The sequence below is a fragment of the Melanerpes formicivorus genome, unplaced genomic scaffold (assembly GCF_026170545.1).
Source record: "Melanerpes formicivorus ecotype bairdi unplaced genomic scaffold, bMelFor1.0.p_v2 SCAF_23, whole genome shotgun sequence".
Taxonomy (NCBI): Eukaryota; Metazoa; Chordata; class Aves; order Piciformes; family Picidae; genus Melanerpes; species Melanerpes formicivorus.
Window position 1 is genome coordinate 180,395 of NW_027142375.1, and position 121,896 is coordinate 302,290.

A 121,896-nucleotide genomic window follows, 5' to 3' on the forward strand; every position below is an offset into this window, starting at 1 on the left:
TGCGGGGAGTTTGAGGGACAGGGTGGACCAGGAGGGAATGGAAGGGACTGGGAGGGTACTGGGAAGGGTCTGGAAAAAGCCTGGGAGAAACTGGGAGGGGACTTGGAGGGAACTGGGAGTGGACTGGGAGGGAATGGGAGGGCACTGGGAAGGACTGGGCAGACTGGGAGGGGACCGGGAGGGAATGGGTGGAACTGGGATGGAGTGGGAGGGAACTGGGAGGGCCTGGGAAGGGACAAGGAAGGGGAGTGGGAAGAGATTGGCACAAACTGGGAGGGGACTGGGAGGGAACTGGGAAGGGAAAAGGAGGGCAGTGCAAAGGGACTGGGAAGGGACAGGAAGGGACTGGGACGGGACTGGGAAGGGCCTGGGACAAATTGGGAGGGGACTTGGAGGGAACTGGGAGGACCCAGGAAGGGACAGGGAGGGGAGTGGGAAGGGACAGGGACGGGACAAGGAAGGGACAGGGAGGGGAGTGAGAGGGAGTGGGAGGGAACTGAGAAGGGAATGGGACGGGCCTGGAACTAACTGGGAGGGGACTTGGAGGACCTGGGAGGGCACTTGGAAGGACTGGGAGGGCACCAGGAGGGAGTGGGAGGAAACTGGGAGTGCCTGGGAAGGGACTGGAAAGGGCCTGGGACAAATTGGAGGGGACTGGGATGGAACTGGGAAGGGAAAAGGAAGGGACAAGAAGGGTAGAAGGAGGGGACAAGGAGGGGACTGGGAGGGGAGTGGGAGGACAAGGAGGGTACTGAGAAGGGACAGGGACAAACTAGGAAGGGCCTGGAACGAAGTGGGAGGGGACTTGGAGGACCTGGGAGGGCACTTGGAAGGAATGGGAGGGGACCGGGAGGGAGTGGGAGGAAACTTGGAGGGCCTGGGAAGGGACTGGAAAGGGCCTGGGACAAACTGGGAGGGGACTGGGATGGAACTGGGAAGGGAAAAGGAAGGGACAGGGAGGGGACAAGGAGGGGACAAGGAGGGGAGTGAGAAGGGACTGGGAGGGGAGTGAGAAGGGACTGGGACAAACTGGGAAGGGCCTGGAACTAAGTGGGAGGGGACTTGGAGGGAACTGGGAGGGAATGGGAGGGCCTGGGAAGGAACTGGAAAGGGCCTGGGAGGGACTGAGAAGGGACAGGGTAGGTCCTGGGACAAACTGGGAGGGAACTGGGAATGCACAAGGAAGGGCAGTGGGAAGGGACTGGGAGGGGATTGGGATGGGACTGGGAGGGACCTGAGAAGGGACTGGGACAAACTGGGAAGGGCCTGGGAAGGGCCTGGAACTAACTGGGAGGGGACTTGGAGGGAACTGGGAGGACCTGGGAGGGCACTGGGAAGGACCGGGAAGGAATGGGAGGGGGTGGGATGGAGTGGGAGGAAACTTGGAGGGCCTGGGAAGGGACTGGAAGAAACTGGGTGGACTGGGAGGGGACTGGAAGGGGACTGGGATGGAACAAGGAAGGGACAAGGAAGCAACACGGAGGCAACAAGAAAGGGACAAGGAAGCGACACGGAGGCGACAAGGAAGGGACAGGGAGGGGAGTGGGCAGGGACAGGGAGGGGAGTGGGCAGGGACAGGGAGGGGAGTGGGCAGGGACAGGGAGGGGAGTGGGCAGGGACAGGGAGGGGAGTGGGCAGGGACAGGGAGGGGAGTGGGCAGGGAACTGAGAAGGGACAGGGAAGGGCCTAGAACTAAGTGGGAGGGGACTTGGAGGACCTGGGAGGGCACTTGGAAGAACTGGGAGGGGAGTGGGAGGGAGTGGGAGGAAACTGGGAGGGCCTGGGAAGGGACTGGAAAGGGCCTAGGACAAACTGAGAGGGGACTGGGATTTAACTGGGAAGGGAAAAGGAAGAGACATGGAAAGGACAAGGAGAGGAGAAGGAGGAGACAAGGAGAACAAAGAGAGTACAAGGAGGGGAGTGGGAAGGGACTGGGAGGGGAGTGGGAAGGGACTGGGAGGACCTGGGAGGGCACTTGGAAGGACTGGGAGGGGACCGGGAGGGCCTGGGAAGGGACTGGGAGGAAATGGGTGGACTGGGAGGGGACTGGGAAGGGACAAGGAGGAGACAAGGAGGGAATTGGGGAGGGACGGAGGGGAGTGGGAAGGGACTGGGAAGGGACAGGGAGGGGATTAGGATGAGACTGGGACAAACTGGGAAGAGACTGGGACAAACTGGAAGGGGACAGGGAGGGAAGTGGGAGGGAACTGGAAGGGTAATGCAAAGGGACTGGGAGGGGAGTGGGAGAGACTGGGTGGAGTGGGATGGACTGGGATGGAACTGAGTAGGCACTGGGATAAACTTTGAAGGGACTGGGAAGGGCCTGGAACTAACTGGGAGGGGACTTGGAGGGAACTGGGAAGACCTGGGAGGGAATGGGAGGGAACGGGAGGGACTGGGAAGAGACGGGAAAGGGCCTGGGAGGAACTGGGTGGACTGGGAGGGGACTAGGACAAACTGGGAGGGGACTGGAAGGGAACTGGAAAGTAACAAGGAATGGACAGGGAGGGGAGTGGGAAGGGACTGGGAGGGGATTGGGAAGGGACTGGGACAAAGTGGGAAGGGACTGGGACAAAGTGGGAAGGGACTGGGACACACTGGGAGCAGACTTGGAGGGAAGTGGGAGGACCCGAGTGAAATGGGAGGGCACTGGGAGGGACTGGGAGGGCAGTGGGAAAGACTGGGTGACCACTGGAAAGGGAATGGGAAGAGACTGGGAGGGGCCTGGGAGGAACTGGGTGGACTGGGAGGGGACCGGGAGGGAATGGGAGGGACTGGTAGGAAACTGGGAGGACCAGGAAAGGGACTGGGACAAACTGGGAGGCAACTGGGAGGGCACTGGAAGGCTAATGGAAAGGGAGCGGGAGGGGAGTGAGAGGGTATTGGAAAGGGACTGGGAAGGGAGTGGGGGGGAGTGGGAGGGAATGGGTGGACTGGGTCAAACTGGGAAGGGACTGGGAAGGGCCTGGAACTAAGTGGGAAGGGACTTGGAGGGAACTGGGAGGGAATGGGAGGAATCTGGGAGGGCCTGGGAAGGGACTGGAGGAAGTGGGTGGACTGGAGGGGAATGGGATGGAGTGGGAGGACACTGGGAACGGCCTAGGAAGGCCCTGGAACTAAGTGGGAGGGGACTTGGAGGGAACTGGGAGGCAATGGGAGGGCCTGGGAAGGAACTGGAAAGGGCCTGGGAGGGACTGAGAAGGGACTGGGTAGGTCCTGGGACAAACTGGGAGGGAACTGGGAATGCACAAGGAAGGGCAGTGGGAAGGGACTGGGAGGGGATTGGGATGGGACTGGGAGGGACCTGAGAAGGGACTGGGAAGGGCCTGGAACTAAGTGGGAGGGGACTTGGAGGGAACTGGGAGGACCTAGGAGGGCACTGGGAAGGACCGGGAAGGAATGGGAGGAAACTTGGAAGGCCTGGGAAGGGACTGGAAAGGGACTGGGAGAAACTGGGTGGACTGGGAGGGGACTGGAAGGGGACTGGGAAGGTCCTGGGACAAAATGGGAGGGGACTGGGATGGAACAAGGAAGGGACAAGGAAGCAACACGGAGGAGACAAGGAGGCGACAAGAAAGGGACAAGGAAGCAACACAGAGGCGACAGGGAAGCGACACGGAGGTGACAGGGAAGGGACAGGGAGGGGAGTGGGAAGGGACAGGGAGGGGAGTGGGAAGGGACAGGGAGGGGAGTGGGAAGGGACAGGGAGGGGCCTGGAACTAAGTGGGAGGGGACTGGGATGGGAACGGGAAGGGAACTGGGAAGGGAACTGGAAGGGAGTGGGAGGGAACTGGGAAGAGACTGGGACAAACTGGAAGGGGACTGGGAGGGAAGTGGGAGGGAACTGGAAGGGTAATGCAAAGGGACTGGGAGGGGAATGAGAAGGGACAGGGAGGGGAGTGGGAAGGGACAGGGAAGGGCCTGGAACTAAGTGGGAGGGGACTGGGATGGGAACGGGAAGGGAACTGGGAAGGGAACTGGGAAGGGACCTGGGAAGGGAACGGGAAGGGAGTGGGAGGGAACTGGGAAGAGACTGGGACAAACTGGAAGGGGACTGGGAGGGAAGTGGGAGGGAACTGGAAGGGTAATGCAAAGGGACTGGGAGGGGAATGAGAAGGGACAGGGAGGGGAGTGGGAAGGGACAGGGAAGGGCCTGGAACTAAGTGGGAGGGAACTGGGATGGAACTGGGAAGGGAAAAGGAAGGGACATGGAAAGGACAAGGAGAGAAGAAGGAGGGAACAAGGAGAGGACAAGGAGGGGAGTGAGAAGGGACAGGGACAAACTGGGAAGGAAGGGCCAAGAACTAAGTGGGAGGGGACTTGGAGGACCTGGGAGGGCACTTGGAAGGACTGGGAGGGGACCGGGAGGGAGTGGGAGGAAACTTGGAGGGCCTGGGAAGGGACTGGAAAGGGACTGGGAGGAAATGGGTGGACTGGGAGGGGACTGGGAAGGGGACTGGGAAGGGAACTGGGAAGGGAACGGGAAGGGAACGGGAAGGGACCTGGGAAGGGACCTGGGAAGGGACCTGGGAAGGGACCTGGGAAGGGACTGGGACAAACTGGAAGGGGACTGGGAGGGGACTGGGATGGAACAAGGAAGGGACAAGGAAGCAACACGGAGGAGACAAGGAGGCGACAAGAAAGGGACAAGGAAGCAACACAGAGGCGACAGGGAAGCGACACGGAGGTGACAGGGAAGGGACAGGGAGGGGAGTGGGAAGGGACAGGGAGGGGAGTGGGAAGGGACAGGGAGGGGCCTGGAACTAAGTGGGAGGGGACTGGGATGGACAGGGATGGGCTGGGATGGACAGGGAGGGGCTTGGAGGGACTGGGAGAGAATGGGAGGGGTCTGGAAGAGAATGGGAGGGGACTGGGAGTGCACTGGGAAGGGACTGGGAGTGCACTGGGAAGGGACTGGGAGTGCACTGGGAAGGGACTGGGAGGGGACAGGGAGGAAAGTGAGAATGGACTGGTAAGGGCCTGGGACAAACTGGGAGGGAACTGGGAGGGGAGTGGGAGGGACTGGGTGGACTGGGAGGGAATTGGGAGGGACAGGGCAGGACTGGGAGCTTGCTGGGAGGGACTGGAAAGGGCCTGGGCGAAACTGGGAGGGAACTGTGAAGAGACTGGGAAGGTATGGGGAGGGCACTGGGACGGACTGGGAGGGAACTGGGAAGGGACAGTGAGGGAGTGGGAGGGACTGGGTGGAACAGGAGGGAATGGGAGGGACTGGGATGGAGTGGGAGGGACTGGGAAGGGGCTGGGAAGGGACAGGGAGGGAACTGGGACAAAGTGGGAGGGGACTGGGAGTGCACTGGGAGGACCAGAGTGAAATGGGAGGGGACGGGGAGGGAATGGGAGGGCACTGGGAATGGACCAGGAGGGGACTGAGAGGGAATGGGAGGAACTGGGAATGACTGGGAGGGCACTGGGCAGACTGGGAGGGGACGGGGAGGGAATGGGAGGGGCTGGGATGGACAGGAATGGGGGGGGAGAGACTGGGAAGGACTGGGACGGAATGGGAGGGAACTGGGAAGGGAATGGGAAGGGACTGGGAGGGCCCGGGATGGAGTGGGATGGACTGGGATAGGACGGGGAAGGGACTGGGTGGGAATGGGATGGACTGGAAAGGACCTGGAGGGAACTGGCAAGGGACTAAGAAGAACTGGGAGGTAGTGGGAGAAATTGGGAGGGACTGGAAGGAAACTGGGAAGGGACTTGGCTGGGAATGGGAGAGTACTGCGAAGGGACTGGGATGCAGTGGGAAAGGACTGGGAATGAAACTGGGAAGGGACTGGGAAGGGACTGGGACAGTGTGGGAAGGGACTTGGTAGGGATAGCAAAGCGATTGTTACAGACTGGGACAAGCTGGGAGGGACAGGGACAAACAGGGAAGGGACTGGGAGAACACATTGCAGTACTGGGAGCCCTTGAGGGAGATCTTGGAGTTCCTGGGAGCACTGTTGTTGCTGCGAGGTCACCGAGAATAGGATCGGAGAGGTTTTACTGGCAGCACTGCGTGGGACAGGAGGTCACTCACTGCGTTCCTGGGAGCACTGGAGAGGGATTTTGCAGTTCCCGGGAGCACTGGCAGAGACTGGGAGGCGCTGGGTTCACCCTGGGATCGCTGGGCGAGTCTGGGGGCATTGGGGTCAGCCTGCAAGAGCTGGGAGAGACAGGAGAACAGCTCGTGAACTGGGAGCAGACTGCTCCTGACCGCGGCAAATCGACACCCACCCCCGCCCCCTCGCTGCTGCCCACCCCCAGACCCGTGGCAGAGTCCTGCAGCAGGGACAAAACAACTCCAGAGAGCAGCAGAGTCGACACTGAGCTGATGCGGAGCAGAGAAAGCAGAGGGGACGAGGGTTACGCTGGCTAGGTCAGAGCCGAGGGGGCGAGGGCGGCGCCATCTTGGGAAGGGCAGGCGCTGTCACGGGGAGGACGGCGCCATCTTGGGAAGGGCAGGCGCTGTCACGGGGAGGGCGGCGCCGAAGGGAGCCGAGCCGAGCCGAGGAGCCGAAGGGAGCCGAGCCGAGCCGAGGAGCCGAAGGGAGCCGAGCCGAGCCGAGGAGCCGAAGGGAGCCGAGCCGAGCCGAGGAGCCGAAGGGAGCCGAGCCGAGCCGAGGAGCCGAAGGGAGCCGAGCCGAGCCGAGGAGCCGAAGGGAGCCGAGCCGAGCCGAGGAGCCGAATCGAGCCGAGCCGAGCCGAGGAACCGAAGGGAGCCGAGCCGAGCCGAGGAGCCGAAGGGAGCCGAGCCGAGCCGAGGAGCCGAAGGGAGCCGAGCCGAGCCGAGGAGCCGAAGGGAGCCGAGCCGAGCCGAGGAGCCGAAGGGAGCCGAGCCGAACCGAGGCGCCGAAGGGAGCCGAGCCGAGCCGAGGCGCCGAAGGGAGCCGAGCCGAACCGAGGCGCCGAAGGGAGCCGAGCCCAGCCGAGGCGCCGAAGGGAGCCGAGCCCAGCCGAGCCGCCGAAGGGAGCCGAGCCCAGCCGAGCCGCCGAAGGGAGCCGAGCCCAGCCGAGGGTTATATAAAAGGTTAATCTTTTCCCATGTTAATTCTTATTTTATACAGAACGGTTAATTTTTCCTATCAGGCTCAGCCAGCCTCTGTTCAGAGGGTTTTCCATTCACATAAAAAATAACCAATCGACAAGAAAATCGATACTTTTAAAAAGCCACTCTTTGCATATGATAGATACACACTGCACATTTATATATTTGAGAACCCCACGTACCCCATTTCAAAGCCTCCCTTCTTACGAATTAACACTGTAGTATAGAGGTTTTACTTCGAGCAGTGCTTTCTGGGCCAGATGTAAGCAGCTGAAGACATTTATTACATTATACAGCAAAGACATATAGTCTCATCAGAAGGCACACGTGGCACATCTCAGTTGGGCATTTTCTGCTGGCATACAATAGGTTGCAATAAAACTATTTTAACACATCCAACCTGTTATAAAATATGCATCTTTTTTTTTTTAATATATATAATCCTTCTCTTAAAACGATTTTGAATACAAAGAAACAAAAATCTCATTCTATAATATCCCTATATCAAACTCTTATCCTAACACCTTAGTACCTTAGTACAATCACTAATTACTTAATACTTATAAACACTAAATACTTACTATTCATTATGCTTACAGGTAAAACAACTATTAAAAACAAAAAAAAAAATCTCTAAAACACATCACAATCAGAAATAATGAAATAATCATTGTTGCTTTAAATCAGAACACAACTTTCATAGACTAGAGAGGTTATCAGAAAGGGGGGGAGAAATGGGGGGGGGGGAGGCGGCCGGCTAGCAAAGGCACCATAGGGACAAAGAGAGGGGGGGGAAAGGGGGGTGGGGAGAAAGCCACCGAATTCACACCAGCTGCCCTTCCAGGCAGCCTCGAGGTCAAATGTAGGATTCCCTGAAGGCATGGAGACTTCCATAGGAGGCGATAGCAGCAATTTTGAGCTACATTGATGTTTTTGAGCCTAAAACTCAAGGTGCTTGTAGCAGATGCCACTGTCTCTTCTCCACTCCATATTGCTGGATGTCAGTGCATACAACTTACAGCAGCAGTTCCTAAAGTACACAAAAGTATCTGGCAATCAGTGTTTCTTACAGGCTTCTAGGACAGTCATCTTCTCCCAAGTCATGCTTTTTGCCTAAAGTGTCCCTTCTGTCCACAATTAAAACACATGGAAAAACTTTTAAGGGTTAGTGGGAGGGTGTCCAGCAGCAGTGGGGGAGTGGGCTGCTGTTGCTATTGGCCAGGTGCCAGTGACTGCAGCTCCAGGGGTGCAGGTGAGCTTAGTGGCCATGGTGGGGGAGAAGGGCTGGGGGGCGTAGATGTCAAAGAAGAGCTTTGTTCTGGTGAAATGGCATTACTATTCTAACAGCTTTATAATGCTCTGCTAATTGATCTAAAGAATCTTTAATTAGTCCCTGTGTTGTAAGGGAAGATGTAACAATTTTGTTTACTTTTGTTGCCGCCATCCCTCCCCGCTCCCATGTCTTTTCATTCTACATTGTTGCCCTTTTTTTTCCCTCCAAGATGTAAGTAAATGACTCTGAGTATCAAGTTATCTTCTTTTGTTCTTTCATTACCCATACGTGCTCCTCAACAGGAGGCACCGACGCTCAGTTTCCCCAGTCACTTACCTCTGTCCGGGGTGACCATTTGTTGTAGTATTGATGTTTTAATTACTTCGAGCAGTGCTTTCTGGGCCAGATGTAAGCAGCTGAAGACATTTATTACATTATACAGCAAAGTTATATAGTCTAATCAGAAGGCACACGTGGCACATCTCAGTTGGGCATTTTCTACTGGCATACGTGTAATTAAGGCATACAGTAGGTCGTAACAACAAAACTATTTTAACACGTCCAACCAAACTCTGCCCAGTTTCTCTCCTTCGGTTCCAAAGTGTTTACATTACTCTCAGAGTCAAAGGCAAAACATAGCTTTCTCTGACTCGAGCAAAGGCAAATCTTCCCCGTAGTCTTCCAAAGCTATCCCAAAACACCTTCCCACATCATACTATTCTTCTACATCCACTTAAACAGGAGAGCTTCTGGAATGTAAAAGCAAATTCTAGGGAGAGCAAAACAGGGTTTCAAAGCATAAATATAACATGTGTATCACATAAAAACAGTAGACCTTCCTTTTTGTCTGTCATGGGGGGGGGGGGTTGCCCTTCTTTGTTCCTTTGGGGTTTTTTTCTTTTTGTTTCTTAGTTTTCAATACAAATGGAAAAACCTTCAAAGAGGGCCGCACTCAGCTGCTCCCCACACACAGGGGCAAGAGAAGCCCCTAACTGGTCAGTGTTGCCACCCCTCTTAAGGGGATCGGTTGGCACCTAAGGTGCACCTGGGGGTATCAAAGGGGAATTTGGGGGCACATAGAGGGATGAGGAGGGCCTCTGGAGAGTCTCCCAAAGGATTAGTTGGATATTTAGGGTTATTTGGACCCCCGCCACAAAGGCCACTACTGCAAAGCTTTCCCCCCACCACCACAACTAACCCTAACCATCCGACTAAAATACCACAGGAGACCTTCCATTAGTCCCCACATGCCTCTATATTCCCCTTGACTTCCCATTCAAATTAAGAAACTAAAAATAAAACCAGTGATGTTTCTTTTGTGTGTCTTGTGGGGTTTTTTAGTTTGCAAATAAGAGTCATTTCAAAGCCTTTTTGCATCCACATTACTACTGTTCTGCAATCTCTCGATTAAGAGCACAGCTTTTTCTCTGCTGGAATACCTCACACTAACACTTAAATTTTTTTCATGGGTTTTCATCCCCTCTGAGAGCATTCAGGCAGCTTTTTTGGGTAGCATCCCCCGCCCCTCACTCACCTGCTCCTCTCCTGCATCAGCACCCACCCCCATGTGGTATCATGGAAGGAAAGAGAGACAGCTGAGGGGCTGCCCCGCTTTTTATCACCCCGACCCACGGATGCCCTTCTCAGTAGGATTTGCACCTTCAGCACGCAGCTGAGTTTTTGCTGCGATTCTCTTCTCTGTGACAGCTGCTGCGCAGGTCTGCATCTCCAAGCATGTCACACCTTCAGGGATTTACTACCCCATAATCACCTTGCAGTTGGTGCATTTCTTGCTGGCAATCAACCCATCTCTTCCATCTGTTGCTCTCATTGTTTTGTTTCAGCTTTCTGAGCCTGTGTCGGTACAAGTCCTTCTCAGGGCACTGCAAACAGAGACAGACAAAGCTTCCTTTTCTCCAATAGTTCCAGGAAGATTTCCGGCACTTCTAGGCAAGCACCGACAGAGTGACGGCTGTGAGGGGACATCAGCCTGGCACTGGAGCTGGGCATTCTGAACAGATGAGGAACCCTGGGCAACACCTACAGAGAAATCTTGGTTTCTCTGCAGAGAAGCACTGGCCTTAGAGACAAAGCTGTCTTTGATCTGGGCACCAGCTGCAGCTCCCAGCGGTGCCTAGCTGCAGAGCAATGGCCTGCACCTTCATCCTGATCCAGGTGGAGAGAGAACTGCCAGGAGCACAACTTCCCTGCTACGGTTGCAGCATCCCCAGGGGCCGAGCGCAGCCTTGCTGTTAGTGAGGAACACAGCCCCTGTGAAAAGCTCCTGGGGTCAGGGGACAAACAAGAGGTTGTCCACACTGGAAACAAGGGAAGTCTCTTTGCCACTCCCATTATACCCATCAGAGGACTTCTGCTTGCTTACCTACCTGCTCGGTTGGAGTCTACACTGGAAGAAGTTTCAGCTCCTCGGTAAAAGCGTGGACTGAGCAGTTTCTTTTTCAGCCTTTCCTTCCTGACTGACAGATCAAACCCTACCTGGAGCCCACACAAGCCAAGCAGGAGATCCCCTGCTAGGCTGGCAGGGCGAGGCTGTACCGTCGCAGCAGCCGTAGCCCTTGTGCCGACCGTGTCGCTGCTGCACGTCTTGCTTGCTCGGTTAATGAAGTGGAAAGCAAAGAGTCAATCTGTAAAGAATAAAGCAAAAAGCAAAGAACAGATCTCAGTTACTCACATTGTAAAGCTCTGAGGAGGTTAGCATGCATTCAATAAAAATACCACAAAATCATTTGTTCTCCCTTCAGCGTTCATTTAACTCACAGAGCTGTGAACTGATGCTGTCCCAAAACACACACTCAGCATCTGGTGGTACTTGGAGCACCAAGAAGAGAGTTTGGCATGCTGGGAGAACACTTCCCCACTGAGGGAAGATCTGGGGCCCCACTGGGAGACTTGGGAAGGCACTGGGAGCACTAGAAAAGGATTTTGGAGTTACTGGGAAGAAGAGGGAGAACACAGGGGCCATGCTGGGAGCAATCAGGAAAGCAGAATAGAATACAGACTTAACCAGGTTGCAAAAGACCTTCCAGAACACTGAGTCCAACCTATCACCCACCACCATCTAGTCAACCAAACCATGGTACTCAGTGCCTCATCCAGTCTTACTTTAAACACTTGCAGTGATGGTGACTCCATCACCTCCCAAGGCAGCTCATTCCTCATGAGTGCAACACAAAGCAGACTTACTTGTGGTCTTGTTCTCCAAAGCACAACGTATAGACTGCTCCTGATGTAGACATACACACACACCCCACATGTGGAGAACAGCAAGAGTCCTGCAGACAAGACTCCTAATAGGAGTGGGGAAACACTGGGTGTACTAGAAAAGAAAAGAGATAAAGGGCCAATTCTGTTATCACTTACAGCTCCACACTTCCGTCATTATTGCATGCACTAGAAGCACAGAGTTACAGGTATCTCTAGGTACAGTTGAGGCAGCAGCCGCCACCCCCCCAAAGCCCCGCGCTGCCCCGCCGGCGGCCAGCCCCCAAAGCCTCGCGCAGCCCCGCCTGGGGCCACCCCCCCAAGCCCCGCGCAGCACCGCCTGCGGCCACCCCCCCAAAGCCCCGCGCAGCACCGCCGGCAGCCACCCCCCCAAGCCACGCGCAGCTCCAGCGGCTGCTATAGAGAAACCCCACAAAGCAGCAGAGACTAGCACTGACCTGGGACACAGCAGAAGAGCTCCAACCTCTACCAGCCACGACCCTGCACTGAGCCATTTTAAAGCATCCGGCGCCATGTTGTTGAGGGCGGTGCCACGCTGGGGGGTGGGGTTCAGGCTGGGGGGGCGATGCTACGCTGAGGGGGCGGTGCCACGCTGGGGGGCGGTGCCGCGCTGGGGGAGGCGGTGCCGCGCTGGGAAGGGCGGTGCCACGCTGGGAAGGGCGGTGCCACGCAGGGAAGGGCGGTGCCACCCTGGGGGGGGGGCGGTGCAACCCTGGGGGGGGGGCGGTGCAACCCTGGGGGGGGGCGGTGCCTGCTTTGTCACTTCACGCTCAGCTTTCCATGGGTTTTATTCCCCTCCAAGATTGTTGAGTTATGAGCAGCTGAGGAGCCCTGGGGAACACCTGTACAGAAATGTTCTTCCAAGAGCTGTCAGAAAAATCTGACTGAGAAGGACTGGGAAAGAACTGGGAGGGACTGGGATACCACTGGGACCCTCACAAGTCTATGGCACCAGATGGGATCCATCCCAGGGCAGAGAGCTCTGGCAGATGAGCTCCAAGCCACTGCCCAACATTTGCCACCAGTCCTGCATGACCACAGAGGTCCCAGGTGGCTGGAAGCTGCCAGTGTGATGCCATTCACGAGAAGGGCTGGAGGGAAGAACCTGGGAACTCCAGGCCTGTAAGCCTGACCTCAGTGCCTGGCAAGACTATGGAGCAGATCGTCCTGGGGGCAATCACAGCAAACCTGCAGGACGGGCAAGGGCTCAGGCCCAGCCAGCAAAGATTTGGTGGGAGGGGCAGGTCCTGCCTCACCAACCTGATCTCCTTCTATGCCCAGGTGACTGCCTGGTAGGTGTGGGGAAGGCTGTGGATGTAGTCTGCCTGGACTTCAGCAAGGCCTTTGACACTGTCTGCCACAACAACCACCTGGCCAAGCAGAACAGCCCACATCCTGGACAGGAGCACTCTGTGCTGGGTTAGGAACTGGCTGGAGTCCTGGGCCCAGAGAGTGGTGGTGAATGGTGCCACATGCAGCTGGCAGCCGGGCACTAGTGGTGTCCCCCAGGGATCAGTGCTGGGTCCCATCCTGTTCAATATCTGTATTGATGATCTGGATGAGGGGAGCGAGTCCATCATCAATAACTTTGCAGATGACACCAAGCTGGGGGCAGGAGTTGATCTGCTGGAAGGTAGGAGAGCTCAGCAGAGGGACCCTGACAGGCTGGACAGATGGGCAGAGTTTGGAAAGCATGCACGGACTCCCTGGTTGGTGAAGCAGGAATTGTTTAGTGGTACAGAACAAGCAGTGTATGTAGGAAAAATCAAGCAGGCTAAGCAATTCCCTGGCATTCTTGCACCACTGCTGCTAATTGAGTTTTCTCCTTTGATATGCAGCTCTCCATTATTATCTTCATCCCATATCAGGTTGAGCTTCTCCGGCACGGAGGCGAGCGTCCTTCTGTCTCGCGCTTCAGGCTGTTTACTGCAGTCAGCTCTTCTTTATCATCAGACCGTTCTTCCGTCGTCCGCAGCCTGTTGTTCTTTCCTGTCCTGAAACCTTCCATAGATACTTTCTGCTTTCCTCCAGGCAGAGTCCAAGAGCATGATATTGAACACATCCAAGTGCCAGGTTCTACACATTACCACAACAACCCCAGGCATTGCTACAGGCTGGGGTCAGACTAGCTGGAGAGGAACCAGGCTGGAAAGGGAGCGGTAAGGGAGTGGCAAAGGGCTGGGAGGGGCTCAGGACAGTACTGGGAGGTACTGGGAGGCTGTGGAAGGACTCTGGGGGGGAGGGTTACTGGGGGGGAGTGAGGAGGCACTGGGAAAATTCTAAGGGTTAACTGGGAGGTACTGGGAAGGGCTCTGAATGGCACTGGGAAGAACTCAGAGACTGTGGAAAGACTCTGGGGCAGTGTGGAGGGGCTGAGGGGGGCACTTGGGGTTATGAGGAGATACTCACAGTGCTCCCAGTGCTCTCCCAGTTGTCTCCCAGTTGCTCCCAGTTGGGTTCCTGCTGCTTCCAGTTGTCTCCCATGGCTCCAGAACTGACTTCAGCTGCTGCAGGTATGGCTCCCAGTCCCTCCCAGTGCCTCTCAGCCCCTACCAGCTTCCTCCCAGACTGGGAAAGGACTGGGAGGCACTGGGAGGGGTTCAGGACAGTACTGGAAGGTACTGGGAGGCTGTGGAAGACCTGTGGTGGGGGTAAGGTTACGGGGGGGAGAGTAAGGGGACACTGGGAAAATTCTAAGGGTTAACTGGGAGGTACTGGGAAGGGCTCTACATGGCACTGGGAAGAACTCAGAGACTGTGGAAAGACTTTGGGGCGGTCTGGAGGGGCTCAGGGGGGCACTGGGGGTCATGGGGAGATACTCCCAGTGCTCTCCCAGTTGTCTCCCAGTTCCTCCCAGGGACCCCTAGTGCTCCCAGTTGGGATCCTGCTGCTTCCAGTTGTGTCCCAGGGCTCCAGCAATGCCTCCAGCTGGTCCAGGCATGTCTCCCAGTGCCTCCTGGTCCCTACTGGTCTCCTCCCATACTGGGATAGGACTAGAAGGGATTGGGAGGTACTGGGAGGGACAGGAATAAACAGGGAGGGACTGGGAGGGGACTGGGAAGGGAGTGGGACAGTGTGGGAGGGGACTTGGAGGGACAGGGAGGGGACATAGTGGGAATGGACTGGGAGGCTGTAAAGGGCTGTGGGAGGGAAATGGGGGACTGAGGGGGGGTACTGGGAATTCCTGGGTCATGCTCCCAGTGCTCCCAGTTGTCTCCCAGTGGGGATGCTACTGCTTCCAATTGTCCACCAGGGCTCTTGCCAGGTAGTGCAGGTATGACTGAGAGGGGACTGGAAAGGGATGGGGAAGGCACTGGTTGGGGACTGTGAAGGGACTGGGATGGAATGGGAGGAACTGGGATGGACTGGGAGGGGCTGGGATGGACTGGGGGGGCACTGGGAAGAGACTGGGATGGGAGTGGGAAAGGACAGGGAGCAACTGGGTGCACTGGAATGGGAATGGGAGGGAACTGGAAGAGACTGGGAAGGACTGGGAGTGCACTGCGACGGGACTGGGAGGGGAGTGGGGAGCCAGTGGGAGGGGATTGGGAGGGAACTAAGAAGGGAATGGGAAAGGAAAAGAGTTGGAAGGGACTGGGAAGGGACAGGGAGGGGATTGGAAAACGACTGGGAGGGTACTGGAAAGGGCTCAGGACAATAGTGGGAAGGACTGGGAGGCTGTTAACAGCTCTGGAGGGGAACTGGGGGGGGCAGTGGGAGGCTGTGGAAGGATCTGGGGTAGGGAGGGTTACTGGGGGGGAGTGAGGGGGCACTGGGGAAGTCTAAGGGTTAACTGGGAGGTACTGGGAAGGGCTCTACATGGCACTGGAAAGAACTCAGAGACTGTGGAAAGACTTTGGGGCGGTCTGGAGGGGCTCAGGGGGGCACTGGGGGTCATGGGGAGATTCTCCCAGTTGTCTCCCAGTTCCTCCCAGGGACCCCTAGTGCTCCCAGTTGGGTTTCTGCTGCTTCCAGTTGTGTCCCAGGGCTCCAGCAATGCCTCCAGCTGGTCCAGGTATGCCTCCCAGTGCCTCCTGGTCCCTACTGGTCTCCTCCCATACTGGGATAGGACTAGAAGGGATTGGGAGGTACTGGGAGAGACAGGAATAAACAGGGAGGGACTGGGAGGGGACTGGGAAGGGAGTGGGACAGTGTGGGAGGGGACGTGGAGGGACAGGGAGGGGACATAGTGGGAATGGACTGGGAGGCTGTAAAGGGCTGTGGAGGGAAATGGGGGACTGAGGGGGGTACTGGGAATTCCTGGGTCATGCTCCCAGTGCTCCCAGTTGTTTCCCAGTTGTCTCCCAGTGTTCCCAGTGGGGATGCTACTGTTTCCAATTGTCCACCAGGGCTCTTGCCAGGTAGTGCATGTATGACTGGGAGGGAACTGGAAAGGGATGGGGAAGGGACTGGTTGGGGACTGTGAAGGGACTTGAAGAGGACTGGGAGGGGCACTGGGAGGGGAGTGGGAGGGCCACTGGGCAGGACTGGGAGGGACTGGGGAGGAACTGGCAGGGACTGGCAAGGACTGGGAAGGGACTGAGAAAGGATTGGGAGGAAATGGGTTGAATGGGAGGGGATTGGGAAGGACTGGGGAAAACTAGGAAGGGACTAGTAGGGGACATGGAAGGGACTGGGATGGAATGGGAGGAACTGGGATGGACTGGGAGGGGCTGGGATGGACTGGGGGGGCACTGAGAAGAGACTGGGATGGGAGTGGGAAAGGACAGGGAGGAACTGGGTGTACTGGGATGGGAGTGGGAGGGAACCGGGAGAGACTGGGAAGGACTGGGAATGCAGTGCGACGGGACTGGGAGGGGAGTGGCAAGTGACTGGGAGGGGAGTGGGGAGCCAGTGGGAGGGAAATGGGAGGGAATTAAGAAGGGAATGGGAAGGGAAAAAAGTTGGAAGGGACTGGGAATGGAATGGGTAGGGAGTGTGAAGGGAGTGGGAAGGAACAGGGAGGGCACCGGGAAAAACTGGGAGGGGACTGGCAATGGCACTGGGAGGACCTGAGTGAAATGGGAGGGGACTGAGAGGGAATGGGAGGAACTGGGAAGGATGGGGAGGGAACTATGAGGGGAATGGGAATGGACTGGGACAAACTGGGAGGGGACTGGTTGGGAAGTGGATGAACTGTGAAGGGACTGGGAAGTGACAGTGAAGGGACAGGAAGGGACTGGGAAGGGACAGGGAGGGCACTGGGACAAACTGGGAAGGGACTGGGGGGGGGACTGGGAGGGGACTGCTTAGGCACTGGGATGGGAATGTAAAAGGGACAGGGAAAAGAGTTGGAAGGGACTGAGAAGGGACAGTGCGGGGAGTTTGAGGGACAGGGTGGACCAGGAGGGAATGGAAGGGACTGGGAGGGTACTGGGAAGGGTCTGGAAAAAGCCTGGGAGAAACTGGGAGGGGACTTGGAGGGAACTGGGAGTGGACTGGGAGGGAATGGGAGGGCACTGGGAAGGACTGGGCGGACTGGGAGGGGACCGGGAGGGAATGGGTGGAACTGGGATGGAGTGGGAGGGAACTGGGAGGGCCTGGGAAGGGACAAGGAAGGGGAGTGGGAAGAGATTGGCACAAACTGGGAGGGGACTGGGAGGGAACTGGGAAGGGAAAAGGAGGGCAGTGCAAAGGGACTGGGAAGGGACAGGAAGGGACTGGGAGGGACTGGGAAGGGCCTGGGACAAATTGGGAGGGGACTTGGAGGGAACTGGGAGGACCCAGGAAGGGACAGGGAGGGGAGTGGGAAGGGACAGGGACGGGACAAGGAAGGGACAGGGAGGGGAGTGAGAGGGAGTGGGAGGGAGTGGGAGGGAACTGAGAAGGGAATGGGACGGGCCTGGAACTAACTGGGAGGGGACTTGGAGGACCTGGGAGGGCACTTGGAAGGACTGGGAGGGCACCGGGAGGGAGTGGGAGGAAACTGGGAGTGCCTGGGAAGGGACTGGAAAGGGCCTGGGACAAATTGGAGGGGACTGGGATGGAACTGGGAAGGGAAAAGGAAGGGACAAGAAGGGTAGAAGGAGGGGACAAGGAGGGGACTGGGAGGGGAGTGGGAGGACAAGGAGGGTACTGAGAAGGGACAGGGACAAACAAGGAAGGGCCTGGAACGAAGTGGGAGGGGACTTGGAGGACCTGGGAGGGCACTTGGAAGGAATGGGAGGGGACCGGGAGGGAGTGGGAGGAAACTTGGAGGGCCTGGGAAGGGACTGGAAAGGGCCTGGGACAAACTGGGAGGGGACTGGGATGGAACTGGGAAGGGAAAAGGAAGGGACAGGGAGGGGACAAGGAGGGGACAAGGAGGGGAGTGAGAAGGGACTGGGAGGGGAGTGAGAAGGGACTGGGAGGGGAGTGAGAAGGGACTGGGAGGGGAGTGAGAAGGGCCTGGAACTAAGTGGGAGGGGACTTGGAGGGAACTGGGAGGGAATGGGAGGGCCTGGGAAGGAACTGGAAAGGGCCTGGGAGGGACTGAGAAGGGACTGGTAGGTCCTGGGACAAACTGGGAGGGAACTGGGAATGCACAAGGAAGGGCAGTGGGAAGGGACTGGGAGGGGATTGGGATGGGACTGGGAGGGACCTGAGAAGGGACTGGGACAAACTGGGAAGGGACTGGGAAGGGCCTGGAACTAACTGGGAGGGGACTTGGAGGGAACTGGGAGGACCTGAGAGGGCACTGGGAAGGACCGGGAAGGAATGGGAGGGGGTGGGATGGAGTGGGAGGAAACTTGGAGGGCCTGGGAAGGGACTGGAAGAAACTGGGTGGACTGGGAGGGGACTGGAAGGGGACTGGGATGGAACAAGGAAGGGACAAGGAAGCAACACGGAGGCAACAAGAAAGGGACAGGGAGGGGAGTGGGAAGGGACAGGGAGGGGAGTGGGAAGGGACAGGGAGGGGAGTGGGAAGGGACAGGGAGGGGAGTGGGAAGGGAACTGAGAAGGGACAGGGAAGGGCCTAGAACTAAGTGGGAGGGGACTTGGAGGACCTGGGAGGGCACTTGGAAGAACTGGGAGGGGAGTGGGAGGGAGTGGGAGGAAACTGGGAGGGCCTGGGAAGGGACTGGAAAGGGCCTAGGACAAACTGAGAGGGGACTGGGATTTAACTGGGAAGGGAAAAGGAAGAGACATGGAAAGGACAAGGAGAGGAGAAGGAGGAGACAAGGAGAACAAAGAGAGTACAAGGAGGGGAGTGGGAAGGGACTGGGAGGGGAGTGGGAAGGGACTGGGAGGACCTGGGAGGGCACTTGGAAGGACTGGGAGGGGACCGGGAGGGCCTGGGAAGGGACTGGGAGGAAATGGGTGGACTGGGAGGGGACTGGGAAGGGACAAGGAGGAGACAAGGAGGGAATTGGGGAGGGACGGAGGGGAGTGGGAAGGGACTGGGAAGGGACAGGGAGGGGATTAGGATGAGACTGGGACAAACTGGGAAGAGACTGGGACAAACTGGAAGGGGACAGGGAGGGAAGTGGGAGGGAACTGGAAGGGTAATGCAAAGGGACTGGGAGGGGAGTGGGAGAGACTGGGTGGAGTGGGATGGACTGGGATGGAACTGAGTAGGCACTGGGATAAACTTTGAAGGGACTGGGAAGGGCCTGGAACTAACTGGGAGGGGACTTGGAGGGAACTGGGAAGACCTGGGAGGGAATGGGAGGGAACGGGAGGGACTGGGAAGAGACGGGAAAGGGCCTGGGAGGAACTGGGTGGACTGGGAGGGGACTAGGACAAACTGGGAGGGGACTGGAAGGGAACTGGAAAGTAACAAGGAATGGACAGGGAGGGAAGTGGGAGGGAACTGGAAGGGTAATGCAAAGGGACTGGGAGGGGAGTGGGAGAGACTGGGTGGAGTGGGATGGACTGGGATGGAACTGAGTAGGCACTGGGATAAACTTTGAAGGGACTGGGAAGGGCCTGGAACTAACTGGGAGGGGACTTGGAGGGAACTGGGAAGACCTGGGAGGGAATGGGAGGGAACGGGAGGGACTGGGAAGAGACGGGAAAGGGCCTGGGAGGAACTGGGTGGACTGGGAGGGGACTAGGACAAACTGGGAGGGGACTGGAAGGGAACTGGAAAGTAACAAGGAATGGACAAGGAGGGGAGTGGGAAGGGACTGGGACAAAGTGGGAAGGGACTGGGACACACTGGGAGCAGACTTGGAGGGAAGTGGGAGGACCCGAGTGAAATGGGAGGGCACTGGGAGGGACTGGGAGGGCAGTGGGAAAGACTGGGTGACCACTGGAAAGGGAATGGGAAGAGACTGGGAGGGGCCTGGGAGGAACTGGGTGGACTGGGAGGGGACCGGGAGGGAATGGGAGGGACTGGTAGGAAACTGGGAGGACCAGGCAAGGGACTGGGACAAACTGGGAGGCGACTGGGAGGGCACTGGAAGGCTAATGGAAAGGGAGCGGGAGGGGAGTGAGAGGGTATTGGAAAGGGACTGGGAAGGGAGTGGGGGGGAGTGGGAGGGAATGGGTGGACTGGGTCAAACTGGGAAGGGACTGGGAAGGGCCTAGAACTAAGTGGGAAGGGACTTGGAGGGAACTGGGAGGGAATGGGAGGAATCTGGGAGGGCCTGGGAAGGGACTGGAGGAAGTGGGTGGACTGGAGGGGAATGGGATGGAGTGGGAGGACACTGGGAACGACCTAGGAAGGCCCTGGAACTAAGTGGGAGGGGACTTGGAGGGAACTGGGAGGCAATGGGAGGGCCTGGGAAGGAACTGGAAAGGGCCTGGGAGGGACTGAGAAGGGACTGGGTAGGTCCTGGGACAAACTGGGAGGGAACTGGGAATGCACAAGGAAGGGCAGTGGGAAGGGACTGGGAGGGGATTGGGATGGGACTGGGAGGGACCTGAGAAGGGACTGGGAAGGGCCTGGAACTAAGTGGGAGGGGACTTGGAGGGAACTGGGAGGACCTAGGAGGGCACTGGGAAGGACCGGGAAGGAATGGGAGGAAACTTGGAAGGCCTGGGAAGGGACTGGAAAGGGACTGGGAGAAACTGGGTGGACTGGGAGGGGACTGGAAGGGGACTGGGAAGGTCCTGGGACAAAATGGGAGGGGACTGGGATGGAACAAGGAAGGGACAAGGAAGCAACACAGAGGCGACAGGGAAGCGACACGGAGGTGACAGGGAAGGGACAGGGAGGGGAGTGGGAAGGGACAGGGAGGGGAGTGGGAAGGGACAGGGAGGGGCCTGGAACTAAGTGGGAGGGGACTGGGATGGACAGGGATGGGCTGGGATGGACAGGGAGGGGCTTGGAGGGACTGGGAGAGAATGGGAGGGGTCTGGAAGAGAATGGGAGGGGACTGGGAGTGCACTGGGAAGGGACTGGGAGTGCACTGGGAAGGGACTGGGAGGGGACAGGGAGGAAAGTGAGAATGGACTGGTAAGGGCCTGGGACAAACTGGGAGGGAACTGGGAGGGGAGTGGGAGGGACTGGGTGGACTGGGAGGGAATTGGGAGGGACAGGGCAGGACTGGGAGCTTGCTGGGAGGGACTGGAAAGGGCCTGGGCGAAACTGGGAGGGAACTGTGAAGAGACTGGGAAGGTATGGGGAGGGCACTGGGACGGACTGGGAGGGAACTGGGAAGGGACAGTGAGGGAGTGGGAGGGACTGGGTGGAACAGGAGGGAATGGGAGGGACTGGGATGGAGTGGGAGGGACTGGGAAGGGGCTGGGAAGGGACAGGGAGGGAACTGGGACAAAGTGGGAGGGGACTGGGAGTGCACTGGGAGGACCAGAGTGAAATGGGAGGGGACGGGGAGGGAATAGAAGGGCACTGGGAATGGACCAGGAGGGGACTGAGAGGGAATGGGAGGAACTGGGAATGACTGGGAGGGCACTGGGCAGACTGGGAGGGGACGGGGAGGGAATGGGAGGGGCTGGGATGGACAGGAATGGGGGGGGGAGAGACTGGGAAGGACTGGGACGGAATGGGAGGGAACTGGGAAGGGAATGGGAAGGGACTGGGAGGGCCCGGGATGGAGTGGGATGGACTGGGATAGGACGGGGAAGGGACTGGGTGGGAATGGGATGGACTGGAAAGGACCTGGAGGGAACTGGCAAGGGACTAAGAAGAACTGGGAGGTAGTGGGAGAAATTGGGAGGGACTGGAAGGAAACTGGGAAGGGACTTGGCTGGGAATGGGAGAGTACTGCGAAGGGACTGGGATGCAGTGGGAAAGGACTGGGAATGAAACTGGGAAGGGACTGGGAAGGGACTGGGACAGTGTGGGAAGGGACTTGGTAGGGATAGCAAAGCGATTGTTACAGACTGGGACAAGCTGGGAGGGACAGGGACAAACAGGGAAGGGACTGGGAAATACTGGGGGGGACTGGGAGAACACATTGCAGTACTGGGAGCCTTTGAGGGAGATCTTGGAGTTCCTGGGAGCACTGTTGTTGCTGCGAGGTCACCGAGAATAGGATCGGAGAGGTTATACTGGCAGCACCGCGTGGGACAGGAGGTCACTCACTGCGTTCCTGGGAGCACTGGAGAGGGATTTTGCAGTTCCCGGGAGCACTGGCAGAGACTGGGAGGCGCTGGGTTCACCCTGGGATCGCTGGGCGAGTCTGGGGGCATTGGGGTCAGCCTGCAAGAGCTGGGAGAGACAGGAGAACAGCTCGTGAACTGGGAGCAGACTGCTCCTGACCGCGGCAAATCGACACCCACCCCCGCCCCCCTCGCTGCTGCCCACCCCCAGACCCGTGGCAGAGTCCTGCAGCAGGGACAAAACAACTCCAGAGAGCAGCAGAGTCGACACTGAGCTGATGCGGAGCAGAGAAAGCAGAGGGGACGAGGGTTACGCTGGCTAGGTCAGAGCCGAGGGGGCGAGGGCGGCGCCATCTTGGGAAGGGCAGGCGCTGTCACGGGGAGGACGGCGCCATCTTGGGAAGGGCAGGCGCTGTCACGGGGAGGACGGCGCCATCTTGGGAAGGGCAGGCGCTGTCACGGGGAGGACGGCGCCATCTTGGGAAGGGCAGGCGCTGTCACGGGGAGGACGGCGCCATCTTGGGAAGGGCAGGCGCTGTCACGGGGAGGGCGGCGCCGAAGGGAGCCGAGCCGAGCCGAGGAGCCGAAGGGAGCCGAGCCGAGCCGAGGAGCCGAAGGGAGCCGAGCCGAGCCGAGGAGCCGAAGGGAGCCGAGCCGAGCCGAGGAGCCGAAGGGAGCCGAGCCGAGCCGAGGAGCCGAAGGGAGCCGAGCCGAGCCGAGGAGCCGAAGGGAGCCGAGCCGAGCCGAGGAGCCGAAGGGAGCCGAGCCGAGCCGAGGAGCCGAAGGGAGCCGAGCCGAGCCGAGGAGCCCTAGGGAGCCGAGCCGAGCCGAGGAGCCGAAGGGAGCCGAGCCGAGCCGAGGAGCCGAAGGGAGCCGAGCCGAGCCGAGGAGCCGAATCGAGCCGAGCCGAGCCGAGGAGCCGAATCGAGCCGAGCCGAGCCGAGGAGCCGAAGGGAGCCGAGCCGAGCCGAGGCGCCGAAGGGAGCCGAGCCGAGCCGAGGCGCCGAAGGGAGCCGAGCCGAGCCGAGGCGCCGAAGGGAGCCGAGCCGAGGAGCCGAAGGGAGCCGAGCCGAGCCGAGGAGCCGAAGGGAGCCGAGCCGAGCCGAGGAGCCGAAGGGAGCCGAGCCCAGCCGAGGCGCCGAAGGGAGCCGAGCCCAGCCGAGGCGCCGAAGGGAGCCGAGCCCAGCCGAGCCGCCGAAGGGAGCCGAGCCCAGCCGAGCCGCCGAAGGGAGCCGAGCCCAGCCGAGCCGCCGAAGGGAGCCGAGCCCAGACGAGCCGCCGAAGGGAGCCGAGCCCAGCCGAGCCGCCGAAGGGAGCCGAGCCCAGCCGAGGCGCCGAAGGGAGCCGAGCCCAGCCGGGGGTTATATAAAAGGTTAATCTTTTCCCATGTTAATTCTTATTTTATACAGAACGGTTAATTTTTCCTATCAGGCTCAGCCAGCCTCTGTTCAGAGGGTTTTCCATTCACATAAAAAATAACCAATCGACAACAAAATCGATACTTTTAAAAAGCCACTCTTTGCATATGATAGATACACACTGCACATTTATATATTTGAGAACCCCACGTACCCCATTTGAAAGCCTCCCTTCTTACGAATTAACACTGTAGTATAGAGGTTTTACTTCGAGCAGTGCTTTCTGGGCCAGATGTAAGCAGCTGAAGACATTTATTACATTATACAGCAAAGTCATATAGTCTAATCAGAAGGCACACGTGGCACATCTCAGTTGGGCATTTTCTGCTGGCATACAATAGGTTGCAATAAAACTATTTTAACACATCCAACCTGTTATAAAATATGCATCCTTTTTTTTTTTTAATATATATAATCCTTCTCTTAAAACGATTTTGAATACAAAGAAACAAAAATCTCATTCTATAATATCCCTATATCAAACTCTTATCCTAACACCTTAGTACCTTAGTACAATCACTAATTACTTAATACTTATAAACACTAAATACTTACTATTCATTATGCTTACAGGTAAAACAACTATTAAAAACAAAAAAAAAAATCTCTAAAACACATCACAATCAGAAATAATGAAATAATCATTGTTGCTTTAAATCAGAACACAACTTTCATAGACTAGAGAGGTTATCAGAAAGGGGGGGAGAAATGGGGGGGGGGGGGAGGCGGCCGGCTAGCAAAGGCACCATAGGGACAAAGAGAGGGGGGGGAAAGGGGGGTGGGGAGAAAGCCACCGAATTCACACCAGCTGCCCTTCCAGGCAGCCTCGAGGTCAAATGTAGGATTCCCTGAAGGCATGGAGACTTCCATAGGAGGCGATAGCAGCAATTTTGAGCTACATTGATGTTTTTGAGCCTAAAACTCAAGGTGCTTGTAGCAGATGCCACTGTCTCTTCTCCACTCCATATTGCTGGATGTCAGTGCATACAACTTACAGCAGCAGTTCCTAAAGTACACAAAAGTATCTGGCAATCAGTGTTTCTTACAGGCTTCTAGGACAGTCATCTTCTCCCAAGTCATGCTTTTTGCCTAAAGTGTCCCTTCTGTCCACAATTAAAACACATGGAAAAACTTTTAAGAGTTAGTGGGAGGGTGTCCAGCAGCAGGGGGGGAGTGGGCTGCTGTTGCTATTGGCCAGGTGCCAGTGACTGCAGCTCCAGGGGTGCAGGTGAGCTTAGTGGCCATGGTGGGGGAGAAGGGCTGGGGGGCGTAGATGTCAAAGAAGAGCTTTGTTCTGGTGAAATGGCATTACTATTCTAACAGCTTTATAATGCTCTGCTAATTGATCTAAAGAATCTTTAATTAGTCCCTGTGTTGTAAGGGAAGATGTAACAATTTTGTTTACTTTTGTTGCCGCCATCCCTCCCCGCTCCCATGTCTTTTCATTCTACATTGTTGCCCTTTTTTTTCCCTCCAAGATGTAAGTAAATGACTCTGAGTATCAAGTTATCTTCTTTTGTTCTTTCATTACCCATACGTGCTCCTCAACAGGAGGCACCGACGCTCAGTTTCCCCAGTCACTTACCTCTGTCCGGGGTGACCATTTGTTGTAGTATTGATGTTTTAATTACTTCGAGCAGTGCTTTCTGGGCCAGATGTAAGCAGCTGAAGACATTTATTACATTATACAGCAAAGTTATATAGTCTAATCAGAAGGCACACGTGGCACATCTCAGTTGGGCATTTTCTACTGGCATACGTGTAATTAAGGCATACAGTAGGTCGTAACAACAGAACTATTTTAACACGTCCAACCAAACTCTGCCCAGTTTCTCTCCTTCGGTTCCAAAGTGTTTACATTACTCTCAGAGTCAAAGGCAAAACATAGCTTTCTCTGACTCGAGCAAAGGCAAATCTTCCCCGTAGTCTTCCAAAGCTATCCCAAAACACCTTCCCACATCATACTATTCTTCTACATCCACTTAAACAGGAGAGCTTCTGGAATGTAAAAGCAAATTCTAGGGAGAGCAAAACAGGGTTTCAAAGCATAAATATAACATGTGTATCACATAAAAACAGTAGACCTTCCTTTTTGTCTGTCATGGGAGGGGGGGGTTGCCCTTCTTTGTTCCTTTGGGGTTTTTTTCTTTTTGTTTCTTAGTTTTCAATACAAATGGAAAAACCTTCAAAGAGGGCCGCACTCAGCTGCTCCCCACACACAGGGGCAAGAGAAGCCCCTAACTGGTCAGTGTTGCCACCCCTCTTAAGGGGATCGGTTGGCACCTAAGGTGCACCTGGGGGTATCAAAGGGGAATTTGGGGGCACATAGAGGGATGAGGAGGGCCTCTGGAGAGTCTCCCAAAGGATTAGTTGGATATTTAGGGTTATTTGGACCCCCGCCACAAAGGCCACTACTGCAAAGCTTTCCCCCCACCACCACAACTAACCCTAACCATCCGACTAAAATACCCACAGGAGACCTTCCGTTAGTCCCCACATGCCTCTATATTCCCCTTGACTTCCCATTCAAATTAAGAAACTAAAAATAAAACCAGTGATGTTTCTTTTGTGTGTCTTGTGGGGTTTTTTAGTTTGCAAATAAGAGTCATTTCAAAGCCTTTTTGCATCCACATTACTACTGTTCTGCAATCTCTCGATTAAGAGCACAGCTTTTTCTCTGCTGGAATACCTCACACTAACACTTAAATTTTTTTCATGGGTTTTCATCCCCTCTGAGAGCATTCAGGCAGCTTTTTTGGGCAGCATCCCCCGCCCCTCACTCACCTGCTCCTCTCCTGCATCAGCACCCACCCCCATGTGGTATCATGGAAGGAAAGAGAGACAGCTGAGGGGCTGCCCCGCTTTTTATCACCCCGACCCACGGATGCCCTTCTCAGTAGGATTTGCACCTTCAGCACGCAGCTGAGTTTTTGCTGCACTTCCCTCCTCTGTGACAGCTGCTGCGCAGGTCTGCATCTCCAAGCGTGTCACACCTTCAGGGATTTACTACCCCATAATCACCTTGCAGTTGGTGCATTTCTTGCTGGCAATCAACCCATCTCTTCCATCTGTTGCTCTCATTGTTTTGTTTCAGCTTTCTGAGCCTGTGTCGGTACAAGTCCTTCTCAGGGCACTGCAAACAGAGACAGACAAAGCTTCCTTTTCTCCAATAGTTCCAGGAAGATTTCCGGCACTTCTAGGCAAGCACCGACAGAGTGACGGCTGTGAGGGGACATCAGCCTGGCACTGGAGCTGGGCATTCTGAGCAGATGAGGAACCCTGGGCAACACCTGCAGAGAAATCTTGGTTTCTCTGCAGAGAAGCACTGGCCTTAGAGACAAAGCTGTCTTTGATCTGGGCACCAGCTGCAGCTCCCAGCGGTGCCTAGCTGCAGAGCAATGGCCTGCACCTTCATCCTGATCCAGGTGGAGAGAGAACTGCCAGGAGCACAACTTCTCTGCTACGGTTGCAGCATCCCCAGGGGCCGAGCGCAGCCTTGCTGTTAGTGAGGAACACAGCCCCTGTGAGAAGCTCCTGGGGTCAGGGGACAAACAAGAGGTTGTCCACACTGGAAACAAGGGAAGTCTCTTTGCCACTCCCATTATACCCATCAGAGGACTTCTGCTTGCTTACCTACCTGCTCGGTTGGAGTCTACACTGGAAGAAGTTTCAGCTCCTCGGTAAAAGCGTGGACTGAGCAGTTTCTTTTTCAGCCTTTCCTTCCTGACTGACAGATCAAACCCTACCTGGAGCCCACACAAGCCAAGCAGGAGATCCCCTGCTAGGCTGGCAGGGCGAGGCTGTACCGTCGCAGCAGCCGTAGCCCTTGTGCCGACCGTGTCGCTGCTGCACGTCTTGCTTGCTCGGTTAATGAAGTGGAAAGCAAAGAGTCAATCTGTAAAGAATAAAGCAAAAAGCAAAGAACAGATCTCAGTTACTCACATTGTAAAGCTCTGAGGAGGTTAGCATGCATTCAATAAAAATACCACAAAATCATTTGTTCTCCCTTCAGCGTTCATTTAACTCACAGAGCTGTGAACTGATGCTGTCCCAAAACACACACTCAGCATCTGGTGGTACTTGGAGCACCAAGAAGAGAGTTTGGCATGCTGGGAGAACACTTCCCCACTGAGGGAAGATCTGGGGCCCCACTGGGAGACTTGGGAAGGCACTGGGAGCACTAGAAAAGGATTTTGGAGTTACTGGGAAGAAGAGGGAGAACACAGGGGCCATGCTGGGAGCAATCAGGAAAGCAGAATAGAATACAGACTTAACCAGGTTGGAAAAGACCTTCCAGAACACTGAGTCCAACCTATCACCCACCACCATCTAATCAACTAAACCATGGTACTCAGTGCCTCATCCAGTCTTACTTTAAACACTTGCAGTGATGGTGACTCCATCACCTCCCAGGGCAGCTCATTCCTCATGAGTGCAACACAAAGCAGACTTACTTGTGGTCTTGTTCTCCAAAGCACAACGTATAGACTGCTCCTGATGTAGACATACACACACACCCCACATGTGGAGAACAGCAAGAGTCCTGCAGACAAGACTCCTAACAGGAGTGGGGAAACACTGGGCGTACTAGAAAAGAAAAAGAGATAAAGGGCCAATTCTGTTATCACTTACAGCTCCACACTTCCGTCATTATTGCATGCATTAGAAGCACAGAGTTACAGGTATCTCTGGGTACAGTTGAGGCAGCAGCCGCCACCCCCCCAAAGCCCCGCGCAGCACCGCCGGCGGCCACCCCCCCAAAGCCTCGCGCAGCACCACGGGCGGCCACCCCCCCCAAAGCCCCGCGCAGCACCGCGGGCGGCCACACCCCCAAGCCCCGTGCAGCTCCAGCGGCTGCTATAGAGAAACCCCACAAAGCAGCAGAGACTGGCACTGACCCGGGACACAGCAGAAGAGCTCCAACCTCTACCAGCCACGACCCTGCACTGAGCCGTTTTAAAGCATCCGGCGCCATGTTGTTGAGGGCGGTGCCACGCTGGGGGGTGGGGTTCAGGCTGGGGGGGCGATGCTACGCTGAGGGGGCGGTGCCACGCTGGGGGGCGGTGCCACATGGGTGGAGGCGGTGCCGCGCTGGGGGGCGGTGCCGCGCTGGGAAGGGCGGTGCCACCCTGGGAAGGGCGGTGCCACCCTGGGAAGGGGCGGTGCCACCCTGGGAAGGGGCGGTGCCACCCTGGGGGGGGGCGGTGCCACCCTGGGGGGGGGCGGTGCCACCCTGGGGGGGGGGCGGTGCAACCCTGGGGGGGGGGCGGTGCCACCCTGGGGGGGGGCGGTGCCTGCTGTGTCACTTCACGCTCAGCTTTCCATGGGTTTTATTCCCCTCCAAGATTGTTGAGTTATCAGCAGCTGAGGAGCCCTGGGGAACACCTGTACAGAAATGTTCTTCCAAGAGCTGTCAGAAAAATCTGACTGAGAAGGACTGGGAAAGAACTGGGAGGGACTGGGATACCACTGGGACCCTCACAAGTCTATGGCACCAGATGGGATCCATCCCAGGGCAGAGAGCTCTGGCAGATGAGCTCCAAGCCACTGCCCAACATTTGCCACCAGTCCTGCATGACCACAGAGGTCCCAGGTGGCTGGAAGCTGCCAGTGTGATGCCATTCACGAGAAGGGCTGGAGGGAAGAACCTGGGAACTCCAGGCCTGTAAGCCTGACCTCAGTGCCTGGCAAGACTATGGAGCAGATCGTCCTGGGGGCAATCACAGCAAACCTGCAGGACGGGCAAGGGCTCAGGCCCAGCCAGCAAAGATTTGGTGGGAGGGGCAGGTCCTGCCTCACCAACCTGATCTCCTTCTATGCCCAGGTGACTGCCTGGTAGGTGTGGGGAAGGCTGTGGATGTAGTCTGCCTGGACTTCAGCAAGGCCTTTGACACTGTCTGCCACAACAACCACCTGGCCAAGCAGAACAGCCCACATCCTGGACAGGAGCACTCTGTGCTGGGTTAGGAACTGGCTGGAGTCCTGGGCCCAGAGAGTGGTGGTGAATGGTGCCACATGCAGCTGGCAGCCGGGCACTAGTGGTGTCCCCCAGGGATCAGTGCTGGGTCCCATCCTGTTCAATATCTGTATTGATGATCTGGATGAGGGGAGCAAGTCCATCATCAATAACTGCAGATGACACCAAGCTGGGGGCAGGAGTTGATCTGCTGGAAGGTAGGAGAGCTCAGCAGAGGGACCCTGACAGGCTGGACAGATGGGCAGAGTTTGGAAAGCATGCACGGACTCCCTGGTTGGTGAAGCAGGAATTGTTTAGTGGTACAGAACAAGCAGTGTATGTAGGAAAAACCAAGCAGGCTAAGCAATTCCCTGGCATTCTTGCACCACTGCTGCTAATTGAGTTTTCTCCTTTGATATGCAGCTCTCCATTATTATCTTCATCCCATAGCAGGTTGAGCTTCTCCAGCACGGAGGCGAGCGTCCTTCTGTCTCGCGCTTCAGGCTGTTTACTGCAGTCAGCTCTTCTTTATCATCAGACCGTTCTTCCGTCGTCAGCAGCCTGTTGTTCTTTCCTGTCGTGAAACCTTCCATAGATACTTTCTGCTTTCCTCCAGGCAGAGTCCAAGGGCATGAGATTGAACACATCCAAGTGCCAGGTTCTACACATTACCACAACAACCCCAGGCATTGCTACAGGCTGGGGTCAGACTAGCTGGATAGGAACCAGGCTGGAAAGGGACCTGAGGGTGCTGGTTGACACCAGCTGAACATGAGCCAGCAGTGTGCCCAGGTGGCCAAGAAGGCCAAATACATCCTGGCCTGCATCAGGAACAGTGTGGCCAGCAGGAGCAGGGAGGTCATTCTGCCCTGTGCTCAGCACTGGTCAGGCCACACCTTGAGTTCTGGGTCCAGTTCCTGGGCCCCTCAGTTTAGGAAAGATGTTGAGATGCTGGAAGGTGTCCAGAGAAGGGCAACAAAGCTGGGGAGGGGTCTGGAGCACAGCCCTGTGAGGCAAGGCTGAGGGAGCTGGGGTTGCTTAGCCTGGAGAAGAGGAGGCTCAGGGGAGACCTTCTTGCTCTCTACAACTACCTGAGGGCAGATTGTAGCCAGGTGGGGTTTGGTCTGTTCACCCAGGCACCCAGTACCAGAACAAGAGGACGCAGTCTCAGGCTGTGCCAGGGAAGGTTTAAGCTAGAGGTGAGGACAAAGTTCATCCCAGAAAGAGGAACTGGCCATTGGAATGTGCTGCCCAGGGAGGTGGTGGAGTCCCCATCCCTGGAGGTGTTCCAAAAAAGAACTGGATGTGGCAGCTGGAGCCATGGTTTAATTGTGAGGAGGGGATAGGGATGCAGACATAGGAGGGAATTGATGAGATCTGAGGTCTCTTCAAACCTGGTTGATTATGTGAGACTGGGAGGTACTAGGAGGAACTGGGGGTTACTGGGAAGTACTAGAAGGTACTGGGAGGCTGTGGAAGGACTCTGGGGGGGAGTGAGGGGCACTGGAGAACTATAAGGGTTAACTGGGAGGTACTGGGAAGGGCTCTGAATGGCACTGGGAAAAACTCAGAGACTGTGGAGAGACTTTGGGGCGGTCTGCAGGGGGTGAAGGGGTCACTGGGGGTTATGGGGAGATACTCACAGTGCTCCCAGTGCTCTCCCAGTTGTCTCCCAGTTCCTCCCAGTGCTCCCAGTTGAGTTCCTGATGCTTCCAGTTGTATCCCAGGGCTCCAGAACTGACTCCAGGTGCTGCAGGTATGGCTCCCAGTCCCTCCCAGTGCCTCTCAGCCCCTGCCAGCCTCCTCCCAGACTGGGAAAGGACTGGGAGGCACTGGGAGGGGCTCAGGACAGTAGTGGGGAGGTACTGGGAGACTGTGGAAGGACTCTGGGGAGGAATTGGGGATGCTCAGTGGGGTACAGAGGGTCACTGGGAGGCTGTGGAAGGACTTCCTCGGTGGAACTGGGAGGGCTCAGGGGGGCACTGGGGGTTACTGGAAGGTACTGGGAGGTAGTGGGGAGTACTGGGAGGCTGTGAAAGGACTCTGGGAGGGGAGGGTTACTGTGGGGGGAGTGAGGGGGCACTGGGGAAGTCTAAGGGTTAACTGGGAGGTACTGGGAAGGGCTCTGAATGGCACTGGGAAGAACTCAGAGACTGTGGAAAGACTTTGGGGCGGTCCAGTTGTGTCCCAGGGCTCCAGCAATGCCTCCAGCTGGTCCAGGTATGTCTCCCAGTGCCTCCTGGTCCCTACTGGTCTCCTCCCATACTGGGATAGGACTAGAAGGGATTGGGAGGTACTGGGAGGGACAGGAATAAACAGGGAGGGACTGGGAAGGGAGTGGGACAGTATGGGAGGGGACATGGAGGGACAGGGAGGGGACATAGTGGGAATGGACTGGGAGGGACTGGCAGGGACTGAGAGGGCACTTTCACAGCTGTCTCCCAGTTTTGTCCCAGTTGGGTTCCTGCTGCTTCCAGTTGTCTCCCAGGGCTCCAGGTCTGACTCCAGGTGCTGCAGGTACGGCTCCCAGACTCTCCCAGAAACTTCCAGTCCCTACCAGTCTCCTCCCAGACTGGGAAAGGTGTAGGAGAAAATGGGATGGACTGGGAGGCTGTAAAGGGCTGTGGGAGGGAAATGGGGGACTGAGGGGGGTACTGGGAATTCCTGGGTCATGCTCCCAGTGCTCCCAGTTGTCTCCCAGTGGGGATGCTACTGCTTCCAATTGTCCACCAGGGCTCTTGCCAGGTAGTGCAGGTAGAACTGGGAGGGTACTGGAAAGGGATGGGGAAGGGACTGGTTGGGGACTGTGAAGGGACTGGGATGGAATGGGAGGAACTGGGAGGGGCGGGGATGGACTGGGGGGGCACTGGGAAGAGACTGGGATGGGAGTGGGAAAGGACAGGGAGGAACTGGGTGTACTGGAATGGGAGGGAACTGGGAGAGACTGGGAAGGACTGGGAGTGCACTGCGACGGGACTGGGAGGGGAGTGGGGAGCCAGTGGGAGGGGATTGGGAGGGAACTAAGAAGGGAATGGGAAGGGAAAAGAGTTGGAAGGGACTGGGATGGAGTGGGATGGATCAGGGAGGGAATTGGAAAGGGCTCAGGACAGTACTGTGAAGGACAGGGAGGCTGTTAAGGGCTCTGGGGGGGCACTGGGAGGTACTGGGAGGCTGTGAAAAGATCTGGGGGGGGAGGGTTACTGGGGGGAGTGAGGGGGCGCTGGAGAACTATAAGGGTTAACTGGGAGGTACTGGGAAGGGCTCTGAATGGCACTGGGAAGAACTCAGAGACTCTGGAAAGACTTTGAGGAGGTCTGGAGGGGCTGAGGGGGGCACTGGGGGTTATGTGGAGATACTCACAGTGCTCCCAGTGCTCTCCCAGTTGTCTCCCAGTTGTTCCCAGTGCTCCCAGTTGAGTTCCTGCTGCTTCCAGTTGTCTCCCAGGGCTCCAGCAATGCATCCAGCTGGTCCAGGCATGTCTCCCAGTGCCTCCTGGTCCCTACTGGTCTCCTCCCATACTGGGATAGGACTAGAAGGGATTGGGAGGTACTGTAAGGGACAGGAATAAACAGGGAGGGACTGGGAGGGGATGGGAAGGGAGTGGGACAGTATGGTAGGGGACTTGGAGGGACAGGGAGGGGACATAGTGTGAATGGACTGGGAGGGACTGGCAGGGACTGGGATGGAGTGGGATGGGACAGTAAGGGGATTGGGAAGGGACAGGGAAGGGACAGGGAGGGGATTGGGATGGGACTGAGTGAACTGGGAAGGGAATGAAAGGGACTGGGATGGACTGTTAGGGGCTTGGGTGGACTGGGATTGACAGGGAGGGCAGTGGTAGGGAATGGGAGGGATGGGAGGGGACTGGGAAGGAACTGGGAAGGGCCTGGGTCAAACTGGAAGGGGACTTGGAGGGAACTGGGAGGACCTGAGTGAAATTGGAGGGGACTGGGAGGGAGCGGGAGGAAACTGGGAGGGAATTGGTAGGGAACAGTGAAGGGACTGGGAGGGCACTGGAAGGGTTTTGGAAAGGGAGTGGGAAAGGACAGGGAGGAACTGGGTGTAGTGGAATGGGAATGGGAGGGAACTGGGAGAGAATGCGAAGGACTGGGAGTGCACTGCGATGGGACTGGCTGGCCACGCCCCCTCCCAAATAAGGGAGGGAGAGTGAAACGGAGGAGGACGGCTGGCCACACCCACAAAGGGAGGGCAGTGAAGAAGCGAGGTGGGGGGCTGGCCACGCCACCCCCCCAAATAAGGGAGGGAGAAAGTGAAGCGGAGGCGGGTGGCTGGCCATGCCCCCTCCCCCCACCAAGCTAAAAGGGGGAGGGAGCTTCTGGCGCGGTGCGGCCAATAGGAGGGAGGGGAAAGTGCAAAGGCGGGAAAGGGGTTAGGGGTGGGCGGCAAAAGGGGAGGGGAGGGTGGGAAAGGAATAAGGAAGGGGAAGGGAGGAGAGAGGAAGAGAGGGGGGACCAGTATGTACCAGTATGTACCAGTATGGAGCCAGGGCTAGACCAGTCTGGACCGGTCTGGACCAGTTTGGACCAGTCTGGACCAGTCTGGACCAGTCTGGACCATTTTGGAACAGTATGGATCAGTTTGGACCAGTGTAGACTGGTTTGGACCGGTTTGGACCAGTCTGGAGTGTTTTGGACCGGTTTGGACCGGTCTGGACCGGTCTGGACCAGTCTGGACCGGTTTGACCGGTCTGGACCGGTTTGGACCGGTCTGGACCAGTTTGGACCGGTCTGGACCGGTTTGGACCGGTCTGGACCGGTCTGGGCCGGTCTGGACCGGTTTGGACCGGTCTGGGCCGGTCTGGGCCGGTCTGGACCAGTTTGGACCGGTCTGGACCGGTTTGGACCGGTTTGGACCGGTCTGGGCCGGTTTGGACCGGTCTGGACCGGTCCGGACCGGTCTGGACCGGTTTGGACCGGTTTGGACCGGTCTGGGCCGGTCTGGGCCGGTTTGGACCGGTCTGGACCGGTCTGGACCGGTTTTGACCGGTTTGGACCGGTCTGGACCGGTTTGGACCGGTCTGGGCCGGTTTGGACCGGTCTGGGCCGGTTTTGACCGGTCCGGACCGGTCTGGACCGGTCCGGACCGGCTTGGACCGGTCTGGACCGGTCTGGACCGGTCCGGACCGGCTTGGACCGGTCTGGACCAGTCTGGACCGGCTTGGACCAGTCTGGACTGGTCTGGCCCGGTCTGGACCGGTTTGGACCAGTCTGGACCAGCTTGGACCGGTTTGGACCGGTCTGGACCAGTTTGGACCGGTCTGGACCGGCTTGGACCGGTTTGGACCGGTCTGGATCAGTATCGAGCTTGGGTGGCCACTAATGACCCCCCCCAGCCTCTCCCTCCCACCCCTCCTCCTCCTCTCCCCTCCCATTCTCCCTTTTCCGCGCTCCCCGCGGCCCCACTCCACTCTCTGATGTCACCGCGCGGGGCAGCCCTGGTGCCCTCCTCCCAACTCCCGCCTGGGTGCTCCGCCCCCTTGCTCTGACGTAATCAGCAGCCATCGCCTCTCTGCCCCAGCTGCTCAGGCCACGCCCCCCGTGACATAGTCTGCGCTATTCCCCGCCCCCCCATAGCCATCCTGCTGCCCTCCTCCAGCCCCGCCCCCTCCTATAGCCATCCAATTGTCGCTCTCCAGCCCTGCCTCCAGTCCTCCAGTCCCACCTCCTGCAACCTCCCTCAGCCCTTTCCCCGCCCCCTCCATAACCATCCTATTTCACTCAAACCCCGCCCCCTTGTGACGCAGCTGTCCTCTCGTTCCCGCCCCCTCCCTTAGCCATTCTATTGCCGCCCGCTAGCCCCGCCTCCAGTGACGTAACCTGCGCGCTCTTCCCCGCACCCCCTCCCCTCTAGCTCCCTTCCCACCCTTTCCCTTTCCTATCCCCTCACAGCGCCGCCGCCGCTTTCTCTGCTCCCTGCCCCTCCTTTGCGCGGCCCCTAATCACATGACGATCGCTGGGCGAGTCTGGGTGCTGCGGGGTTCACCCTGGGATCGCTGGGCGAGTCTGGGGGCATTGGGGTCAGCCTGCAAGAGCTGGGAGAGACAGGAGAACAGCTCGTGAGCAGACTGCTCCCGACCGCGGCAAATCGACACCCACCCCCCCCCCTCGCCGCTGATGTTTCTCGCCCCCCCCCCCTCGCTGCTGCCCACCCTCAGACCCATAGCAGAGTCCTGCAGCAGGGACAGAACAACTCCAGAGAGCAGCAGAGTCTACACTGAGATGATGCGGAGCGGAGAAAGCAGAGGGGACGATAGTTACGCTGGCTAGGTCGGAGCCGACGGGGCGAGGGCGGCGCCATCTTGGGAAGGGCAAGCGCTGTCACGGGGAGGGCGACGCCATCTTGGGAAGGGCAGGCGCTGTCACGGGGAGGGCGGCGCCGTCTTGGGAAGGGCAGGCGCTGTCACGGGGAGAGCGGTGCCGTCTTGGTGCCCTCACTTCCGTCTACATGCCCCCAGACCTCCTTTGTCACCCTCTAAGGCCCTTGAGGTGCTCGCAGCTCGCCTTGAGATGTCAGGGGAGATGTGGCTGGGGGGTCCTGGGACTGCAGGACACCCAATACCGGAGTGAGACCACCCCAATCCTGGGGGACCCCAAAACCTGGAACCCCCCAGAGACCTCTAACACAGCACCACCACTCCCCGCCCCCTCAGCTGCTTCAGGACCCTCCAGAGACACCCCCGGAGACCCTCCAGAGGCCGCCAGACACCTCTCGATGCCCACAAAGCCCCTCTAGACGCCCCAGAATACCTCTCTGCGCCTCCCTTCAGAGGCCACTCACACCCTTGGCAGCAGGCAACAGCAAGCAGTACCTGGCCGTGCCCACAAGGTGGGAGCAGTGAGCAGAAGAGTCAGCGGCGCTAGGGACACCGAGACTCCAGCAGTGCCACAAAGCAACCCACACGCTGTGGGGACCTGACACAGAGACCCCGAAACCACACTGAGGCACAGACCCCCCCACTCCTCCCTGACCCTCCAGACATGACCCAGGAGCCCCTCCAGAGGTCCCCAGACACCTCTAGATGCTCCCAGAACCCTTCACATGCCCCCAAATTCCCCTTTCATACCCCCAAGCCCACTTCAGATGACAGCAGACCCTCCTTAACAGGCCCCCAACGCTCAGCAGGTCCGGTGCTGCTGTGCCTCGGGAGCAGATCAGCTGGTCTCCCTGCAGAGCTTTTTCCAGTCAATGAAAAAACAGCACACCACACACACATGAAAGACAATCCACTGTTTTAATTGAGAGACAGTTGCTATTTCTGTTTCAAACCACACCCCACACCCCCCCGTGGCTCTGCTCAGGATGTGCTTTTCTCCTCTAGAAGCCTTTCTACAGAACAGAGGGGGGTCACGTCAAGGCCTTTCTGCACACAAATCACTGTCCTTCTGCAATCTCTCAATAAGCAGCACCGCTGTTCCTCTGCTGGAACACCTCACAATCACTCTTACACTTTCCCGGGGCTTTCCCTCCCCTCCAAGAACGTCCTGGCATTTCAAACATTTGGCATTTCAGGTCTGCAAGCAGCCTTTGTGGGAGGCTGCCCTCACCCCTCCCTCACTGCTCCTCTGCTGTATCCTCGCCCACCCCCCTGTGGCATCACAGAAGGAAAGACAGCCGAGCGGCTACGCTCCTGTTCTTTTTATCACCCCGAGCCGGGGACAGCCTTCTGGGCAAGGTTTGCAGCTTCAGCACACAGCTGAGCTTTGCTCTCACCCATTAAACCCTTTGGTGGTTTCAGCTTCCCGAGGATGTGTCGGCACAAGTCCTTGTCGGGGCACCGCAAACAGGGAGAGACAAAGCTCCGAGATCCAGGAAGAGGACGGCTGAGCAGACACTCCTAAAGAGAGAAACTTCATCAGCTGAACCTCACACTTCTCCCAGCTTTGCAACAGCAAAGAACTTTGTGAACAACACAGTGGTGCTCCTAAGGAGGTCACCAGCTTGCAAGTTACAGGAGAAATAAAAACCTTTTTATTACAGAAGCACTGGCAAAAATTTACGGACAGGAACAGCAGACGAGGAAATTCTGCGATTGAGCTAACGATAGACATCGGGCCTAGGATCTGGCTACCCTGACAAAGGATGCCAACAGGACAGAGTGAGGCCTCAGCAGCACCCCCAAAAAGCCCCACAGAGAGCCACAGGCTCTGGCCCGTGCCCCACCTACGGGCCGGCCCTCCTGGCAGCAGCGCAACACCACCTCTTCAGGAGCCCAGGGACTGACCTCAGCCCCCTAAGGGCCAGGCAAGGTTGGTTCCTGTCAGCTGCCTAAAGCAGCCTCCCCAGCCCTGCTTACAGGGACCTTGGGCTGCTGCTGGGGACAGAAGGGGGATGGAGGGCTCCACAACTCGTCACACAGGCCCCGAGTACAAGGCTGTTAAGCTGACAGGGTGCCAAGGGAACAGGCTGCCATGAAGGCACAGACCCAGGCCCTGAACTACAGGGTGGTCACCTTGCCGCAGCAACACGACCCAGCGGCTTCGCTGCGTCCGACGAATAAAAGGAGGAAGTTCCGCAGGAACAGAAGGGAAAACCTTTTCACTGTGTGTGCCAGAGCCCTGGAGCAGGCTGCCCAGAGAGTTAGTGGAGTCTCTGGAGACATTCAAAACCTGCCCCAGGTGATCCTGCACTGGCACAGGGGTTGGACCGGATGCTATTTTGGGGTCCCTTCCAACCCCTAACACTCAGTGATTCTGTGATTAGCTATGCTGGTGACAGAGTCTCACTGAGTGCTCTTTAAAATGTTTTTCTTTTCTTTCAGCCTAGGAGATTCATATTTAAATAGACCTTCTGCTCTGTCTTCCCCCTTCCTTCTTCCATCTTGCGTCTAAACACTAGGAGAGCTTGATCAGGTGTATCCTGGGCGTCCCAACGTAACACATCTCAACTGCATACATGGATTTTGTAATCTTTTGCCCCATTGCTCGCACAGGGTGGATTAAGTTCATTACTTATAGCTCGTCAGGACAGCTGTTGAAGTGTCCTGTGCAATGCAGGAGGAGTTGAATCCCATAGGAAACCACATTACTGTGCTTTGTCAGCCTGGTTATGGTCAGAAACCTCCTTCATTTTTTTTTCTCTTAAACAGATATATCACATGAGTCCCCAGAATTAATTTGCCTCTTCTCATAATTATTTCTTTAAAACTGTCTTAGAAGTGTCTCTGTCCTTCCCTCTCTCTAGATACTGGCCTCCTGAGCCCACGGCAGACTTGCACAGAGCTACTGCGAGCACCACTCTGCACGGCCTCTGGGGGGCTTTCAAGCACAGGCACCCCAGGAGAATCCAAACCTAACCTTGCAGCTGGCCTTAGAGCTCCTCTTTGGAAAACTGTCGCTGCCAGGGCCCACAAACCAACGTCCTCTGTCGGCAAACCGGATGTAAGGGCTGAAAAGTGTCAACGGAAACCGTAATCGGATGGCCCAGGAAGATCCTGCCGGTCTGAACACACCGGACCTGGAATGCACAAAGAAACTCTGTTAACAACTGTCTGTGCGTCTGCTCATAGCTTGAGGAGTAACAGAGCAGAACCAATTCCCAAAAGGTTTTCACTGCGTTCCCAGGGCAAGTAGAGGCTTGCTCTGGCTGTAGTTAATACCTAGAAATTCCTATCAAAATCTTTGCAGCACAACAAGAAAAAAACCAAACCAACCAAACCACAAACTGCTTTATATTATTAAGTAGGAACTCGAAAGCTTACAGGAACTGTGGGGATTTTTTTATGACAAATTATTCCTTTTCTTTTTTTCAGTGAGCAATTGGGTTTCCAACAGCTCCACATTCTGACACCAAAGCACCCCGCTCCGTGTCAGGGCTTGTGGCTGAGGCCGAATACAAATCTGCAACTGGTCCTCAGGCAAAGCAGTTAAGCTCCCTGAAAAAAAAGGAAAGAAAGCAAGAGTGAGTCAACCATAAAAACAAGACCTAACCAAACCCCCAAAGCCATTTTGTCAGGAAGTCGCCTCCACTATCACCCGCCACATGCTGAAATTCCCTTCCCCTGGGGCTCCTGCTTGGCCCACAGCTGGGGAACATAAAGCAAGGCACAGCCCTGTGGGTACCTGCTGCCCTGGAGCCACCAAAACCGGAGCACCCAGTCACTACCAATCCCACAGCAGACCCAAGATACAACAGGGACTCCATAGAGACTCCAAAACCTCACTGAGAACCCCCCAACTCCTTCAGGACCCCCACAGATTCTCCAACTTAGATGCCCACAAAACCCCTTTGGTTGCACCCAAACCCCCCATCTGAAACACCCAGCTCCACTTTAGGTACCCCCAGATGCTTCCAATGTCCCCAGACCCGCTGGTGGACCAGCCCAGAACCCCCTGACACTATCCCAGACCCTTTCAGGGGGCTCCACACCCCTTCTAGATGCCCACAAAACCCCTTCACACGCCAAAAGAAACCTTTACCTGCCTCCAAACCCCATTAGGGGGCCACTTAGCAGCGGGTGGCAGCAACCAAGTCTGTTGCTCTCACCAATTAAACCCTTTGGTGCTCTCAGCTCTCTGACCCTGTGTCAGTGCAAGTCCTTGTCGGCCGGCACCTTTGTCCTGATCCAGGCGGAGAGAGAACTGCCAGGAACACAGCTTCGCCGCTCCGCTTGCGGCACGCCTGCTGCCGAGGGCAGCCTCGTCCGCAGCCTGCCCGAGAGGAACACGGCCCCCGGGGCCGGGGGACACACAAAAGCCTTCCACAAAGGAAACAAGGGAAGTCTCTTGGCCACTCTTCACGTGCCGAGTGCGATTGTCATGTGGAACACACCGCGGCATCTGGAACGAGTTTAAGTCCAGGTCTATGGCAGCACAGAGGTTCCTGGAATATCCCGGTACATCGATCCACAGGAGGTTGTCTTTCGGTCCCCAGTCTGATGCTTTGCAGCACAGCCATCACACCATTTCTCTCGAGTGCTTTGAACTGACAATTCATGCAGGAGAATAAAACCAAACAGGAGTAAGCAGCTTGGAAAAGAACTTTGATCATCACCGGGCCCAACAAGAGGACACAGTCTCAGGCTGCACCAGGGGAGGTTTAGGCTAGAGGTTAGGAAGAGGTTCTGCACAGAGAGAGTGATGGCCCATTGGAATGGGCTGCCCAGGGAGGTGCTGGAGTCACCATCTTTGGAGGTGTTCAGGAGGAGACTGGATAGGGTGCTTGGTTGCATGGTTTAGTTAATTAGGTGGTGTTGGATGATAGGTTGGACACGATGATCTTGAAGGTCTCTTCCTACTCGGTCTGGTCTATTCTATTCTATTCTATTCCATTCCATTCCAACACCATCTAATCAACTAAACCATGGCACTGAGTGCCTCATCCAGTCTCTTTCTAAACACTTCCAGTGATGGTGACTCCCTGGGCACCACCTCCCTGAGCAGCACGTTCCAAAGGCCAATCTCTCTTTCAACCTGCTCTATTCTATTCTATGAAGACCTTCTTCCTAACATCCAGCCTAAACCTCCCCTGGCACAGCTTGAGACTGTGTCCTCTTGCTCTGGTGCTGCTTGCCTGGGAGAAGGGACCAACCCCCACCTGGCTACAACCAGAACTGAGGGGACTGCAATCTTTGCAGCTTCAGCTTTCCTTCTCTGCTACTTCTTTTTTCAGATGGATTTTTTTTCAAAGGGACTGCTGGACAGCAGAACAGGATGGATGGCTGGGCCCCAAGAGCGGTGGGGAACAGAGTTAAACCCAGCCGGTGGACGGCCGGGCACGAGTGGTGTTCCCCAGGACACCCCTTGTGAGAGAGTGAGTCCAGAGAAGGGCCACAAAGCTGGTGAGGGGTCTGGATAACAAGCCTTACGAGGAGTGGCTGAAGGAACTGGGACTGTTTAATCTGCAGAAGAGGAAGCTGAAGGAATTAAGGTATGGTCTGGCTTCAGCTCTCAACTAGTTCCACGTTGAGCAAGGACAGCTTGTACTCACAGAAGGCACTGGCTGCTTGGGTTCAAGGTTCCTGCAGAGCTCAGGCTATCTCTCTTCATTAGTGAGGTCGTCCTGTCACCTAGGCAGAGAGAAGAAAATGCACTATGAAATTAGACCACTGGAATCGTGAGACTCGTTCTGTGTGCGACTCCAGGAGAATCCAAACCTAACCTTGGAGCTGCCCTGAAGAGCTCCTCTTTGGAAAAGTCTCGCTGCCGGGCCCCACAAACCCCACACCCTCTGTCAGCAAACCGGATGTACGAGCTGAAGAGTGTCGACAGAAACTGTACGTGGACAGCTCAGGAAGGTCCTGCCAGTCCCAGCACACCAGACCTGGAATGATCAAAGAAAGTCCGTTAACAGCTGTCTGTGTGTCTGCTCATAGCTTGAGGAGAACCCCCCAACTCCTTCAGGACCCCCCCAGATTCCCCAACTTAGATGCCCACAAAACCCCTTTGGAGGCACCCAAACCCCCCATCTGATACGCTCAGCTCCGTTTTAGGTACCCCCAGACGCTTCTAATGTCCCCAGACCCGCTGGTAGACCAGCCCAGAACCCCCTGACACTATCCCAGACCCTTTCAGGGGGCTCCACACCCCTTCTAGATGCCCACAAAACCCCTTCACACGCCAAAAGAAACCTTTACCTGCCTCCAAACCCCATTTGGGGGCCACTCAGACCCCTTAGCAGCGGGTGGCAGCAACCAAGTCTGTGGCTCTCACCAATTAAACCTGGATGTTAGGAAGAAGGTCTTCATAGAATAGAATAGAGCAGGTTGAAAGAGAGATTGGCCTTTGGAATGTGCTGCCCAGGGAGGTGGTGGAGTCACCATCACTGGAAGTGTTTAGAAAGAGACTGGATGAGGCACTCAGTGCCGTGGTTTAGTTGATTAGATGGTGTTGGAATGGAATGGACCGGACCAGGTTGGAAGAGACCTTCAAGATCATCGTGTCCAACCTATCATCCAACACCACCTAATCAACTAAACCATGCAACCAAGCACCCTATCCAGTCTCCTCCTGAACACCTCCAAAGATGGTGACTCCACCACCTCCCTGGGCAGCCCACTCCAATGGGCAATCACTCTCTCTGTGCAGAACCTCTTCCTAACCTCTAGCCTAAACCTCCCCTGCCACAGCTTGAGACTGTGTCCTCTTGTTCTGCTGCTGCTTGCCTGGAAGAAGAGACCAACCCCCACCTGGCTACAACCTCCCTTCAGGGAGTTGCAGAGAGCAAGAAGGTCTCCCCTGAGCCTCCTCTTCTCCAGGCTAAGCAACCCCAGCTCCCTCAGCCGCTCCTCACAGGCCTGTGCTCCAAACCCCTCCCCAGCTTTGTTGCCCTTCTCCGGACTCCTTCCAGCAACTCAACGTCTTGCTTAAACGGAGGGACCCAGAACTGGACACGGGACTCAAGGTGTGCCCTAACCAGTGCCAAGTGCAGGGGCAGAATGACCTCCCTGCTCCTGCTGGCCACACTGTTCCCGATATTGGCCAGGTTGCCAGTGGCCTTCTTGGCCACCCGTGCACGCTGCTGGTCACGACCAGAAGACAGGGATCAGAAGAGTCTTTGGCCAAGCTGTAAACCTCTTCCTAACATTCAGCCTAAACCTCCCCTGGCACAGCTTGAGACTGTGTCCTCTTGCTCTGGTGCTGCTTGCCTGGGAGAAGAGACCAACCCCCACCTGGCTACAACCAGAACTGAGGGGACTGCAATCTTTGCAGCTTCAGCTTTCCTTCTCTGCTACTTCTTTTTTCAGATGGATTGTTTTTCAAAGGGACTGCTGGACAGCAGAACAGGATGGATGGCTGGGCCCCAAGAGCAGTGGGGAACAGAGTTAAACCCAGCCGGTGGACGGCCGGGCACGAGTGGTGTTCCCCAGGACACCCCTTGTGAGAGAGTGAGTCCAGAGAAGGGCCACAAAGATGGTGAGGGGTCTGGATAACAAGTCTTATGAGGAGTGGCTGAAGGAACTGTGACTGTTTAATCTGCAGAAGAGGAAGCTAAGGGAATTAAGGCGTGGTCTGGCTTCAGCTCTCAACTAGTTCCACGTTGAGCAAGGACAGCTTGTACTCACAGAAGGCACTGGCTGCTTGGGTTCAAGGTTCCTGCAGAGCTCAGGCTATCTCTCTTCATTAGTGAGGTCGTCCTGTCACCTAGGCAGAGAGAAGAAAATGCAGCTATGAAATTAGACCACTGGAATCGTGAGACTCGTTCTGTGTGAGACTCCAGGAGAATCCAAACCTAACCTTGGAGCTGCCCTGAAGAGCTCCTCATAGCTTGAGGAGTACCAGAGCAGGAACAATTCCCAAAAGGTTTTCACTGCATTCCTAGGGCACTTGAAGGATTGCCCTGGCTGTAGTTAATACCTAGAAATTCCCCTCAAAATCTTTGCAGCACAGCAAGGAAATTGAGGGATGGGAAGGCAATATGTACTTACACGTTAGGCAAGAATTGGCTTTGCAAACTAATCTCTCTAACTGTTGGATATGCACTGAACTTCCTCGAGGCCAAATGAGGACCCCTTTCTTTGGGGAAGCCTCAATGAATTGGACTTGGGGGGCATCAGACTGGGTGACTACATCTGAGAGTAACTTCCACAATTGTCAGCATGGGAAAGATAGCTCAGAAAGCCTGGGTCCAAAGTTTGCCTTAAGAAAATATAGTATATGAATATACTGTTGGCTGTGAGAAAGGGGGGAATTGACGAACAGAAAAGTCTCATTAACAGAACCACAGAGTTAATAAGAATTTTCCGCTTGTTAGCTGAAATGCTGGGACGCAGGGAGGAGGAGAGGGGCTGGCAGACAGCCTTTGGATAGAGAAGGAATAACAGGATTTGTCAGTGATTCACTTCTGTTAGTCTTGGACAAGATGCTCTTTTGTATACGATAAAGGACACCTGCATGATATGTGTACTTCTGCTCTTTTAGATAGATAAGCTTTGTATAGATAGGCAGCATCTGGACCTCTGTCATTATAGACAGATAACTTTTTGTATAAAAGTTTGCCCAAACCTCTCTGAAGACACACAGCTCTTTTGAAATGATCCTACCTGTGTCAGGCACCAGAATAGAAGCACGATACAAGAGACTTACTGAGTCTCTTGTGTGTCTTTCTCTAAGTCATTATCAACGCTGTTTGCAGCACAAACCCAAACCCAAACCCAAACCCACCCCGAGACACCCCCAGCTCCCACGGGAGCCTGCAGAGACCTCCCAAAGGGTCCGTCGGAGGTGCCCAGCTGCCTCTCCACGACCCTTGATCCTTTCAGATGGCCCCACCAGAACTTTACATATCCCCAGACCCTTTTAGGTGTCCCCAGACCTCCTCCGTCACCCCCAAAAGCCCTGCCGATGGCCCCAGACCACCTTCAGACGCCGGAAGGAACACACCTGGGAGTCCCGGGCCGGCAGCGACACCGGAAACCTCACTGCGAGCTCCCCGAATGCGCCAGGACGCCTTGCCCCGCCAAAGGACGGCGGTTCGCAGGCACCCTGGGGCCAGAACGGCGTCAGGCGCCGAATCAGGGCTCTCCGCCACCGCTCCGGCTCCAAAGCTGCTCAGCGCGGCGCCCGCCCCCCCGGCCAGAAAAGCGGGGCGCAGCCCGCGAGGAGGGCGCGTGCGCAGGACCGGACCTGCTGCGGCGCGGGCGCCGTATCCATAGCGACCACCGGGACGCTGCCCCCCTGGCGCGAGCAGAGCCGGGCTAGGGCGCAGGCGCTGGACCCATAGCGACGCTCGACTCAAGCTCTCCGCTCTTCCCCTAAGAATTTTCGAGCATTCAGCGCAGTTAGGCTGCAGAAATTAGCTCCCCCGGGGCGGCACACGCCGCGGCACGGCAGCACTGCCGGCCATTACACACAGGGTGGCAGCATTGAGCTCCCCCGGGGCGGCACACGCCGCGGCACGGCTGCACTGCCGGCCATTACACACAGGGTGGCAGCATTGAGCTCCCCCGGGGCGGCACACGCCGCGGCACGGCTGCACTGCCGGCCATTACACACCGGGTGGCAGCATTGAGCTCCCACGGGGCGGCACACGCCGCGGCACGGCTGCACTGCCGGCCATTACACACAGGGTTGAGCACTGAGCTCCCCCGGGGCGGCACACGCCGCGGCACGGCTGCACTGCCGGCCATTACACACAGGGTTGAGCACTGAGCTCCCCCGGGGCGGCACACGCCGCGGCACGGCTGCACTGCCGGCCATTACACACCGGGTGGCAGCATTGAGCTCCCACGGGGCCTCTGGGCACGGTTGAGGCAGCAGCCGCCATCCCCGCAGAGCCCCACCGGCCAAGCCCGGACACGCCCCCCCCCCAAAAGCCCCGCGCTGCCCCGCCGGTGGCCACCCCCCCAAGCCACGCGCAGCTCCAGCGGCTGCTATAGAGAAACCCCACAAAGCAGCAGAGACTGGCACTGACCTGGGACACAGCAGAAGAGCTCCAACCTCTACCAGCCACGACCCTGCACTGAGCCATTTTAAAGCATCTGGCGCCATATTGTTGAGGGCGGTGCCATGCTGGGGGGTGGGGTGCAGGCTGGGGGGCGGTGACACGCTGGGGGGGGCGGCGCCACGCGGGAGGGGGGGCGGCGCCACGCGGGTGGGGGGCGGCGCCACGCGGGGGGGGGCGGCGCCACGCGGGGGGGGCGGCGCCACGCGGGGGGGGGCGGCGCCACGCGGGGGGGGGCGGCGCCACGCGGGGGGGGGGCGGCGCCACGCGGGGGGGGGGGCGGCGCCACGCGGGGGGGGGGCGGCGCCACGCGGGGGGGGGGGCGGCGCCACGCGGGGGGGGGAGCGGCGCCACGCGGGGGGGGGGCGGCGCCACGCTGGCGGGGGGGCGGCGCCACGCGGGGGGGGGGCGGCGCCACGCGGGGGGGGGGGCGGCGCCACGCGGGGGGGGGGCGGCGCCACGCGGGGGGGGCGGCGCCACGCGGGGGCGGGCGGTGCCACGCGGTGGGGGGCGGCGCCACGCGGGGGGGGGCGGCGCCACGCGGGGGGGGGGCGGCGCCACGCGGGGGGGGGCGGCGCCACGCGGGGGGGGGGCGGCGCCACGCGGGGGGGGGGCGGCGCCACGCGGGGGGGGGGGCGGCGCCACGCGGGGGGGGGGCGGCGCCACGCGGGGGGGGGGGCGGCGCCACGCGGGGGGGGGAGCGGCGCCACGCGGGGGGGGGCGGCGCCACGCGGGGGGGGGGCGGCGCCACGCTGGCGGGGGGCGGCGCCACGCGGGGGGGGGGGCGGCGCCACGCGGGGGGGGGGGCGGCGCCACGCGGGGGGGGGGCGGCGCCACGCGGGGGGGGCGGCGCCACGCGGGGGCGGGCGGCGCCACGCGGTGGGGGGCGGCGCCACGCGGGGGGGGGGGCGGCGCCACGCGGGGGGGGGCGGCGCCACGCGGGGGGGGGGCGGCGCCACGCGGGGGGGGGGCGGTGCCACGCGGGGGGGGCGGCGCCACGCGGGGGGGGGCGGCGCCACGCTGGGGGGGGCGGCGCCCCGCTGGCGGGGGCGGCGCCCCGCTGGCGGGGGCGGCGCCCCGCTGGCGGGGGCGGCGCCCCGCTGGCGGGGGGCGGCGCCACGCTGGCGGGGGCGGCGCCACGCTGGCGGGGGCGGCGCCACGCTGGCGGGGGCGGCGCCACGCTGGCGGGGGCGGCGCCACGCTGGCGGGGGCGGCGCCACGCTGGCGGGGGCGGCGCCACGCTGGCGGGGGCGGCGCCACGCTGGCGGGGGCGGCGCCACGCTGGCGGGGGCGGCGCCACGCTGGCGGGGGCGGCGCCACGCTGGCGGGGGCGGCGCCACGCTGGCAGGGGCGGCGCCACGCTGGCGGGGGCGGTGCCTGCGTTGTCACCTCACGCTCAGCTTTCCATGGTTTTTATTCCCCTCCAAGACAACACGTTGAGTTCTGAGCAGCTGAGGAGCCCTGGGGAACACCTGTACAGAAATGTTCCTCCAAGAGCTGTCAGAAAAACGTTCGTTCCGCCAGCACTGCCGGCCGTTACACACCGGGTGGCAGCATTGAGCTCCCACGGGGCGGCACACGCCGCGGCACGGCTGCACTGCCGGCCGTTACACACCGGGTGGCAGCATTGAGCTCCCACGGGGCGGCACACGCCGCGGCACGGCTGCACTGCCGGCCGTTACACACCGGGTGGCAGCACTGAGCACCTCCCTGGGCGTGGGCAGCAGCCGGGCCCCCACGTGGGTTTTATTTTCCAACGCTAAAAGCCTTTTGGAAGCAGAGAGGGCAGACAGGGGTCGTTTCCAAAGCTTTCTTACGCACCAGTCACTCCAAGCCCTCCCTCTCCAGCTGCAAACCAGAGGTTTGCCTCCGCCTCGCCTCACCCCAGTACTTACACTTTTACAGATAGTGTGGTCCCCTCGGAGAATTTTCAGCACTTTAGGGGGGGGCCCCCAGTCCTCGCTCACCTGCTCCTCTGCTGCAGCAGCCCCCTGCCCCACGTGGCAGAACCGGCCCACCCACAATCCCCCCACTCCCTTTGATTCACCCCCAAAAAGGCACAAAATAAAGCAAACTGCCCAGCCAGCACCTCCTGCCTTTCACAGCAAGGACTGAACATTGCAGCTTTGGCCAAGACTATCAGCCCAAAGGAAGGCCTGGCCCCTGGGGAGCTAAATGCAAGTGAACTATCTGACACCACCACAGTCCTGTGAATGTTGCAAAGCAGTAGTGCATGCAGTATAATAATTCGAAAGTTAAGGGCTGCTCAAGCTTTACACAAAGTATCCTATTCAGTTTTGGGTTCCACTTAACACAAAGTAAAAGTGTAAAAGGTCAGAGGGAAAGCCAACTCTACCTCTGAACTACAGCAAGAAATACTGGAATCAAGGGGCCCTTTCTTCTGCTACTAATACATGAAGAGAACATGAAAACTGATGGGCTAAACCAACAGGGCAAGATTAGAATAACTAGTAGAGAGAACGGAAGATACAAAGCTTCAACTGCATCTGTTTAGCAACGACTCCTACCAGATAACTTCCATGCCATAACTTTGCTGAATTCAAACAAGCCAGCTGGTGAAGCGTCTCGCTTACAGGCGGCCGACGAGGAGACGTGCAGAAGGCAGAGGCGAGCGAACAAGTCCTGAGCTTTGCTGCAGGCTGTCCTGCGGCTCCCCCTACTGACGCTTTCCCGTACACCACCGCAGAAGGAGTTGGGTGAATTTTGTCTCAAACCCATTAAACCCTTTGGTGGTTTCAGCTTCCCGAGGATGTGTCGGCACAAGTCCTTGTCGGGGCACCGCAAACAGGGAGAGACAAAGCTCCGAGATCCAGGAAGAGGACGGCTGAGCAGACACTCCTAAAGAGAGAAACTTCATCAGCTGAACCTCACACTTCTCCCAGCTTTGCAACAGCAAAGAACTTTGTGAACAACACAGTGGTGCTCCTAAGGAGGTCACCAGCTTGCAAGTTACAGGAGAAATAAAAACCTTTTTATTACAGAAGCACTGGCAAAAATTTACGGACAGGAACAGCAGACGAGGAAATTCTGCGATTGAGCTAACGATAGACATCGGGCCTAGGATCTGGCTACCCTGACAAAGGATGCCAACAGGACAGAGTGAGGCCTCAGCAGCACTCCCAAAAAGCCCCACAGAGAGCCACAGGCTCTGGCCCGTGCCCACACCTACGGGCCGGCCCTCCTGGCAGCAGCGCAACACCACCTCTTCAGGAGCCCAGGGACTGACCTCAGCCCCCTAAGGGCCAGGCAAGGTTGGTTCCTGTCAGCTGCCTAAAGCAGCCTCCCCAGCCCTGCTTACAGGGACCTTGGGCTGCTGCTGGGGACAGAAGGGGGATGGAGGGCTCCACAACTCGTCACACAGGCCCCGAGTACAAGGCTGTTAAGCTGACAGGGTGCCAAGGGAACAGGCTGCCATGAAGGCACAGACCCAGGCCCTGAACTACAGGGTGGTCACCTTGCCGCAGCAACACGACCCAGCGGCTTCGCTGCGTCCGACGAATAAAAGGAGGAAGTTCCGCAGGAACAGAAGGGAAAACCTTTTCACTGTGTGTGCCAGAGCCCTGGAGCAGGCTGCCCAGAGAGTTAGTGGAGTCTCTGGAGACATTCAAAACCTGCCCCAGGTGATCCTGCACTGGCACAGGGGTTGGACCGGATGCTATTTTGGGGTCCCTTCCAACCCCTAACACTCAGTGATTCTGTGATTAGCTATGCTGGTGACAGAGTCTCACTGAGTGCTCTTTAAAATGTTTTTCTTTTCTTTCAGCCTAGGAGTTTCATATTTAAATAGACCTTCTGCTCTGTCTTCCCCCTTCCTTCTTCCATCTTGCGTCTAAACACTAGGAGAGCTTGATGAGCTGTATCCTGGGCGTCCCAACGTAACACATCTCAACTGCATACATGGATTTTGTAATCTTTTGCCCCATTGCTCGCACAGGGTGGATTAAGTTCATTACTTATAGCTCGTCAGGACAGCTGTTGAAGTGTCCTGTGCAATGCAGGAGGAGTTGAATCCCATAGGAAACCACATTACTGTGCTTTGTCAGCCTGGTTATGGTCAGAAACCTCCTTCATTTTTTTTTCTCTTAAACAGATATATCACATGAGTCCCCAGAATTAATTTGCCTCTTCTCATAATTATTTCTTTAAAACTGTCTTAGAAGTGTCTCTGTCCTTCCCTCTCTCTAGATACTGGCCTCCTGAGCCCACGGCAGACTTGCACAGAGCTACTGCGAGCACCACTCTGCACGGCCTCTGGGGGGCTTTCAAGCACAGGCACCCCAGGAGAATCCAAACCTAACCTTGCAGCTGGCCTTAGAGCTCCTCTTTGGAAAACTGTCGCTGCCAGGGCCCACAAACCAACGTCCTCTGTCGGCAAACCGGATGTAAGGGCTGAAAAGTGTCAACGGAAACCGTAATCGGATGGCCCAGGAAGATCCTGCCGGTCTGAACACACCGGACCTGGAATGCACAAAGAAACTCTGTTAACAACTGTCTGTGCGTCTGCTCATAGCTTGAGGAGTAACAGAGCAGAACCAATTCCCAAAAGGTTTTCACTGCGTTCCCAGGGCAAGTAGAGGCTTGCTCTGGCTGTAGTTAATACCTAGAAATTCCTATCAAAATCTTTGCAGCACAACAAGAAAAAAACCAAACCAACCAAACCACAAACTGCTTTATATTATTAAGTAGGAACTCGAAAGCTTACAGGAACTGTGGGGATTTTTTTATGACAAATTATTCCTTTTCTTTTTTTCAGTGAGCAATTGGGTTTCCAACAGCTCCACATTCTGACACCAAAGCACCCCGCTCCGTGTCAGGGCTTGTGGCTGAGGCCGAATACAAATCTGCAACTGGTCCTCAGGCAAAGCAGTTAAGCTCCCTGAAAAAAAAGGAAAGAAAGCAAGAGTGAGTCAACCATAAAAACAAGACCTAACCAAACCCCCAAAGCCATTTTGTCAGGAAGTCGCCTCCACTATCACCCGCCACATGCTGAAATTCCCTTCCCCTGGGGCTCCTGCTTGGCCCACAGCTGGGGAACATAAAGCAAGGCACAGCCCTGTGGGTACCTGCTGCCCTGGAGCCACCAAAACCGGAGCACCCAGTCACTACCAATCCCACAGCAGACCCAAGATACAACAGGGACTCCATAGAGACTCCAAAACCTCACTGAGAACCCCCCAACTCCTTCAGGACCCCCACAGATTCTCCAACTTAGATGCCCACAAAACCCCTTTGGTTGCACCCAAACCCCCCATCTGAAACACCCAGCTCCACTTTAGGTACCCCCAGATGCTTCCAATGTCCCCAGACCCGCTGGTGGACCAGCCCAGAACCCCCTGACACTATCCCAGACCCTTTCAGGGGGCTCCACACCCCTACTAGATGCCCACAAAACCCCTTCACACGCCAAAAGAAACCTTTACCTGCCTCCAAACCCCATTAGGGGGCCACTTAGCAGCGGGTGGCAGCAACCAAGTCTGTTGCTCTCACCAATTAAACCCTTTGGTGCTCTCAGCTCTCTGACCCTGTGTCAGTGCAAGTCCTTGTCGGCCGGCACCTTCGTGCTGATCCAGGCGGAGAGAGAACTGCCAGGAACACAGCTTCGCCGCTCCGCTTGCGGCACGCCTGCTGCCGAGGGCAGCCTCGTCCGCAGCCTGCCCGAGAGGAACACGGCCCCCGGGGCCGGGGGACACACAAAAGCCTTCCACAAAGGAAACAAGGGAAGTCTCTTGGCCACTCTTCACGTGCCGAGTGCGATTGTCATGTGGAACACACCGCGGCATCTGGAACGAGTTTAAGTCCAGGTCTATGGCAGCACAGAGGTTCCTGGAATATCCCGGTACATCGATCCACAGGAGGTTGTCTTTCGGTCCCCAGTCTGATGCTTTGCAGCACAGCCATCACACCATTTCTCTCGAGTGCTTTGAACTGACAATTCATGCAGGAGAATAAAACCAAACAGGAGTAAGCAGCTTGGAAAAGAACTTTGATCATCACCGGGCCCAACAAGAGGACACAGTCTCAGGCTGCACCAGGGGAGGTTTAGGCTAGAGGTTAGGAAGAGGTTCTGCACAGAGAGAGTGATGGCCCATTGGAATGGGCTGCCCAGGGAGGTGCTGGAGTCACCATCTTTGGAGGTGTTCAGGAGGAGACTGGATAGGGTGCTTGGTTGCATGGTTTAGTTAATTAGGTGGTGTTGGATGATAGGTTGGACACGATGATCTTGAAGGTCTCTTCCTACTCGGTCTGGTCTATTCTATTCTATTCCATTCCATTCCAACACCATCTAATCAACTAAACCATGGCACTGAGTGCCTCATCCAGTCTCTTTCTAAACACTTCCAGTGATGGTGACTCCCTGGGCACCACCTCCCTGAGCAGCACGTTCCAAAGGCCAATCTCTCTTTCAACCTGCTCTATTCTATTCTATGAAGACCTTCTTCCTAACATCCAGCCTAAACCTCCCCTGGCACAGCTTGAGACTGTGTCCTCTTGCTCTGGTGCTGCTTGCCTGGGAGAAGGGACCAACCCCCACCTGGCTACAACCAGAACTGAGGGGACTGCAATCTTTGCAGCTTCAGCTTTCCTTCTCTGCTACTTCTTTTTTCAGATGGATTTTTTTTCAAAGGGACTGCTGGACAGCAGAACAGGATGGATGGCTGGGCCCCAAGAGCGGTGGGGAACAGAGTTAAACCCAGCCGGTGGACGGCCGGGCACGAGTGGTGTTCCCCAGGACACCCCTTGTGAGAGAGTGAGTCCAGAGAAGGGCCACAAAGCTGGTGAGGGGTCTGGATAACAAGCCTTACGAGGAGTGGCTGAAGGAACTGGGACTGTTTAATCTGCAGAAGAGGAAGCTGAGGGAATTAAGGTATGGTCTGGCTTCAGCTCTCAACTAGTTCCACGTTGAGCAAGGACAGCTTGTACTCACAGAAGGCACTGGCTGCTTGGGTTCAAGGTTCCTGCAGAGCTCAGGCTATCTCTCTTCATTAGTGAGGTCGTCCTGTCACCTAGGCAGAGAGAAGAAAATGCAGCTATGAAATTAGACCACTGGAATCGTGAGACTCGTTCTGTGTGCGACTCCAGGAGAATCCAAACCTAACCTTGGAGCTGCCCTGAAGAGCTCCTCTTTGGAAAAGTCTCGCTGCCGGGCCCCACAAACCCCACACCCTCTGTCAGCAAACCGGATGTACGAGCTGAAGAGTGTCGACAGAAACTGTACGTGGACAGCTCAGGAAGGTCCTGCCAGTCCCAGCACACCAGACCTGGAATGATCAAAGAAAGTCCGTTAACAGCTGTCTGTGTGTCTGCTCATAGCTTGAGGAGAACCCCCCAACTCCTTCAGGACCCCCCCAGATTCCCCAACTTAGATGCCCACAAAACCATTTTGGAGGCACCCAAACCCCCCATCTGATACGCCCAGCTCCGTTTTAGGTACCCCCAGACGCTTCTAATGTCCCCAGACCCGCTGGTAGACCAGCCCAGAACCCCCTGACACTATCCCAGACCCTTTCAGGGGGCTCCACACCCCTTCTAGATGCCCACAAAACCCCTTCACATGCCAAAAGAAACCTTTACCTGCCTCCAAACCCCATTTGGGGGCCACTCAGACCCCTTAGCAGCGGGTGGCAGCAACCAAGTCTGTGGCTCTCACCAATTAAACCTGGATGTTAGGAAGAAGGTCTTCATAGAATAGAATAGAGCAGGGTGAAAGAGAGATTGGCCTTTGGAATGTGCTGCCCAGGGAGGTGGTGGAGTCACCATCACTGGAAGTGTTTAGAAAGAGACTGGATGAGGCACTCAGTGCCGTGGTTTAGTTGATTAGATGGTGTTGGAATGGAATGGACCGGACCAGGTTGGAAGAGACCTTCAAGATCATTGTGTCCAACCTATCATCCAACACCACCTAATCAACTAAACCATGCAACCAAGCACCCTATCCAGTCTCCTCCTGAACACCTCCAAAGATGGTGACTCCACCACCTCCCTGGGCAGCCCACTCCAATGGGCAATCACTCTCTCTGTGCAGAACCTCTTCCTAACCTCTAGCCTAAACCTCCCCTGCCACAGCTTGAGACTGTGTCCTCTTGTTCTGCTGCTGCTTGCCTGGAAGAAGAGACCAACCCCCACCTGGCCACAACCTCCCTTCAGGGAGTTGCAGAGAGCAAGAAGGTCTCCCCTGAGCCTCCTCTTCTCCAGGCTAAGCAACCCCAGCTCCCTCAGCCGCTCCTCACAGGCCTGTGCTCCAAACCCCTCCCCAGCTTTGTTGCCCTTCTCCGGACTCCTTCCAGCAACTCAACGTCTTGCTTAAACGGAGGGGCCCAGAACTGGACACGGGACTCAAGGTGTGCCCTAACCAGTGCCAAGTGCAGGGGCAGAATGACCTCCCTGCTCCTGCTGGCCACACTGTTCCCGATATTGGCCAGGTTGCCAGTGGCCTTCTTGGCCACCCGTGCACGCTGCTGGTCACGACCAGAAGACAGGGATCAGAAGAGTCTTTGGCCAAGCTGTAAACCTCTTCCTAACATTCAGCCTAAACCTCCCCTGGCACAGCTTGAGACTGTGTCCTCTTGCTCTGGTGCTGCTTGCCTGGGAGAAGAGACCAACCCCCACCTGGCTACAACCAGAACTGAGGGGACTGCAATCTTTGCAGCTTCAGCTTTCCTTCTCTGCTACTTCTTTTTTCAGATGGATTGTTTTTCAAAGGGACTGCTGGACAGCAGAACAGGATGGATGGCTGGGCCCCAAGAGCAGTGGGGAACAGAGTTAAACCCAGCCGGTGGACGGCCGGGCACGAGTGGTGTTCCCCAGGACACCCCTTGTGAGAGAGTGAGTCCAGAGAAGGGCCACAAAGCTGGTGAGGGGTCTGGATAACAAGTCTTATGAGGAGTGGCTGAAGGAACTGGGACTGTTTAATCTGCAGAAGAGGAAGCTAAGGGAATTAAGGCGTGGTCTGGCTTCAGCTCTCAACTAGTTCCACGTTGAGCAAGGACAGCTTGTACTCACAGAAGGCACTGGCTGCTTGGGTTCAAGGTTCCTGCAGAGCTCAGGCTATCTCTCTTCATTAGTGAGGTCGTCCTGTCACCTAGGCAGAGAGAAGAAAATGCAGCTATGAAATTAGACCACTGGAATCGTGAGACTCGTTCTGTGTGAGACTCCAGGAGAATCCAAACCTAACCTTGGAGCTGCCCTGAAGAGCTCCTCATAGCTTGAGGAGTACCAGAGCAGGAACAATTCCCAAAAGGTTTTCACTGCATTCCTAGGGCACTTGAAGGATTGCCCTGGCTGTAGTTAATACCTAGAAATTCCCCTCAAAATCTTTGCAGCACAGCAAGGAAATTGAGGGATGGGAAGGCAATATGTACTTACACGTTAGGCAAGAATTGGCTTTGCAAACTAATCTCTCTAACTGTTGGATATGCACTGAACTTCCTCGAGGCCAAATGAGGACCCCTTTCTTTGGGGAAGCCTCAATGAATTGGACTTGGGGGGCATCAGACTGGGTGACTACATCTGAGAGTAACTTCCACAATTGTCAGCATGGGAAAGATAGCTCAGAAAGCCTGGGTCCAAAGTTTGCCTTAAGAAAATATAGTATAGGAATATACTGTTGGCTGTGAGAAAGGGGGGAATTGACGAACAGAAAAGTCTCATTAACAGAACCACAGAGTTGATAAGAATTTTCCGCTTGTTAGCTGAAATGCTGGGACGCAGGGAGGAGGAGAGGGGCTGGCAGACAGCCTTTGGATAGAGAAGGAATAACAGGATTTGTCAGTGATTCACTTCTGTTAGTCTTGGACAAGATGCTCTTTTGTATACGATAAAGGACACCTGCATGATATGTATACTTCTGCTCTTTTAGATAGATAAGCTTTGTATAGATAGGCAGCATCTGGACCTCTGTCATTATAGACAGATAACTTTTTGTATAAAAGTTTGCCCAAACCTCTCTGAAGACACACAGCTCTTTTGAAATGATCCTACCTGTGTCAGGCGCCAGAATAGAAGCACGATACAAGAGACTTACTGAGTCTCTTGTGTGTCTTTCTCTAAGTCATTATCAACGCTGTTTGCAGCACAAACCCAAACCCAAACCCACCCCGAGACACCCCCAGCTCCCACGGGAGCCTGCAGAGACCTCCCAAAGGGTCCGTCGGAGGTGCCCAGCTGCCTCTCCACGACCCTTGATCCTTTCAGATGGCCCCACCAGAACTTTACATATCCCCAGACCCTTTTAGGTGTCCCCAGACCTCCTCCGTCACCCCCAAAAGCCCTGCCGATGGCCCCAGACCACCTTCAGACGCCGGAAGGAACACACCTGGGAGTCCCGGGCCGGCAGCGACACCGGAAACCGCACTGCGAGCTCCCCGAATGCGCCAGGACGCCTTGCCCCGCCAAAGGACGGCGGTTCGCAGGCACCCTGGGGCACAGAACGGCGTCAGGCGCCGAATCAGGGCTCTCCGCCACCGCTCCGGCTCCAAAGCTGCTCAGCGCGGCGCCCGCCCCCCCGGCCAGAAAAGCGGGGCGCAGCCCGCGAGGAGGGCGCGTGCGCGGGACCGGACCCGCTGCGGCGCGGGCGCCGTATCCATAGCGACCACCGGGACGCTGCCCCCCTGGCGCGAGCAGAGCCGGGCTAGGGCGCAGGCGCCGTATCCATAGCGACCACCGGGACGCTGCCCCCCTGGCGCGAGCAGAGCCGGGCTAGGGCGCAGGCGCTGGACCCATAGCGACGCTCGACTCAAGCTCTCCGCTCTTCCCCTAAGAATTTTCGAGCATTCAGCGCAGTTAGGCTGCAGAAATTAGCTCCCCCGGGGCGGCACACGCCGCGGCACGGCAGCACTGCCGGCCATTACACACAGGGTGGCAGCATTGAGCTCCCACGGGGCGGCACACGCCGCGGCACGGCTGCACTGCCGGCCATTACACACCGGGTGGCAGCATTGAGCTCCCCCGGGGCGGCACACGCCGCGGCACGGCTGCACTGCCGGCCATTACACACCGGGTGGCAGCATTGAGCTCCCACGGGGCGGCACACGCCGCGGCACGGCTGCACTGCCGGCCATTACACACAGGGTTGAGCACTGAGCTCCCCCGGGGCGGCACACGCCGCGGCACGGCTGCACTGCCGGCCATTACACACAGGGTTGAGCACTGAGCTCCCCCGGGGCGGCACACGCCGCGGCACGGCTGCACTGCCGGCCATTACACACAGGGGTGAGCACTGAGCTCCCCCGGGGCGGCACACGCCGCGGCACGGCTGCACTGCCGGCCATTACACACCGGGTGGCAGCATTGAGCTCCCACGGGGCCTCTGGGCACGGTTGAGGCAGCAGCCGCCATCCCCGCAGAGCCCCACCGGCCAAGCCCGGACACGCCCCCCCCCCCAAAAGCCCCGCGCTGCCCCGCCGGTGGTCACCCCCCCAAGCCCCGCGCAGCTCCAGCGGCTGCTATAGAGAAACCCCACAAAGCAGCAGAGACTGGCACTGACCTGGGACACAGCAGAAGAGCTCCAACCTCTACCAGCCACGACCCTGCACTGAGCCATTTTAAAGCATCTGGCGCCATGTTGTTGAGGGCGGTGCCATGCTGGGGGGGTGGGGTTCAGGCTGGGGGGGGCGGTGCCACGCGGGAGGGGGGGCGGCGCCACGCTGGCGGGGGCGGCGCCACGCTGGCGGGGGCGGCGCCACGCTGGCGGGGGCGGCGCCACGCTGGCGGGGGCGGCGCCACGCTGGCGGGGGCGGCGCCACGCTGGCGGGGGCGGCGCCACGCTGGAGGGGGCGGCGCCACGCTGGCGGGGGCGGCGCCACGCTGGCGGGGGCGGCGCCACGCTGGCGGGGGCGGCGCCACGCTGGCGGGGGCGGCGCCACGCTGGCGGGGGCGGCGCCACGCTGGCGGGGGCGGCGCCACGCTGGCGGGGGCGGCGCCACGCTGGCGGGGGCGGCGCCACGCTGGCGGGGGCGGCGCCACGCTGGCGGGGGCGGCGCCACGCTGGCGGGGGCGGCGCCACGCTGGCGGGGGCGGCGCCACGCTGGCGGGGGCGGCGCCACGCTGGCGGGGGCGGCGCCACGCTGGCGGGGGCGGCGCCACGCTGGCGGGGGCGGCGCCACGCTGGCGGGGGCGGCGCCACGCTGGCGGGGGCGGCGCCACGCTGGCGGGGGCGGCGCCACGCTGGCGGGGGCGGCGCCACGCTGGCGGGGGCGGCGCCACGCTGGCGGGGGCGGCGCCACGCTGGCGGGGGCGGCGCCACGCTGGCGGGGGCGGCGCCACGCTGGCGGGGGCGGCGCCACGCTGGCGGGGGCGGCGCCACGCTGGCGGGGGCGGCGCCACGCTGGCGGGGGCGGCGCCACGCTGGCGGGGGCGGCGCCACGCTGGCGGGGGCGGCGCCACGCTGGCGGGGGCGGCGCCACGCTGGCGGGGGCGGCGCCACGCTGGCGGGGGCGGCGCCACGCTGGCGGGGGCGGCGCCACGCTGGCGGGGGCGGCGCCACGCTGGCGGGGGCGGCGCCACGCTGGCGGGGGCGGCGCCACGCTGGCGGGGGCGGCGCCACGCTGGCGGGGGCGGCGCCACGCTGGCGGGGGCGGCGCCACGCTGGCGGGGGCGGCGCCTGCGTTGTCACCTCACGCTCAGCTTTCCATGGTTTTTATTCCCCTCCAAGACAACACGTTGAGTTCTGAGCAGCTGAGGAGCCCTGGGGAACACCTGTACAGAAATGTTCCTCCAAGAGCTGTCAGAAAAACGTTCGTTCCGCCAGCACTGCCGGCCGTTACACACCGGATGGCAGCATTGAGCTCCCCCGGGGCGGCACACGCCGCGGCACGGCTGCACTGCCGGCCGTTACACACCGGGTGGCAGCATTGAGCTCCCCCGGGGCGGCACACGCCGCGGCACGGCTGCACTGCCGGCCGTTACACACCGGGTGGCAGCACTGAGCACCTCCCTGGGCGTGGGCAGCAGCCGGGCCCCCACGTGGGTTTTATTTTCCAACGCTAAAAGCCTTTTGGAAGCAGAGAGGGCAGACAGGGGTCGTTTCCAAAGCTTTCTTACGCACCAGTCACTCCAAGCCCTCCCTCTCCAGCTGCAAACCAGAGGTTTGCCTCCGCCTCGCCTCACCCCAGTACTTACACTTTTACAGATAGTGTGGTCCCCTCGGAGAATTTTCAGCACTTTAGGGGGGGCCCCCCAGCCCTCGCTCACCTGCTCCTCTGCTGCAGCAGCCCCCTGCCCCACGTGGCAGAACCGGCCCACCCACAATCCCCCCACTCCCTTTGATTCACCCCCAAAAAGGCACAAAATAAAGCAAACTGCCCAGCCAGCACCTCCTGCCTTTCACAGCAAGGACTGAACATTGCAGCTTTGGCCAAGACTATCAGCCCAAAGGAAGGCCTGGCCCCTGAGGAGCTAAATGCAAGTGAACCATCTGACACCACCACAGTCCTGTGAATGTTGCAAAGCAGTAGTGCATGCAGTATAATAATTCGAAAGTTAAGGGCTGCTCAAGCTTTACACAAAGTATCCTATTCAGTTTTGGGTTCCACTTAACACAAAGTAAAAGTGTAAAAGGTCAGAGGGAAAGCCAACTCTACCTCTGAACTACAGCAAGAAATACTGGAATCAAGGGGCCCTTTCTTCTGCTACTAATACATGAAGAGAACATGAAAACTGATGGGCTAAACCAACAGGGCAAGATTAGAATAACTAGTAGAGAGAACGGAAGATACAAAGCTTCAACTGCATCTGTTTAGCAACGACTCCTACCAGATAACTTCCATGCCATAACTTTGCTGAATTCAAACAAGCCAGCTGGTGAAGCGTCTCGCTTACAGGCGGCCGACGAGGAGACGTGCAGAAGGCAGAGGCGAGCGAACAAGTCCTGAGCTTTGCTGCAGGCTGTCCTGCGGCTTCCCCTACCCTCTTTCCCGTACACCACCGCAGAAGGAGTTGGGTGAATTTTGTCTCAAACCCATTAAACCCTTTGGTGGTTTCAGCTTCCCGAGGATGTGTCGGCACAAGTCCTTGTCGGGGCACCGCAAACAGGGAGAGACAAAGCTCTGAGATCCAGGAAGAGGACGGCTGAGCAGACACTCCTAAAGAGAGAAACTTCATCAGCTGAACCTCACACTTCTCCCAGCTTTGCAACAGCAAAGAACTTTGTGAACAACACAGTGGTGCTCCTAAGGAGGTCACCAGCTTGCAAGTTACAGGAGAAATAAAAACCTTTTTATTACAGAAGCACTGGCAAAAATTTACGGACAGGAACAGCAGACGAGGAAATTCTGCGATTGAGCTAACGATAGACATCGGGCCTAGGATCTGGCTACCCTGACAAAGGATGCCAACAGGACAGAGTGAGGCCTCAGCAGCACCCCCAAAAAGCCCCACAGAGAGCCACAGGCTCTGGCCCGTGCCCCACCTACGGGCCGGCCCTCCTGGCAGCAGCGCAACACCACCTCTTCAGGAGCCCAGGGACTGACCTCAGCCCCCTAAGGGCCAGGCAAGGTTGGTTCCTGTCAGCTGCCTAAAGCAGCCTCCCCAGCCCTGCTTACAGGGACCTTGGGCTGCTGCTGGGGACAGAAGGGGGATGGAGGGCTCCACAACTCGTCACACAGGCCCCGAGTACAAGGCTGTTAAGCTGACAGGGTGCCAAGGGAACAGGCTGCCATGAAGGCACAGACCCAGGCCCTGAACTACAGGGTGGTCACCTTGCCGCAGCAACACGACCCAGCGGCTTCGCTGCGTCCGACGAATAAAAGGAGGAAGTTCCGCAGGAACAGAAGGGAAAACCTTTTCACTGTGTGTGCCAGAGCCCTGGAGCAGGCTGCCCAGAGAGTTAGTGGAGTCTCTGGAGACATTCAAAACCTGCCCCAGGTGATCCTGCACTGGCACAGGGGTTGGACCGGATGCTATTTTGGGGTCCCTTCCAACCCCTAACACTCAGTGATTCTGTGATTAGCTATGCTGGTGACAGAGTCTCACTGAGTGCTCTTTAAAATGTTTTTCTTTTCTTTCAGCCTAGGAGTTTCATATTTAAATAGACCTTCTGCTCTGTCTTCCCCCTTCCTTCTTCCATCTTGCGTCTAAACACTAGGAGAGCTTGATCAGGTGTATCCTGGGCGTCCCAACGTAACACATCTCAACTGCATACATGGATTTTGTAATCTTTTGCCCCATTGCTCGCACAGGGTGGATTAAGTTCATTACTTATAGCTCGTCAGGACAGCTGTTGAAGTGTCCTGTGCAATGCAGGAGGAGTTGAATCCCATAGGAAACCACATTACTGTGCTTTGTCAGCCTGGTTATGGTCAGAAACCTCCTTCATTTTTTTTTCTCTTAAACAGATATATCACATGAGTCCCCAGAATTAATTTGCCTCTTCTCATAATTATTTCTTTAAAACTGTCTTAGAAGTGTCTCTGTCCTTCCCTCTCTCTAGATACTGGCCTCCTGAGCCCACGGCAGACTTGCACAGAGCTACTGCGAGCACCACTCTGCACGGCCTCTGGGGGGCTTTCAAGCACAGGCACCCCAGGAGAATCCAAACCTAACCTTGCAGCTGGCCTTAGAGCTCCTCTTTGGAAAACTGTCGCTGCCAGGGCCCACAAACCAACGTCCTCTGTCGGCAAACCGGATGTAAGGGCTGAAAAGTGTCAACGGAAACCGTAATCGGATGGCCCAGGAAGATCCTGCCGGTCTGAACACACCGGACCTGGAATGCACAAAGAAACTCTGTTAACAACTGTCTGTGCGTCTGCTCATAGCTTGAGGAGTAACAGAGCAGAACCAATTCCCAAAAGGTTTTCACTGCGTTCCCAGGGCAAGTAGAGGCTTGCTCTGGCTGTAGTTAATACCTAGAAATTCCTATCAAAATCTTTGCAGCACAACAAGAAAAAAACCAAACCAACCAAACCACAAACTGCTTTATATTATTAAGTAGGAACTCGAAAGCTTACAGGAACTGTGGGGATTTTTTTATGACAAATTATTCCTTTTCTTTTTTTCAGTGAGCAATTGGGTTTCCAACAGCTCCACATTCTGACACCAAAGCACCCCGCTCCGTGTCAGGGCTTGTGGCTGAGGCCGAATACAAATCTGCAACTGGTCCTCAGGCAAAGCAGTTAAGCTCCCTGAAAAAAAAGGAAAGAAAGCAAGAGTGAGTCAACCATAAAAACAAGACCTAACCAAACCCCCAAAGCCATTTTGTCAGGAAGTCGCCTCCACTATCACCCGCCACATGCTGAAATTCCCTTCCCCTGGGGCTCCTGCTTGGCCCACAGCTGGGGAACATAAAGCAAGGCACAGCCCTGTGGGTACCTGCTGCCCTGGAGCCACCAAAACCGGAGCACCCAGTCACTACCAATCCCACAGCAGACCCAAGATTCAACAGGGACTCCATAGAGACTCCAAAACCTCACTGAGAACCCCCCAACTCCTTCAGGACCCCCACAGATTCTCCAACTTAGATGCCCACAAAACCCCTTTGGTTGCACCCAAACCCCCCATCTGAAACACCCAGCTCCACTTTAGGTACCCCCAGATGCTTCCAATGTCCCCAGACCCGCTGGTGGACCAGCCCAGAACCCCCTGACACTATCCCAGACCCTTTCAGGGGGCTCCACACCCCTTCTAGATGCCCACAAAACCCCTTCACACGCCAAAAGAAACCTTTACCTGCCTCCAAACCCCATTAGGGGGCCACTTAGCAGCGGGTGGCAGCAACCAAGTCTGTTGCTCTCACCAATTAAACCCTTTGGTGCTCTCAGCTCTCTGACCCTGTGTCAGTGCAAGTCCTTGTCGGCCGGCACCTTTGTCCTGATCCAGGCGGAGAGAGAACTGCCAGGAACACAGCTTCGCCGCTCCGCTTGCGGCACGCCTGCTGCCGAGGGCAGCCTCGTCCTCAGCCTGCCCGAGAGGAACACGGCCCCCGGGGCCGGGGGACACACAAAAGCCTTCCACAAAGGAAACAAGGGAAGTCTCTTGGCCACTCTTCACGTGCCGAGTGCGATTGTCATGTGGAACACACCGCGGCATCTGGAACGAGTTTAAGTCCAGGTCTATGGCAGCACAGAGGTTCCTGGAATATCCCGGTACATCGATCCACAGGAGGTTGTCTTTCGGTCCCCAGTCTGATGCTTTGCAGCACAGCCATCACACCATTTCTCTCGAGTGCTTTGAACTGACAATTCATGCAGGAGAATAAAACCAAACAGGAGTAAGCAGCTTGGAAAAGAACTTTGATCATCACCGGGCCCAACAAGAGGACACAGTCTCAGGCTGCACCAGGGGAGGTTTAGGCTAGAGGTTAGGAAGAGGTTCTGCACAGAGAGAGTGATGGCCCATTGGAATGGGCTGCCCAGGGAGGTGCTGGAGTCACCATCTTTGGAGGTGTTCAGGAGGAGACTGGATAGGGTGCTTGGTTGCATGGTTTAGTTGATTAGGTGGTGTTGGATGATAGGTTGGACACGATGATCTTGAAGGTCTCTTCCAACTCGGTCTGGTCTATTCTATTCTATTCCATTCCATTCCATTCCAACACCATCTAATCAACTAAACCATGGCACTGAGTGCCTCATCTAGTCTCTTTCTAAACACTTCCAGTGATGGTGACTCCCTGGGCACCACCTCCCTGAGCAGCACATTCCAAAGGCCAATCTCTCTTTCAACCTGCTCTATTCTATTCTATGAAGACCTTCTTCCTAACATCCAGCCTAAACCTCCCCTGGCACAGCTTGAGACTGTGTCCTCTTGCTCTGGTGCTGCTTGCCTGGGAGAAGAGACCAACCCCCACCTGGCTACAACCAGAACTGAGGGGACTGCAATCTTTGCAGCTTCAGCTTTCCTTCTCTGCTACTTCTTTTTTCAGATGGATTTTTTTTCAAAGGGACTGCTGGACAGCAGAACAGGATGGATGGCTGGGCCCCAAGAGCGGTGGGGAACAGAGTTAAACCCAGCCGGTGGACGGCCGGGCACAAGTGGTGTTCCCCAGGACACCCCTTGTGAGAGAGCGAGTCCAGAGAAGGGCCACAAAGCTGGTGAGGGGTCTGGATAACAAGCCTTACGAGGAGTGGCTGAAGGAACTGGGACTGTTTAATCTGCAGAAGAGGAAGCTGAGGGAATTAAGGTATGGTCTGGCTTCAGCTCTCAACTACTTCCACGTTGAGCAAGGACAGCTTGTACTCACAGAAGGCACTGGCTGCTTGGGTTCAAGGTTCCTGCAGAGCTCAGGCTATCTCTCTTCATTAGTGAGGTCGTCCTGTCACCTAGGCAGAGAGAAGAAAATGCAGCTATGAAATTAGACCACTGGAATCGTGAGACTCGTTCTGTGTGCGACTCCAGGAGAATCCAAACCTAACCTTGGAGCTGCCCTGAAGAGCTCCTCTTTGGAAAAGTCTCGCTGCCGGGCCCCACAAACCCCACACCCTCTGTCAGCAAACCGGATGTACGAGCTGAAGAGTGTCGACAGAAACTGTACGTGGACAGCTCAGGAAGGTCCTGCCAGTCCCAGCACACCAGACCTGGAATGATCAAAGAAAGTCCGTTAACAGCTGTCTGTGTGTCTGCTCATAGCTTGAGGAGAACCCCCCAACTCCTTCAGGACCCCCCCAGATTCCCCAACTTAGATGCCCACAAAACCCCTTTGGAGGCACCCACACCCCCCATCTGATACGCCCAGCTCCGTTTTAGGTACCCCCAGACGCTTCTAATGTCCCCAGACCCGCTGGTAGACCAGCCCAGAACCCCCTGACACTATCCCAGACCCTTTCAGGGGGCTCCACACCCCTTCTAGATGCCCACAAAACCCCTTCACATGCCAAAAGAAACCTTTACCTGCCTCCAAACCCCATTTGGGGGCCACTCAGACCCCTTAGCAGCGGGTGGCAGCAACCAAGTCTGTTGCTCTCACCAATTAAACCTGGATGTTAGGAAGAAGGTCTTCATAGAATAGAATAGAGCAGGTTGAAAGAGAGATTGGCCTTTGGAATGTGCTGCCCAGGGAGGTGGTGGAGTCGCCATCACTGGAAGTGTTTAGAAAGAGACTGGATGAGGCACTCAGTGCCGTGGTTTTGTTGATTGGAATGGGATGGAATGGAATGGAATGGACCGGACCAGGTTGGAAGAGACCTTCAAGATCATCGTGTCCAACCTATCATCCAACACCACCTAATCAACTAAACCATGCAACCAAGCACCCTATCCAGTCTCCTCCTGAACACCTCCAAAGATGGTGACTCCACCACCTCCCTGGGCAGCCCATTCCAATGGGCAATCACTCTCTCTGTGCAGAACCTCTTCCTAACCTCTAGCCTAAACCTCCCCTGCCACAGCTTGAGACTGTGTTCTCTTGTTCTGGTGCTGCTTGCCTGGAAGAAGAGACCAACCCCCACCTGGCTACAACCTCCCTTCAGGGAGTTGCAGAGAGCAAGAAGGTCTCCCCTGAGCCTCCTCTTCTCCAGGCTAAGCAACCCCAGCTCCCTCAGCCGCTCCTCACAGGCCTGTGCTCCAAACCCCTCCCCAGCTTTGTTGCCCTTCTCCGGACTCCTTCCAGCAACTCAACGTCTTGCTTAAACGGAGGGGCCCAGAACTGGACACGGGACTCAAGGTGTGCCCTAACCAGTGCCAAGTGCAGGGGCAGAATGACCTCCCTGCTCCTGCTGGCCACACTGTTCCTGATACTGGCCAGGTTGCCAGTGGCCTTCTTGGCCACCCGTGCATGCCGCTGGTCACGACCAGAAGACAGGGATCAGAAGAGTCTTTGGCCAAGCTGTAAACCTCTTCCTAACATTCAGCCTAAACCTCCCCTGGCACAGCTTGAGACTGTGTCCTCTTGTTCTGGTGCTGCTTGCCTGGGAGAAGAGACCAACCCCCACCTGGCTACAACCAGAACCGAGAGGACTGCAGTCTTTGCAGCTTCAACTTTCCTTCTCTGCTACTTCTTTTTTCAGATGGATTTTTTTTCAAAGGGACTGCTGGACAGCAGAACAGGATGGATGGCTGGGCCCCAAGAGCGGTGGGGAACAGAGTTAAACCCAGCCGGTGGACGGCCGGGCACGAGTGGTGTTCCCCAGGACACCCCTTGTGAGAGAGCGAGTCCAGAGAAGGGCCACAAAGCTGGTGAGGGGTCTGGATAACAAGCCTTATGAGGAGTGGCTGAAGGAACTGGGACTGTTTAATCTGCAGAAGAGGAAGCTGAGGGAATTATGGTGTGGTCTGGCTTCAGCTCTCAACTACCTCCACGTTGAACAAGGACAGCTTGTACTCACAGAAGGCACTGGCTGCTTGGGTTCAAGGTTCCTGCAGAGCTCAGGCTATCTCTCTTCATTAGTGAGGTCGTCCTGTCACCTAGGCAGAGAGAAGAAAATGCAGCTATGAAATTAGACCACTGGAATCGTGAGACTCGTTCTGTGTGCGACTCCAGGAGAATCCAAACCTAACCTTGGAGCTGCCCTGAAGAGCTCCTCATAGCTTGAGGAGTACCAGAGCAGGAACAATTCCCAAAAGGTTTTCACTGCATTCCTAGGGCACTTGAAGGATTGCCCTGGCTGTAGTTAATACCTAGAAATTCCTCTCAAAATCTTTGCAGCACAGCAAGGAAATTGAGGGATGGGAAGGCAATATGTACTTACACGTTAGGCAAGAATTGGCTTTGCAAACTAATCTCTCTAACTGTTGGATATGCACTGAACTTCCTCGAGGCCAAATGAGGACCCCTTTATTTGGGGAAGCCTCAATGAATTGGACTTGGGGGGCATCAGACTGGGTGACTACATCTGAGAGTAACTTCCACAATTGTCAGCATGGGAAAGATAGCTCAGAAAGCCTGGGTCCAAAGTTTGACTTAAGAAAATATAGTATAGGAATATACTGTTGGCTGTGAGAAAGGGGGGAACTGATGAACAGAAAAGTCTCATTAACAGAACCACAGAGTTGATAAGAATTTTCTGCTTGTTAGCTGAAATGCTGGGACGCAGGGAGGAGGAGAGGGGTTGGCAGACAGCCTTTGGATAGAGAAGGAATAACAGGATTTGTCAGTGATTCACTTCTGTTAGTCTTGGACAAGATGCTCTTTTGTATACGATAAAGGACACCTGCATGATATGTATACTTCTGCTCTTTTAGATAGATAAGCTTTGTATAGATAGGCAGCATCTGGACCTCTGTCATTATAGACAGATAACTTTTTGTATAAAAGTTTGCCCAAACCTCTCTGAAGACACACAGCTCTTTTGAAATGATCCTACCTGTGTCAGGCGGCAGAATAGAAGCACGATACAAGAGACTTACTGAGTCTCTTGTGTGTCTTTCTCTAAGTCATTATCAACGCTGTTTGCAGCACAAACCCAAACCCAAACCCACCCCGAGACACCCCCAGCTCCCACGGGAGCCTGCAGAGACCTCCCAAAGGGTCCGTCGGAGGTGCCCAGCTGCCTCTCCACGACCCTTGACCCTTTCAGATGGCCCCACCAGAACTTTACATATCCCCAGACCCTTTTAGGTGTCCCCAGACCTCCTCCGTCACCCCCAAAAGCCCTGCCGATGGCCCCAGACCACCTTCAGACGCCGGAAGGAACACACCTGGGAGTCCCGGGCCGGCAGCGACACCGGAAACCGCACTGCAAGCTCCCCGAATGCGCCAGGACCCCTTGCCCCGCCAAAGGACGGCGGTTCGCAGGCACCCTGGGGCACAGAACGGCGTCAGGCGCCGAATCAGGGCTCTCCGCGACCGCTCCGGCTCCAAAGCTGCTCAGCGCGGCGCCCGCCTCCCTGGCCAGAAAAGCGGGGCGCAGCCCGCGAGGAGGGCGCGTGCGCGGGACCGGACCCGCTGCGACCGGACCCCATAGCGACCACCGGGACGCTGCCCCTCTGGCGCGAGCAGAGCCGGGCTAGGGCGCAGGCGCCGTATCCATAGCGACCACCGGGACGCTGCCCCTCTGGCGCGAACAGAGCCGGGCTAGGGCGCAGGCGCCGTATCCATAGCGACCACCGGAACGCTGCCCCTGTGGCGCCAGCAGAGCCGGGCTAGGGCGCAGGCGCCGGATCCATAGCGACGCTCGAGTCAAGCTCTCCGCTCTTCCCCTAAGAATTTTCGAGCATTCAGCGCAGTTAGGCTGCAGAAATTAGCTCCCCCGGGGCGGCACACGCCGCGGCACGGCTGCACTGCCGGCCATTACACACAGGGTTGAGCACTGAGCTCCCACGGGGCGCTATACGCCGCGGCACGGCTGCACTGCCGGCCGTTACACACAGGGTGGCAGCACTGAGCTCCCACGGGGCGGCACACGCCGCGGCACGGCTGCACTGCCGGCCGTTACACACCGGGTGGCAGCATTGAGCTCCCCCGGGGCGGCACACGCCGCGGCACGGCTGCACTGCCGGCCGTTACACACCGGGTGGCAGCATTGAGCTCCCCCGGGGCGGCACACGCCGCGGCACGGCTGCACTGCCGGCCGTTACACACCGGGTGGCAGCACTGAGCACCTCCCTGGGCGTGGGCAGCAGCCGGGCCCCCACGTGGGTTTTATTTTCCAATGCTAAAAGCCTTTTGGAAGCAGAGAGGGCAGTCAGGGGTCGTTTCCAAAGCTTTCTTACGCACCAGTCACTCCAAGCCCTCCCTCTCCAGCTGCAAACCAGAGGTTTGCCTCCGCCTCGCCTCACCCCAGTACTTACACTTTTAAAGATAGTGTGGTGCCCTCGGAGAATTTTCAGCACTTTAGGGGGGGGCCCCCAGCCCTCGCTCACCTGCTCCTCTGCTGCAGCAGCCCCCTGCCCCACGTGGCAGAACCAGCCCACCCACAATCCCCCCACTCCCTTTGATTCACCCCCAAAAAGGCACAAAATAAAGCAAACTGCCCAGCCAGCACCTCCTGCCTTTCACAGCAAGGACTGAACATTGCAGCTTTGGCCAAGACTATCAGCCCAAAGGAAGGCCTGGCCCCTGAGGAGCTAAATGCAAGTGAACTGTCTGACACCACCACAGTCCTGTGAATGTTGCAAAGCAGTAGTGCATGCAGTATAATAATTCGAAAGTTAAGGGCTGCTCAAGCTTTACACAAAGTATCCTATTCAGTGCCAGAGTGTGTGCCAGAGCCCTGGAGCAGGCTGCCCAGAGAGTTAGTGGAGTCTCTGGAGACTTGAAATCCGACAGGAATTGGGGAGTTTTTTATGACAAATTATTCCTTTTCTTTTTTCCTTCTTTTGGTGTCATACCAACTAATAGTAGTCCACTGGCCAACTTGCCCTCCAGTTTTCTGGCTGAGCATGTGGCATAGCCTTGCTAAGTTAGAAAATCCTTGCTGAGAATGCAATGTGCTCAGCAGGAATTAAAACATCCCTGCATTATCAACACTGTTTGCAGCACAAATCCAAATCCAAACCCCTAACCCTAAACCCTAACTCTGACCCCTAACCCTAACCCCTAACCCTTCAACCCTACTCCTACCCCTTGCCCCTCTGACGCCCCTGACCCCCGACCCCCTGACCCTTGACGGGGGGGGGTGGGGTTTAGAGATAAGGCCTAGCTTTCCCTTCCACACAAAGAGGAAAAAATCCTCAGCTAACTCAGTTGGAGAAGCCAAAGGGATGCTATGTTTACAAGCAATGTGAAAATGCAGGTTGTATATATACACAATACAGACAGTATTTACAATATATACACAGAAATATACAGCAAAGAAAAAAGAATACAGGAATGAAATTCCCTCCTCTGGACAGAGGCTCTGAACAGAGCCTAGCAAAGCTGCTTCCCCCATGCACAAGGGCAAGAGAAGCCCCTAGCTGGGCTGTTAACACACCTTTTAAGGGGTTCTGATGGCATCTGAGGTGGCTCTGGGGGCATACGGAGAGCCGAAGGGAGCCGAGCCGCCCTTTCAGGGGAAGAAAATCCTCCCGCTTCCCTGAGAGTGGAAAGAAATTTTGACAACATACCTATAAAAGGTGAATCAATTACAAACAGTGGACTTACCTTTGTCTGTACCAGGGAGAATTTGTCATTCTTTATTTCTTTTTTATTTGTTGGGGGGTTATTCTTTGTTTCTTTGCTTTTGGATGGAAAGTCCTCTGAACAGAGCCTAGCAAAGCTGCTTCCCTATGCACAAGGGCATGAGAAGCCCCTAACTGGGCTGTTAACATGCCTTTTAAGGGGTTCTGATAGCATCTGAGGGGGGTCTAGGGGCCCCAAAGGAATATTTTAGTTGGACATTTCAGGGCGCCTGCCCCCACCCAATGGCAACTACTCCTAACCATCCAACAAAAATACTCACAGGAGACCCTCCATTGGCACCCACATGTGCCTAACTTCCCTTTGGATAGCCCCACATCCATGACAGATGCACACAGACCCCCTTAGGAGAGGTGGCAACACTGAGCAGTTAGGGGGGTGTCTCTTGCCTCCGTGCATGGGAAGCACCCCGCTGGCCTCTGTTCAGAAGGTTTTCCATTCCAATAAAAAACAACCCAACACCAAAACCAATGAGTATTTAAAAACCCTACAACACAGACCAAGGAAAATCCATTAGTTGTGTACTAGAGATACACACTATGTTTACATATTTCAGAACCCCATGTAGCTCATTTCAAAGCCTCTTTTCAGACAAATTAATACCACAGTTCTACACCTAGTTAACAGCAGAGCTATGAAGTTGGAGGTGGGGGGGTCAGGGTTAGCTGGCCTCTGAGATTTTAATCCCCTCCAAGAACATGCAAGCACTTCAAACAAGCTGATACAGAAGAACCCCAGAGAGCAGCAGAGGCTGGCACTTACCTGGAAGTGAGCCCAAGGAAACCAGGAAAAAGCTGAGCGAAGAGCCAACCTCAGCAAAGCCGGGCACCACCAAGAGGAGCTGAGCCCCACCAAGCCCACACCGTTTCAGTTCAGCTCATCTCCTCTCTCTATTTCATTTCAGGGAACCCCACACCATTTCAGTTCATCTCAGTCTCAGGCTGTGCCAGGGGACATTTAGGTTGTATGTTAGGAGGAAGTTCGCAGTATCACACTACCACTAAGGTTGGAAGAGACTTTGAGAATCATCGAGTCCAACCTGTCACCACAGACCTCATGACTAGACCATGGCACCAAGTGCCACATCCAATCCCCTCTTGAACACCTCCAGGGATGGTGACTCCACCACCTCCCTGGGCAGCACATCCCAATGATGAATGACTGTCTCAGTGAAGAACTTTCTTCTCACCTCAAGCCTAAACTTCCCCTGGCGCAGCTTGAGACTGTGTCCCCTTGTTCTGGTTGCCTGGGAGAAGAGACCAACCCCTTCCTGGCTACAATCACCTTTCAGGTAGTTGTAGAGGGCAATGAGGTCACCCCTGAGCCTCCTCTTTTCCAGGCTAAGCAACCCCAGCTCCCTCAGCCTCTCCTCACAGGGCTTGTGTTCAAGGCCTCTCCCCAGCCTTGTTACCCTTCTCGGGACACATTCAAGTGTCTCTATGTCCTTCTTAAACTGAGGGGCCCAGAACTGGACACAGTACTCAAGGTGCAGCCTAACCAATGAAGAGTACAGGGGCACAATGACCTCCCTGCTCCTGCTGGCCACACTATTCCTAATACAGGCCAGATGCCATTGGATGCCTTTCTCCCTCAAAGGGCTTCGTCCGCCTCTGGCCGTGCTCTTCATGGAGACATGGCACCGCAGAACGGAACTCCCTCTCGCTACGTAGATATTTTCTACGTCTCGGTCGTGACCACACTCACATGCACACTCAAAACATCAACAAGGTGTCAAACATAAGTTCCTTCAGGAGCTTCCCCTGGTTCCACATAGGCAATGCTACAATACCTTAGGTTCTTCACAGATGCCCCCAAACCCATGCACATAAACTACAAACAGTGCCATTAATGATTTAAACAGTGCCTGTAATAAAACCGTAAGAGAAACAATGCTTAGTGGAACCCCCTGGTTCCACCCCGAGGGCTCTTTTACCTGTGGCAGCAATTTGCCTTTCTCCCTTGTAGGATGCCCTCTTAGGGCTTACACATTACCCCTTTCCCTTTACAGCAAACCTTTTCCTGCCTGGGGGCTCTTGTCTGTTCCTGTGGTGATCTGAGTGAGTTAAAGGAGCTCTGCCTGAGAAGCCTCTAAGGGGGCACCCAGAGAGGTCCTGTTCCTCAGCAGGTCCCGCAGCCAAACAGAGAGGGGTCCTGCCACGGTCCTCAGAAACTGATCTGGGGGAAAAGACAAACGCCACAACTCAGATAACTGACAGAGTTCTATAGGCCTCACTACAGCCCTGGACACTGGTGTAGGATCTCTCCTACAGACCTCAGTGCCAAGCAGTTTCACAAACTCAACTTACTTCCATGAAAGGGGAAGTTGGACTATTTCCCAGAAGTCTGTTGCATATTTTCCTGGTTTCTGCAGGTAGTTTTCCTCCTTTTCTTACCAGCCACTTATGTGAACTCTTAGGGCTTTTAATCCCCTCCTGGAACATTCAGGTTTATCAAACCTTCAGAGCACCTACACAGGAACCGCAGAGAGCAACAGAGGCTGGCACTAACCAGGTGCAGAGCTGAGCCGGACGAAGGGAACCCACAGAAGCTAGAAGAAGCTGAGCAGAGAGCAGACCTCAGCAGAGCCAGCTGGCACCCGGGGGAGCCAAGCCCCAGCGTGCCCAGAGAGAAGTAGCCCAGCTTGACGGAGCCGAGCCGGACAGAGCCACTGTCTGTTCAGGGGAAGGAAATCCTCCGGCTTCACAGAGAGCCAAGCCAACTCACCCTAAGACTACAAATCTCTCCTGTTCATATAGATAGTCAGGAATGGCACTAATTGCCAGGTAACAAGGCTTTGAACTCACCCCTGCTGTGTCTTTTCTGTTACACACAAAGGCTGCTAGAAGGTAGAAGCCAATTCCAAGGAGAGCAAAACAGTTTGAAAACAAAACTATAAAATGGGGCTCAATGAATTAAAGGCAGGAAACCCTCCTCTGTGTGTGTCAGGAGGGGGTGTCTTTGTTTTTCACCTTTATTCTTTGTCCTGAGGTTTCTTTGGGATTTTGTCTCTTTAATTTGAATGGAAAAAACCTCTGAGGAGAGCCCAGCAAAGCCTCCCCCCACACACAGGGGTGAGAACCCCCTCCCTGGTCAGTGCTGCCCCTGCTATTAAGAGGCCTGCTGGCATCTAAGGTGGATCTGGGTGTATCAAATGGGAATTTGGGCACACAGAAAGGGATGTGGGAAGCCTCTGGAGGGGCTCCAAAAGGACCTTTCAGTTGGATCCAACTGAAGCCACCGCCAAGCCAGCCACCTCACCCACCCCCCCCCAACAACAGAGGCCGCCACCACCAAGCCAGTCCCCAGGGAGTGTACCAGACTCAGTTTCCCAGGGGGAAAACACCCCTCAGGGAGGGCAAAGCACTTGCAAGCCCTCCACCCTGTTTTTAGAATGGGCGTTAAGCCACCACAATCCACCCCTCTGTTCCACTTCCACTCTCCTGTCACAGCCCCTTCATCCATTCGAATCCTCGATGCAAGTCCCTGGTTATCCCAGCTCGTTCTTTCTCAGGGCAGTCTCTCTGGTGCTTGAACTGGGCAGGGATGTGGAGAAGAATCAGGAATCAGTCTGACTTTGAAAGGGAAAGAAAAAAAAAAATAAATCATCATAGTATCATTCAGGGTTGGAAGGGACCACAAGGATCATCTAGTTCCAACCCCCCTGCCATGGGCAGGGACACCCCACACTAGATCAGGTTGGCCAGAGCCTCATCCAGCCTGGGCTTAAACACCTCGAGGGACAGGGCCCCAACCACCTCCCTGGACAACCCATTCCAGGGCTTCACCACTCTCATGGGGAAGAACTTCCTCCTCACCTCCAGCCTGAATCTCCCCACCTCCAGCTTCATTCCATTCCCCCTAGTCCTATCACTACCTGAGATCCTGAGCAGTCCCTCCCCAGCCTTCCTGTAGCCCCCTTCAGATACTGGAAGGCCACAATGAGGTCACCTCAGAGCCTTCTCTTCTGCAGACTGAACAGCCTCAACTCCTTCAGTCTGTCCTCACAGGAGAGGTGCTCCAGCCCTCTGATCATCCTCCTGGCCCTTCTCTGGACACCTTCCAGCACCTCCACATCCCTCTTGTAATAGGGGCTCCAGAACTGGACACAGTACTCCAGGTGGGGTCTCACCAGGGCTGAGTAGAGGGGGAGGATCACCTCCCTTGCCCTGCTGGCCACACTTCTCCTGATGCAGCCCAGGATCTGATTGGCTTTGCAGGCTGCAAGTGCACACTGAGAGCTCCTGTTGAGCTTCTCCTCCCCCAGCACCCCCAAGTCACTCTCCTCAGGGCTGCTTTCCAGCCAGTCCCTGCCCAGCCTGGATTTGTGCCTGGGGTTGCCTCGACCCAGATGCAGGACCCTGCACTTGCTCTTATTGAACCTCCTGAGATTGGCTTGTGCCCACCTCTGCAGCCTGTCAAGGTCCCTCTGGATGGCCTCCCTTCCCTCCAGCTGTCTGCTGCACCACACAGCTTGGTGTCATCAGCAAACTTGCTGAGGGTGCACTCACTGCCACTGTCCATGTCACCCACAAAGGTGTTGAACAAGACAGGTCCCAGGACTGATCCCTGAGGGACTCTGCTTGTCCCTGGCCTCCACTGGGACATGGAGCCATGGACAGCCACTCTTTGGGTGCGGCCATCAAGCCAGTTCCTTATCCATCTAGTGGTCACCCATCACACCCATGTGTCACCAGTTTGGAGACCAGGATGTGGTGCGGGACAGTGTCGAAGGCTTTGCTCAGCTCCAGGTAAACGACATCAGTTGCTCGCCCCTCAGCTATTAATTTTGTCACCTGCTCATAGAAGGCCACCAGGTTGGTCAGGCAGGATTTGCCCTTGGCAAAGCCATGCTGACTGTTCCCAATCACCTCTTCACTATTCTTCTGAGCCAGTAGTGACTCCAGGAGGATCTGCTCCATGATCTTTCCAGGCACAGAGGTGAGACTGACTGGCCTGTAGTTCCCTGGTTCCTCCTTCTTGCCCTTTTTGAAGATGGGGGCAATGTTTCCCCTTTTCCAGTCTGTGGGGACTGCCCCAGCTTGCCATGACTTTTGAAATATAATAGAGAGGGGTTTAGCAACCTCCTCTGCCAGTTCTCTCAGTACCCGTGGGTGTATCCCGTCGGGTCCCACGGACTTGAACACTTTCAGGTTCTTCAGGTGATCACGAACCTGATCTGCACTTACCATGGGCAGTTCTTCCTCCCCATCCCTGGCATTGTCTTCCATAACATCAGGAGTGTGGCTAGAGGCCCTTGCAGTGAAGGCTGAGGTAAAGAAGTTATTAAGTACCTCAGCCTTTTCCTCATCACTTGTGACCATGTCACCATTTTCCTTTCTGAGGGGGCCCTCACCTTCCCTAGTCGTCTTCTTCCCATTAATATACCTGTAGAAGTTCTTAGCGTTCCCTTTAATCTCCCTGGGTAGATTGAATTTGAACTCTGCTTTGGCTTTCCTAACCAGGACTCTTGCTGCTCGGGCAGCTTCCTTACCTCCCCCCTGTTCTAGCTGTCCTTCTCTCCACTTCCTGTAGAGTTTCCTTTTAAGTAATAGTGTGTCCAGTAACTCCCTGCTCATCCAGGCAGGCCTCCTAGCATTCTTACCAGGAACAGTCTGTTGCTGTAGGGACATCAGGTGCAGGTGAGATGACCCAGGAGCTCTCTGGGTTGGTGTGCAGTGTGTATGTTGAGTTCTGGATGCTAGGCTGGTGTTAAGCTAGGAGGGAAAAAGCTTAGACCAACTTCTAACTATTCACACAGTGACTATAATGAATTGATGTGTGTTGCCCCCTCTGAGTTCATCCCCTCTCAGCCAGTCACCTGCTGTGGGATACACTGAATGTCCCCAGTTTCTACCATGACCCAGTAGGTGTGACCAGGCCCCTCAGCAGAGACCACCCCTGGGGTTGGTTTGCCCAGCACTGGCAAGCCCTCCACCCTGTTTTCAGAATGGTCTGTAACCCACCACAGTCACCCACCCCCATGTGGCATCATGGGAGGACAGACAGAGACAGCTGAGGGGCTGCCCTGCTTCTTATAGCCCCGACCCAGGGATGCCCTTCTTGGTAGGGTTTGCGCCTTCAGGACACAGCTGAGTTTTTGCTGCACTTCGCTTCTCTGTGAGAGCTGTTGCACAGCTCTGCATCTCCAAGCATGTTCCACCACATTCCCCAGGATTTACTACCCCCAGATCACCTTGCAGTCAGTGCATTTCTCCCTGGCAATCGACCAATCTCTTCTGTCTGTTGCTCTCTGAATCTTTCAATGGTTTCAGCTTTCTGAGCCTGTGTTGGCACAACTCCTGCTCAGGGCACTGAGAGAGAGACAAACCTTCCTTCTGTCCTGTGGTTCCAGGAAGGGCCCTGGCACTCTCAGGCAGGCACCAACAGGGTAGCAGCTGTGAGGTGACATCAGCCTTGCTTGGTCAACCAAGTGGAAAGCAAAGAGTCAATCTCTAAGGAGTGGAGCAAAAAGCAAAGTTTAGACCTCATTTACTCACAGTGTAAAGCTGTGAGTAGGTTTCCATGCACCCTAGAAAAACACTGTGCAAGCATCTCATTTTCCTCTGGCATTCATTTAACTCGGAAAGCTGTGAGCTGATGCCGTTCAAAAATGCACAGTCAGCATCTGGTGGTACTGGGAGCACCGAGGAGAGAGTTGGGAAACTGAGAAAACACAGGGGCCACACTGGGGAGGAGATCGGGAAGGCACTGGGAGCACTAGGAAGGGAATTTGGAGTTACGGGGAGGAACACAAAGACGACAGGTGCCACGCTAGGAGAGCAGTTACTGTTACCGGGAGAAGACCCCTCCTGACTCTTCCCGACTGCTGCCCGCCGCCGCCCCAGCGGTGTCTAGTAGCACACCACTATCCCCGCCCCATCGCGTCTCCCAAACGGTGCCGGCTCGGCTCCGGGAACTCTGCCTCCGGGAGCCCCCCACAAGCAGAGCCAGAGCACAGTCCTGCAGCTGCCAGAGAAAAGCCCCAGAAAGCAGCAGAGGCTGGCGCAGAACAACCAGGAACCCGATAGCCCCGGCGGGCCAGAGAGCGCCGTTTTAAAGCCGCCAGCACCGTGCGCACGAACAACCCTCGCTGCGGCGCACGCGCTGAATCCATGGCAACGATCGCGACGCTATCGCCCTGGCGGGACCGGAGCCTCGCTGCGGCGCAGGAGTTGTACCCATGTCAGCGCTCGAGTCAGGCTCTCTCTCCCTCTTCCCTTCTCCCCCTAACAACTTTCCAGCATTTCAAGCATTCAGCGCAGTTCGCTGCAGCGCTGAGCGCCCGCGGGGCGGCACACGCCGCGGCACGGCTGCAGTGCCGGCCAGTACACTCGCGGGGGCAGTCCTGAGCACTGCCCGGGGCGTGGGCAGCAGCTCGGCCCGGCCCCATTCAGGATGTTTTTGCATTTAAATCAAACCCGCACCACACACAGGTAAAAGCCTCTGTCTATGATGAGTACAGACGCAGGCTGTGCTTACAGCTCAAGACCCTGTGTGACTTTATTACGATTCTCACAGCCTTTAAAACAGAGAGGGGAGACAGGGGGTGGTTTCCAAAGCTTTGTGACACAGCAGTCACTCCAACTCCTCCCTCTCCAGCTGAAAAGGAGAGGTTCTGCTCCGCATCGCCTCACACAGCACCAACATTGTGAAATGTTTTGTGGTCCCCTCCGAGACTTTTCAGCACTTTCGGGGGGTGCCCCCAGCCCTCACTCACCTGCTCCTCTGCTGCAGCATCCTCCTGCCCCACGTGGCACAATCAGTCCGCCGAGAATCCCCCCACTCTCTTTGATTCCCTCCTCAAAGGCAGAAAGTAAAGCAAACTGCCCAGCCAGCAGCTTGTTCCTTTCCTAGTCAGATGTGTACACGTCCCCCTCCCCCAAAAGGGGAGCTCTGCTGCAGCAATGAAGGGGGGGAGGGAAGGGTCCCCCACAAACAGCTGCAGCTACTCCAGCCCCTGTGCTGCTGGCTGGTGGCTGCCCCACGGTGGGGAATGTGCCAGAGGTCGATGACTCTCACACCCAGTTTGGGTTGGTCCTCTCGGCAGCAATGCTGCCCTCGAGGCCTCCATCGCACATTGCAGGCAGGTTCCTCGACGCTGTCTTTGGATCTCAGACACACGCACCCTTGGATCCTCCTGAAGCGATGCAGCCTACTGTGGTGCTCCAGCGCCCTACAGTCTACCCCGAAAGCTACTTCCTAGACTTGCATGGAGCAGAAAGAGAGCGGAGTTTTCTCTGGCTAGGAACAGGAGACTTCCATGTCAGAATGCATGCAGGGACTCCCTTGGTGCAGCAGGAATCATTTATTGGTACAGAACAAGCAGTTTATATAGGGAAAATCGAGCAGGCTGAGCACTTCCCTGACATTCCTGCACCACTGCTGCTCATTGAGTTTTCGCCATTGTTGTCTTCATCCCGTATCAGGTTGAGCTTCTCCAGCATGGAGGCAAGCGTCCTCCTGTCTCACACTTCAGGTTGTGTACCACAGTCAGCTCTCCTTTATCACCAGGCCATCCTTCCAGTATCAGCAGCCTGTAGTAATTCCTTTTGAGCAGCACTCCCCTGTAGCTGTAGTGCCATCAACCTGCTTTTGAGAACTGACTCCTGCTACCAAGTGCCTCGCTGTAGTGCTGTGCCATAGCGTGTTGCGCCATAGTGTGCTGCGTTTATTAGTACCACTTGGTGAAATCCACACAACGTTCTCTTAGTAGAACTTCAGACCAGCTTGTTAATTGCTTGTCTTAGCTACCTCTGAACAGGCAGGTTTAGGATTAGTTTTACACATATTGTGGGTTGACGCTGGACAGCAACTAAGCATCCACATGTCTGCGTGCTCCTTCCTTCCTGCAGCAGGAGAGAACAAGAAGAGCAAAAGCAGAGAAACTTGCAGGTTGAGATCAAGTCAGTTTAACGACAGCATGAAGTTTTACCTAGAAATTTGACTGTCCTTGGAGGTAAACTTCTTGAAGACGAAGCACAACCATAAACCCAATAGAATACACTGAATTTTGAAAGATTTTTAAAACTTCTAATATGCTGAATTCTGTCATCTGATCATGTCCTTGCAACTCCCACAACCCCAGTGAAGGATAATCTCTGACTGCTGGGTACTGTGAGCGGCTGAGGCCAGCCTTCTGGGACAGAATCTTGCCCAACTTCATAATATAGACAGGGTCTAGCATGCAGGAAACGTTATCTAAAGACCTGCAAGGATTACAGGTGGTAATTTTCTGTGTAGTGTCTTCTGTATGGTTCAGTGTTCTTGTATGGCACTAGAGGGTCTTTTGCTGATGTGGGCACTCTCTTTTGTATCATGTGTTTTAAAGTGATCCTGTACAGTTGGTTTCTTAATCCTCCTGTGGAAATCTTCACAGAAACATTGCTACTAGCCAAAGCATCAAAATTTAGCCATATTCCACTCTGAGTTATTTTTACCTTACTACCTAATACTATTGCTCTAATTTGTGCAGATGCATTCTATTATTATTTACCTCCTGTCAATAGTGTGCAGTCCTCAACAAGCATAAAATGTTTGTTGCCATAGGTATGCTTTGAAATTTTTATTTCCAAAATGTGCAACATGTAAGGCAATTGCCATGATACCAGCATGAAAGTTTTTAATCCAAATCAGTAGTTGATATAAGAACTAAGCTTTAAGCTTCTGTCTATTACTCCAGTGCAGATTATTGTATTAAAAAGAAAACAGCTGGTAGCTGCTCCTAGTCTCTGACCAGGGGGGCTCTTGTGCTGTTTGTTAATTGTAAGTACCTGTAAATATTGTAAATATTGTATATGTTGTACATATTCATTGCATTCCAATGTAGATTGTAGTTTTGTCTGTAAAGTTCTATACAGAGAGAGTGACTGCCCATTGGAACAGGCTGCTCAGGGAGGTGGTGGAGTCATCATCATTGGAGGTGTTCAGGAGGAGACTTGACAGGGCACTTGGTGCCATGGTTTAGTTGGTTGGGTGGTGTTGGGTGATAGGTTGGACACGATGATCTTGAAGGTCTCTTCCAACCTGGTCTGGTCTATTCTAGTCTAGTCTAGTCTATTCTTTCTCAGCGAATTTCAACCCACTACATCCAGATTCCCTTTCCTAAGCAATTTCTCAGCTACACACATATGAAAAATCTATTGTAATGAAGCAAAACCATACAATCACCAATGTCACTTCTACTCAAGAGCAAAAACTTCTTAACTACACAAATAAGAAGACTTTTATGTATGTTTATTGAAATGAGTAAATTAAATACCTTCTTCTTAAACTAATTATTAATGTAGAAGTCAGGGTGAATAAAGCTCTTACATATCAAACAAGCAATTCTCGCTGCAGAGAGCCACCCATCAAGGATGGCAGCAAAGAAAATCCTTGTCAGTGCCATTTTGCACAACAGGCACAGCATTAGTTAAACACTTGCAAAGCACAATGTTGCGTTAGTTCCTCCAAAGCCAAAGGAGTTTGTCAGTGCTATACGCCGGCTTCCAGTTTGCCACTCCTGAGCTGTTAGTGGAACATAATTGAGATCGAACTCTGCCTCTGTTTTCTCTAAGTTTAGAGTAGGTGGCAAAATTCCATGGTAACAAGACAGTGCAGTAAAAGCTGCTTCAATAGCTCCTGCAGCCCCCAAGAGATGTCCTGTTGCTCCTTTTGTTGAGGAAACTGCAATGTTGTATGAGTGATCTTTAAAAAGTCTTTTGATTGCCTGATTCTCAGCAGCATCTCCTAGAGGTGTAGAAGTTGCATGGGCATTGACATATGTTATGTCTTCAGGTTTGATCCCAGAATCTTTTATTGCTGCAGACATACACCTAAGGGGAAAAAAAAAAAAAAAAAAAAAAAAGAGAGAGAGAACACTGAAATTCCTTTTGCAGTTCTGGCATTGACACACATGTACCAACCAAAAGGAAAAATATGGGGGGCCTTAAAATGGTGATCAAATGTGAAAATCTGTGTGACATACTTTATCAGAGACGCAATGACAAGAGATGGATTCCTCTAACTAGTCACACAAGTATCTACAATTAGCTACTGGAGAAACATCATAGTGGTGAGGCCCACAATAAAATCAAGCTTGTTGCTAAAAATGCCACTACATGACTACAAGACTCTTTTCAATACATAATTTGAATGCATCTGAAAGAAAATAACTTCCTGAAATTATTACAAAGATTTAGCTTCCTTCTGTCTCTCTCGTGTAGCAACACATTAACAGAACGTTCAGTACAATAGTCCATGAAATCCCCCTCCCGTTTTAAGTAAAAAGAAGATTCCCTCCTTTTACATTTTATTTCCTCTCATATTTAGATTAGTGAACTAGGCACAAAAATTGCCCTGCCAAAGAAAAATGTTGGAAAACGAAAGAAAAACTTTACAGTCATCCTCCTTGTGAGCTTCTTTCACGTGCCTTCTAGAGGCCAGAAGGTGCTGCCACCCCTACAACACCAAGGAGATAGCAAGATTCTGATACGTAAAATGAAATTTACTGAAAGTCACACACTTCTGCTCTCACACCCTATGTTACATTGTGACTCCTGCTGACCCCTGGAATGAGATGGCCTCTATAAAACCACAGAAAGACCAGTACAGCTCCATACTGTTGTATTCTCATGGATTTCCCAAAGACAGAAGACAATGAGTCACACGTATCTCCTTGCACATACAGCTTAGCAAAGTATCTCCATGGAAGAGACCACTGACTCTTTAGAGATTTATGAACAATAAGTAAATAAAAGAGAAGCTCAAAACAAAGACACCACAGGCTATCAGACATTCAAATATTGCCAGTACGGCACTCTGCCCTCAGAAGCGTTCAGCTTAGCTTATGTTGGAGGCCACCAAGGCTCACTGTCACTACACAGTATGGCATGTGAGGCAGGAAAGATTGCAGATCAACTATGAGAGAAACTGATTATTTAACTAAATAAATCTGTTAAGAAACAGATTTACTTAAGGAGATAACAAAGTTCTTGTGTAGAATGCACTTCTGAGTCTGGCTTTGCCTCTCCTTTCCTGCACGTTTATTTCAATATGTGTACTAGTCTCCGACTGACATAACTGTTAGGAAGATGACAAAAATATATTCCCCTGGTGTGTTTTTTTTTTTAAAGTAGAAAATAAAATTCCTCCAGAAAAGTAAGGGAAGCATACACATTTCAGATTTAATTAATATATCACTGCAATAATGAAATACTGATTTGAAGACCCTATTAAAATGGATTATCTTGGGGTGGAAAGGCACATTTTGGATATCCAGAGTAAATTTCCAGTGCTTCCCACTGTGAATTTTATATGCTAATGCAATCACAAAATATACAAAGATTCTGTCACAACATATTGCCATAGCATGTTATGGGTAAACAAGTCTGAAAACCTGAGATAAGCCACTCCTGATTACTCAGCTCACACCAAAGTCTGCAGAACAATTAAATAGCAGTCCAATAGCATAGAGGGAAATCTTCCGTTATTACACTAAAAAGCTCCGATTATCCAATGAAGATGCAAACACATCTTTACGATACCATGAGGAAATCTGACCAAATTGTGTAGTGGTATATTGAACTTTGCTATTAAGTATTAAGATAGCTTCAGGTTTCCATAGGAGAGGAGAATAAACCTTTAGAATAAACCTTTATTAGAATAAACCAAACCAGGTTGGAAGAGACCTTCAAGATCATCGTGTCCAACCCATCAACCAATCCAACCCACCCAAACAGCTAACCCATGGCACCAAGCACCCCATCAAGTCTCCTTCTGAACACCTTCAATGACGGCGACTCCACCACCTCCTTGGGCAGCCCATTCCATAGCGCAATCACTCTTTCTGTATAGAACTTCTTCCTAACATCCAACCTGAACCTCCCCTGGTGCAGCCTGAGACTGTGTCCTCTTGTTCTGGTACTGGCTGCCTGGGAGAAGAGACCATCATCAGCCTGTCTACAACCTCCCTTCAGGTAGTTATAGAGAGTGATAAGGTCACCCCTGAGTCTCCTCCAGGCTGAGCAACCCCAGCTCCCTCAGTCTCTCCTCATAGGGCTTGTGTTCCAAACCCCTCACCAACTTTGTTGCTCTTCTCTGGACTCGTTCCAGCAGCTCAACCTCCTTCCTAAACTGAGGGGCCCAGAACTGGACACAGTACTCAAGATGTGGCCTAACTAGTGCAGTGTACAGGGGCAGAATGACCTCCCTGCTCCTGCTGGCCACACTGTTCCTGATGCAGGCCAGGATGCCATTGGCCCTCTTGGCTGCCTGGGCACACTGCAGGCTCATGTTCAGCCTACCATCAACCAGCACCCCCAGGTCCCTCTCTGCCTGGCTGCTCTCCAGCCACTCTGACCCCAGCCTGTAGCACTGCATGGGGTTGTTGTGGCCAATGTGCAGAACCCGGGACTTGGATGTGTTAAATCTCATGCCGTTGGACTCTGCCCATCTGTCCAGCCTGTCGAGGTCTCTCTGCAGAGCCTCTCTACCCTCCAGCAGATCAACTCCTGCCCCCAGCTTGGTGTTGTCAGCACATTTACTGATGATGGACTCAATGCCCTCATCCAGATCATCAATAAAGATGTTAAAGAGCACAGGGCCCAGCACTGATCCTTGGGGCACACCACTAGTGACTGGCCACCAGCTGGATGTGGCACCATTCACCACCACTCTCTGGGCTTGGCCCTCCAGCCAGTTTCTAACCCATCACAGTGTGCTCCCGTCCAAGCCATGGGCTGACAGCTTGGCCAGCAGTTTGCTATGGGGGATGGTGTCAAAGGCCTTGCTGAGGTCCAGGTAGACTACATCAACAGGCCTCCCCACATCCACCAGGCGGGTCACCTGATCATAGAAGGAGATCAGGTTGGTCAGGCAGGACCTGCCCTTCCTGAATCCATGCTGGCTAGGCCTGATCCCTTGGCCATCCTGTAAGTAAGGTTAATGCAAATGACATATTGACCGAAGATTCCAATGTCAGCGAGAGTACTCAGCCTACACAAAGCTCACCAACAGTATGGATACTCACACATGTAGTGTAACTGACAATTTAATTAAGTAAATTATCAAGATTAGATTAATATCATATATTTGTGTACTGGATTTAATGAGATTAACAACGATGAAGTTTTATTATCTCATGAAATAATCCAAAAGTGTATTTCTGCTATGACCCTACACCAACACCCTCAGTGGCAAGAGAAAATGCAGTGTTTAAACACAACTGTAGCACTGGCATATGACCTGAATACTTTCCCTATGAAAAGCTGAGGTGTTTTTCTAAACTCAAATAGCCGCTATTAATTCACATTATGTGTATAGTAATTGTTACAGCAAACTAGATCCTCCAACACTCTACAGTTTTCATCACTTGGGATTTCTTTAGCATCCTGGGTTAAGCTGAAACAGAACCAATACTGTTTAGTGATTTTAGTTTTCAGCTAAGTCTCTTCTAAGTAGAGTTACTGCTAAGCTGCACTTTTTGTAATTAACAGCATCGTTCTGCAGATGGTGTCTGCCTCTAGCAGAGGTAACACTTGATGTTTATAGTTACTACCAAGAATGGGTAAGCAGAAAGGCTCTTGCTTATACTTGCTTCTATGGAGACCAAGGTAACTGCTAAATCTTGTGTACCATGTTGAGGGTGCAGTAACAGGTTGCACCTGTGGTAAGCAGTTGTGGCCGGTTGACGTTGCCCCCTTAAGAAAGGGAACATGGTGGACGGAAGTTGGTAAACGGAAGGAAATAGTCTAAACTAATTTCATTGGACGAGTGGGAGGAGGCACCTTCTGAAGTGGGAGTGAAGTGGACATTTCCAGCACTTCTCAGTCAGTCTTGCTTCCGCCTTTCTACGGTGCGGCTGCTCTCTGTCCCTGTGCTGGGCTTTCTGCCAAGGCTCCGGCCTTGAGAGAAAAACTGATAAGGCCTGTATTAACTCCTTTCCAATTAACACAAAACTGCTTTTAACTTCTTTCTTTCGCTCTCTCTCTCTTCTAACCTAATCTGGGGAAAGGGGGGAAAGAGGGGAAAGAGGAGGTGGGGAACCCCCCTCTCTGCCGAGAGGGGTTCACTCTCATTTCTGTGTTACTCTGTTGTATATCTTTGTATATATTGTAGATATTGTAAATTTGTAAATATCTCCCTGCAAACCCTACATCGCTTTGTAAATATAGCTCCACTGCTTTGCTAATTCAGCTTGCGAGTTTTTTTTCTTTTCCCTTCAATTTTTTTTTCCCTTTTACTTTACAAGGGGGAAGGGAGGAGGCTTCTTGGCCTTGCCCTTCCACCCACCACAGCAGTGGACAGGACAGATGACTCTAGACTGACCAACAATGTATTCCACTTCATACGTAATATTCAGTATAAAGTTAAGGGAGCACAAAAGGTAAGCCTTCCTCTTCAGTGGCCAGTGTCTAAGGAGGACTGTGTCCATTCTTTGGTCCTCATCTGTGCATTCCTGAATCCACTTCCAGAATCCACATCCTGAATCAGTTTCCCATCTGCTCTTAAGTCCAGTCTGGGACTTCCCCAGTGGCTGCCCACAGCATCAGTGATTACAGTGTTGTAATGGCCATCATGGGGGTTGTGTTCAATATGGGTTTTGTACATATTTGTATATATTTCATCTTATTGTTATTATTCTCATTGAAGTTGTTCTACTTTTATTTTCCAGTCCCTAAGTCTGTCTCTCCCTTATTCTCTTTCTCTTCCCTTTGGGAAGGGAGAATGGTTAACAGAGTGTGTCATTCATCTAGTGGCCAGCCCAGCCCTAACCCTTGACACTATTTCCCTTTCAGACCACAAAATTCACAAGACATGCTTCTGCAGTGGGATCTTTCTTCTCTATAGACAAAGAGTGAAGGAGAACCTGAAAAGGTTCTATTGTAACAACGCTATGTAAAAAGGATGACTTTAGCAAGAACTGGACTTCACCTTGTTATTAAAAAAAAGGCAAACTGGGGCAAAACCTTACCAGAAACTCTTCAAGTTTTCAGATTTTCAGGATTTTTGAATATGAATTTAAGATTGAATAGCATTTATCTAGAAAACGCATTCAATAATTGAAACACATATACTCACTATAATTAACATAAAAAGTAGCCATCGTAATCAACATTTAGTTCTTACCTGAATGCACCATCTCCTTCTGGATTGGGTGCTGTTATGTGGCAAGCATCACCAGACAGTCCGTAACCCAAGACTTCTGCATAGATCCTAGCCCCTCTCTGTACAGCTTGTTCATACTCTTCCAAGAGCAGCACAGCAGCCCCCTCTCCCATTACAAACCCTTCTCTCTGGGAGTCAAATGGGCGACACGCCATTTTGGGGGTCGAGTTAAAACTTGTGCTGAGGGCCCGAGCTCTTGCAAATCCAGCCAAGGACAAGGGACTAATGCAAGCCTCAGTTCCTCCTGCCAGCATGACATCAGCATCTCCAGTAGCAATGAATCTAAAGGAGTCTCCAACAGCATGTGCACCTGTGGTGCAGGCAGTTGACACAGCATGATTCGGCCCTTTCAGTTGGTATTTAATGCTGATATGGCCTGCTGCCATATTGACTAAGATCTTTGGGACAAAGAACGGGCTGACTTTGTTATAACCCTTTGTTTTAAATAAAGCAGCAGTATCAGAAATCTCTTCCAGTGGAACCATTCCCATCCCAATAGCCACACCGGCATTCAAACAATCCACTTCAGACTGGGGAGACCATCCGGAGTCCTTCAGGGCTAGCTCTGCTGCACCAATGGCCATCACAGTGGCAGAACTCATGGATTTGATCTCTGACTTTGACACATAGCTTTCTTCACTGAACTGATCCTCCCCGGTTCCCCTTGGCACACAAGCAGCCACTTTACACGGGATGCCTGCATATTCTTCCTCATCTAGTGATGCAATCCCACTGTCTCCTTGGAGAAGGCGCTTCCACACAAACTGAGTCCCCACACCAAGAGGGGATACTAAGCCAATACCTGTAACAACTACTTTCCTTCGATAGGCAGGTAGTGACTTGCTGAAATCTCTTCTGTGGTTTCGTAAACACAGATTTAAATTCAGACTCCAGAGATGATGATTTGCAGTCTTTAATGCATCCCACAAGCACTGTGAGAACATGGTGGAAATTGACATCAAGAACTTCCCTGGGGAGGGGGGAGGGGGGAGAGAAGGGGGGCAGGAGAAAGACAAACACATGAATAAAGCAGCCAGTGTGAAAAATGTTCCAAGTATCATAAATAAGCAACTTGCTTTCCACATGAAAGCCTAATTCTGCCCTGCAGGAAGGGATGTCATTTCTATGTCTGTGATCGGGAATAGTATGAGTTATGGCAGACAAATTACAGAAATACATTGACTTGGTGAATGCCTCCAGTGCGCTCTTCTAGCCTGAGCTGCCAATGAGCGTGACTTTCCACCTCTGTGGACTGTGAGGCATGCTCTGGCTTTGCTGCAAAATTCCCCCCAGGGCTCTAACTGCCACCGACATCCCTAACATAGCAGTAGGCCATACACTTTCAGTTGAACACACACTTTCAGTTGAACACACACTTTCTCCTCCCTTAGAAAAATGAATGTTGATACCTGCAGGATGTCATCATCTCAACCTTTAAGTCACGTAGAATGGACTAGAAAACTCAGGAGCTACAAAACTTTTCCTGGTTCTGCCACCAAGGTAATCACACTATCTTGGGCAAAAATCCTCGTCTTTCTACCTCTGCCTACCCTTTATTAGCCATAGGGTATTTAGACTGACAGGGGACGGTACCTTGAGCGCATTCAAGCAAGATGTGCATCTCCACCTCCCTTGAAGGTAACACCACCAGACCCCACATATTGTGAGGCATGTCAAGTGATGGCAGAGGGCCACTGCTGAGTGTAAGTGGGACAAAAGGGTCATGCCAAGCAATAATGCTGCAGCATTGCACCACAGGGCCTTTCTCTCACTTCGTCTTGGCCACTAACAGGTTGGCAGCTGGACTCATTGCACACATACAGGGCACATATAGGTGCAGGGCTGAGCTCCGCCTGCAGCTACCATACAGGTTTCAGGAGGGCACCTGTTTGTCACATCATAAGAAGGGCAGCTTGACATCGACAAGCCTTTGGTAAAATAGAGGGAGCTGTATGGGGACTGCATGGGGCCCCGGGCTAGTACACTCCTGCGGAAACACACAGACCTGCTCTCTCCTGGGGTAGCCAAGCACACAGCAACATTATAAAAAGCCCCTAAACCTAGTGCTTACTAACTCAGACAGGATTTCTAAAGGAGTCCCCTTTAAATCCCACATCGAACTTGTAATTTTGATTTTTTCACCACTTACCCCGGATTTCATAAAAAGAGGTGATATGTATAATGCAACTGCAGAGGCCTTAAGGCAGTGCGTGCCTAACAGCCACAGTCTTGAACAAATGCTGTCCCCCAGCGTAAAATAACTGAGGCCTTGTCAGACCCAAGCAATCCTACGCTACCAGCCGTGCACGCCGACCAGAAAAACATGCGGAGCAATTTCTCCCAGCGAACAAGAGCTATCGGACGTCACGGCGCGTCCAAAAGGCATTAACTACCATGGCCCGCGGCAGCCTCTCCCGCAGCCCTCCCGTTCCCAGCAGGGGCCGGCGAGTTCTCGCCTCCCTCCGTCCTAGTCCTCAGCGGTAACTCCACCGATCGCGTACCCACCCCGTTCCGCGGCGGTTGGGCCTGTCTCCCTCTCCCGTCCCGCGAGGGGCCGCACCACCGGCAAGAAGGGGGAGGAGGCACGGCGGGGTAACGGCTTTGTAGGCGATTCCCGATGCCACGATTGGTGAGGAGACGCTCGAGTGAATCGGGAGTTCGGCGGTGGACTGCGCGAGCCAGAGGCGCTTCCTGTTCGTGGCGCGGGGAGGAGGGCGCGATATGGAGCCGTGGCGGCGGCGGCGGAATGGTATGGTCCGGTCCGTCGCGGTCCGGTCCCGAAGTTGCCGGTGCAGTCGGAAAGGGAGCGCAAAGCCTGAAGAAGTGCTGAGAACTGGAACACGCAGGGAAATAATCTCCTCTCCCAAAGCAGGCATTTAAAATACTCCCCACCCTCCTCCTGCATTTCAGCTAACAATGGGGAGTTCCTTACCAGCTCTGTTACTCTGTTAAAACTTGTTAAGAATTTTAAAAGAATTTTCTGCTCATCAGATACCCAGTTTAATGAAATGACAAAATTAATTAATAACTCCCCTTCTTAGGATTGGCTGCAATGCAGAAAGGGGCTGATGGACCTTGTTTAAAAAAGAAGAAAGGAAGACCAAACAGGAACCAGGACTTTCTGTGAAATATCAACATACCTCTGTCATTTTGGATAGATAACTTCTCATATATAAGCATGTACTGAAACCTCTGTTGGTACACAGGCTTTGGGAAAGATCCCCCTGTGTCCAGCACTGTAATGAAAGCATAACGTGTGAAACTCACTGATCTTCTCATCCTTCTCTAAATCAACATCATCTCAAAATTTTATTACTTTGGTACCAATTCCAGGGTTTTGAGGGCTGAACTAATGACTTTTAAACTATGCTTGTAGGAGTAACAACTGTGATATCAAAAAAAACCAAAACAAAACAAAAAAAAAAAAAAAAAAAGTTGATTACCTTGGGTTAAACATTAGGTTTCCTAAAGGACAGGTTCTATCCAAAAAAAATCACAGAAACTGAGCAGAGTGACCTGTTAGAAGCAGACAGAGCATAACCAGAGAATCATAGAATTGTTAGTGTTAGAAGGGACCTCAAGGATCATCCAGTCCCAACCCCCAACATGGGCAGGGACACCTCACACTAGATCAGATTGCTCAGAGCCGCATCCAGCCTCACCTTAATCACAAACCAACATACTTAGGAAAGCAAAGCTCCATAGACCTTTTTGTCCAAGATTTTTCACGGCAGTTCTTCCACTAACAGCATAAACCAGACATGCAGAAGCAGTAGAACCCAGGGGCGTTTATCTGCATTTGGACAGACTGGGTAGGACTGGACAAGGTAACAAGGAGGGGGCAAGGAGCAACAGTAGTTTTCCCATCCTTGTGGCTGATTTGAGGCCAAACGAGAGGCACTAAACGCTAGTGCATTCAAACACGGCCGGTGTAAGAATGGGTTTATGTCCTCTGTAACATTGCCGCTTACCCCACGAGCTTCCAAGAGCTCCCAGGGACGGAAGGCCCTACTGCAAAACCGGGACAGAGCATCGATTAAAATGTCATGAGAACCATCAGGGTAAAGTAGTTTAGCAGCTCCTGTGACACTCCCGACCCCAGGCGGTGCGTGGCAGCCGGGTGCAAGCCGCGGGCTCTGGACCTTTAAGGCAAGAGGCGGTGGCGGAGGAGTGGCCCGGGGGCGGTGAGCGCCGCGCTCTGGCTGCGCTCGCGGTCTGCTGCGTACTGCGGCTGCTGGCGGTGACGCGGCGCGGACGACAAGATGGTGGCTGCTGTGGGCTTCTCTTCCTCGGGGGTTTCCCCTGCTGTCAGTGAACTCTGCCAGAACGGCCGGGAGATTTTCCTGGAGGCCTCGCGGCTGCTTCTCACTTACGCAGACAATATCCTGTGGTGAGCGGAGCCGGCCGGAGGCGATCTGGGTCGCCCTCCCGTCGGGCTCGGTTCGCGGGCCGTCGGCTGGGCGTTGGGCGTTGCCGCAGGGTGTCTGGCTACCAGGTCCCCTCACTGCTGTGGCTATTGGAAGCCTGCTGCTTCCACCACAGTGGCATCTACTCTCCGACGGCTCTTCTAGTGAGAAGCCGCTGGTGGGGCTCTTCGTCTCCGAAGGTGGCCCAGGTGGTGGGGCGGGAGCCTGAGGAGCTGCCCTGTCCCGCCCCACGGCCCGCGTTCTCTCCCTGGCCGTGACTCGCTGGGCTCGGCAGTGCGGCGGTGCCGAGAGGTTCTGTGGGCGCGGCGGGCGGAGGGCAGGCGGCAGCGGCGTGGCAAGTCAAGCACTTTGAGAACAGAGCCTGCTTGTGAATTTAGTAATTCTTGTTGGGTTACTAATGCAGCTTTGGAAGCAATTTATCTTAAGTGAAGCATCTTATTTCTGGGCTTACAGACAGACCATCTAAGAGATGAGGCGTATGATTCAATCTTGTTATGTAATATCAAAGTTCAGGAACATCTCTCTTCATGTTGTTGTCATTTAAAAATGAGGTTACTTTTCACTTTCGTGTAGTAGCTTGGATTTTTATTTTTGTATTTATTGCTGGTTAGCCTGCATTGACCCTCATTCTGCAAGCACTTAAAAATTAGTGGATGCATAACAAATAATGCTAAAATAGTAACTGGATTTTTTTGTTTGCTTGTTTCCTTTCTTTTCCTGACTTGGTAAGATTATTATCAAGTGCTAATTTTAGTTGAATTTTTGGGAGGTGGCTCTGTAGGATCTATATACACACCAGGATGTAGGATTGACCTTGCTATCTTCAAGCAACTCAAGATGTACAAGCTGCCATTCCCTGTCTATATGTGGTTTGTCGAGTGTTTGAAAAAGTAGTGCTGTGTGACAGAACACGGGGGCCTGGGTTGACTCCTTTTAATGGAAGAAAGGAGAGAAGGCATAAAAGAGTTAAAAGAAAAATGGAACAGAGGTAGCCCATCACAGAATGTTAGGCATTGGAAGGGCTTCAGAGATTGAGTCCCACATCCCTACCAAAGCAGGATCACCTAGGGCAGGCTGCACAGGGATGCATCCAGGCAAGTTTTGAAAGCCTTCTGTGAAGGAGACTCCACAACCTCTCCTGGGCAGCCTGTGCTAGTGCTGTCACCCCCCCTGTAAGGAGGTTCTGTTGAGGCGGAACCTCCCGGGTTCCGGCTTGTACCCATTTTAACTTGTCATGTCACTGGGCACCACCGGAAAGAGACTGACACCTTCACCTTGACACTCACCCCTCAGATATTTATAGACACTGATTAGACCCCCTCCAATAAGATCCCATCTCAGCCTTCTCAAATCTAAACAGCCCCAGGTCTCAGTCTTTCTTCATAGAAGGGATGTTGCAGTCCCACATCATCCTCATAGCTCTCCTTCAAAAGTAGAGAGACTACAGTAGCCTTACCCACATACTGGAAAGTTCAGCATAGTTTCTGTAGTGGGTCTAAAACCACCCAGCATCAAGTGGAGAAGTTCAACTGTAATGCTGCTGGTTGGAGGGGTGCTTGTCTTTATGCGTCACTGAAGACTAAGCCCTGCTGGCTAGAACTACAAAACATGTATTTCTGAACTTGAATTGTGAGCTAAAATTTAGAACCAGTCTGTAACTTGGAAAGTTAAATGCAGAAGGATGTGATACTGAGGTGCTGGAGTGTGTCCAGAGAATGGCAGCGGGGCTCATGAGGGGCCTGGAGCACCTGACTTACAAGGAATGCTTGAGGGAGCTGGGGTTGTTCAGCCGACAGAAGGGGAGGCTGAGGGGAGACATTAATGGTGTTTATAGCTACCTGAAGGGAGGTTGGAGTGAGGAGGGGATCAGCCTCTGCTCTTTGGTGACAAATGATAGGACTATAGGAAATGGTTACAAGCTGTGTCAGGGGAGGTTCAGGCTGGATGTTAGGAAGTAGTTCTTCACTGAAAGGATTATCAAACATTGTAATGGTCTTTCCAGGGCAGTGGAGTCTCCATCCCTGGAGGAGTTCAAGCGGCGTGTGAACCTGGCACTCAGTGATATGGTTTAGTGTTGGCCCTTCAGTACTGGGTCAAAGGTTTGACTGGATGATTTTTGAGGTCTCTTCCAACCATATATTGTCTTTGAAGTAGGTCAAAGTTTTAGATAGGTGTCACATGCTATTTACATGGTGTGAATGAAATTAAACTTGAAAAAAAATTTCATACTAATTACTAAGCACTAAGGTTCCTCAGCTTGGAAGTTTTTACCCAATTTTCAAACAGCACTAAAACTTTCAATTTCCTCAGGAATCCTTATGAAGAAAAATACAGATTTATTCGAATTGGAAATCCAGCATTCTCCACAAGGCTGTTGCCAGTCAGAGGAGCAGTTGAGTGTTTATTTGAGATGGGATTTGAAGAGGTGAGTGTAATTTAATAATTTATGTAATTAAAACTGGAGGTTTTTCACCCTGCTTTTCTACTTGTAAGAGACTAGATTTTAAGCCAATTGGTATCCTTGTTTGTAAGTATCTGCAGTTATCCAACAGAAAATTTAGATGAGAGTACTTCAGATATCTGATGGAGCTAGAAGTAACTTAATCTGTGAACTGCCATCTTTAAAGTTGGGGTTCAGCAAATTCACAATGCAGCTGCACGAGTACTAGTGGTGTTGACAACAGCGGGGGGCAAGAGACTATTGAAATAGTGGGAGGATAGTCTTGAGTGAATCTTGATTCTATTGCAGTCAAAAATCATATTTTGGATACTGCTTGGTGTCCTGAAATGGTCTTCTGTCTTGGCGGAACTTAAGCTGGCAAAGCTTTTTAAGCTAGAAGCAGCCTTTGAATTACTGGAAATCTGGGGTGAACAAAACCTCAAACAAATGCAAAACTAAAACCACAGCAAAATCCCACCAACCCCAAACAAATTATAACCCCCTTTTGTTTAAGGGTGCAAAGTTCTTTCTGTCTCCTTGGATTTGTCTGTTTTATGGCACACTTCCATGTGGGTATGTACATTATATTATTTAGGTCCAGCTGTCATGAGACCTCTGCCTTCTCTTCTAGTGATGTTAAGTAGGATAGTTGTCCTAATTAAAAAAAGAAAAAAGAAATCTACTGAAGTAAATGGTAATTGCAGAGGGAAAAATGGTCTATGGATTTATTTTCAGGGTGGCACTCAAGAGATGACTTTTAAACACACCAGGTTTGGAGAGGAGATGTCCATGTAGCTAGCAAAGGACTCCGTAATAACAGTTACTTTAAACATGCTACAAGTTCCTTCTCCCACCTCTGTCCTCTCTCTCTTTAGCCTCTACTTGACAAATCAGCTCTTTCAGCTCTTACAGTTAAAAAATGAGGACACATTTGGGTTGATATATCTATTTAGTTTTATGGTGATTCTAAGTGTTCAAGTGAAGCGCTGGCAGATGACCTAAAGTTACTGGATTAACACGCTGTCAGTTTAGTAAATAGAAGTGCTGCAGCAGCAGAAACTGGAACTCTTAAACTGTGGAGTGTTTCAAGGTACTGGTGCTTTTGGTAACAATTTCTTCATGTTAAGTGTGCTGATACTTTTCTTTAGTCATAATTACTAATATTTTGTTACACTGCATGTTACAATCAGATATGGGAACCCAGAAATCAAGGTGGGTACAAGTCTAAATAAGAATAGGTTTTAGTGTTTTTTAGATGGGAAATACTAAGAGATAACAGTATAGAAGAAAATTGCCAGCAGATGCCATTCCAGGGGCTTCTTTCCCTAACATGGGGTATCCTCCTGTGTTTCCTAGTGTTTCACTTCTTTACTGTGAGAACTGGGCATTTTTTGTTCATTTCTGTTATTGCTTTCACAGCATATGTCTGTATATAGCTCCACAAAATAAGTAACTAGCAAAGCATGTTGTTGTAGCCTTTTTTCTGTAGTCTGACTGTAGGTTCTCTATCTAATAGTTTCTGCTTTAAGTGACCTAATCTGAAAGCTGAATCCTGCCAAGACTTAATGTACTAATTTCCAGACAATGACATAGCTGTTAGCAGTAGATTCAAACCACTGACTGGCCTAGACCTGCGTTAATTGCTGAAATAACTTGTCTAAATTTCAGGGAGAGACTCACCTGGTTTTCCCCAAGGAAGCTTCAATTGAACAGCTACGTAAAATCAGAGACTTAATTGCTGGAGAGAGGAGCAGCAGACTGAATGAGTCAAATCAACACTATGTATCAGGATCCTCTCAAACTATGAGCGGTGCCCAGACAGTTGCACATCAGCCTTCAAGACCTGCTGACTCTGTTCTTGCCCTTGCCCATCAGCAACCAGAAACGTCACCTGTGCAGTCTCTTGAAATGGTAATTATAACTTGAAAACTTTGTAGGTATGCTATTTCTGAATACAAAGAAGAGGAGTTAACTGTTGGGACAGGTTGCTCAGAGAGGTCATGTTGTTTCCAAAAGTGGGCATTTTCAAGACCCAACTAGATGAAACCCAGATCAACTTGATCTGACCTCGCAGCTAACCATCTTTGGAGCAGGAGATTGGACTAGAGGATTTTTATTTTTTTTTTCCCCCCCAATGGTTTCTGAAATTTTTGAGTGTTTTCTTCATTCTTCTTGCAACTTTGCAAGAGATTTCGTTGAAGATGTCCATAAATGTTTTATTGATATGGGTGTGTTGAAAAAAAGAACTGATTTGTATTGGCAGGGAACAGCAACAAGGTGAGGGAGGCTGTGACTGGGGCTGTATACTGTGTTTGGCATTTGAGAGCCAGCAAAAGAACAGAAGCACAACTGTAATATCTGTAATTGTTGATGGATGTTTCCATTCATGCATTATGACCTCTGTGTAGCCTGTAAGTGCTTTCTTTTTCTCGTGTGCAACTGAGAGACAGGAATTTAGCCAGGCAAGTTACTTAGGTTGTTTCCCTTGTCTGAGGTGCTGAGTTGAAGTTCTCTATCAAGACAAAGAGGCAGTCTTTTCATCTGATACTGCCTGCCCCGATGGCAGAAGGCTCTTAACACCTCATACCTTTGAAATATGAAATTACGCCTTCTGATAGAATGTTCAAAGGCTACTCTGGTTGAACTTGCTACAAAGTTTTTCCCCTTAGAACTAGTGTCACGTAGGTCTTAAAGCTAGTGTAATATGAATCCTTTCAAAATGAATCCCATGACTGGGATGTAGGCATAGATGGGTATAAACTCTTTAGGAAGGATAGGCAGGGAAGGAGAGGAGGAGGTGTTGCCCTCTATGTCAATAGCCAGTTGGAATCAGTGGAGCTCCAACTGGGGAGGGATGATAAGCTAGTTGAGAGTGTATGGGTCAAAATTAAAGGCAGGACAGGGGAAGAAGATATTACTGTGGGGGTCTCCTACAGGCCACCTGACCAGCAGATCCAAGCAGATGAGGCCCTCCATAGGCAAATAGAAGCAGCTTCCAGGTCACAAGCCCTGGTCCTCATGGGTGATTTTAACCACCCGGATATCTGCTGGAGGGACAACACAGCAAGGCACCAGCAATCCAGGATGTTCCTGGACTGCATAGAAGACAACTTCCTCCTCCAAATGGTGGAGGAACCAACAAGAAATGGTGCTATGCTGGACCTTGTTCTCACCAACAGGGAAGGGCTGGTAAGCAATGTGAGGCTCATAGACGGCCTTGGCTGCAGTGACCATGAAGCAGTTGAATTTAACATCCTCAGGGCAATCAGGAGGAAGTATTCCAAGCTCACGACCCTAGACTTTAGGCGTGCAGATTTTGATGGCTTCAGGGATCTGCTAGCCAAAGTGTCGTGGGACAAAGCCCTGGAGGGAAGAGGGACCCAGGACAGCTGGTCAGTATTCAAGGACCACCTCCTCTGTGTCCAGGAGCTCTGTATACCAACAAAGAGAAAAGCAGGTAAGAATGCTAGGAGGCCTGCCTGGATGGGCAAGGAGCTACTGGACACACTATTACTTAAAAGGAAACTCTACAGGAAGTGGAGGGAAGGACAGCTAGAATAGGGGGGAGATAAGGAAGCTGCCCGAGCAGCAAGAGTCCTGGTCAGGAAAGCCAAAGCAGAGTTTGAGTTGAATCTAGCCAGGGAGATTAAAGGGAATACTAAGAACTTTTACAGGTATATTAATGGGAAGAAGAAGACTAGGGAAGGTGTGGGCCCCCTCAGAAAGGAAAATGGTGACATGGTCACATGTGATGAGGAAAAGGCTGAGGTACTTAATAACTTCTTTACCTCAGTCTTCACTGCAAGGGCCTCTAGCCACACTCCTGATGTTATGGAAGTCAAAGCCAGGGACGGGGAGGAAGAACTGCCCATTGTAAGTGCAGATCAGGTTCGTGATCATCTGAAGAACCTGAAAGTGTTCAAGTCCATGGGACCCGACGGGTTACACCCACGGGTACTGAGAGAACTGGCAGAGGAGGTTGCTAAACCCCTCTCTATTATATTTCAAAAGTCCTGGCAGTCTGGTGAAGTCCCCACAGACTGGAAAAGGGGAAACATTGCCCCCATCTTCAAAAAGGGCAAGAAGGAGGAACCAGGGAACTCCAGGCCAGTCAGTCTCACCTCTGTGCCTGGAAAGATCATGGAGCAGATCCTCCTGGAGTCACTACTCGCTCAAAAGAATAGTGAAGAGGTGATTGGGAACAGTCAGCATGGCTTTGCCAAGGGCAAATCCTGCCTGACCAACCTGGTGGCCTTCTATGAGCAGGTGACAAAATTAATAGCTGAGGGGCGAGCAACTGATGTCGTTTACCTGGACCTGAGCAAAGCCTTCGACACTGTCCCACACCACATCCTGGTCTCCAAACTGGTGACACATGGGTTTGATGGGTGGACCACTAGATGGATAAGGAACTGGCTTGATGGCCGCACCCAAAGAGTGGCTGTCCATGGCTCCATGTCCCAGTGGAGGCCAGTGACAAGCGGAGTCCCTCAGGGATCAGTCCTGGGACCTGTCTTATTCAACATCTTTGTGGGTGACATGGACAGTGGCATTGAGTGCACCCTAAGCAAGTTTGCTGATGACACCAAGCTGTGTGGTGCAGCAGACAGCTGGAGGGAAGGGAGGCCATCCAGAGGGACCTTGACAGGCTGGAGAGGTGGGCACAGGCCAACCTCATGAAGTTCAATAAGAGCAAGTGCAGGGTCCTGCATCTGGGTCGAGGCAATCCCAGGCACAAATACAGGCTGGGCAGTGACTGGCTGGAGGGTAGCCCTGAGGAGAGAGACTTGGGGGTGCTGGTGGGCAAAAAGCTCAACATGAGCTCTCAGTGTGCACTTGCAGCCCGCAAAGCCAATCAGATCCTGGGCTGCATCAGGAGAAGTGTGGCTAGCAGGTCGAGGGAGGTGATCCTCCCCCTCTACTCAGCCCTGGTGAGACCCCACCTGGAGTACTGTGTCCAGTTCTGGAGCCCCTATTACAAGAGGGATGTGGAGGTGCTGGAACATGTCCAGAGAAGGGCCACGAGGATGATCAGAGGGCTGGAGCACCTCTCCTATGAGGACAGACTGAAGGAGTTGGGGCTGTACAGTCTGCAGAAGAGAAGGCTCCGAGGAGACCTAATTGTGGCCTTCCAGTATCTGAAGGGGGCCTACAGGAAGGCTGGGGAAGGACTTCTCAGGATCTCAGGTAGTGATAGGACTAGGGGGAATGGAATGAAGCTGGAGGTGGGGAGATTCAGGCTAGATGTGAGGAGGAGGTTCTTCCCCATGAGTGTGGTGAAACCCTGGAATGGGTTGTCCAGGGAGGTGGTCGAGGCCCCGTCCCTGGGGGTGTTTAAGAGCAGGCTGCATGAGGCTCTGTCCAGCCTGATCTAGTGTGGGGTGTCCCTGCCCATGGCAGGGGGGTTGGAACTAGATGATCCTTGTGGTCCCTTCCAACCCTGAATCAAACTATGAAACTATGAAACTATGAAAAAAGCCTGCTTGTCATTCATCCTTAAACAGAGTTTGTCTCTTAATTGTATCATCAGCGTATTATTGAGGCTGAACTATAACATAGTGTTTTTTCCAATACTTGCCCAAGGTCAGTAGAAAAGAAATGGAAAATCATAGATTGAAGTGATGCCTTTTGGGGGAGAGAGAGGGAGGACTTGGTAACTCATTGTGACCCATAATATCTTCTGAGAAAGAAACTGTTTTAGGCACTTGAATATGGAGCCATTTAATTGTTACCGTGCCAGTAGCTGCCTTTAAACTATACTGTCTGCGTTTACTTGCTCAGTACTGGTCATAACTGGAGGCTTTAAAAGTTGTGTTGATCTTGCAGTGAGAAGAGTATTGCAAGTTTCAAGCTGATGCTTGTGTTCTGAAGCTAATCCTTCCTATTTGTGAAGTGGATCCAAACATATTTTGGTTTAGGATATTACATCTGGTGAGCTCCAGGAAGAGTGAAATGATTTCTGTTCCGCTTCAGTGGTTATGAGGAGTAGGGAATGGCCCTGTAGTAATGTCCATACCAAAATAATAACTCCTAATTTAAGTGGTTCCTTAAAAGAAGTAATTTTCAGAGGAATTCTTGCACCTCTGTATTATGTTTGTTGCTAGCATTTCAGGAAAGTGGTGGATTTGTGATAACACAAAGTGTTAACAAAGCTAAATACTGAAGGTAATTTAGCAGTACTGCAGCCCCCTCCCCCTCTAATATGTCAGAGTCTATTTTAAACTCTCATTTCACTTTCTGTGTTGTCCCCCTTTAAATAGGAGTAAACAATTTGCTCTGCTACTATTACAAACTTTATCTGTTTAGTACATACGAGTTGTACCTTACTGGGTGCAACATAGAGTTGCCATTAAGTGGCACTGAGGGAAAGTGGCTGAAAAGACTAATTGTTCTGTTTTGATGTCTGGTGAAAGACACTGTTTAGTAGCTGGTCACAGGGCTATCTGTAAAACTTATCAGTGTCGACCTGTGAGAGAGGGAAGCAGAAATAGTCAAGCAATATTCATGAATGAGCAATCGAAAAGCTGAAAAGAATAAGAGAGTTCTGCAGAGTGGTGTAGTAGTGCCCAGGAAATGGTTTCCAGGTAAAAGGTCCCTCAAAGAAATAGAGAGCAGTGAGGGAGCAAGTAAGTAACAAGAGGCATCTTTTCACTCTAAATCAGTAATTTTTTCATTTTTAACACCATTTGGAAAGCTTAAAGATTACAAGGCTGGCTTTACAGTTTAGGTGGTGGTGTCTGCCATTTTTATTCGTGTCTTTACAAGTATTTCACCTGTAAATACATATGTAATGTAACAACAAGTATAGAATTGTGACTGATACACTAAAGTAGGAGGGCTTGGGTCTTCTGGTTTAAGGTGGAAATTGATAAATCATCTCATGACTGAAAATCCCTTTGCAGGCTGCAAATATCTTAAAAACACTTCAAACAAGATTTGAGCACCTTGTGTTGATGCATGAGAATCCTTCCATTCAGCAGAAAGCACTAGCTTCAATTCCCCTCCAGCAATTGAGAGGGAAGGCTCAGCAAAAACTAGCACGAGCCATGGAACTGGACAAAGGTAATGACACCAAGTTAGAATGTATATGGAACTAGAAATATTCTTTCAAACGTCAGGATCATGCATGTGCTTTAGTGTGTAGATTTGTTCATATGTCTTCAGGTTCCAAACGCTGTCTCTGATTACTTTCTTCCTAGTTTTCAAATGTTCTCATCTCTCTACTCACTTCTGGGCTTTTGAAATTTAAATTTTATCATCCATTCTTTACATCTTTGACATAGACATTTTTTGCTCTTAATTGTTTGAAATAGTAATAAGCAGCGCTGGGGAATCAAGTGGTCTGGATATACCATTACATTCTTTGCATCTAAAGTAGGTAGTACAGGAAGAGGAGGGGAACTTTTTGTTTGCATATTCATTGTTTTGAAGCTGTCAGAGTGTAATTTTTCCCTTCCGTGCTACAATTCAAGATTCAGAATCAAATTTCAAAATGCCACTTCTCTTTTAAGGTATATTATTTCTGACAGTTTGCTTGACACCTTTCCCAGACACAGCCTGATACAAAGAATGCCCTTTCTTGTTAATGTTTAAATGACTAGGCTTGTTCATGTGCCATTCTCTTTGAGCTAGAAGTGAAATACAAATATGAATGTTTGTAACATTAATGCTTAAAATATATATTTTCATAAATATAGAAGTTCTAACTGACAGACTTTCTATGTTCAAAAATGTCATATTTCCATTTTCAAGTGACAGTTTCAGATCTTTTTCAATAATATAGTGAAATTTAAGTTGTACAAGAGACATATTCCCCCCCCAAAAAAAAAAAGAAAAGCTTCTGTGGTGGTTTAGGCTGGGTGCTGGCCCGGATGCCACTGCACAGACCACACCTGGGAGGTCCCAAGGGGTGGGCCTAGCCCAGGGGGTGGTCACAGGAGACCAGGTATTCCATTTCCCATAATGCCCTGCTCCCCTCTAAAATGCCCATGCGGGGTCTTCACTTCCTCTTTTGTCTCCAGCTGCAGCCTAGGTAAAATGGTGTGAGCCGCCTCCCTTGGGCCTGCCCAGGCCCCAGGCTGGGTTGGGGTGGGAGAAAGAGCCCTGGGGGGGGTTTGGGTGTACCCCCAGGTGGGGATGGGATGTTCTTGGGTATGTTCTGGGATTTCTCTCTTTTGTCACGGTGCTTGTGGTTCTCTGTAAAGCTTTCATTGGTGTTTTTTATTGTTTTTCTATTTCAACTTTCCATCACTCTTGCAATCCCTTTGTCTGAGTCGTTATTTCTGCCCTGTGGTGGGGAGGGGATTTGCCCCAACCCATTGCAGCTTCCAAGACCCCATTTAAACCAGAAAATCATTTTCACTGACTTCTTGATAGGAGACTCTGAAGCAATTCTGCTAACTTGATGGGAGTGTTGATTTCCAAACCAGAAAGAAAGCTCATCATTTTTATGAATGACTTTGTGATGTCTTCTGTAACCACACACTGATACGTAATTATGCCCTTGGCTTTAGGGAACATTCTTAGTCATTTGTCTTTCTTTTTTTTTTGGCTATACTGGGAAATAGGACACCACCTAAACAAGTACAAAGCATTCTCATTCAGCAGAGTAGGACAATGCAACGGAGGAAAGAGTCTTAGCAGTAACAAATGGAAACTCTTCAAATTCCTTTAGACAGAAAATTCGAGAGAAGCATAGCTCTTAGACTCTGCTCTAATCCTTTTTGTAGAAGGAGGTCAGGATAGCCAAGCAGGCCCTATCTTTCATAAATCCATGCTGACTGGGCTTGATCACCTCGTTGTCCTTCATGTGCCAAGTGATGGCACTCAAGATGATCTGCTCCGTGACCTTCCCTGGCACTGTATCATAGTATCAGTCAGGGTTGGAAGGGACCACAAGGATCATCTAGTTCCAACCCCCCTGCCATGGGCAGGGACACCCCACACTAGATCAGGTTGGCCAGAGCCTCATCCAGCCTGGGCTTAAACACTTCCAGGGACAGGGCCCCAACCACCTCCCTGGACAACCCATTCCAGGGCTTCACCACTCTCATGGTGAAGAACTTCCTCCTCACATCTAGCCTGAATCTCCCCACCTCCAGCTTCATTCCATTCCCCCTAGTCCTATCACTACCTGAGATCCTGAGAAGTCCTTCCCCAGCCTTCCTGTAGGCCCCCTTCAGATACTGGAAGGCCACAATGAGGTCACCTCAGAGCCTTCTCTTCTGCAGACTGAACAGCCCCAACTCCTTCAGTCTGTCCTCACAGGAGAGGTGCTCCAGCCCTCTGATCATCCTCCTGGCCCTTCTCTGGACACGTTCCAGCATCTCCATATCCCTCTTGTAATAGGGGCTCCAGAACTGGAGGCAGTACTCCAGGTGGGGTCTCACCAGGGCTGAGCAGAGGGGGAGGATCACCTCCCTTGCCCTGCTGGCCACACTTCTCCTGATGCAGCCCAGGATCTGATTGGCTTTGCAGGCTGCAAGTGCACACTGAGAGCTCCTGGTGAGCTTCTCCTCCCCCAGCACCCCCAAGTCACTCTCCTCAGGGCTGCTTTCCAGCCAGTCCCTGCCCAGCCTGTATTTGTGCCTGGGGTTGCCTCGACCCAGATGCAGGACCCTGCACTTGCTCTTATTGAACCTCCTGAGGTTGGCTTGTGCCCATCTCTCCAGCCTGTCAAGGTCCCTCTGGATGGCCTCCCTTCCCTCCAGCTGTCTGCTGCACCACACAGCTTGGTGTCATCAGCAAACTTGCTTAGGGTGCACTCAATGCCACTGTCCATGTCACCCACAAAGATGTTGAATAAGACAGGTCCCAGGACTGATCCCTGAGGGACTCCGCTTGTCCCTGGCCTCCACTGGGACATGGAGCCATTGACAGCCACTCTTTGGGTGCGGCCATCAAGCCAGTTCCTTATCCATCTAGTGGTCACCCATCACACCCATGTGTCACCAGTTAGTAGACCATGATGTGGTGTGGGACAGTGTCGAAGGCTTTGCTCAGCTCCAGGTAAATGACATCAGTTGCTCGCCCCTCAGCTATTAATTTTGTCACCTGCTCATAGAAGGCCACCAGGTTGGTCAGGCAGGATTTGCCCTTGGCAAAGCCGTGCTGACTGTTCCCAATCACCTCTTCACTATTCTTCTGAGCCAGTAGTGACTCCAGGAGGATCTGCTCCATGATCTTTCCAGGCACAGAGGAGAGACTGACTGGCCTGTAGTTCCCTGGTTCCTCCTTCTTGCCCTTTTTGAAGATGGGGGCAATGTTTCCCCTTTTCCAGTCTGTGGGGACTGCCCCAGCTTGCCATGACTTTTGAAATATAATAGAGAGGTGTTTAGCAACCTCCTCTGCCAGTTCTCTCAGTACCCGTGGGTGTATCCCGTCGGGTCCCATGGACTTGAACACTTTCAGGTTCTTCAGGTGATCACGAACCTGATCTGCACTTACCATGGGCAGTTCTTCCTCCCCGTCCCTGGCATTGTCTTCCATAACATCAGGAGTGTGGCTAGAGGCCCTTGCAGTGAAGACTGAGGTAAAGAAGTTATTAAGTACCTCAGCCTTTTCCTCATCACTTTTGACCATGTCACCATTTTCCTTTCTGAAGGGGCCCTCACCTTCCCTGGTCGTCTTCTTCCCATTAATATATCTGTAGAAGTTCTTAGCGTTCCCTTTAATCTCCCTGGCTAGATTGAATTTGAACTCTGCTTTGGCTTTCCTAACCAGGACTCTTGCTGCTCGGGCAGCTTCCTTATCTCCCCCCTGTTCTAGCTGTCCTTCTCTCCACTTCCTGTAGAGTTTCCTTTTAAGTAATAGTGTGTCCAGTAACTCCTTGCTCATCCAGGCAGGCCTCCTAGCATTCTTACCTGCTTTTCTCTTTGTTGGTATACAGAGCTCCTGGACACAGAGGAGGTGGTCCTTGAATACTGACCAGCTGTCCTGGGTCCCTCTTCCCTCCAGGGCTTTGTCCCACGACACTTTGGCTAGCAGATCCCTGAAGCCATCAAAGTCTGCACGCCTAAAGTCTAGGGTCATAAGCTTGGAATACTTCCTTCTGATTGCCCTGAGATCTGACTGAGGTCAGATTGACAGGCCCAGAATTCGCCATATCCTCCATCCGGCCTTTTTTGTGGATGTTCATTATATTTGCTAGCCCCCAGTGAATTGGGACCACCCCAGTTAGCCAGAATTGCTTGAAAATGATGTAATGTGACTTAGTGAGCAGTTCTACCAGCTCCTTCGATACCCTTAGATCCCAGTTGGGCCTGTAGATTTTTGTGTGTGTGTAGCATGTCACTAACCATTTCCCCTTTGATTTTGGGGGATTCATTCTGCTTCTCATCCCTGTCTGCTAGCTCAGGGGACTGGGTACCTGGAGAATAATTGGTATTACTTTTAAAGACTGAGTCAAAGAAAGAATTTTGTGTATCAGCATTTTCTCATGCTTTGTAACTGTGCTTCCCCCTGTGTCCAATAGAGCATGGAGATCCTCCTTGGTCTTCCTTTTGTCATTTATGTATTTATAGAAACAATTTTATTTCCTTTTTTGGCAGTTACCAGATTAAGTTCTACTTCAGCTTTGGCCCTTCTAGTATTCTCCCTGCATAAACTCAAAATTCTTTCTAGTCTTCCTGAGTGGTCTACCCCTTCTTCCATAGGCCATAAACTTACCTTTTCTTACTGAATTCCAGCCAAAGCTCTCTCTTCAGCTATGCTGACTTTCTTCTTCTCTGACTCATAGCACACTGGGACAGTCTGCCCCTGCACCTTGCAGGTTTCCTACTTTCATGTCCAGCCTTCCTGGACTCCTCTGCCCTTCAGGACTGCCTGTCAAGGGACTCTGTCAACTAGTCTCTTAAACAGGCAGCAGTTACACTGACCCCTGGCTTTTCTTCCCTGAGAACAGAAACTCTGCTATTTAGTGATCATTTTACCCAAGACAGATGCCAGCCATCACATCATCTACGTGTCTTCTCTGTTAGTGAATGGGTTTAGTGTGTGGCCTTCCCTCGTTGGCTTACTCACCAGGAATTTAGTTTCCATGCACTCCAGGAACCTCTTAGACTGTTTCCTCTCTGCTGGAAATGGGAGTGGAAAAAGAACACTTTTTTTTCTAAAGCCCTGGAAGAACAGGACATGAGGAAATTCACCAGACTTCACTGTGTATCTAACTTGGATTAGGAATGCCATTTTTTGTCCTTCACATGTACAGTTTGGTTTTATTCAGTCTTGAGAATGTACATTTTCTCTTTCATGTGTTCTTAAGTAACATAGGAAACTTTTTTAATAATGAGACTTAAAATATAATAAAGGCCCAGAGATGGAGATTTATTTAGTTGGACTTACCAGTATCTACGTTTATGTTTCCGTTTGAGCTAACAGTATGTTGTATAAATTTTACAGGTGCACACATAAATGAAGAGGACTTCTTGTTGTTGGAGCTCTCACAGTGGTTTAAGAATGACTTTTTTCAATGGGTAGATAATCTTCCCTGCAGGAGGTGTGGTGGGCAGACAGAGCCTAAAAGTGACTATCTGTTGCCTACTGATGATGAGCTAAGATGGAATGCCAGTCGAGTAGAAAATCATTACTGTAACCAGTGTCAGCTCTCTAATAGATTCCCAAGGTGAGCACAGAGTCATTTGCTTTTGTTGGGGTTTTTTGATGTTTTCTTTCTCCTTGTCTTTCAAGAAACATCTTTGCATATGTGTATTTAGTAAACAAGTGATAAGCTGTTGGTTGGAAGATTAGAGAAGCTATTTTAAGTAACATGATAGGATGGTTGCAGCATTTGTTGCTGGTACACAGCAATGACCTAACAATTGCTGTATAAGATCAGAGATTTTTTTAAAATGCATATTGCTTTCTTTTACATAACCTTGTTCTGAATACTTGCCTGATCTTTCTTTCTTTTTTAACTGTTAATTTGATAAAAGTACAACTTCTGAATAAAATATGTTAAAATTGCCCCAGGATATTGGTAGGGTTTTGCTATTTCAGGGAAGTTTTCATTTCTACGGGAAAGCACAAAGGGTAATGCGCGTCTTTGCTGAGGCTATAGGAAAGGAGCCAGTACCACACTTCTTAATATTTTTGTTTACTATCAAAAGGACCAGCTTACAAAAAGCATATGTTAAGATGCAATCTAAGTTAATTTTGAAAGCTGAAGGAGTGCAGATTAGTTTCAGTGCTGCCATAAACATGATGGAGTTGTATGAGTCAATGTAAAAGTAGCATTCTACACACACTTACTTTGTAGTAAGGCAGTAATTTCTAATATGTTCTCTGGGCTGAATGGCACTGAAATCTGTTCAAATCATCCCAAGGACAGTCATGACATAAAGATTATGAAAGGTAAAATATATTTTTAATTATTCTCTTTGTGTTTTCTTTTTCTTCTGTAGGTATAACAACCCTGAGAAACTCCTGGAAACCAGACGTGGGCGCTGTGGGGAGTGGGCTAACTGTTTTACACTATGTTGCAGAGCTGTTGGGTTTGAAGCTAGATACGTCTGGGACTGTACAGGTACCAGTATTCTAGAATATTGTAATGTTAGTACAAACCTATGCAAAATCAGGTTATGTGTTTTATGGGCCTCAGACTATGTCAGCAATCAGGCAGCATACAGAGTTACACAGTTCAGCTAACAAAGACAATATAAATGCAATTTCCTGTCTTGCCTGATGAGATACAGTTCTACAAGTGAGGTAGATGATTGACACAAGTGAGGTAGATGATTGACACAATCTTTAGTTGAGTCTAAGGAACTGTGATCCTAAGATAGAAAGAGAAAGCACTGATAACTCTTCTGAATGTAGATGAACAGAAAACATGTTCTTTCACCTGCTCTTCCATTTAATAACTTGGGAAATTAAAATATTCTACAATACTACAACTGAGGAGTTATCCTTATAATTAATTGCTTATTCTTGGCCTGTGTTATATAGATCATCTGTGGACTGAAGTGTATTCTTCATCTCAGAAAAGATGGCTTCATTGTGATCCCTGTGAAAATGCCTGTGACAAACCTCTTCTCTATGAAACTGGGTGGGGAAAGAAGCTCTCCTACATAATTGCGTTCTCCAAAGATGAGGTAGGAGTAACAATGTTAATAATAAACATGCTTGCCTGGGGCAAACCTGTGATGTATTCCATCTTGGTGTGAGTTTCAGAATTGCTATGGGAAAACATATTTCAGTTAGCTAGCCTCTTTAAATGAAGTGAGATCCGTGGGAATTGTTGGTTTCTTTATTTTCTTCTTCAACTTATGCTTAAGGTTGTCGATGTCACCTGGAGATACAGCTGTAAACATGAAGAAGTACTCTCTAGAAGGAAAGCACTCAGTGAGGCTACACTACGTGAAACTATTAATGCACTAAACAGAAAGGTATGTAGCTTTTCTTAAATGGATTTCTCTAAGTGACCTGTGTCTTACTATAACATGAATGAAATGAATGAGTTTGGTAATCTGATTAGAATGTCTGTGCACTATGGAAATAAGATGCTGCTAACTATACAGACCTCATTTTATACTGAACATGTAAGAATCAGTCATAGAGCTGAACTGACATGAAATAAAGAATGGTATGTAAGAGGATTATTATATTCTCTCTTGCATAATCATGGAATCAACCAGGTTGGAAAAGACCTGAGAAATCAAGTCCAACCTATTACCTAATACCTAACACTTCATGACAACTAAACCATGGCTTCAAGTGCCACATCCAATCCTTTTTTGAATGCCTCCAAGGATGGTGACTCCACCATCTGCCTGGGCAGCACATTCCAATGGCAAATTACTCTTTCTCGGAAGAGCTTTCTCCTCACCTCAAGCCTAAACCTTCTCCTGCCACAGCTTGAGACTCTGTCCTCTTGTTCTGTTGCTGGTTGCCTGGGAGAAGAGACGAACCCTCACCTGTCTACAACCTCCCTTCAGGTAGTTGTAGATGGCAATAAGGTCTCCTCTGAGCCTCCTCTTCTCCAGGCTAAACACCCCCAGCTCCCTCAACCTCTTCTCATAGGGCTTGTGCTCCAGACCCCGCTCCCCAGCCTTGTTGCCCTTCTCTGGGCACGTTCAAGTATCTCAATGGCCTTCTTAAACTGCGGAGCCCAGAACTGGGCACAGGACTCAAGGTGTGGCCTAACCGGTGCTGCCTCTCCAGAGGTAGAATGACTTCGTTGCTCCTACTGGCCACATTATCTCTGACGCAGGCCAGGATGCCATTGGCCTTGGCCACTTGGGCACATTGCTGGCTCATGTTCAGCTGGCTGTCAACCAGTAGCCCTAGGTCCCTTTCTGCCTGGTTGCTCTCCAGCCACTGTGTGCATACACATACTGTGTGTGTATATTATTTTTTTTCTTGGTGGCTTTAGTGTAGACTTGTGTATCAGTAGATATTAAGAGTGAAATTCATTGTCTTTGACACTATATGGCCTCCTTAGCTGAGCTTTTTCCACAGCAATAATACTGTAACTTGAAAACAATAGCATTTATAGTCATAAGAAATGTAGGCCTGATTTGTTTCCATTACTCTTTACAAGCTCTAGGAAAGGAGAGGCATGATTCACAGGCTGCTTCCAAGACTTTCCACATGCACTGTTCATGCCTAACATTCCCAAAAGACATGGAGCTATTTGCACCTACGTATCACAGTCATAGAATGCAAGTGCATTCAGTTTACTACCCCCTGCTTGGGGCAGGATGAACTTTTCTTGGCTTGGTATACTGAAACAGTGTGGTTCCATTTGGGACCCACTTCCTTCTAGGGCTAATTCCTGTGTATAGAAACTCTAGTTCCAGTGCGGGTTCCAGCTGATGGTTTAATAAACAGATTAGACTTTTTCAGAGGCCTGGTGGTTTGAGAGTTGTAGCCACATTCTCAGAGGAGAAGAATTGGGCATGAAATTGTTTTGTCGGTAATGAAAAATTAGGGTCGCAAAGTGGAGCACTGAGAAGGGTGCCCAGAGCAGCCAAATAAAAGGAGGCAAAGGATCAAATATTCAAGTTGAGGAGTGCATGCCCTGTCTGTGGAGTTGAAGAAATTTAATGGCACTCTCCAAGCAGTAAACCCTTCTTAGCTAGAGAATTGATCTGAAGAGCCTTTATTCTCTTCTGCTTGTGATAGAAGCCAGTCGTCAGGCTCTTCTCCAGCAGTTGTCCATTGGGAAGGAACATTGGAAATTGAGGCAATAGTAAGCTGAAAAATTACTCTGACAATATTGATGAAATCAGGAAAGAAGGTGCAATTGAGTCACAGGCTGGCTTGTCTGACCTGCTTCTCACCTTGATGTCACCATGGGATCATGCTTATTCACTTAGAGTAAAAAAGGGCTGTGCTGTCTCCAGCAAATGGTGCTGCCTGTTGGTCTATGGGCCTGTTTCTTCCTTCTTTCCACCTACTTCACAGAATTATGCAGCTCATGACATTATGCGAGCACTGACATGAGCTTCCTTTGTTGCAGTCTATTCAGCAGATAATGGACATAGGCAGAGACCCACACTAACTTCTCCTTTTCCCGTGGTCACCTAGAGACTGGTTCCACACTAGGAGGGGTTGTAGTCTTGGTATCTTTTGATGCAGAGCTCCTACACCGCATCTTTCAAGCTCAATTCTTCTAAGTTACAACTAAAGAGTAACATGATACACAGTATACATTATCAGCAGTGTAAATGAAAATGGAACCTGAGATAGTGATCATTCTTTCCTGCCTAAAGAGGAATCACCACAGCTGTTATTTCTCTGTGTCTGTGTTTAGTGACCAGATGTTGTGCTGCAGATGAGATTCTGACGTCTGCCTGTCTCAAAGTCCGGGATTCTTCCTGGAACTATTGGGCAAAATTAACATCTGCTTCTCGAGTGCCTCAAATAGGACTTGTTCTGACACATGTTCAGAAGGTTAAAAGAATCAAATAGTTTTATTGTTCAGATCGATGGGTACAACAGATTTGGAATTGCTGGTGATAAATTTACTGACTGCAAGATGTTGATAAATCTTGAGTAACATCCAACTAAGTTGGAGACACAATCCTTTGCAATCACTCTAATATAAAAATAGAGATGCAGCAAAACTTAAGCTGTATGTTGAAGGTGCAGTTCTTACCAAGAAGGGAGTCCCTTTCTTGGGTGGAGGAAAAGGAGCACAGCCTGTTGACTGTCCTCAACCACACTGGTACAGGTACCTGTGCACACGCTTGCTGCAGCTGCTGCTGTTGAGAGATGTTCCTTTTGTGTCCTAGACTTGGCTGTTCCTGTGTTCTAAGTGACATTTTAGCATGATCTAGGAGGAGAACTGAGTATCATAGTCACCTGTGGTCAGCATATACTAATTTTTTTTCTCATTAGCTTACTGAGGGGTGCCAACTTCCGTATTAAAAAAGGGAGTTGTTTAGGCAAAGGTCTTTGTTCAGGCACTCTGGCCCTCAAAATCTGTTTTGAAGTTGGGTGTTCATTATTTTATCCTTTTTGTAGGCTTTATCTAAAACAGGGATGTCTTGTCTCCATAGGACTCCCTCCCTCAGCTCTTTGGCAGGCTACCTTTGTAAATCTTCATTTTACACAAGCACCTGCCGATGGTAAATTACCTCAGTCCTGAAGGGTGCTAAATGAACTTGCCTTCCTGTCCCATGGTAAACAAGGCAGTTATCACACACCAGACAACAGCTGAAAGGATGTTAAGGGACTTGGTGTTAGATGGAAAAGAGGCAAGGATAGTTTATGCAGTATACACTATTTTACTTCTCAGAAACACTATGTTTTATTTTGGTCAGGCATTCCTAAATGATATTATTTTACAGTACTATAGCACACCCTGACTACAAAGCTTTTTTCCACCTATTTTGTATGGGCAGTGCCTCATTTCAGGGAAAGGACCCTGAACTTTCTGCTGCTGTCATTGAAAATTGGGTGGTTGGAGAGGGAAACAATTTCTTTTAATTTGCTTCAGATGTTGTTTCACTAATGCCTGTGAATGGTTATAGCTGCAGCCAGGTCAGCTCTTAGAAAGAAAACTACTAATCTAGTTTGAATTAGAACCATTTTGTGGTTATTGTTGTGAGATGCATCAGTATTCCTTGTTTAAAGGTTTAAAATTCAATTTCTACCCTCAGATCATCTGTTGCTTACCCAGCAGTAAGTCCACTTAAATCACAGGTGTGATTTAAGTGTCCTTTAGGAACCATCAACAGTGCAACTCGCATGTGATGCAGGACTAATTTAAAGCTTACAGTTTGCAGTCCCTCTTCCTTCTTACTCCCTTTGTCTGCCAAAGAATTATGAGACCTGTGTGTGTATAGAGGGTAACACAAAACCAGGAAGTTTGAACCATAGCAGTTGGTAATGGAGTTCTTGGAATCCATTCTAGTGCAATGTTGTTTGTAGGAAATGGACAGCACGGGCACAGTTGATCTCTGCAGTCTGTGTTACATATGCTTTGTGTGCTGCTAGCATTTGTATGCCAGAGTCTACTGAGTGGGGGGAGGTGACAAGAATTAGTGTGTTTATACTCTCTACAGTTCAGGAATTTACTCATGGTTTTTGTATTGTCCATGACAGAGGCCTACCTTTTTTGAGTTGAAGTACTGTTCTTTAACAGGATTTTGTTCACATACTTTCACAACACAGCAAGGGCAGATGCTTTGGTGTGGCATTGCTAATTTCAGCAGCGATCACCCCAACACTGGATTTCCTTACATGAATGTGGCTCACAGAAAATTGTAGATCGTTATTAGGGTAAGCGATAGCAAACTCCTCTGAGCTGGCAAGATGTCCATAGTATTTCATACGGATATGCTAAGTGCCCAGTCAAGTGTTCCATTCAGGAAGGCCTGGTGTTTCATGAGGAACTCCTGGACTTACTGCTTGTCATCTGTTAGCAGAAGCAGAGGTGTATTGTCCCCTTGCTGCGTTAGAACTGGTATTTGGCAGCTGGAATTTGTTCACTTGGAGCTGTTTCTCATAATTTTTCTGTATCTGCATTCTGTTAGAGTTCCGTGTTGTCTGCAACCAAAATCTTTCAAATACCTCTGTTTTGATCCCTAATTGCAAAACTTTCTGTGGTCAGAACTGCTTTGGACATAATTGCAACCCTTATGGCCTGGCGTTTCAGGCCCTAGTGTGCTGAGTGTGCATGCCTTGGGCAATCACTAAAGCAGGGAGAAAAAAACAAAAACATACCAGCCAAACTGAGATGTGTAATTGTTTGTATACTCAATGTTGAGCCTCATTTTCCAACCCTGTGTGGTATCCAGTCAAGAAACAGATCTTCACTTATCAGCTCTGTATTTGTGATGTGAAAATCATGGAGACAAAATCCCCAGCCTCTCAGTGATTTTTATTTTATTCTTTAAATAATTGTCCATACTTTTATTCATGTGAGCAAAGAAAGCATTTTATGTAATTCTTTCTCTTTTTCAGTCATACACCTGAGGTGTGATTCATTTTTCTCAGATTTCTGCTAAGTTAATGTCATAGTTCATTAATGATAGAATCACTCACTGTGAAGTAACTCTTTCAGAGACCAAATCAATCTCTTGTTGGGTATTGATCATAAAACCAAGACTGTCCAACCAAATCATTCTCAAAGAAGAAAAGTTTGACCCATACATTATGCTTGCTGTCTCTTTCCCCAGATAATATCAAAACCAGTTAAGGTATAAAATACCTCTGAGTGGTTATTAAACATGAAAGTATTTGATCATGCAAGCAAAGGTATAATAAGCACAGCACAAACATTATCTTAAAAGAAAAACACAGTTAATGCATGCAGGTTCAAAGAAAAAGCACCGCTGTCCAATAGTCATGCAGTTATACTGATTTGTACTTGCACATGTAGAATACGATTAATGCTTCATACAGCCTAGACTTTGAGCATTAGTCTGGGTTTTTTCAACTTTTTTTTCTCTGTTGGTGTCAGTCCAGAGCAGAATTACAAATACTGTTTTACTGAACTTTCTACTCTTTCCTAAATGTATTTTCAGAGACAACAATCTTTGTCAGAAAACAGAAAAAGAGAACTCTTAGAAAGAACCATTGTAGAGCTCGTTGAATTCATTTCTCCTAAAACACCAAAACCTGGAGAATATGGTGGAAGAACGTCGGGTTCAACAGCTTGGCGAGTAGCCAGAGGTGAAATTGGTTCAGAGGTACTTAACTTTCACATTGGTGACCATCTTAGAGGTAGCTAGCTAGAAATTCTGTGACGATGGTCAGGGGAGGAATAGCACTTCACGGTAGATAACCTGCATAGTTCAAACGTGGAGACTTGCCAAAACATCAAGTGCAAGTTTGATAGGAGTTGAAGAGAGCTCCACAAGTAAATCTGAGGATTGATGTTGAGCTGTTGAGTCTAAAAATGTGTGTGAATTCTTGATCTAAAATTAGTCTTGCTCTTAGTAATTAATTAAAAATACTTTGTTTTTCTTAATTAGTTATAGTGTGACACAACTAGAAAGCTTAAGACAGTTGAAAGTAGTTGGGAAAACTTTAGAAATATTTTATTTGTGTTACTGTTGGTTACTATGGAGGTAGGAGCTGCTTTTATCAAGAAAATAGTGTGAGAGCAGTTAAGATTGTAAATGGAATAATCTCTGAAACTTGATTCTCATGTCAGTGTTTTTGCCTATTTCTGAAAGCAAGAGTTTGTTTTGCTTTATGTTAAGGTACAGTTTCCCAGGACCATAGCATGCAAAGATGTGATTTACCTCATCACTCTTTACATAAATTTTCTGGTGAACTTCTCGTGTGGAATGACTGACAATCCTAAATAGAACCAATGAAGTGAAATTAGTGAGCTTCATAGGACTGCTTAAGTCTGAGAAACTTTTAAGATTTTAGTTCTCCATAGTTTAAACTAATTTATGCTTTGTTGAAACGCCTAAGAACAATGACAAATCTTAAGAAAAAAAAAAAGTGAAGTTATGAAGTTTGTGCCTTGGTTGCTTGTTTGGTGTTTTGAGTTGATTTGTCACAGAAATACATTTGCTATTCAAAATAACCAATTACTTATTAGCTGTACAAGATCTACTCAACACAGAAACTATTCCTAACATGTTAATATCTTACTTAGAGTTGATAATTTTGTGTTACTTTGTTAATAATTTACTTCTAAAAGTAATTGTATAAGTGTTTAAAAAAAAAAGTTACTGCTTCCCTCTGGGAAAGGTACAGGTCAGCTGTAGGAAACTGGTCTAAAACTTCCATTTTGCAGAAATGCTTTTGTCCATGACGTGTCCTGAAAATTGCTTTTTCCAGTTAGATGCAAAACTGAATTGGGAAACCATAGCATGCTCTTTAAAAGTAACTTAGTAAAGGGTATTGGACAATGAAGGTGCTTGTTTTTTTTTGCCTTTTTCAGACAAGAAAAGAAGTAATTTTTATTCCTTCCGAAAAAGAGAAGACATCTAAACACTTCCACCTCATCTACAATATAGTAGAAGATAGTTATACTCGGATTTCCAACAATAATGAAAAATTAAGTGGCTGGGAAGCAGGTGTTTGGAAGGCAGAGTCTATCTGGAGGAAGATTGAAACAGATTGGAAAGTAGTAAGGATAACAATTACTAAAAATACAACATCATATTTAAAAATACAGTGACTCCAATAAAATAGAAAACCCTTGCCAGTGTTTGGCATCAAAACCTCCTCTGATGCCCATAGAATCTAGCTGATGTTAGTAAATATTACTCTTGATCTTCAGGTAAGATTGCCATGTGATTTAAGAAACTAGAAAGAAATTTAGTTTGTCTTTCAGGAAGTGACCAAATTTTTAGCAGATAGGTAAAATCCATGTTGAAGTACCGCATTTTAGCAAACGGTATCCTTCTTACACTCATGTGCAAGTGCTCAAACACTATTCTATTGAAAATCAGTACTGCTGTCTAAGAAAGGTGGTTTGATTGTTTCGGAGAATAGCTTTATAGTGTGTTTTATGTCTTTGATCATTGTTCTTTCCACATTAAAAACCGAAGAGTTGTGTAAGTCCATTCAGTATGACATTAATGGACAGAATTTGGGTAAATTTTCTTACCTAAGGATTCTGAAAGGATCATGGCAGTTTTGACTCTTTAATCTGTAATGTCTGTTACTGTGGTTTGCTGATAATAGACTTGAAATTATCATCACATGCTTACTACATAATTCTTCTAAGAAGGCATTGTAATTTTACTGAATGTTAACATGGGCTTGACTGTTCAGTCAGGTGGAGTTTAGAACAGCATTGGGACTACATTAAATTATGCAAATCTTAACAGTTCGGGTAATGTTAATGTATGATTTGCTTTAATCCAGACATGTCAAGTCCTGGGAGAAATAATGTGCAGCCAGATCCGAAGAATCTGAAACACTGATTAGTTTTCTTCAATACCAGACAACCAAAATGAACAACCAAAGTGTATGAGCCAGTGCACTTATATAAAAACCCCAGAAATCTGGTTTGTTGTTGGTTTTTTTTGGTGTTGGTTTTTTTAAATAATGAACTTAGATACTTTTATGTCTTAATTTTACCAAGCATGTTGTGATAGATTAGTGTTCCCTAGTGAAAGACTATGAACATATATGATTACCTAACTGTGGAGCAGTCTTAAGGATTCAAAATGAGATGTGTACAATATTGTACTATGCACAGTTTTAGAGGTTCAGAAGCTTGATAAGAAAGAAAGTGTATTGTTGTAAGATTTTTGTCCTTGTTACAGCAATTAATTTGTCATGACAGTTTTCAACGTACTGACACTGTTGTCTTTCTCTTTTCAGGTTTATCTAGCCCGGAAAGAAGGGTCATCCTCTGCTTCCATCAGCTGGAAGTTTGAGTGCAAGTCAGTCGGTCTAAAAATAGATAATGTTTCAGTTAGGATAAGCAGTCAAACATTTCAGAGTGGAAGAATAAAGTGGAAACTTTGCTCTTCAACAGCAGAAATTGCTCTGACAGGAGGTAAGTGTGAAATTTAAATAATGAATTATTTCACGCAGCAATGGTTTATATGGAGAGAGACCTGAGCAAATAGTAAAAATTAAGTGCAAATGCATTCTTACTTTTCTGCCTCCATCGTAGCAGTGTGAAGAAAATATTGTGCATTTAATCAAAACTGGTACGGAACCCAGTTGGATATATGCAACCCTACCTGCAACAGAGCATGGTTAGCAAGAACATGGTGGCTATAAGATACTTGTGTGTTATACTAGAAAGGGTAGATGCCTCTGAGCAGTGGCCTCAATCTTGACTAGGTCCTCTGAGCAGGTTCATTAAAAAAAAATAATTAGAAATTTGCAGATGACTTTTCTCCTGCCACTGAGGGACAGATGAACTTGACTAGCTGCAACTGAGAATGTCTTTTCATTACAACACAGCATTTTTAATGTGCATTCTAGCATTATGTGCTATCTAGAGCATTGATTTACTGAATTGCTTACCTTTTCCTCCAATAGATAAAAATCTTTGCTCCTACTCGGATTTTTCTGGTGCGACAGAAGTTACATTGGAAGCAATTCTAAATGGAGGGGATGGTGAAGTTGCATGGCAACACACACAGTTGTTTAGAGAGAGCTTAACAGGATGTGGAGAAAACTGCTTGGAGATAATTGTAAACCTCAGTGACCTCTGAGAACTTGAATTGAGGAGATGTACTTTGAATCCCTTGAAGATGTTATACCACGGATAGGACATGAAGATTTGGTTGGTGGCTTCTGTTTATCTGCTGGCAGCTTATTTTCTGTCTCACTGCTTCCATTTAATCAGCTTGAAACTGCACGTGTATTGAATAGGTAAACATCACAATGAAAACTTCTCCCCTTAAAAAACAAACCCCAAAACTAAGGGATTGAACCATATTAAATAACATTTTCTTCAACTTTATGATTAAACAGAAACAGTTTTTAGTGAGCAAATCATGATCTTAAGTGCACAGAGCAATTGTAATTGTTTTTCATTTGGAGTTTAGAGTTGGTTTGCTGAGGTTATTTTCTAATCTTCCTGGAAAAAACGTTTTAATTCAATTTTCCAATTGCAAGAGATGCTTCTGGTTTTAAAATATTTTAAAGAAAATGTTGATATTTTAAAAGAGAAATGTGATTTTATCTAATAACCAGAAGAGCTGAAACTTACCTTGTAGGGTATTTAAATACTGAACTTGCATTTAACTCCACAACTGTTTGGAAATGTGATGATCTGCTAGGAAAATAAACTAATTATGAAATAAGTGTTCATTATGGACGTAAATTTGTCATGGCTTATGATATGAAATTGAGCCTTAAAACTCACTAATAATATCTGATATTTTTTTCCTACAAAAATTAATAATAGATAACTCATTATAAATACTTCTTAATGGTATGAATTCAGGTTTTCCCACTTCTTAAAAGATTGATTATAACTAGGTTGAAATCACTTTAATAGCTCTCGAGTTCCATTGAATGCTATTCCCAAATTTGATATAAAAGTAAATGCATCTTTTCTGTTTGTTAATACAGTGTTTACATTTCTTTTCATTCACTGTAATAAAAACTGTGGATAAAGATTGTTCAGATGGGATAGTCCTTATCAGAGAGCTCAAGGAAGGCCGTATGGGGCTGGATTGCACAAGAAACTTTCTATTACAGGTCTACCACACAAAGCTCAAACTGCAGGTTTATTTTTAAATCAGAATTAAGGGTTATGTTCTCAAGATCAGTGTTTTAAAGCTTTCAGTTCCTTTTTCTGACCATTCCCACTGCTGTATTAATTTGAAATTAGGTAAAAATCTGTGCATTGAAATAAGCACTTTGCTGACCTCTCAACAAATACAAGCAAATACAACATTGCAGATGTTATTAGGAAACTGCGTAAGCACAGTGACAGTAGACATCAAAATTAGGCATCTTAAAAAGTAGTACATTATGGCAGCTCAGGAGTGACAGAATGGTGTATGATAGATTCCTTTCATTTTTTTACTTTGCTTGAGAATGTAAATTGGTAGTCCGAGGAGGGTTAGAGAGTGTCTCATGCTTTTAACACGGAACAATATAGTGATAGGGAACTGAAAGGAAGGGTGTTCATTGACACTTGACTAATGCAAAGCATATTTGCCAGTCTGCATTCAAAACTCCTCCTGTACTTAGCTTCACCTAACTGCAAGTTCTGAGATGGAGTGGGAACACAAGAGAAAGGTATTTTAGACTGATACGTGCTATGTTGGAGGGGGAAAAGACAAAACAATAATAATACTCAGGAACACCAAGCAAGAAATGTTTCCACTTCATCATTTTGATAGCTGAGGTCAGCCTGACCTCAGTGCCAGGGGAAATGATGGAGCAGATTATCCTGGTAGCAATAACTGCGCACCTGAAAGATGGCCAAGGGCTCAGGTCCAACCAACATGGATTTAGGAGGGGCAGGTCCTGCCTCTCCAACCTGATCTCCTCCTATGATGAGGTGACCCGTCTGGTGGATGTGGGGAGGCCTGTGGATGTGGTCTACCTGGACTTCAGCAAGGCCTTTGACACCATCCGCCACAGCAAACTGCTGGCTAAGCTGTCAGCTCATGGCTTGGACTGCAACACTCTGTGCTGGGTTAGGAACTGGCTGGAGGGCCGGGCCCAGAGAGTGGTGGTGAATGGTGCCACATCCAGCTGTCGGCCAGGTACCAGTGGCATCCCCCAGGGATCAGTGCTGGGCCCCATCCTCTTTAACATCCTCATTGATGATCTGGATGAGGGGGTAGAGTCAGTCATCAGCAAGTTTGCAGATGACACCAAGCTAGGAGCAGATGTTGGTCAGTTAGAGGGCAGAAGGGCTCTGCAGAGGGACCTCGACCGACTGGACAGATGGGCAGAGTCCAATGGGATGGCATTCAACAAGTCCAAGTGCCAAGTGCTGCACTTTGGCTACGGCAATCCCATGCAGAGCTACAGGCTGGGGTCGGAGTGGCTGGAGAGCTCCCAAACAGAGAGGGACCTGGGGGTGCTGATTGACAGCCGCCTAAACATGAGCCAGCAGTGTGCCCAGGTGGCCAAGAAGGCCAATGGCATCCTGGCCTGCATTAGGAATAGTGTGGCCAGCAGGAGCAGGGAAGTCATTGTGCCCCTGTACTCTGCATTGGTTAGGCCACACCTTGAGTACTGTGTCCAGTTCTGGGCCCCTCAGTTTAAGAAGGACATTGAAACACTTGAACGTGTCCAGAGAAGGGCAACAAGGATGGGGAGAGGTCTGGGGCACAGCCCTGTGAGGAGAGGCTGAGGGAGCTGGGATTGTTTACCCTGGAGAAGAGGAGGCTCAAGGGTGACCCCATTGCCCTCTACAACTACCTCAAACGTGGTTGTAGCCAGGAAGGGGTTGGTCTCTTCTCCCAGGCAACCAGCACCAGAACAAGAGGACACAGTCTCAAGCTGCACCAGGGGAAGTTTAGGCTTGAGGTGAGGAGAAAGCTCTTCATCAAGAGAGTCATCAGTCATTGGAATGTGCTGCCCAGGGAGGTGGTGGAGTCCCCATCCCTGGAGGTGATCAAGAGGAGATTGGACGTGGCACTTGGTGCCATGGTCTAGTGATGAGGTCTGTAGTGACAGGTTGGACAGGTCGGACTTGATGATCCTTGAGGTCTCTTCCAACCTTAGTGATACTGTGAAAGAGATACCACTTAAAGACAAATTATTTCCTGCATTGCATTATTTAAAATGGAGGAGTATGAGGAATTGCCAAGTTGATAATTTGAAAGTAGAAAGCAGAATAAATTTTAATGTAGTGAGATAAAAGTAATTTTCTCACAATGTTGGTCACAGTTTCTTGGGGAAGAGTAGTAGCTGCCGATAACTTAATGAAGTCATTCACTCAAATTATGGAGTAGTTGAAGTCCATTATTAAAATGTGTGAATTTATTTGATTGGCAAGCCATGTTTTTAGTCTTTTCAAGAAATACTTCTATATTGGAAAGATCAGATGTTGTTTTGGGAAGGAATTAATGAGTGGAAAACTCAGATTAAATAAAACTAATCTGAAAAAGTTAAATGAAGCTCCTTTAGGTGTGTCTTGGACTACCCTATAAACTGTGAATTTTTTGTCTCTCCCACATAATCTGTTTTAAAGGCTCTAATTTTCTCTGTTGCTCAGTGCACTTTTAACAAATTTTTACTCATTTTTTTAATCTGAGGTAACTTCTCATCAGTAGTTGCTTAATTATTAACATGAATTTGAAATATGGTGGAAAGATCTGTGCTGCTCTGTGTTCTAAAGGTGCGGGCATTAAGTCATGGTGGCAATAATCCGGTATCGGTTGAGTTGTAGGCAGTGTTGATCTGGGCGTGTGTAGCTAAAAGTCAGTGCTTACTCAGCTTCTTGTAAGTTTAGGGAAGAGAAGGTTAAATGGTAGAAGAGGAAAGCCTGTTATCTGCAAACGCATGGTCTAATGTCAGTGGAAGTCAAACCAGCAGCGTTCTCTAGAATTCAGTTTAGTCTGATGTTACTAAAAGAATTACCATTGTTCCATAGGTACCATAGGTTCCAAAGCTATACTGAGATGCAACAGTGACGTCTTTTCCATCAAATTTCATACAAAACAAATGCTATACTATTCAGTTAATGCTTGCAAACTGATTTTTGAACTGTGTCTTTTCCAAAAGAGCTATGTGAGAGCCTGTGCACAGAATTCCTCCTTTCAGACAGACATCTGCTGTACTGCTCTGGTGTTGCTCTACAGTTGCTTATTTCTTCATACCCTGTTTTGACTCTGAGAATTGCACTCAGAATAGCAATCATTAGGGCCAACACAAAATTGTAGTAACAATTTCCTATGCCCCAGGAAGTTGCTGGGGAAAATATTTATTTAAAACATATGAGGGAAGCCCCTTGTAGGCAATGTAGAGATAAAGCACAGGTATGCAGGGGTCTAGCAAACTTCAGTATAAATTATATACTTGTGCTGATGAGTAGGTAATGAGAATTATCTTTTCTGATCCTGTGTGATGATTACTCATTGCTTTTTACTTCAATTCATGAAGGATTTTTCATATGTAGTGGCCTAGATGTGAGATATAATCCCCATTATATGCAATATCAGGAAATGTAGAACACTGAAAATAAATTGTGCTTGTCTCCATAGCACAGTGGAATGAAAACAGATGGTAGGAAGCGCATATGGCTGCCAGAAGCTGGAAACAGCCATTTGGAGAGTTCTTACAGTTCAAAACAAGCCAAAACAAAGGAACTCCAAGGGGAGCACAGGTTGTTCCAGGTGGACACCAGGATATCTGTCTTCCGTGCCCATGCTCCCCATCTCTACCTTTGGTTGCTTAAGCTAGGAATGGAACTAGACTTGAGAATGACCAAATTAATAAGCAGCCTCAAGTATGTGTATTTTAGTGTACAGATATTGCAAGATGTGTAAGGGTCTAAATGTGACTGCCTGTCTGAATAAGAGAACAGGTTCTTGTCTTTTGCTTAGATTTTCATGCTTATTCTTGGTCTTGGTTTTTTTTTTTCTTTTTATGGTAAACTTTATAATTAGGCTGTTAGCTTCATTTATGATTAGGCTGCTTCAATATCTGTAGCTTTATCTTTTTCCACACGTTTCTGTCTCATTTAAAATGCACTTTAATTTGCTTTTCATTTGTACGGAGGATTGGAAAATACACTATGATGAATTTGTTAATTTACTTTGTAAGAGGAGATCAAAGAGAGCAAAAGTATACAAACTCAGCAAAAAAAAAATTGTAATTAAAATTGGTGACACCCAGAAAACAACAAAAAATACCAGGACTTAATAAAATTTAACGGACTACAAAAATTAGTGCTGGCAAAAGTAACTTCCATGACTGACCCTGTTCTTGAGGTGGTTTTGTATGTGCTTATCTATATTTAGGTCATTGAAAATTTTCTGTAAAAGACCAGTGCTCAAAATACTGAATAGCTGTTTGTGAAAAGCAGTCTAAGATGTAAAGAATATTCATTGTTAAACACTTTTAACTAGCTAACTAAGCTATAGAAAGAATTCTGAAATCAAGAACAGGCGCTCCCCTGCCAAATTCATAGTATCATAGTATCAGTCAGGGTTGGAAAGGACCACAAGGATCATCTAGTTCCAACCCCTCTGCCATGGGCAG

At 51.8% G+C, this 121,896-nt stretch overlaps 3 protein-coding genes and 4 long non-coding RNA genes across 8 annotated transcripts; 1 reads left to right on the forward strand and 6 right to left on the reverse strand.

The window, feature by feature from the left end:
• Window positions 1–13,274: 13,274 nt before the first annotated feature.
• Window positions 13,275–14,300, reverse strand: LOC137448235 (uncharacterized). The gene is made up of 2 exons (XR_010989016.1): window positions 13,974–14,300; window positions 13,275–13,565 (listed from the first exon to the last, which is right to left on the reverse strand). It is a non-coding gene; the product is annotated as an uncharacterized lncRNA (long non-coding RNA).
• A 15,835-nt stretch (window positions 14,301–30,135) lies between these two features.
• LOC137448128 (uncharacterized) lies at window positions 30,136–34,948 on the reverse strand. The gene is made up of 4 exons (XM_068152330.1): window positions 34,934–34,948; window positions 32,787–33,742; window positions 31,070–31,998; window positions 30,136–30,703 (listed from the first exon to the last, which is right to left on the reverse strand). Exons 1-3 carry the CDS (start codon window positions 34,946–34,948, stop codon window positions 31,980–31,982), a joined length of 990 nt encoding a protein of 329 aa, XP_068008431.1. The 3' UTR covers window positions 30,136–30,703; window positions 31,070–31,979.
• Window positions 34,949–36,659: 1,711 nt separating this feature from the next.
• On the reverse strand, window positions 36,660–41,699 carry LOC137448106 (uncharacterized). The gene is made up of 6 exons (XR_010988983.1): window positions 41,544–41,699; window positions 41,373–41,451; window positions 39,863–40,367; window positions 39,145–39,318; window positions 38,741–38,900; window positions 36,660–37,281 (listed from the first exon to the last, which is right to left on the reverse strand). It is a non-coding gene; the product is annotated as an uncharacterized lncRNA (long non-coding RNA).
• A 5,920-nt stretch (window positions 41,700–47,619) lies between these two features.
• On the reverse strand, window positions 47,620–53,098 carry LOC137448107 (uncharacterized). Its single transcript, XR_010988984.1, has 6 exons — window positions 52,943–53,098; window positions 52,771–52,849; window positions 51,266–51,770; window positions 50,548–50,721; window positions 50,144–50,303; window positions 47,620–48,683 (listed from the first exon to the last, which is right to left on the reverse strand). It is a non-coding gene; the product is annotated as an uncharacterized lncRNA (long non-coding RNA).
• A 6,181-nt stretch (window positions 53,099–59,279) lies between these two features.
• Window positions 59,280–64,342, reverse strand: LOC137448236 (uncharacterized). The gene is made up of 6 exons (XR_010989017.1): window positions 64,187–64,342; window positions 64,015–64,093; window positions 62,505–63,009; window positions 61,787–61,960; window positions 61,383–61,542; window positions 59,280–59,923 (listed from the first exon to the last, which is right to left on the reverse strand). It is a non-coding gene; the product is annotated as an uncharacterized lncRNA (long non-coding RNA).
• Window positions 64,343–80,044: 15,702 nt separating this feature from the next.
• OXSM (3-oxoacyl-ACP synthase, mitochondrial) lies at window positions 80,045–89,711 on the reverse strand. Of its 2 annotated transcripts, none has more exons than XM_068152267.1 (3): window positions 88,480–89,711; window positions 85,936–86,944; window positions 80,045–80,642 (listed from the first exon to the last, which is right to left on the reverse strand). In XM_068152267.1, exons 1-3 carry the CDS (start codon window positions 88,877–88,879, stop codon window positions 80,240–80,242), a joined length of 1,812 nt encoding a protein of 603 aa, XP_068008368.1. In that variant the 5' UTR covers window positions 88,880–89,711; the 3' UTR covers window positions 80,045–80,239. The 2 variants fall into 2 exon arrangements, with proteins under 2 accessions (XP_068008368.1, XP_068008369.1); XM_068152268.1 differs by lacking the exon at window positions 88,480–89,711 and adding an exon at window positions 88,124–88,453.
• Window positions 89,712–90,197: 486 nt separating this feature from the next.
• NGLY1 (N-glycanase 1) lies at window positions 90,198–117,292 on the forward strand. Its single transcript, XM_068152266.1, has 12 exons — window positions 90,198–90,364; window positions 92,712–92,826; window positions 94,510–94,752; window positions 99,744–99,903; window positions 105,241–105,463; window positions 106,242–106,363; window positions 106,786–106,931; window positions 107,115–107,225; window positions 112,815–112,979; window positions 114,191–114,379; window positions 115,585–115,762; window positions 116,257–117,292. The coding sequence occupies exons 1-12, from the start codon at window positions 90,237–90,239 to the stop codon at window positions 116,430–116,432; spliced, it is 1,956 nt and encodes a 651-aa protein (XP_068008367.1). The 5' UTR covers window positions 90,198–90,236; the 3' UTR covers window positions 116,433–117,292.
• The last annotated feature ends 4,604 nt before the right edge of the window (window positions 117,293–121,896 follow it).

Coding starts and splice junctions, on each gene's coding strand:
- OXSM (XM_068152267.1), bottom strand. CDS start 88,879: ATGCAGGAGGAGGGTGGGGAGTATTTTAAATGCCTGCTTTGGGAGAGG. Junction 86,945..88,479: donor CCCAACCGCCGCGGAACGGG/GTGGGTACGCGA, acceptor CCCCCTCCCCAG/GGAAGTTCTTGATGTCAATT. Junction 80,643..85,935: donor GAAGGAGATGGTGCATTCAG/GTAAGAACTAAA, acceptor TTTTCCCCTTAG/GTGTATGTCTGCAGCAATAA.
- NGLY1 (XM_068152266.1), top strand. CDS start 90,237: ATGGTGGCTGCTGTGGGCTTCTCTTCCTCGGGGGTTTCCCCTGCTGTC. Junction 92,827..94,509: donor TTGAGATGGGATTTGAAGAG/GTGAGTGTAATT, acceptor TCTAAATTTCAG/GGAGAGACTCACCTGGTTTT. Junction 106,364..106,785: donor ATACGTCTGGGACTGTACAG/GTACCAGTATTC, acceptor TGTGTTATATAG/ATCATCTGTGGACTGAAGTG.